This window comes from Tasmannia lanceolata, unplaced genomic scaffold (genome assembly GCF_043159265.1).
Source record: "Tasmannia lanceolata isolate RefF3 unplaced genomic scaffold, GAP_Taslan_0.1 ptg000004l, whole genome shotgun sequence".
In the NCBI taxonomy this organism is placed as follows: domain Eukaryota; kingdom Viridiplantae; phylum Streptophyta; class Magnoliopsida; order Canellales; family Winteraceae; genus Tasmannia; species Tasmannia lanceolata.
In genome coordinates, this window is record NW_027518681.1 from 11,518,750 (window position 1) to 11,653,661 (window position 134,912).

At 38.3% G+C, this 134,912-nt stretch overlaps 11 protein-coding genes and 1 pseudogene across 15 annotated transcripts in view; 9 read left to right on the top strand and 3 right to left on the bottom strand.

Annotated features, from left to right (window-relative positions):
* Positions 1 to 1,977, bottom strand: part of LOC143875853 (Prolyl oligopeptidase family protein) — a 15,421-nt gene extending 13,444 nt beyond the window's left edge. The window contains exons 1-2 of the mRNA XM_077377442.1: positions 1,525 to 1,977; positions 1,266 to 1,444 (exon numbers count right to left, since the gene is read on the bottom strand). Of these exons, the coding sequence (XP_077233557.1) occupies positions 1,266 to 1,444; positions 1,525 to 1,895 (550 nt within the window). The 5' untranslated portion in view covers positions 1,896 to 1,977. The remainder of the gene's footprint in view (positions 1 to 1,265; positions 1,445 to 1,524) is intronic.
* A 7,734-nt stretch (positions 1,978 to 9,711) lies between these two features.
* On the top strand, positions 9,712 to 18,962 carry LOC143875855 (B3 domain-containing protein Os01g0723500-like). 2 transcript variants are annotated; one of them, XM_077377443.1, is made up of 4 exons: positions 9,712 to 9,828; positions 17,689 to 18,160; positions 18,231 to 18,346; positions 18,552 to 18,962. In XM_077377443.1, exons 1-4 carry the CDS (start codon positions 9,718 to 9,720, stop codon positions 18,810 to 18,812), a joined length of 960 nt encoding a protein of 319 aa, XP_077233558.1. In that variant the 5' UTR covers positions 9,712 to 9,717; the 3' UTR covers positions 18,813 to 18,962. The 2 variants fall into 2 exon arrangements, with proteins under 2 accessions (XP_077233558.1, XP_077233559.1); XM_077377444.1 differs by having other exon boundaries at positions 18,246 to 18,346.
* A 4,218-nt stretch (positions 18,963 to 23,180) lies between these two features.
* Positions 23,181 to 37,005, top strand: LOC143875482 (B3 domain-containing protein Os01g0723500-like). 2 transcript variants are annotated; one of them, XM_077377046.1, is made up of 4 exons: positions 23,181 to 23,341; positions 27,128 to 27,599; positions 27,672 to 27,811; positions 36,603 to 37,005. In XM_077377046.1, exons 1-4 carry the CDS (start codon positions 23,267 to 23,269, stop codon positions 36,858 to 36,860), a joined length of 945 nt encoding a protein of 314 aa, XP_077233161.1. In that variant the 5' UTR covers positions 23,181 to 23,266; the 3' UTR covers positions 36,861 to 37,005. The 2 variants fall into 2 exon arrangements, with proteins under 2 accessions (XP_077233161.1, XP_077233162.1); XM_077377047.1 differs by having other exon boundaries at positions 27,687 to 27,811.
* Positions 37,006 to 38,281: 1,276 nt separating this feature from the next.
* On the top strand, positions 38,282 to 52,354 carry LOC143875484 (B3 domain-containing protein Os01g0723500-like). 2 transcript variants are annotated; one of them, XM_077377048.1, is made up of 4 exons: positions 38,282 to 38,640; positions 47,918 to 48,347; positions 48,420 to 48,553; positions 51,953 to 52,354. In XM_077377048.1, exons 1-4 carry the CDS (start codon positions 38,566 to 38,568, stop codon positions 52,211 to 52,213), a joined length of 900 nt encoding a protein of 299 aa, XP_077233163.1. In that variant the 5' UTR covers positions 38,282 to 38,565; the 3' UTR covers positions 52,214 to 52,354. The 2 variants fall into 2 exon arrangements, with proteins under 2 accessions (XP_077233163.1, XP_077233164.1); XM_077377049.1 differs by having other exon boundaries at positions 38,287 to 38,640; positions 48,435 to 48,553.
* A 1,612-nt stretch (positions 52,355 to 53,966) lies between these two features.
* LOC143875485 (cytochrome b6f complex subunit (petM)) lies at positions 53,967 to 54,810 on the top strand. The gene is made up of 2 exons (XM_077377050.1): positions 53,967 to 54,126; positions 54,261 to 54,810. Exon 2 carries the CDS (start codon positions 54,279 to 54,281, stop codon positions 54,633 to 54,635), a length of 357 nt encoding a protein of 118 aa, XP_077233165.1. The 5' UTR covers positions 53,967 to 54,126; positions 54,261 to 54,278; the 3' UTR covers positions 54,636 to 54,810.
* Positions 54,811 to 57,120: 2,310 nt separating this feature from the next.
* On the bottom strand, positions 57,121 to 68,366 carry LOC143875486 (seven transmembrane domain protein). The gene is made up of 7 exons (XM_077377051.1): positions 68,208 to 68,366; positions 66,407 to 66,476; positions 65,489 to 65,548; positions 63,590 to 63,704; positions 59,216 to 59,331; positions 58,557 to 58,681; positions 57,121 to 57,486 (listed from the first exon to the last, which is right to left on the bottom strand). Exons 1-7 carry the CDS (start codon positions 68,282 to 68,284, stop codon positions 57,354 to 57,356), a joined length of 696 nt encoding a protein of 231 aa, XP_077233166.1. The 5' UTR covers positions 68,285 to 68,366; the 3' UTR covers positions 57,121 to 57,353.
* A 1,205-nt stretch (positions 68,367 to 69,571) lies between these two features.
* Positions 69,572 to 75,387, top strand: LOC143875487 (Pentatricopeptide repeat (PPR-like) superfamily protein). Its single transcript, XM_077377052.1, has 2 exons — positions 69,572 to 72,307; positions 74,379 to 75,387. The coding sequence occupies exon 1, from the start codon at positions 69,654 to 69,656 to the stop codon at positions 71,904 to 71,906; it is 2,253 nt and encodes a 750-aa protein (XP_077233167.1). The 5' UTR covers positions 69,572 to 69,653; the 3' UTR covers positions 71,907 to 72,307; positions 74,379 to 75,387.
* An 18,042-nt stretch (positions 75,388 to 93,429) lies between these two features.
* On the top strand, positions 93,430 to 98,835 carry ATS (Homeodomain-like superfamily protein). Its single transcript, XM_077377445.1, has 6 exons — positions 93,430 to 94,266; positions 94,491 to 94,567; positions 94,760 to 94,796; positions 94,989 to 95,133; positions 97,918 to 98,017; positions 98,409 to 98,835. Exons 1-6 carry the CDS (start codon positions 93,819 to 93,821, stop codon positions 98,598 to 98,600), a joined length of 999 nt encoding a protein of 332 aa, XP_077233560.1. The 5' UTR covers positions 93,430 to 93,818; the 3' UTR covers positions 98,601 to 98,835.
* Positions 98,836 to 104,143: 5,308 nt separating this feature from the next.
* On the top strand, positions 104,144 to 112,310 carry LOC143875488 (putative membrane protein At3g27390). Of its 2 annotated transcripts, XM_077377053.1 has the most exons (10): positions 104,145 to 104,538; positions 104,620 to 104,728; positions 104,821 to 105,013; positions 105,151 to 105,281; positions 107,495 to 107,783; positions 108,375 to 108,481; positions 110,501 to 110,642; positions 110,727 to 110,919; positions 111,059 to 111,302; positions 111,784 to 112,310. In XM_077377053.1, exons 1-10 carry the CDS (start codon positions 104,445 to 104,447, stop codon positions 111,923 to 111,925), a joined length of 1,644 nt encoding a protein of 547 aa, XP_077233168.1. In that variant the 5' UTR covers positions 104,145 to 104,444; the 3' UTR covers positions 111,926 to 112,310. The 2 variants fall into 2 exon arrangements, with proteins under 2 accessions (XP_077233169.1, XP_077233168.1); XM_077377054.1 differs by lacking the exon at positions 107,495 to 107,783 and having other exon boundaries at positions 104,144 to 104,538; positions 110,497 to 110,642.
* A 1,031-nt stretch (positions 112,311 to 113,341) lies between these two features.
* On the top strand, positions 113,342 to 119,146 carry LOC143875857 (cytochrome P450 CYP82D47-like). The gene is made up of 2 exons (XM_077377446.1): positions 113,342 to 114,344; positions 118,355 to 119,146. Exons 1-2 carry the CDS (start codon positions 113,391 to 113,393, stop codon positions 118,979 to 118,981), a joined length of 1,581 nt encoding a protein of 526 aa, XP_077233561.1. The 5' UTR covers positions 113,342 to 113,390; the 3' UTR covers positions 118,982 to 119,146.
* Positions 119,147 to 123,934: 4,788 nt separating this feature from the next.
* On the bottom strand, positions 123,935 to 124,488 carry LOC143875650 (putative 12-oxophytodienoate reductase 11 pseudogene; annotated as a pseudogene).
* A 4,419-nt stretch (positions 124,489 to 128,907) lies between these two features.
* On the top strand, positions 128,908 to 131,854 carry LOC143875490 (cytochrome P450 CYP82D47-like). Its single transcript, XM_077377055.1, has 3 exons — positions 128,908 to 129,292; positions 129,568 to 130,224; positions 131,098 to 131,854. Exons 1-3 carry the CDS (start codon positions 129,029 to 129,031, stop codon positions 131,719 to 131,721), a joined length of 1,545 nt encoding a protein of 514 aa, XP_077233170.1. The 5' UTR covers positions 128,908 to 129,028; the 3' UTR covers positions 131,722 to 131,854.
* The last annotated feature ends 3,058 nt before the right edge of the window (positions 131,855 to 134,912 follow it).

Consider the following 134,912-nt stretch of genomic DNA (forward strand, 5'->3'; position numbering starts at 1 on the left):
ACTTGTGCTGTTGTGTGGAGTCGTCCCCCTGGACGACGGATTTGCTTTACATTGTTTGCTTTTCTTCTTCCTTGTTCATAAGAGTTTTCTTTTAGCATGTCCATCAGTTCGCTAACAATGATGAGTATAAGCTATCCTGTTGTGGGGTTCCTAAAGCCTCATGGAGGTAAGGAATCACAGTCCCTCCTTGAAGGACCAAGGGTTATTTTTGCTTTACCAGTTGTGTACCATCCCTTCCTGGCTTTTTTTTTAATGGTTTCATCCTGGCTTATTAATCACTGTATTTTGGTTCTCTTGATTTGCTGACCGCCTAATGTGGTTGAAGGAGATCAAAGAAGATCTAATTCTACCATGTATCTCATCAAGAAATGCAGCAAATCTCCACAGTGCCTTATGAGGGCCTGTAAGCCACCTAATGACATTTAGAGAATCTCCTTCAACGACCACCTTATTTAGATCTTCATTATGTAGCACCTTAAACCCGTGGTGAATGGCACGTACTTCCGCCTCATTAGCATCGGCCACCCCTATTGGACCACTAAATGCCCATAGTACTACCCCTTCTTTGTTTCTCAATAATCCTCCAATACGGGCCCTGGGTTCCCCATACTTGAACCATCAAAATTAAGTTTAAGAGTCCCTTGAGTAGGGGGAGACCTAGCATGAATGACTTTGGGTTCATTGTTAGACGCACAGCATATCTCTTTCCACGCATGCCACAGATCAAGGTGTATTGGATCCCTGGAAACGATGAGAAATAACCAGAGCTTTCAAGGAAGGAGACCGGATAACTTTCGTATCCGGAACGACAGGTGGGAGCTGCAGATATCAAGGAAAGAAACCACTACATGCCGTGAGGCAGCAGCTCTGATACCATGTGAAACAACCAATTACTCCAAAAGCTTAGGCCCTGTTCGTTTCAGATTGTGACAACTGATGGTGAGGGCCCCAACAGATTATTGCCCAAAAATTAAAACGAACAGGGCCTTAAACTATTAGAGTTGATGTTATTTAATCATTTATACTTCAACAGTTCAACACCATTCACAAAAAAATAAAGAGTTTTGCAAACAAGTGCCCTTAGGACAGTCATTAAGAAGGATTATCTAAATGCTCTTGGCAACATCATTTTACACATTTCTTGATAAAAACAAAAGCAGTAAAAGTCTCAATAAAAATGTGTAAAATGATGTTTCCAAGACCCAAAAATATATATATCTTCAACAACATCGAAAATGAATCAAATAAAAGATAATCAGCATTACCTCCAAATCGCTCAGCTTCTTGATTATAATCAAGAAGCTTCTGCTCAATCCGCTTCCCAGACATATAATCAAAACCCGCCGAAGGCGCACTATAAGAAATAAACTCCTGATTCAAACTCGCCGACCTCCGGCATAGCACCGGAAACTGCTTTCCTTCTTCCATCCTCCGATAATACAACCTACAACAATCAATCAATCAGGAATCAATTCATTTTCGGGTAAGGAAATGATATTAACACTCCCTATTTCAAAATCTTACCATGGGCCCCACCGGAGGGGAGGCGTAGAGAGTACAGAGGCCATTCGACCGGCCATTTCTGACTGGAGTTTTTGCCGGAGGCGGTCGGAATTTAACATTATGGCTTCTGTGTATTTTTCTTCTTGTTCCATGTAGACGTCCATGTGGCGCATGGCTACTTTGTTAGTGAGGTCGGACATCCAACTGTAGGGATCGTGCCATGAATATCCATGGAAGGTGAATGGTGTGGGTTTTAATGGGGGTTTTGGTGGGGTCGGTAGTGGTTGGGGTTTCGGAGTTTTTGAGTGGGCGAATCGGGTTAATACTGAGAATAGGGGGTTGGGATGGTGTCTGTAGCGTTTTGTAGGCGTGGTTGTAGGGAAGAAACGCATTTTTGGAGATGAAGAGAGAGATTTGTTTCTCTGTTTTTGTTCTAAAACCCTGAGAGGAGGTGTGGGTTCTGTTTTTATTTGTTCTAAAACCCTGAGAAGGTGCGCTATCTGATTCTGATTTCGATTCCGCATGAATCAGATTCTGTTTCCTACTCAAAAAATGTATTCTGATTCAGCCCCAGGCGGACTGGAATTTTTATTAGTATTTTATATAAATGAGATATGATAGAATGAAGGGCGCCCTTTGGAAAAATCAGCTTCAAGGCGTCCCTATTGGTTGATTTATTCAAAGTGTGGGGCCCAAAAAAGTGGAAGGTGCCTAAAAAGTGGAAACCATGTGGCTGAGAGCCACCGTCTACAATGAGGTGCCTTCTTTGCCTATGTGATGATGCTGTTTCTTTTAAGTGAAACCAACAAACAATGATTTTTTGGGGTACTTTGGGTGTTTTAAATTCGTTGCTAGCTTGATTAGATATTCCATGTTGAACATATGCTCACTTTTGTTCTCATGTTTATTTCATTGATAAATAGTGAGATGATCATATGGTCACTGTTAGACCGAAAATCGGTAACAGGTACGACAGTGACGTAAGAGCTGAGCTGGATGACCCGAGGAGCTGAGTCCTGAGGGACTGGAGTGAGGGAGCTGAGTTTGGCTAGAGTGAAGTGATGAAACTGTGTTCTGCACAGAAGCAAACGATTATCTCATGTTTGAACGATTATCTCATGTTTGTTTCATTGAGAAATAGTGACACGATCTTTGTTCGACCAAGCAACATGCGACATTCAATATAGGATTTGAAACGATTATCTCATCTGGACTTAATGGTGGTTTGAATGATCAAGATTAATACATAATTGTGATTTCACATTTCCTGCTAGTTTGTGTGCTCAGTCTAATAGGATTTCGGATGTGATCAGTGAGTAAAGTTGCAATTCAATTGTATTATGGGGCATTAAACTTGAAAGGTGACAAACAAATTCCACCCATAGTCCAAACTATCTTTAGAGGCTATTTGATTGCAGGATATATTGTCTTGGCTAAGAAGAACCTTCCCAAAAGAAGTGCATACACACTTGCCTTATAACAGTAACCTGCTAGTTGTAAATGTTTATAGTCAACCCAAACTGGGTGAGAAGGATTATTGGCAATCAGATACTAAGGTGAAAGCCCATTCACTTAATAATTTTAGATCATAGCTGTTGTTACTCCATCGCGTTACTAATTCTAGATTGCAGCTATTGTATATTTCTCTCATATTTATTTATTCTTACCAAGTATCCTAATCTGGTAAGGAAACTTACTCGTTTGTAATCTCTGCTTCTATTATATAAAAAAATCATCCTCTTCCCTTTATTCTTTGATTTAGAGAAAGCCCATTCAAGTTTTGCATTCAGAGCTCTGTTTCTACAGATATCAGTATCATTATCCTGAACCTACAAAGAGGGAAATGGCTTCCTTATCTTCACCCTCATCCAATATCCCGTGCCCTTTCCTAACTTTCAGATTTTGCATCAATTAATTTCTCCTTCGGTAACTATTTAGCGTGGGAAGATTAGATTCTTTCTCTCATTGAGAGTCAAGATCTGACATGGTTGATTGTTGGACAGAGCAAACCTCCAAAAGAAATTGAAGAGAAGGGTGATAATGATGTTATTGTGAAACCAGATTTTCAGATTTGGAAGAAAACTGAAACTGTTCAAGAATTGGATCGTCGGGGTAATCTTAGAAAGTTTCTATCATTGTTGTATTGAAAATTACACCAGGTGGAGTCTGGCAGTGCCTTGAAAACACATTTGCTTCAGGAACAATAGGGGCCAATAAACTGAAGGAGGACTGATGCAGTAGCGTTCTCTTGACACTTCACATCAGCCCTAGATTGCTTGTTCGTCTAGGTTTAGCTAGTTTCCTTCATTCCTAGCATGTATGTGTAGCGTGGTTATTTTGCACTTTTCTTGTCCTTTTTAGTCATTTTAGCATAAGTAGGGGTATTTTTGGTTTTTTACCTTGTATGGGCTGCTTATATAAGGCCCTTCCTTTTCATTTGTAATTAGTTTGGCTTGATTTTAGAATGTCGAAATTCTCTTTTGGAGAGATTTTGGGGAGAGGATTTTCCCTCCTCTTTTATTTCTCTTGTTCTTTCTTAGGATTTGAAATTGTAGATTAGAGTACTAATCTTTTTTCCTAAATCTTCCATTTTCTTGTTGAACGCAAGAACCCTATCCTGACTATTCCACGCTTGATTTCATCCCCTGCGTCCGTCACTTGTGGTGAACAATCAAGAATCGAATATTTCCTTCAAAGATCGATCTAATTTATGAAGAATCCGAAGGCACTTCCTCAGCCACCGTCATGAAAGTGGTATCAGAAGATTCGATTATCATATATGTGCATGCAAGTAAGGGTCTTGATTCCTAGCTGGAATTCCAAGTAGAGAACTATTTCTACTCTGAAAGTTCCAAAGCTGCAAGGAAAACACCAGTCTCCAATTCGATCTGTGATTGTATCAATTCTTTTCCTCTAAAAGTCTTCGTCAATCATCTCATATGCCTACATTCTAAGCAAATGAGCATTTCTCCCTGCTCTGATCTGTGATACAGTGAATCATAATACTTGCATGTTCCAGGTTTGACAAAATGCATGTGAAGGACATTTGTAATTTGAACTCTTGAAAATTCCTGACACTTGGGGCTTGTGGATACCCTCTGCATAGTGAGATTTAAGCTCCGAGAAACTCATTTCACTCCCTGTTCTTTTGATTTTTCATGTAATCTGACCACTCTTCTTATAGATTTGAAGGTCCTTAGTCCTCACAAAATAACCAACATCTGATTGCCAAGTCTTGGGTAAGATTGAGCTCAGAATTATTTAAAACATAGGTAATTGTTTTGAACTAACCATGATCTTCATATTTGTTGGTCCAGCTTCTGTCCAAGTCCATTTAGACCCTTAATCCACTTGGTTACGGTTCCTTCACAAGCAATTATTCCATATCTTGAAGCTAGCCTACACAAATACCTCTATTATTGGAATTCTTGTGTGAACCTTATAACTTCAAGTAAATTTAGGAATGGTGGTTGTTTCGTAAGCTGCAAAATCTGAGCCGAGTTGACAGTTTTGTGGCTGCTACTATCGTGCACGGTTTGAATTTGTGAAAATTGAAGCACAAAATAACTAGAGCTCAATTACTTGTATAAATTCATTTGTTGATTCAGAGATTTATGTCTTTTATATTTCCTGGTGGGATGGAATTGTATATCTTATGCACGTGTTACAAGTGCCATGTGTAGACCTAGCAGAAAGCCACAAGTGAAAATGGATGGTATTCAATGGCCTGTTTGGTTGAGCGCAAGCACAGTGATACTGTTGGGTATTGTTAATGCACTTTGAGTTTGAAGTCCTAGTTCCTACTTTCATGACAATAATGGCACATGGAGGTTCTGTTTGTCTTGTTTAAATAAACTTCAAGTTTGAGGGGTTGTTAACTTCGATCCTAGTGCAAGATATTAAGCAGAGAGCCTTTCACCACTGGTTCCATAAACAGTCTGGAACCAGCCACAAAGTATATTGAACTTCGAGCTTCCGCACGTACCACGTATTACTCTGCATCAAAAGCTATTGTTCTTAGCTTTTGCATCACAATTGGCAGATCAGTTTTCCCACCTCATCTAAAGGGAGGTCAGCCGACAGTTACAAGCATGAAAGTGCAACTTTCTGATCTTAGCGACAAGCAGGATACCCTTGAAGCTTGTCGGAGGATTCTATTTTGTATTGAATCTATTGTTTGTTTGAACATTTCCCTCAAAGGTCGATCTAATTTATGAAGAATTTGAAGGCACTTCCACAGCCACCGTCATCAAGGACACTCAAGCCTACCCAAAAAAAATAAAAAATGAAGGGCACTCATGCCTACCAAAAAAAAATCAAGGACCTCAAAATTTCTCATCATAGGGACGTGGATTTACACCTAGTCAAGTTCAAAATCACCATAACTCCTAACGACAGGGCTTCGGTCAGCCAAGCCCCAATCATTGACAAGGTCAAAATGCACATTAATTTCAACAACAAGAGTTTCAGCGTCAACCTCTAAGAAATTCTAGATCTAACACTCCGGAAAAAGGACAAATGTTCTATCTGTAAAAAGGCAGGACATACTGCCCTGAAATGCTAGAATCAATTGGAATATTCATAGTTTGATGAAGAGATACCACAAACTTTATTAGCCTTGTCTATAATTGATCCAAATGACAACACATGATATTGAGACGCTTGTGCAATATCTCATATGACCGATGAACCATGTAACCTCTCTAAACTTATTTCATATACTGGTCTTGACAAGGTGGTGTGTGGAGATGAGAATTCTCTGCCCATTTCACATATTGGTAAACCTTGCTTATTGGTCAGATCTGGATCTTTACCCTCGAAGAATTTTTCTTCTATTTTCTGAGATGAAGAAAAAATTTCTGTTTGTCAGTCAACTTAGAAAGGATTTGTCATGTAATTTTGAGTTCTCATCTTACTCTGTTTTCATTAAGGATTAGAAAACAGGAAGGATACTAGCAAATAGGACTAGAAGAGGATGTCTATATGCTCTTGAGTACGAAAGGAAAAGACTTTTTTTTTCCACTAAAGTCTGGAAAGGTGCCAGAGCCTAATGTTTTAGTCGGCCATTCTCATTCTAGAATAATTCAGATAGTAGTTTGATTAATGTTGGGAGTTGAAACAATAAGCCTAGTATTTGTAGTAGTTGTCAACTAGGCAAAAGTTGCAAACTTTTCTTTGCGGAAAGAAATAAAGTGGCTATTTCTCCATTAGCAAAAACTCATTCAGATTAGTTGGGGCTGACCCAATTGCTTCCAATCAACCATTTAAATACTATGAATATTATACTTGATTTACTTGGTATTCGATTTTTACAAAATATTCTTGTAATTTAAATGAATGGTAGAAAATTAATTTAAAAGGAAACTTAAAAAGGCATTCAATGTGATGGAGGCGGTGAATTTCATCTATTGAATTTGTTGAAACTCTTATGAATTTGGAGTATTTTTTAATATCTCCTGTCCCCTGACACGAGCAACATGAAGTGAACGAAAGAAAGCATCGACACATATTTGAGTTGGGGCTGACCATGCTATTCCATACTGGAACACCATCACAGCTTTGTGTAGACTTGCTCTCCAAACCATCTTCTTGATCAATCAGATTCTGTCCTTTACTCTTCAAAAATAATATCCACATTTAAAACTGTTAAGAGAGAACCTCGATTACTCAGTTAAACATTTTTGGTGTCTTTGCTTTCCGTACTTGTGAGATTATTCAGAGAATGAATTTATTCCCAAATCGTATGCATGTGTGTTCCTTGTGTACTGTCCTCATCACAAAGTTTATCGTTGTCTACCTCCAGAAATTGGTTGTATATGTCTCTTTTGGTATGTGGTCTTTGATGAGTATTATTTTCCTTGTTTTGATTAAAACCTCACCGAGACAGGTTCAGGTGGAGTTGGGTTTGTATAGGGATGCCTACAATTGAGTTCTTGTCAAACTGAGACTTTGATTATCTTTTAGAATCCGCTCACTCTTCGTGTTTTCCCATTTTTACTTTGAAGGTTCGACTATACCGAATGATGAGCTTGTTGAATTGGGTTCTTGTCAAACCGGGACTTTGATTATCTTTTAGAATCCGCTGTCACTCTTCGTGTTTTCCCATTTTAGCTTTGAAGGCTCGACTCTGCCAATTGATGAGCTTGTTGATAAGTGGATACCCTTTATTTTTCTTTTTTAAAAAATAGTATTCACTATGCTATTAAAAACTTGATATGGATTCACGTAATGCTAGAACTTTCTGCTCTTTATCTCAATAACACATGGGATTACTCAAAAAAAAAAAAAAAAAACAAACCGCATGGGATTTGAAGTCTCCTGAAATGAAGGTATTCCGTTACAAATGGGTTTTCAAGACAACAAAATGTCGATGTAAGCGTAGAAAGTTACAAAGCTTGTCTTGTTGCAAAAGGATTGACACAATTTTCAGGTCTTGATTTTCATGAACCTTCAGTTCAGTTATTAAACCTGCCACTATTTGCATTGCTCTTCCTCTTGCATTGATACATAGTTGGCCACTTCAACACCTTGATATTAAAAATGCTTTTCTACATGGTGATTTGAAGAATATTGTTTAAATGGAACAACCAGCCGTTTTTCTAACTTTTGCTTTGCATATCATGTTTGTCATCTAAAGAAAGTACTTTATGAACTTAAGCAAGCACTTCGAGTTTGATTTGACAAATTTATTCTTTCTCATCTATAGTTAGGATTTTTCTGAAACCAGGTTAGCTCCTCCTTATGTATCCTCCATCATGGTTCCGATGTGGTTCTTCGATTAGTCAATGCATATTATAGTTGTGACTGGGAGCGACTGTGATATGCTGTTCTCTCTTATCCATAGCCTTGGACAAGTTTTTTCCATGGAAGATCTTGGTCGTCTCCTACCATTCAAAAAAAATAAAGGGATCTTGTTCTCCTCGTCATTTATGTACAATAGCAACTTTTTGGCCTTTTGCATATGCAAGCTTAATATGCTTCTGATCTTCTCTTGTGGATATCTATGATTGGCTTCAATACTATCAATGCGCCTTTACCCATGAATCATGATCTTTTTCAATTGTTGATTTATCTTTTTGATCTGTTAAGAGTTTCACAATATTGTAGGAGCACTACAATATCTTTCTCTGATATGACCTGCCATTTACTTTGCCGTTGATCTTGTATGTCAGCATATGCATGCTCCTACTCTGCCTTAAGAGTTCAAGTGAATTTTATGTCATTTTCAACGAATTCAGATTCTTTTTGCTGGTACTCTGAATCTCTTTAGGTCCAGCTGCGATGCTGTCCGGGTCGACTGTTGATTTCGAGGCATTCCTCGTCTCGGTATTCTAAACTCCTTGTATCCAAACGGCCCCTAAAAGTTAGTAACAGAACAGTGTTTTTATATAATGTCAGTACATAGGTGCACGCATTTTTCTTTTTAAGAAAATAGAGTGGGGCACCATGTTCGAAGATTCAAACGATTCATTTATTTAGCGCCAGCCTCAAATATGAAATCATTCTTAACTGTTTGGATCTTCAAGGCTATGAAGCCTCCAAAGTGAAGAAGGTTAGTGTCATCCAATGGAGATGATATTTTGGTGTACGGCTATATATGCTGGTGTCCGAAGTAATCAAAAGGGGTGGATATATCACAATTTTTTTCTGTGGAAGATGTTTTTCTATCAATCCAAACATGTCCAGGAATTTTCTCGAAAATTTCATACTATTTTTACACGTGAAAGAGATAACTTCGAACCATTCCTATTCAGTTTTGACATGGAAAGACCTTCAATTTATGAGAAGGGATTTACTAGAGACCATCATAAAAGACATTTTGCGGACAGGCTGTTGCATGAGAGAGCAGCCACCTCAGAGAATAAGACAAAATCTGTTAAAATAGTGAGCCTACGTGGCTGCTCTCTCATTCAACAACCTGTCCGCAAAATGCCTTTTGCGATTGTCCTTAGCATTTCCCTTATTATAATATCCCTCCAAATTAAAAATCGTTATATAATTTCCCTCTGAATCATGGAAAGAAAAAACATTTCTCAGGAATTTCCATGCGTGCAAAGAAATCTGAGTCATCGGAAAGAATTATATTCGGTGGGGCCCACCTAAAACCTGCCCTTAAGAAACCACGTGTTTATATTTAGTAACGGTGCTGAGAAAGGGTGTCTTTATCAAAAAGAGGGTTCGTAAAACGTCAGTTTTCGTATGCTTCTTCTATATATGCTGAAAACGAATTCAGTAAGATTCTATCAAAGAATGGTTCGTAAGCCCATGCCCTTACGAAGGGCTTCCTTCTTCAAGGTTATGATTGGAGATTTTACCCAAAAATTGGTGATCTTCTCTCTCTACCTCTTCATATCTCTGTTTCTTTTCCATTTGCTTGTTATTTTCTACACTCTTCCAGTGTGTATTTTAGATTTTCTTTCTTCTGATGCTGGTAGCTTCCATTTGAGTTACCAGTTCAAATGATTGAAGTAGTTAGGCTTTTTATGGCGTACTGTTACGATTTACGAACCCAAATTGGTTCGCAACGTGATTGATCTTCTTGGAGGGAAGAAGAGCCTCTTGACCCGCTTCGAGGGAAGGGCCGGTCCTCCTTAGGGGTGAAACTCAGGTCGGGCGGGTCGGGTTTTGAAGAACCCTACCCTACTCGAGAAATATCTTGGGTCAGGTCGGGTTTTTTTTTACGGAAAACCCACGATTCCCAAACACGGCCCATGATAATTCTCGGGTCGGATTTTTGTACGTTTGATGCGTTGTAGGAAAAAAAACAAATCTTCACACCAAAAATCTCTAAATTTATGTAATCAAGTGTATGTCCACATCACAAACCTGATCACTTCAATGAAAACAATTATATCAAGATATATTGAAAAATAATTTGCTATGTTATTCAAGAGACAATTAAAAATGTCATAGTACACCTACATAAGCCGGGTCAGGTTTGGGGTTTCGGTTTTTTTTTCCTTTAAACCCGACCCTACCCAAGATTGAGCCTTAAAAACCCGATCCTACCCAGGACCCATGATTTCTAAAAGAAAGAGAAGCAAAATGAAAAAGAGACAAGACTAATCTCTTGTAAAGGGAGAGATGGAGAAGAAGACACATATGGTTGTTTTGATTTCCTTTTTGCATAGGGAATAAGAGAAGGGGGCTTCTCTTGTGTGGAGAAGATGAACAAAGTGTATTGTTCAGATTATTCCTACTTTTAGAGAAGAAGAAAAAGAGGTGAGTGAATTTCTCTCTTGAGGTTTCCTTTTGTAGAGATAAAAGGGGTTTCTTTCTTGTATAAAGAAAGGGGTTTAAGACAGAAGGATGTCCATGGAAGAGCAATGAGGGTTACAGGTTCACAGGATTGTGTTAATCCCACTTTTGTAATCTTGTTATCTTTTCTATGATAGTGGAAGAATTGGTCTCACCACTGGATGTAGGCCATTGTGCCGAACCACGTAAATTTGTGTGTTGCTCTCTTGTGATCTTTGTGCTTGTTTCCATATTTCCTTTGCTTGTGTTATTTGATCAGTTTCATTGGCCGACGGGATTTTTCCGCACACTTGCAATTGGCCAAACTCTCTTAGAGAACTGTTATCCCTTTTGGTTATTCTCTCATGATGTACCTGATGTGCACATGTTGTATTTATGTGTCATAGATTTAGATACTCATCACAAAATTGCCTTTAATTAGTTGGCAAATATGGCTCAGACACAACAACCCCCTTGAAGATACCTCTGATAGCAGACTCAGCGAAAGTTCTACCTTATCACCATGAGCATCCCACAGATTATTAATGCTAAAATGAGGTCTCTTTTACAATGATGCCAAAGTCATGCTGTGTCAACACAGATCCATGTAGATGTTGTTGAAGTTTGATCAGCCTGAAACGATAAATAGGTGTATCTTGACCATTGCCAAAGTAACATTTTTCTTTAGGAAATACTTCTTCCGTGTGTTGATTTTTTTATACTTCTAGGCAAAACTTGCTCTTGGGGTTCAAAGTTGACCCTTTGTCAAATCCTTGAGGAAATTTTATCTTCTCAAGCCAAGCCTCATGGCTCAATTAATACACCAGTTCATGGCAATCCTTTCTCGTTCTTTCTTTTTTTTTTTGCCTGATAAGCAATAAATTGCTAAAGCAAAAAAAAAAGAAGCTAAAATACATCAGGGGCTGAAGATGGAGAAGCCTAACAACAGAAATACTGAAATACAATATGATGAGAGGCAAAGAAGAAAGGGGGGAATCGCCAAAGAGGAAGATCACAAGAAGCAATATAGAGGCTTTCCGTTTATACCTTCTGCAATGAGTTGTGAGATTTCATTAGGAGTGCTGAATACTTGTTCATTGAATGTTGCACCTTTGAAGGCAAACCAGTCTGCAACCCATTTTCCTTCTCTTAATAAGTGCGAAATATACTTGCTAGATCCGGAGTTCATATGGAGGCATTGGGGCAATTTTATTTTCTTCCTCTATTATTACTCTCTTTCTTTCTTTCTTGTATAGCTTTATTGCTTTGTGCTTCTTGTTCCTTTTTCTTTGACCATCTCGGACTCTTTTAATGAAAATTTTGACCATTCAAGAAAAAAAAAACAAGTGGGAAATATGCCATTGAGATGAGCAGAGCAGAGCTTTGATTCTGTTAAGCATGAGAATGCATACCAGGGGAATTTGATTTTTTTTTATTTGCTGATGGGGTTGACAACAAAACTAGAGTTGTTCTGTCCATAGTGGATTTATAACAAAATGAGTCGTGCAGAATTGAAAACAATAGAAGAATGCCAGTAGTTCTTCTATACAGTTAGAGATCGGTCCCCAATTTTTACTAAATTCAGGTCGGAAGGTGGCCAAACTCTTTTGGATGACACTTCCACTTCCTGCTCTTAGTTCAAAGAGGACTTGAAGGCTCCATCAATGCTGGTTTTTAGCCAATTCTGAGGAGGAGGTTCCCAATTCACATGGATGATCTTTGGGGCTGGTGAGTAGATTGTGACAACGAGCATAGCTTTGGATCTTTAGGCAAACCAGCTGAAAATTGTAAACGACTTGATCCATCCAATTCTTGGTGTCCTGAAGATTCGATATCTTGAAACTTTGGATCCATTGAATTTAACTTCATTTCTAGCATTCCAAATCTGCCAAGCTGTGTAGCAACATATGCCACAAGAAAATTCTTCCCCTGAATGTTAAATTCACCGAGGCTTGTCACAAAGGAGTGAGAGATGCCAAACCATAAGTCGATGCTGGTCCAAATAGTTTCTGAAAGAGGAAGCCATTAAAAAAAAAGTTTCTGAAACAGGAAATGAAAATAAACCATGGGATTTAATCTCTTCAGTTCTATTGCAGAAAATACATCGTAGGCCAACCTGTAATTCCGAACTTTGAGAAAAAATTTCGATGGAGTTCTTTGCAAGAAAGCCCTGCAGCTAAAGAAGGCAACTTTCTAGGTAATATTGAGTTTCTAATCAAAGGGGTCCATAAAGCTTTAGCCTTTAGGATGTTTGGTTCTAAATATGTACCAGGAAAGCTTCATGGAAAGATAACCCTTAGTGAATCTGGACCACGTCAAACCATCCTTAGTTAGCTCACTTGGCAGGAGAATTTGGATCTGTAACGACCTGAATCCCGTGACCGGATCGCTACAAGCAAACACCTGCCAAGATACTCACAATAATTTATTTATTTTTAAACAAACCATCTATGAAACTTAAACAACTGCCATTCTTATTCCATACTAAAATGTTTCCTTACAATAACATCGATATTTCATTAACTTGTTCTACTAAATAAAATCAAATCTAGAAATTCTTAAATAAATCCAAGACGTCGACGAAGGTATCGTCATTTCGATTATTTCCCCCATCGCTCTACGCTCCTAAACGTCCTCGTGCGCAAACGCACCCTCATGGGCATCCTCTAATCCTGGGGAGGAAACAACGTCAGAGCAGATTGATAGTTACCTGGCAGGTATGATAGTTCAATCTAAACAGCAGATCAAGATCCATATTTATTTATCAATTCAAATAAACTGAACAAATACATTTCCAACATGATAATTTATAGAGATTTTCTAAACCAGAATAAGAGAAATCATTTTAATGAAATACAACTACTTGCAAATTTAAATGTAAGAAGATCATTTTTAAAGTGAACAATTTACTGAGAACTGAACGAGAATAATTAACTAACAACCAGAATAATTACAAATCCATTACGTTCTCATTATAACGATTTAATTTTTTTACCCAGGGCACTCCAGCTCCCACTAGCTTGTTGCCCTTGCCAACACGGTCGATTCCGCGGGGACTTATTACGATAGATCATACCGCCTAGGGACTCTTGGTCTCCGTAGGATTCCGACATCAACCTGGAGTTGCGCGGTTCTCCCAAGTTGTATACCTTTGTTTACGGGGATAGCTCAATGGCTTCCCATCACCCTTTCCCATTTCTTCTTTGGGTATTTCTTAAGTGTACATACGGCTTCCACGTTATTACATATGATTAAAAAGAAATACAATTTAAACTGACTATTTTTATCAGAATTCAGAATCCATTTCAACATATAATATAAAAGACAAAATTTCATTTATTTATAGAATAACTTAGAAACAATGTAAATCAAATACTTCACCATTCTTGTTGGATACATTGAAAGCCATACGAGCAAAGTTAGGTATCACCTGCCTTGTAAAGGCCTCGGATGTATATATTGGGACGGCCTCTAAGTGAGAGTGTGAGGGGAATCAGCCTGAAGATAAAATCATATCCACGTTCTTTTAAGTCGATGTAAAGAATTGATAAGGGGTTGAAAAGTCTCAACGCACACAAGGGTTTTGAATTGATGAAATAATTTAACTTTGTGTGAAAATTACCGCATACAAAGTTGCTGCCCTGTTTTGGCATAAAGACACTCATTTTGAGGCGCTATACTGCTGTCCCATTTTTGATATGTAAAACATATAACAAAACCTCCACCAAAGATGAGCGCGCACGAGCGAAGTTCTTTTAATGAGTTATATATATATAGTAATGTGTGTGCGTGTGCCTATATATATATATAAATCATTTTAATATCTCTATATGCTTAATGCGCATGAGATTTGGAAAAGTATATTTTAATTAATGAACAACCTTCTGCGCATAAAAATCATTCAATATCCTATATGCGCATAGCATGTTAGACAAGATAGGAAATACAAAAAAAATCATTTAATGGCTTGTTTATATATCATTGGGGATCAAAAGAGAAATCAATATACTTTCTCTTTTTGGATGTTACTGTTGAGATTTAACGAAACCCATTGAAGTTATTTGTGTATCCTTTATATGTATATTTCAGATGAGGTTGGGGAGAATACACACAAACACAAGGATTTCATATGATGGGGTACTTACTTGAATAGGTCGAAGGAGTTTAAGCCACAAGGTTGATTTACACCCTAACTTCCACTTCTCCCTTCTTCTTCTTCTTTTTTTTTTTTTTTTTTGGTTTCTTTCTACTGTTGGTTTTTGCACCAACAAAGATATAGTATATATATATACATATATATATATATATATATATATATATATATATATATATATGTATGTATAAAGGATGATAGTAAGAAAGTGGGACGTGGGTTCTTTTGGGCTTGAGAGAGAGGGCATGGGTTGGACGTCCATAACTGTTGGGATTTGATGGGTTGTCAAATCCCAAAAATCTCATCTCTTAGTTGACATTGCTACATTTTAGGAGATTTTAAATATTAAATAAATCCCCAACCCAAAAGATGCGTGCAATATCCCTTCAAAAGTGGCATTAAATTTCTAACTTCCTCATTTATCTCCTCCTCCCTTTATTTGTTGCTGATTTTATTACTTTTCTGATTTACTAGCCTTCCCTAATTACTTACATATAATTAGTAATTTCATAAAGAGGCCTCTTTTAATTTCAGTATACTATATATATATCTATATATATATATATACCCCAAATTTGAGGGTGGTCCCACCTTGCACGTTTTCCTATGGGTGGGAAAACGTGTATGCCTCCCTACCAAGTGGGCCCAAAAGTAGCAGTTGTTACAGGATCTCCTTTTGGAGCATTATTTGAATATCTGAAAACTCATGAGTAGGATTCTGCCATTGAACTGGATTTGAGTTGATGATGGGCTCAACCATGATCTCCCGGGGTTGAAGAATTCAGATGTGAGAAGAGCTGAAATGGGATAGTATTCAATCCAACTATCAAACCATATCCTGATCTTTTTCCTATTACTAATTACCCATTCTGTACCCATGAACAAATATTGAACGAGATTATAGATTGATCTCCATGTACTAGATCCCCCATAGGTGGGATTGGCTTTCCAAATGGGGAGACAATGGAGGTATCTGGCATTACTGTATCTGTTTCAAACAATTCTCACACATAGCACTCCACCTCAGCTTCTTCATATCCTTTATATTAGCGTCTTTGATTGTATAGATTTGAAGAGTCCTCTCTTTGGTCAGACGATAGACCAATTTCCAAAATATGGGATTGGAAGTGGCACCATTAGGATTGGTGAAGGACTGGATACGAGATTCAATATATTTTTTTTTCCGTTTCTGTTGGGACAAAACCAAAGATAATTTTGCTTTTTGATATGTTGATTGACTGACCTGCAAAAATCTCATAAAGATGAAGTAATTTCTTATGAAATTTAATTCTGTTTACCTTTGCTTGGAGAATCTTGATGAATCAGCGCTGGTAAAACATTTGATAGCTTATCTTTCAAAAACAAAAAAAAACATTTGATAGCTTGAACCCTTACATTGGGCCTTTCCAAATGAGTCTCACCCTTGTTTCCATCTTGACAATGTCAGATAGGGTTCTGACCGGTTGCATCATAAGCCGCTCTTAGATGGCCAAGCGTAATCCGCCCATGATCCTCGCCACCGGTTGCGAATCGATTTTTGCCAGATTGTTACGTGAGGACAATTGCTAAAATTCATCAGCGTACTGTCTCAAAGATCGACTTCCCTGTCTATGATTTTTTTATTATTATTGGAACAATACCTGATCATAATTGGGTGGTAGAGAACTCCCACGTGTGTATTTCATCCTTTGCCATGTTCAATGGGCACTTGCCTTAGTGGGTCCTAAAGATTTGTAATAGCTCCCACCAGGCAGAAGGTCGACCCTTAATCTTGTACGCTAGAACCTTGATCTGCTTCACTTATAAGAATCTCTATATAATTGAAAAATTGTTCAACCTCCAAGAACCAGTCGAGGAAATCTTATATGTATGTGGAGTTGGCCCTTAAAGCTTGAGAAATCCACTCCCATCTTGTAATTTATAGGGTTCTGATCTTGATTAAAATCATCTATCCCTCCAAGAATCTTTTTGAGATCATCGGTGGACTCCTCTGTGTAGGCTTGTAGCTTAGCTGGTTTTCTAGGTTCATTAGCATGAGCGCGAAGAGCGTGCGCCTCTTCGACAATACGAGGCCCACCATCGTCATGAACTTGGGTGTGCTCCATGAATTCCATCAATACTGTGATTGTTGCTTGTATCTCTTTTTTGGAATGCCTTGAACACTGACAATCTCATAGGTTGATCTCTAGGGTGATCTTCTTCATCGAACAAGGGAAGACCTCACCTTTTTCCCAAACAGCATTGCAGAAATTGCAAAAAGATCCAAAGAAGGAAGATAATGTCTTCTTCCCTGGAGAAAAAAAACATGAAACCACAAGGAGAATAGGGCAAACATATTATGTTAAATAGAAGTGATTTAGTTTTGGGTTAAATTGATATATAGAAATTGTTGACTCCCAAAACCCTAGACTTATCCCGTAATAGTAATGTTTCCCAAAAATAGTAAAAATTCAAAAACGATCCAAACGTGTTTGATAGTGGAGATGAAACTCACACTTGTCTGTTATACACTTTTCTCATTGGATGGTACAATTCCCTACAAGCTATCAACGACCAATCAGAAAATTTTAAAATAAAGAAATTGAATTTCAAGTACTGCAGATATTATTTCCCTGTATCTTATGGATAAGTGACTGTTTTGTTCTTTAGCATTTCCTTGAAAAGTTTCCTTATGGATTTGTTTCTGTGATACAAATGATCTTCCAAAGTTGAATCTGATCAATTTACTTGTTTGTGCCTTTTTTTTTTCTGTAATTGCTTGTATGGTGATTAAACCAAACCATATTTTGTTGTAGAGGATACCACCGGCTTTTGTCAGGCATTTCAATGGAAAGCTACTTAACAAATCCATCCTAAAAAACCCTACCGGAAAATTTTGGCATGTAAAGGTGGAAAGAATTGGCAATGATTTGTTTTTCCAAGAGGGTTGGCAGAACTTCGTAAAAGATAATTCATTACAAACTGGAGACTTTTTAGTTTTAGAGTATGATGGTAATTCAGAATTTGATGTTCTAATATTTGGTAAAAGTGGATGTGAAAAGGAGGATGCCTTAACTGATATGAATTGGGGTGGGCACTGTCCAAACAAATTAGAAGAAATTCGGGAAGAAAGAGTCATGGGCTCTCCTTTATGCAAGATAAGCCATTACAGTCCAAACAAATTTGAGGAACTGCAGAATGGAAGAAGCTTCGGCTCTCCTTTATGCAAGTGTAGCTATTACAATGGATGCTCAAAAATGAATTCAGTTTTATCTGGCAAAACAAATCGTGAGTACTGTTTATTTCTTTTAGAATCTCTAACGGATTCCCATTTTTTCTACCAACATTTTACTTGCAGTCTTCAATGGTGCAGGTAGAGGGAAACTCATGGTTCGAGTACTCACTTGTCAATTGAAACTAGAGAAGCCGCATTTTTCTATAACCTGGAGCCGAACTAGAAACAGAAGTTATGTTGTGAGTTTATGACTTCGCATATCATGCATTGCTTTCTATATGCTCAACACTTTTGCTGCGGTTCTTTTAAACTCCTGATGTTTAGCTCCCACGCGAAATGAAAAAACAAAGCCCTAAAATTACTTCAACTTTAGCCTAAATAACTTCCCCTTAGTTTTGCTAATACGTTAAGATAATTATATCATGCTGTGTTTTCGGCCTGCAGACAATTCCAAAACTTCTTGCGCGAGATATTCGCAATAGAAGCAAGCCAACTTTGACCCTTGTCGATCCTAGTGGGAGGAGATGGCAAATCACGACCAATAACAGGGGGGATGGCCGCATGGATCTGGGGGCCGGGTGGACTGCTCTTAGGAAAGGGAACAACATAAGAGAAGGAGATATATGTGCCTTTGAGTTCATCCAAGGAAGAGGTCGAGGATCACGCAGTTTCATACAGCTTCACATTGTACGGGCAGCTGAGTGATTTGCAGTCATGTCCTGATACCAGCTTTGTATTATTTGTAGGTTTGTTTTTTTTTTTTTTTTTTTGAACCCAGAATCTATCTATAGGAACTTTGGCCGGAACAATAAATTTTATTGACATTAAGCAAAAGTGGTTTTAGTTTTTCTTCTATCCGGGCCTGAGTTCATGATCTCAAGGTTGTCAGCCACTCAGCCTTGTGTTCTATCTGGTATTTTAATGGTGTAAATGTTAGTAGCTTAAGCTTCCATGATTTTCGTAAAATTGACCGGATCACTCGACAGCTTGTACTGCTATATTGGGTTCCTCTTTTCTTTTCTTTTTTGGCAAGAATTCTCATGTGCAAATGGGTTTGAGGTTAAATGTGATTATTTGCAAGTTATGATTGTATTTGTTTTAGAAATGATATAGGCTTCTAAAGAGACCTTATGTTTGGTTGCCACATGCTTGGCATCCCCATGGATAATCCAAGCAAAGAAATGCACTTTTTGGCAACTTTATGGTGTTTGTTTGCCAATTTAGCATTACAATCCCTGGAGACTACTAGACAAGAATCGTAGGTAATTATTGCTTGTCTAGTGACGTGGCACCCATGTTCTCTCCTTATACCTTCTATGTCTTATTTCTCCAAAATAGTAGAATTCTTCAAGTAGAATTTTGCTTTATCTCTTTTTCTCTCTTTCTCTCTCTTTCTCTCTCTTCACTGGCTCTCCTCTTTCTATATATTGTTAATGACACCCCATCCGTTACTCTTATAAGATAGGCAACCAAACAATACTAATCACTATTAGACCAGGTAAATTATCAAACATTACAAATGTCCGTCTCCTTGCTATTGACTACTTATACCACTAATCTACAAGGTAACTATCTAAATAGTTACCTTGTAGATTAGTGGTATAAGTAATAAATAGGGAGGAGAAACATTTGTAGTGTTTGCTCAACCTAGGATTTACCTGGTGGAATAGTGATAAGTAGTTTTTGGTTAACAACCTCCTAGAGTAATGCAAGGGGGTGTCATTACCAATATAAAAAGAGGAGAGAGAGAGAGAGAGAGAGAGAGAGAGAGAGAGAGAGAGAGAGAGAGCGCAAAATTCTAGTTGCCAAATTCCTCCTTTATGGAGAAATTTGGCATGGAAGGTGTAAGCAGCCCTTATAGTTTAAGGGTTTATACCTCCATTTTGGAGACTATTTAAGGGTTATGCGCAAAGTCCCCATTATCTATTCATTAAAGTGATAGCCCTTACCATTTTATGGGTGAAATCTCTTCCAGCTTTTGTATTTGTTTCTGCGAGACTTGGATTATCTTTTAGAATCCGCTGTCACTTTTCGTGTTTTCCCATTTTAGCTTTGAAGGCTCGACTATGCTGAATGATGAGATTGTTGATGAGTGGATATTCTCTCTTCTTCTTTTTTTTTAAATGAGTATTCACTCCGCTATTAAAAATTTGATATGGATTCATGTAATGCAAGAACTTTCTTCTCTTTATCTCGACAACACATGGGGTTTGGTTCCTCAAGTCTCCTGAGATGAAGGTAATCCATTACATATGGGTTTTCGAGACAACAAAATGTCGATGGAAGTCTAGAAATTTACAAAAAAAATTCTAGCTTTTGCTTTGCATGTCACATTTGTTATCTAAAGAAGGTACTTTATGAACCTAAGCTAGCACTTCGAGTTTGACAATTGTTGATTAATCTTTTTGATCTGATAAGAGTTTTACAATACTGTAGGAGCACTACAATATCTTACTCTGATATGACCTGCCATTTACTTTGCGATTGATCTTGTGTGTCTGCATGCTCCTACTCAGCCTTTAAGAGTTTAGGTGAATTTAATGGCATTTTCAAGGAACTTATATGGTATTCGTATTCTTTTTTATGGTACTCTGAATCTCTTTTGGTTCAGCTGTGATGCTGTCCGGGTCGGCTGTCTGATTTCTCGGCATTTTACATCTGGGTATTGTATGTTTCTTGGTTCAAATTGTATTTCTTGGAGTGCCAAGACTCGATCTACCATGGATCTTTCTAGTGCTGAGACTGAGTATCAATCCGGTTTCTACAAACAATAGAACTTAGTTATCCACATTTACCTTTTCAAACCATTGAAGCTTTTTTGTGACAATCTTAATGTCATCAACAGCTCAAGTGATCATCCATTCACTTCCTAATTATAGATCATAGCTGCTGTTACTCCATTATATTACTAATTCTTGACCGTAGCCACTGCATGTATGTTTCTATCACATTCCTAACTCTTTAGTTAGTTTCCTAATTTGATAAGGAAACTTACTCTTTTGTAATATCTACATCTATTATAAAGAAATCAGCATCTTTTCTCTTTTCTCACATTGGGAAAGAGAAAGGCTATTGATATTTGCATTACCATGTTTTGATAATGGGCTGAAGGTGGTCCACCGACATCGTAACACTGATACAAAATCTAATGAATATTTTGGATTGGTTTTCCGACAACCAGCGAGCTATCTTTCGACGGCCGAGCTTGTCTCTGATGCCGTAATGTCCGGATGAAGAGACCCCAGTCGGAGTATGTCGCATGGCCGTAGGTTACTGCCTCTGCCTTACGAGCGATGGCATTCTTTAGAAAATTTGACCCTTAAATAAGGGTAATTTGGTTATGTTGACTTAAGTTTTAAATTTTCAGACAGGTGCTCCATTTTGAAAGTGTTTTCCAATAACAAAAGACAAGGTGAGTTTGGCCCATTATCAAAACAAGGTAATGTGAATACAACTACGCTATGGGGCCGTTTGGACACGCGGATTTTAGAATCTTGGATTTCTTCAAAATTGTAGATGGGAGACAAGAAAAGAAGGAGACCAGCCGTCGTTTTCTAATTTCTGATCCTTCCATCAGCAAGAGAGTAGGAGATCATCGCATGCCGGTCTCCTTCTTCTCTTGTCTCCCATGCATTTAGTATCTAGTATAGTTAAAGAGGTCGGGTTGCTAGCAAAGTGGGAATCCTGTCTTGAGAAAAGCACGCACGATGCCCTCAATCGTGACACGTCGCAATAAAATAAAAAGAAGAGCAGGAATCCCCAAAAACAAAAACAAGAGGAAAAATAAAAGAGGCAATGATAAATTCGCACCCATGGCATAGTTTAACCCTTTTTGTTGTCCATTCACATTAAAGGGGTGTGAATCATCCTACAGGGTGCGAATTTATCATCGACCAAACAAATATGTGAAAATGACTAAGTCAGCTGGGAAATGATAATGCACCCCTTTTCATCACTTGGGACTCTCCGTTACAGTGTATCTATGACTGCAAAGGGGCTGATGTACTTCACATTTGACAGAATGAAGTTGCCACGTGCAATGCAACTTATTGCAGCTGGGTGTCCCCGAGTGCTGAAAAGCGGCGCATTTATCATTTCCCAATCGGCTGCCATTTTCATTCCCATCTTTATAAACCTTAACCATTTTTATATAATGACTGCATATAAGTGCACTCATTTCTTTTTGAGAAAATAGAGTGGGGCATCTGGTTCCAACCAAAAGCAAATAGTCCCACATCGGGTAAGTGAAATGAATGTGGTTGGGCTATAAGGGAATGGACACCCTCCTTATAATGGCTAGCTTTTAGGAGGGAGTTCTACCTGGTTAAATTCTCTACAAATGGTATCTGAGCACAGGGAGTGTTGCCGCCGCATGGAGGGACGAGATTGTCCATTTTGCTTCTGCTTCCGCTGGAGGGGGAGATTGTGTTAGGATTCCACGCAAAAGCAAATAGTTCGACATCAGATGCCGCTGTGTGGAGGGACAAGATTGTCCACGTTGCTTCCGCTTCCGCGTGGAGGGGGAGATTGTTGGGGTTCAACGCAAAAGCAAATAGTCCCACGTCGGATAAGTGAAGTGGACGTGGTTGGGTTATAAGGGAATGGGCACCCTCTGTCTAATGGCTAGCTTTTAATGGTGAGTTCTACCCATATCCAGGAATTTTCTGGAAAAGTTTGGAAAGGAAAACATTTCTAAAATTTCATACTTTTCTTTATACGTGAAAAGAGATAACTTGAACCATTCCTATTCAATTTTAACTTGAAAAGACCTTCAATTTATGATAATATCCTTCTAAATTAACAATACTCATATAATTTCCCTCTAGCTCCTGGAAAGAAAAAAAAATTCCAGCAGAAAGGATTTTCTTGCAATCATAACGGGTAGTTTTTTTGCATAGAGAACTGAGTTACTGGAAAAGAATTATATATGGTGGGGCCACCTAGAAAGCTGCTCTTAACAGAAACCACGTGCTGACATCGTTTAACCCAAGCATTTAACCCAACAACCAAAGCATTGACAATTCATCCAGTAACGGTGCTGAGAAAAGGGTGTCTTTGTAAAAACAGAGTGGTTGTAAACATCAGTTTCCGTATACTTCAATAGTCTATACCTCTAAAAACGAATTTAGTAAGATTCTTGTCTCCAAAACTATCAAAGAATGGTTCGTAAGCCCATGCCCGTACGAAGGAATTCCTTCTTCAAGGTCTTGATTGGAGATTTTACACAAAAATTGGTGATCTTCTCTCTCTACCTTCTCCTATCTCTGTTTTTTTTTTTTTTTTCTATTTGCTTGTTATTTTCTACACTCTTCCAATCTGTATTTTAGATTTGCTTTCTTCTGAGAGTTCTTCAGAACTACTTGGTAGCTTTTATGGGTAAATTTGGAGAACCAAAACCCATAATCATTTGATTTTTCTAAGGTCTTTGGATACTGTTACACTTCAGTTTAGCTGAATTTTAATATTGAGATAGGTCTTTTAATAGTTAATAAAAACTTCAGGAATCAATGGAAGTTTGCTGATGCTTAAAACCTGTTGGGTGGAATAGGCAACCCAAAGGAAAAAAATAAATAAATGAAAGAGGCCCAGATAATTTAAGCAAAAATTGACAGATGATTTTTTACTTTTTAGTCTTCTGGGAAGAAAAAATGGGAAAAAAAAAATGATGCACCTTCTATTCGCAACGTGATTGATCTTCTTGGAGGGGAGATCAGCCTCTTGACCTGCTTTGAGGGGAGGGTCTGTCCTCCTCCTTATGCAAAAACACAATTTATGGGGTAAAATTCTTCATTCAATAATCATCTTTCAATCACAATCAAGAAATATATAGAGGACTCTCTAGCTACCAATACAATAATCCTACCAAATAGGAAAGACTCTTTATCTCCTTGACCTTCTAAATATGAGCACTCCTAACTAATACCAACAATCAATCTTAATAGCAAGTTACTAACTTTATTTTCCTAATTAATAGCAGTAATGTACTAACTAATATTCTCTTAATTATATCAACCGATCGAAGCAGCAACTTTTTAAGCTTATCATGTCCAGCATGCCTTTCCCATCTTACGCCTTAAGTGGCATGTTTTCGTGCACATAACTTCCAAATGTTACGAACCCGAATCGGTTCGCAACATGATTGATCTTCTTGGAGGGAAGATTAGCCTCTTGACCTGCTTCAAGGGAAGGGGGGTCGGTCCTCCTCCTTATGCAAAAACACAATTTATGGGATAAAATTCTTCATTCAATAATCATCTTTCAATCACAATCAAGAAGTATATAGAGGACTCTCTAGCTACCAATAAAACAAGAAACGATCCTACCAAATAGGAAAGACTTTTCATGTCCTTGACCTTCTAAATATGAGCACTCCTAATTAATTCCTTAATATAGTCAAAGACTATGATCTCACTAGCTATGGTGACTAATAAAGCCATCCTTTTATCAATATGTCTTCTACTATATTTTGCTGGCCTGATTTCGTCTTCAACACAAAGGTAATTCCTGTAGAGAAGAAATCCATCTAACATGCATAAGATTCACATTATGAATTGATCATCATTATAATGAACAAATTCCCTTTGTATTGAATAATACTTCCAATGCTATAAGGCTCGATAGATTGCATAGAGTTCTAACTCATAAGTTGACCACTACTTATGACCGTCTCTAAATTTTTCACTAAAAACGGCGGCTGACCTGTTCTCCTAGGATATAAAAGCTCCTATGCCAATATACAAAGCATCACACTCTACTATGAAGAGCTTATCAAAACTCAGCAATGCCAGAAAAGGGTAGTAGCTAACTTTTCTTTGATTAATGCAATTCTCTTCTCAGCCTACTATAACAAATTAAACATTATTTTATTATATGCATCCTAATGGGTGCTACTATAGCACTAAATTTCAAACAAAGCCCTGCAAAAGGTCGCTAGCCCTTGAAAACTCCTCACCTCGCTAACTGTTTTAGGTGCTGGTCACTCCCTAATAGCCTTCATCTTCTCCTCATTCACATGCATGCCTGAGGCTCTCACAATGTAGCCTAGAAACTTGAGGTTCTTTGTCATGGAACTGTACTTCAGGTTGGTAGAAACTTTATTTTTATTTCAAGACAGTAAGCACTTCTCTCAAGCGAGGGATATGTTCTTCCTCACTGGAGCTATAAATCAGAATATTGTCAAAATATACTATGATGCACCGACCGATGATTGGTTTGAGCACTTGGCTCATCACCCGCATAAAGTACTCAAAGTTTTAGAAACCCCAAATGACATCACTAGCCACTCGTAAGTTCATCCATAACTAGAGTAAAAAGAAAAGACTCTTCATTTTCTTGTAGGCCCACAAGAAAATGATCCATGTAGGCGAACCCATCTAGTGTTAGGATTAGACTTAGTCAATTTGAACTGGGTAGATTCTTTCACCTTCTTCATGAGAATTTCCTAAAGGATTCATTAGCCGACCCCAACTAGTTTGGGACAAAGGCTTAGTTGAGTTGAGTTGAGTAAAACATTTGACAGCTTAAACCCTTACATTGGGCCTTTCCAGATGAGTCTCACCCTAGTCTCCATCTTGACAATTTCAGATAGGGTTCAGACCGGTTGCATCATAAACCACTCTTAGATGGCCAAGCGTAATCCGCTCATGAACCTCTCCCCCGGTTGCGATTCGATTTTTGCCAGATTGTTTCGTGAGGACAATTGCTAAAATTCATCGGTGTACTGTCTCAAAGATCGACTTCCTTGTCTATGATTTTTTATTGTTGGAACAATACCTGATCATAATTGGGTGGTAGAAAACTCCCACGTGTCAACTATTTCATCCTCTGCCATGTTCGAATGGGCACTTGCCTTAGCGGGTCCTAAAGATTTGTAATAGTTCCCACAAGGAAGAAAGTTGACTGTTAATCTTGTACGCTACAACCTTGACCTACTTCACTTTAGGAATCTCTATATAATTGAAAAATTGTTCAACTTCCAAGAATCAGTCGAGGAAATCCTATATGGATATGGAGTAGGCCCTTAAAGCTTGAGAGATCCACGCCCATCTTGTAATTTATAGGGTTCTGATCTTGATTAAAATCATCTATCCCTCCAAGAATCTTTTTGAGATCATCGGTGGACTCCTCTGTGTAGGCTTGTAGCTTAGCTGGTTTTCTAGGTTCATTAGCACAAGTGCGGAGTGCGCGAGCCTCTTTGACAATACAAGACCCGCCATCGTCATGAACTTGGGTCTTCTCCATGAATTCCATCAATCCCGTGATCGTTGCTTTTATCTCTTTTTGGAATGCCTTGAACACTCTTTGACAATACGAGGCCCGCCATCGTCATGAACTTGGGTCTTCTCCATGAATTCCATCAATCCCGTGATCGTTGCTTTTATCTCTTTTTGGAATGCCTTGAACACTAACACTCTCATAGGTTGATCTCTAGGGAGATCTTCTTCCTCGAACAAGGGAAGACCTCATTTTTTTACCAAACATCATTGCAGAAATCGCAAAAAGATCCAAAGAAGGAAGATAATGTTTTCTTCCTTAGATAAAAAAAAAACTTGAAAGTTGAAACCACAAGGAGAATGGGGCAAACATATAATGTTAAATAGAAGTGATTTAGTTTTCAGTTAAATTGCTATACATAAGTTGTTGACTCCCAAAACCCTAGACTTAGCCCGTAATAGTAATGTTTTCAAAAAATGGTAAAAATTCAAAAACGATCCAAACACGTTTTTATATTGGAGATGAAACTCACACTTGTCTGTTTTACACTTGTCTCATTGGATGGTACAATTCCCTACAAGCTATCAACGACCAATCAGAAAATTTTAAAATAAAGAAATTGAATTTCAAGTATGGCATATATTATTTCCCTATATCTTATGGATAAGTGATTGTTTTGTTCTTTAGCATTTCCTTGAAAAGTTTCCTTATGATCTTCTGAAGTTGAATCTGAATAATTTACTTGTTTGTGCCTTTTTTTAGTGATTGACTATACGGTGATTAAACCAAACTATATTTTGTTGTAGCGGATACCACCGGCTTTTGTCCGGCATTTCAATGGAAAGCTACTGAACAAATCCATCCTAAAAAATCCTACTGGAAAATTTTGGCATGTAAAGGTGGAAAGAATTGGCAATGATTTGTTTTTCGAAGAGGGTTGGCAGAACTTCGTGAAAGATAATTCATTACAAACTGGAGACTTTTTAGTTTTAGAATATGATGGTAATTCAGAATTTGATGTTTTAATATTTGGTAAAAGTGGATGTGAAAAGGAGGATGCCTTAGCTGATATGTATTGGGGTGGGCACTGTCCAAACAAATTAGAAGAACTGAAGAAAGAAAAAGTCATGGGCTCTCCTCCATGCAAGATTAGCAATTACAGACCAAAAAAAATTGAAGATCTGCAGAAAGAAAGAGTCTTAGGCTCTCCTTTATGCAAGTGTAGCTATTACAGTGGATGCTCAAAAATGAAACCTGTGGTATCTAGCAAAACAAATCGTGAGTACTTTTTACTTCTTTTATTGAATCTTTAATGGATTGCCATTTTTTCTATCAACATTTTACTTGTAGTCTTCAATGGTGCAGGTAGCCGAGGGAAACTTTTTGTGAAGATTGAAAGTCAAGGAGTGGCTCAAGCATTCCCTTGTCAATTGAAACTAGAGAAGCCACATTTTTCTATAACTTGGAGCCGATGTAGAACAAATTATGTTGTGAGTTTTTTGACTTGCGCATATCATGCATTGCTTTCTATATGCTCAACACTTTTACTGTGGTTCTTTTGAACTCCTGATGTTTACTCCAAGCGAAATGAAAAAAAAAAACTACATCAACTTTAGCCTTAACACCTTCCCCTTAGTTTTGCTAATACGTTTTTGTAAGATAATGGCAGTCAGAAAATTAGCACATATAAACTGTTTTTTTCTTCTTGAAAATGAGCACATATAGACTGTTGAATATCATTTTCAACTTCATTCAACCGCAGCTTATTATCATAGTTAATGCGGAGACAATTTTTATAGGGAAACCATGCTTTAATAATTGCACAAACCCAGCTGGTCTTTTCCTTTTTAAATGGTTTGTAAGAGCTTTTGGGAACTGTAATAACCCTTGATTGCTCTTTAAATATTAAAAGACAAGATGGGTTAGTGCAATTAGAAGAACATGGTTGTGCCGATATCATTTCCCTTTCTATATTGTGACATATTTATCATACTATGAAATAGTATTATAAAAAATCATACTATGAAATAGTATTATAAAAAAAAGTATAATAAATTATACTATGTAATATGAATAACTGGATATTCCTTTTTTTTAAAGTCACACAAAGTTAAACTCTCTCTTTTTTTAATGGTCATATATCGTTAACTCTTTGGCATTTAGAATTTGTATCTTGGACTTATTATATGTGTTGGAAATTTAGACTTGTAGTCTTTGAATCTCTGAGGATAGAGAACTTTGATGTATTTATGAAGTCAAGAATTTGTGGCTGAAACTTGTTTGATGAAGAGCATGTTGATATGAAAAAAGCATGAGCACATTTCACATTGATAGGTGATGTGTGACCTTTGCACTCCATCTCCTGCCAAACTTGTCTAACCATTTGTGCAAGCACATCCTAACAAATTTTGTTCAGTATCTGTCAACAAAAGGGAGACAAGGGCTTGAACTTTAGGTTATTGAAACTTTTTCGGCAGAGGGCGTAGATGACATTGAGGCAAAGCGTACCAAAGGTCTGAGTTTGATTTCTTTGAATTCTGAGCAGAAGACTTTAGATATCCTTTCATAACATAGAAAAAAGGAATCGATAATAGTTAGGGCTCTCAAGAGCACTAACTGACTCTTTCATCATCCACTGATCCCTTTACCAAGTTCGCCCTGCGCTTCAGCCTCAGGTTTCTCTTGGGTGTTCCACAAATCCATCAAGAAAACAATCTTTAATTGGTGTGGTGGCCCCTTTGGGAAGATGGGTCATGCCCTGAAATCTAGTCCCCTGTGCGATTACATGGTACATATGGCAAGAGAGGAACAGAAGAATCTTCAATTATAAAGAGTGTTGAAGTATAAATGATTAAATTACACCAACTCTAATGGCTTAAGCTTTTGGAGTAATTGGTTGTTTCACGTGGTATCAGAGTAGCCGACAGGCCCTGATTACAATTTCAGCGATTGCATTTTCTCTCAGACGGCCTCCATGTCTCACCAAACCAGTTTCTTCTTTTCCCTGTGTTCTATTCCTTTGTTTCCCTTCGTTCCAAACTTAGATGGAATGGTTCTCTCTGTTTTGAAAGAATCTCCGTATAGTTAGCACTTCGATCTGTTTGTAGCCCACCTCATCGATGCCCTCAGCCCTGCCATCGTCTATAAGTAACACGGTGACGATCATCAACAGCAACCTTTACTAAAACCCATCTTCTTCGACTAGGGTGTGCTATTCTTGAATCACTTTTGTTGGCGGATGAACACTCTAATCCTTCTCGACATGCCATTTCTATCCCGATCTTCACTTTGCCTCTTCGCTGCCTATGCAAGCTGGAGGTGAAGGAGTACTTGGGAAGATGAATATCTCCAACATCACAAGCCATTTCTTTTGACCTAGACTCTCTTTTTCATTTCCCTTTTCACAATGACAAGCCATGTGGGCATAATTTTATCATCATCAGAACCATCTGTCACACTCTTTCTTTAGTGTCAATTACCCCATCTCCCCATTTTGATATGAACACCCCACAACAAAAAAGGGATCTTGCATTCTCAAAATTTGTATTATTGTGCTTTTCGTTCGTGTTGTTTGTCTGTTGATTTTTGCCATTACAAGCTGTTAGTTGTTGCCACTGTCTTTCAATTTCTATTTCTTCTTTTTCTTATTTCAGTTGAGGTACCTCTGTTGAGGTGCGTGCCTGAAATAATGCTTTACTCAGTTGAGGTTCCTCGGTTCCTTCAGGTGCGTGCCTGAGAGAGTAGTTTTCAAATCCAGAGGATTGGTAAGGAAAGCCGACCATGATGTCATGCCCATTGAGGCCCATTCTGTCAATTGTGGCATTGGTCCATAGTGACCAATTCCTACAAGGCTTGAGTCTCATTTCTTCTCAACACATCAAAAGTGGTATTTTCTCCGACAATCAGCATCAGTCCTCATCATCGACAACAACATTGGTCACCATCACCAAAGGATCTTCATCGCAAACTTTTGACAATTTGCATCGAATTGGAAGATTTTGATTACATTTGTAATTTGGGGAATTCTCTTGTATTGGGGATATTTTACTGTAACCGAACATACGTAGCATTTCAATCCACATATGTTTGAGGGTGCATATTAGAGTGTCACCGTTGGATTTTATGTAAATCTCACCATTGGATCATCTTGGTGGTAGATTAGGAAAGTAGGTTAGATGGGGCAAGCTACATAAAGTAGGAAATTAGATTTGGGGGTAAATTAAGGTAGGTAGTCTTGATTAGGCAACTACTTAGATTGAGATTATCTCTTCCCTTTGTTATTTTGAATTCTTTCCATGTTTATCATTTGAATGTTTTATTTAAACACTCATTAGTCTCATTGTAATTCAAGCAAGATTAGTGAAAATTCCCAAACTTATCATGGTATCGGAGCTATTGCCTCACGGCAGGTCTTTGTTTCAAAAGCCAACAACTCTAATGAGGCAGAGGCCAGTGCTCTTCTGTGGGGTTTAAAGTGGTGTGTAGCACATCTTTCCCTCCCCTTGGTAGTGGAGGGAGATTTCAGTAATGTTCTAGCATGGGCTAGCAACTCAGCACTAGGTCCTTGGAAGTTGTCCAACATTATTAAGAAATTTGTGACTACTGCAGAATCATTCGTCCTCAATTCTCCCTAATGCTTCGTTCTGCTAATGAGGAAGCCGATAAACTTGCCAAGTCATGTCTGTACTAGTGGCTGCATTGTAAGGGGTTCAAAGATTATAATCGTGTCGGGCGACATCTTGTTTCCCATACCGAAATGTAATTAGCTGCAATGCGTATGGGACTTGATACAAGTTACAATTTTCAAAAGAAAAAAAAAATCATTGAGGCAAAGCCTAACAGAGGTTGGTCAAGAGTTAGAATTCTGTGTGTTCCGAGAAGATGACTAAGATATCCTCCCATAAAATGGAAAAACAGAAAGAAAAGAAATTGGTAAGTGTTACGGCTCTCGAGGAAGAGTACTAACTGATCTTATTTAGCTAACCAATTAAAACCATCTGTGGCCCAATGTGAAACGGTTATTATTTCAAACTCAAAAAGTAACCTTGCTTCCCTTACTATTAATTTTACAGTACTATTAATCTACTACTTTGCCAATGCTAGACTGCAGCTGTAATCGTGGTTGTCAATTCACATTTCTTTGTTTGACCCGTCTTTGAATTATACAAAGAGTGTTGGAAATTAATCTTGACCACTAGATCTTGATCATCTATCAACTTGACTTTCTTGGGACTTAAGTTACTTTCTTGGGACTTAAGTTACTTACTTTTCTTGGGACTTAAGTCACTTCCTTTCTTGGGACATAAGTTACTCACTTTCTTGGGACTTAAGTTACTTTCTTGGAAGCTTGGAAGACAAGGCTTGACCACTTTGGAATTATGTAATGCTTTTATTTTTCATGTGATAGTGTGTTAGTTGTGCTTAGGAAAGCTAATAATAATTAAGAAAAGTTAATCCCGGATTTGGAATGTAGGCCATATTTTAGACCATGTATCTTTTCATATGTAAGTTTTTTTAGTGAAATTTGAAGGGTTTTGAGTAGTACAACAACTTGGGTTACTTTCTTTGTGTGTTTGGCATCAAGAGAACAATCTTCTTCTCTTGAAACTCATCCCCTCCAACCTCGTTGGTTTTATTCTAACAAAGTGGTATCAAAGCATAGGTTGAAGGTTGATCATGGCTTCCAATATGTTGCAACCTCAACTTCCTCTATTCATTGGAAAGAACTATAGCCAATGGAGCATTCAAATGAAGGTTTTGTATGGATCTCAAAATCTATAGGATATTGTTGAGAATGGCGTTGAAGAACCGGAGGATCAAGCGGCTCTCACTCCACAACAACTCATTGAGTTGAAAGACAATCGAAAGTAGGACAAGAAGGCTTTGCTCTTTATCTATCAAGCGGTGGATGAAGTCATCTTTGAATGAATTTCATCGATGACTTCGGCAAAAGAAGCGTGGGATACACTCTATACATTATACAAAGAAGAAGACAAAGTAAAGTTGGTAAGATTACAAACTCTTAGATGTGAGTTTGATGCATTAAGGATGAAGGATTCAGAATCGGTTGAAGATTTTTACAATCGTGTTATTTCTCTTGTGAATCAATTGAGAGTAAATGGTAAAGATATTCAAGATCGAAGGATTGTTGAAAAAATCCTTAGAAGTTTGACTCGAAAATTTGAGTATATTGTTGTTGTGATTGAAGAATCAAACGATTTAGCTACTTTATCCTTAGAAAGTTTGTTGGGATTGCTCCAATCCCATGAACTACGAATGAAGCAATTTGATTCTTCTCCTCTGGAACAAGCTTTTCAAACTCAAGTCTCTTTTAGGGGTGACTCTAAAGGAAGATGAAGGAATTCTTTCCGTGGAAGAGGGAGAAATGGTGGAGGAAGAAATCAAGAAAATGAAAAAGATGAAAGTGGTCCTTCTACAAGAGGAAGACCTTTATCCTAAACTCAATGTTATCATTGCAAGAAATATGGTCATAACATGAAGTATTGTAAAAAGAAGTTGGCGGAAGAATCCAGTTTTATGCATGAGAAGGATGAAAGTAAAGAAGATAACACATTTTTTCTTACTTGTAATGTGTAAGAAGTGGCCTTTGATGAGACATGGTATCTTGATAGTGGTTGTAGTAACCACATGACCGGCAACAAAGGCATGTTTGTAAAGTTGGATGAATCTTTCCAAAGTGAAGTTCGAACGGGTGATGACAAGAGGCTTTCCGTAAGGTGAAGTGGTGATATTCTTGTTCAAACAAAGAAAGGCGTCAGGCGCATCTCCAATTTTTTCTATGTTCCCGGTCTAAAACACAATCTCTTGAGTGTTGGGCAACTTCTAATGAATGGGCACGATGCTCATTTCAAGGAAGATGTATGTGAAATCAAAGACAAGAATCATGTTCTCATAGCCAAGGTGAGAATGACTCAAAACAAGATGTTTCCTCTAAAGTTTCAAAGTGAAGGTCTTCCTTGTTTCAACACCCTTGTCAAAGATATGTCATGGCTATGACATCTTCGCTATGGCCACTTGAGCTTTAGCACTTTATCTCTCATGAACAAGAAGCATATGGTGAGAGGCATGCCAAACATCGACCGCCAAGATCAAGTATGTGAAGGATGTGCACTTGGAAAGCATCAAAGAGAATCTTTTCCCGTTGGAAAGGCTTGGAGGGCATCAAATCCTCTTGAGCTAGTGCATTCGAATTTATGCGGGCCTATGCAAACAACATCAATTGGAGGTAATCGATATTTTCTCACCTTCATTGATGATTATAGTAGAAAGACATGGGTTTATTTCCTTAAAGAAATATCGGAAGTTTTTGGATGCTTTAAAACTTTCAAGAGCTTGGTTGAAAAGCAAAGTGGTTTCGGGTTGAAAACTTTGCGTTCCGATAGAGGTGATAAATATGTTTCTCATGAGTTTGAGAATTTCTTGAAAGAGAATGGGATTCGACATCAACTTACCACTCGGTGCACACCTCAACAAAACGGGGTTGCCAAAAGGAAGAATCGGTCGATTATGGAATTGGCTAGAAGTATGTTGAAAGTAAAAGGGATGCCTAATATGTTTTGGGCGGAAGCCGTTGCATGTGCCATCTATCTCTTGAATCGGGCATCATAAAAAAGTGTTAGAGGTATGACTCCTCAAGAAGCTTGGAATGGTCATAAGCCTTGCGTTTCTCACTTGAGAATTTTTGGTAGTATTACTTACTCTCACTTGCCGGATGAAACACGAAAAAAGTTGGATGATAAATCTGGATAATGCATCCTTGTTGGGTATAGCAAAAGTTCAAAAGCATACAAGTTGTTCAATCCTATGACCAAGAAGATTGTCATAAGTAGGGATGTGAAGTTCAATGAAGAATAGTTTTGGAATTGGAATCAAAGTGAGAAGAAGAAAGAAGTTTTGGTAGATTTGGATGAAAGCAAAGATACTCATGATGGTGGAATTGAAGAAAATGAAGAGGATATGGCTCCTCCTATCACTCTATATTCTTCTCCATCTTCTTCATCGTCTTCAACAAGCCCCGACTCTCCTCCAAGGAAGACAAAAAGCATAAGAGAAATTTATGAAAAGTCTAGAAGAATTATCGATGAAGAGTTAGCAAATTTTGCTTTATTTGCTGATGCCGATCCGATTAGTTTTGAAGAATCTTGTGAAGAAGAAGAGTGGAAGCAAGCAATGGATGAATAAATGTGTTCAATCCAAAGGAACAATACATGGGAGCTAGCTGAGCTTCCAAATGAGCAAAAGACTATTGGTGTGAAGTGGGTATACAAGACAAAGTTGAATGCAAGTGGTGAAGTTGAAAAGTATAAAGCTTGCTTAGTAGTAAAAGGCTACAAGCAAAGGTATGGCATTGATTACAAAAAAGTGTTTGCTCACATTGCTCGTCTTGAGACAATTCGTATGGTTCTAGCTTTGGCAGCACAAAATAGTTGGAAAGTTTATCAAATGGATGTCAAATCGGCATTCTTGAATGGGTTTCTTGAAGAGGAGGTGTATGTTAATCAACCTCCCAGTTATCTGAAAAAAGGTGAAGAAAGCAAAGTGTGCCGATTTTGTATGGCTTGAAGCAAGCACCAATGGACTGGTATAGGCGCATTGATGGATATTTCATGAAGAATGGTTTCAAGAGGTTCCTTATGAACACACCCTCTACATCGAAGAGAACACCCAAGGTGAGTTTTTTGTTGTTTGCTTATATGTTGATGATTTGATTTTTATCGGTAATTGTTCAAGCATGTGTGAAGAATTCAATAGAAATATGATGCGAGAATTTGAGATGACCGATATGAGTCTTCTCCATTTCTTTCTTGGTATTGAGGTCAACCAAAGAAATGATGGAATTTTTATTTCTCAAAAGAAGTATGCAAAAGATTTGCTAAAGAGGTTTAGAATGGAAGGTGCTACGCATATTAACACACCTATGGAAGTTGGCTTGAAACTTCGCAAGAATGAGGATGAGAAAGGAATTGATGCAACTCTTTATAGAAGTCTTGTTGGTAGTCTCATGTACTTGACGGCCACAAAACCGGATCTTATGTTTGCGGTGAGTATGATTAGTAGATTTATGGAATCACGAAAAAGAAGTCATTGGGAAGCCGGTAAAAAAATTCTAAGGTATGTAAGTGGAACGGTTGATCATGGGATACGCTATGGAAGAGTTGAAGATTCAAATTTGGTTGGTTATTGTGATAGTGATTGGGGCGGAAGTCTTGATGATAGCAAGAGTACTTCTGGCTATGTTTTTAACATTGGTTCTGGTGCAATTTTCATGGGCATCAAAGAAGCAGTCGGTTGTTGCTCTTTCTACGGCGGAAGCGGAGTACATTTCATTATCTTCGGCGTGATGTCAGGCTCTTTGGCTACCATGGATATTAGAAGAACTCAAACATCCGCAAGATCGTGGTACAAGTTTATTTTGTGCTAATAGTTCGGCGATCTCACTCACAAAGAATCCAGTTTTTCATGGCAAAAGCAAGCACATAAGGATCAAGTATCATTTCATTCGAGACTTGGTAAATAATAGAGTTGTCAATGTTTGCTTCTGCAAAACTAAAGATCAATTTGCAGATATTTTTACAAAGGCTTTGAAGACCGATACATTCATCATCATGAAGACAAAACTAAGCATCGTAGTGGTCTAGCTTAAGGGGGGCTGTTGGAAATTAATCTTGACCACTAGATCTTGATCATCTATCAACTTGGCTTTTTTGGGACTTAAGTTAGTTACTTTCTTGGGACTTAAGTTAGTTTCTTGGGACATAAGTTACTCACTTTCTTGGGACTTAAGTTATTTTCTTGGAAGCTTGGAAGACAAGTCTTGACTCTTGATCACTTTAGAATTATGTAATACTTTTATTTTTCATGTGATAGTGTGTTAGTTGTGCTTAGGAAAGCTAATAGTAATTAAGAAAAGTTAATCCCGGATTTGGAATGTAGGCCATATTTTAGACCATGTGTCTTCTTTATATGTAAGTTTTTTAGTGAAATTTGAAGGGTTTTAAGTAGTACAACAACTTATGTTACTTTCTTTGTGTGTTTGGCATCAAGAGAACAATCTTCTTCTCTTGAAACTCATCTTCTCCCTCCAACCTCGTTGGTTTCATTCCAACAAAGAAAGAAAAAAATGAATGATCTCCTCATCGATGATTAACCTATCATATATATCAGAACTGACCGTATTTGATTTGTTATCTCATTTATTTAACCATTTTTCCTACAGTAGCTGTTGAGTAGAGTATATCATGCTGTGTTTTCGGCTTGCAGGTAATTCCAAAAATTCTCGTGCGAGAAATTCGCAATAGAAGGCCGATTTTGACTCTTGTCGATCCTAGTGAGAGGAGATGGCAAGTCTCAACCTGTACATGGGGGGATGGCCGCATTGTTCTTGGGGCCGGGTGGGCTGCTATCAGGAAAGAGAACAACTTAAAAGAAGGAGATATATTAGCCTTCGAGTTCATCCGAGGAATGGGTCGAGGGTCACGCAGTTACATACAGCTTCACATTGTACGAGTAGTTGAGTGATTTGCATTCATGTCATGATACCAGTGTTGTATTATTTGTAGTTTTCTTTTTCATTTTTTTTGAACCCAGAATTTATCTGCAAACCTGGTTGGCACAATAAATTTTATTGATATTGGGCAAAAGTAGTTTTATTTTTTCTTCTGGATATCTGGGTTTGAGTTAATGATCTCAAGGTTGCCACCCTTGTTTTCTATCTGGTATTTTAATGGTCCATGAATCACTCAAACCACTTCTTCTACTATATTGCCTCACTGTAGAGATTAAGGGCCTGATTTGGATACCTCTTTGACTATTATTTGTATAATTTCTCATGTGCACATGGGTCTGAAGTTAAATGTGATTATTTGCAAATAATGGTGGCAATAGCTTTAGAAATGATATAATTGATGGTTTCCAAACAGGCCTCAATGTCCCATTTGCAGATAAGACTAGCTTACAATAGTTTTATTTGCAAATGAAGGATGGTTTTGATGGCATCCAAGGAGATCTTGAAACTGTTAAAAGTGAAAGACAACGTAAAAAATCACTTTTACAATCAAGAGTAAAAGGCATTTCAGTCCAATCTGACATCCCATATGTAAGATCTTGTTGAAATCCTAAGTAAGGCCAAATGGATTAAGGGCTTAGATCATCTGATCAAAGTGTTTTCCGCAGAATTTGACCGGATTAATGGTTTCCATTCGGATCAATGGCTCTAATCACGTAAAGAAGACATAAGTGGAGCCCAGTAAGTGTCTATTAGGAAGGAGCATAAAAGTTTCTATTGAGGAAAGTGTTACCGCGCGTTATAACGCCTCCCATTCATCATTTTTTGTGGATGCGCAAAGTGGGACCCATTAACCGAACCAATGGGAGGCGTTATAAACACGCTACAACGCAGGGAAATCCCTGCGCTGCAGCACAGGAACACATCTCCCCTTTCTTTTTTAACATTTTCCAACATAATCATTCTATAACTCAAGTCATGTTTACTTTGAAGGGTATCGAATATATGAGATGCACTTATCTAAGTGCTCCTATGAGATGCAATTATTGGGTCCACTCATGTAATGGTAGCGTGATCTCTTACCGTTCATCCAATGGGTCCCACCATGGAGATGCCTTTGTGCCACGAAAGATCACTATAGCTTGACAATTCTAGCCATTCGCCCTGCTTAGATGATGTAAAGTTCCCCAACAAGGGTAGCGAGAGCGAGTATCTTTTGAACCGTTAGACTTAACGACCTTTCATGTTAAAGGGGTGAATTTATCTTATAAGGGGCGATTTTTTTTTTTTTGAAAAGGACAATAGAATATATATATAAACAGAGCCGACGTGGTCCTGAAGGAACAAAGATAATACAAAGATAGCAGTATAATAATTACAAGGGGCGAATTTATCATCGACCCAAGAGTGATCCGAGAGAAGTATATCAGGTGGGCACACACACCTACTCTTTAAAAGGAGGCAGGAGCTGAAAACCATTCAGGCTTTACTGACAAAAGCACATATATCCTTCTGTGATAAAACTGCTTTACTGACAAAAAGCATATGTAGTCGTCTGTGTAAAACAGCCACATGCTCGTATCAATTGTAAAAGACACTGAGCTAGAGTGTCCTTATAAAGAAGAGGGTTTGTAAACGTCATTGTACATTTGTACGTCTACAAAATCCAGAGATGGTGAAAACGCATCTAAGTAAGATTCCTCACCACTTCTCTCAAAAATGGGTCGTAAGCCTACCTCCCTACGAAGAGCCTCCTTCTTCAAAGTTTTGATTGGAGATTTTACAACAAAATTGGTGATCTTCTCTCTCTCTCTCTTTCTTTTCTATTTGCTTGTTATTCTCTACACTCTTCCAATGTGTATTTTAGATTTGCTTTCTTCTGAACTTATGTGTAAATTTCTACCAAATGTTTAGTAGCATTGTTCATATTTTTTGTCTGGAGATTTCGAGAACCAAAATCCATGATCATTTGATTTTCTACTTTTCATTCTTATGGGAAGAAAAAAATGAAAAAATAAAATAAAAATGATTCATCTTCTTCTGTTATTCACCGTTCTTTCATTTTCTTATCATTTTGCAGTTTATTCTTAGCGTACATTTCCATTTGGTGAGTCACATGTTGACATGATTAAAGTAGGTTTTCGATGACATATATTGATGCCCTCAGACATCATTACTGTTGGGAAAGTTGCCTTATTTCTACTTGGGTGTCAAGGCAAAAGCAAATTAGAAAGTGGGTTTTTCAGGTTTTCCAAAAACGCAAGGGATATAAAAAAACTTGTGCTCACACGATGAAGAGCGTGGGGGCAAATGCGGCTAGGGCGTGAGTTTCTCTTTGTGTGTCTGCTGCAAAGAGGAGAGAGAGAGAGAGAGAGAGGCTCTTCTTGGGGTGTTATCTTGGGGTTTTTTCACGGGATTTTTCTCTTGAATTATTCTCATGTACGGTCTTGGTTGAGAGAAGCAAGGAAAGGGTTGCGGCATTGTGGGTTTTGGTTAATCCATTGTAATTCCTACATATTGTTTTTCTCATAGTGGAAGATCGTGTTGTCGCCCGTGGATGTAGGCATTGACCTTGTAATTGCCCAAACTCTCTTAGAGAACTGGTATCCCTTTTGTTTATTTTCTCATGCTTACCTGATGTGCACGTGTTGTATTTAAGTGTCATAGCTTTGGATAATCATCACAAAATTGGCCTCAATCAGTTGGGAAATATGGCTCAGACTCAACCAATGTCCCTTGAAGACACTTCCCTTAGCAGACCCTGAGAAACTCTCTCGGGGTTCAAAGTTGACCCTTTGACAAATTCTCTACTCAACTCAACTCAACACAACAAAGCCTTTGTCCCAAACTAGTTGGGGTCGGCACCCATTGACAAATCATTGAGGAAATTTTACCTTCTCAAGCCAAGCCTCATTGCTCAATTAATACACCAGTTGAGGGCCTTCCTTTTCTTTCTTTCTTTCGTTTTTTTGCTTGATAAGCAAGTAATTGCTGTGGAGGACATTTTATCTTCTCAAGCCAAGCCTCATTACTCAATGCACACCCGTTGAGGAATTGCTGTAGGAAAAAAGCTAGAATACATCAGGAGCTGAAGGTGAGCCTAACTGCAGAAATACAATATGATGTGTGGCAAAGGAGAAAGGGGAAATGACCAAAGAGGGAGATCACACGAAGCAATATAAAGACATTCCGTTTATATCTTCTGCAATGAGTTGGGAGATTTCATTAGGAGGGCTGAAAAATACTCTTTCATTGGAGGTTGCACCTTTATAGGCAAAGCAGTCTGCAATCCATTTTCCTTATATTAACAATTAGGAAATATCAAATATGCCACCGAGATGATCTCACCACAGCTTTGATTCTGTTAAGGATGAGAAAGCATACCAGTTGAATTTGATTTTTTTTTGCTGATGTGGCTGAAAACAAAACTACAATTGTTCTTTCCAAGGTGGATTTATACCAAAATGAGTTTTGCACAATCGAATACCATAGAAGAAAGCCAGTACCTCTTCTATACAGTTGGAGATCGGTCCCAGATTTTTACTAAATTCGGGACAGAAGGTGGCCAAACTATTCTGGATGTCTGATTCAAAGAGGACTTGAAGCCCCGCCCTCCCCCCGAATGTTAAATTTAAGCTTTGAGTGCTAAATGGAACAGAGTTCACTGAGGCTTGTCACACAGGAGTGAGAGATACCAAATTGTTTTTGAAATAGGAAATGAAAAGAAAACATGGGATTTAATCTCTTCAGTTCTATTCCAAAAAATACATCATAGGGCAACCTGTGATTCCGAGCTTTGAGAAAAAATTTCGTTGGAGTTCTCTGCAAAAAATCACTTTAGCTAAAGAAGGCAACTTTCTAGGTAGTATTGGGTATCTAGTGAAATGGGTCCATAAAGCTTAGGATGTTTGGTTGTAAAGATGTTCCAGGAAAGCATCCTGGAAAGATCACCGTCAGGCGTCAACGAATCTGGACCACTTCAAATTGTCCTTGGTTATCTCACTAGGCAGAAGAATTTGGTTATCTTGTTTCAAATTCGTATTATTGATCACTATGCTTTATGCATTGAGGTGGGGGACTCAGTGAACCATTTCTTTTTCCATTTCCGCCTAGCCAGGGAGTTGTGGAGCAAAATCCTAAGTAGATTCGGGATTGCTTGGGTGATTCCTGAGAAACTTATTGATCTATTGTTGGGTTGGTCTCTTGTTCCGTTGACAAAGAAAGGGAGAATACTTTGGAATGTATCTCTTCTTGCTACCTTGTGGGGTCCTATGGAAAGAAAGAAATGCAAGTCTTCAAAAATTATGCTAAGAACTCATCCTACCTTTACATTAAAGTGGTAGCTTTGACCATTTCCTAGGTCAAGACTATACCTTGTTTCAAATTCGTAACTGCTTGTGAGCTATGGAATGGTTGGAAAGAGATACGCCTCAGTGTGGAACACAATGAAAAGACAATGCAGAAATGGGTTCCTTCCCCCATTGGCTTTCTGAAGCTTAACTTTGACGGTTCTAGTTTCGGGAATCTAGGCCTTGCAGGAATTGGCCATGTTCTTAGAATGAGTCGGGGGAGGTTATTTGGGCTTTCAAGGGCCCTATTGGCTAGGGGTGCAACTCGAGTCGGGTTGAGTTGGGTTGGGTTGGGTCGGGTTGAGGCCAACCTGACCTGACTCGAGCAACCCTTTTTATTTACCCGAACCCGACCCGACCTGAGTTCAACCCAGCCTAACCCGAGAGATTAAGCTTACAAAAAATTAAAGGGCAGTGATAAATCGACCCCCTATGTCTCTTTCTCTCTCCTTTGGTTTAGAGAGAGAAAGACACATAGGGGTCGATTTAAGATATATGGGGTCGATTTATCACTCCTCAAAATAAATTTCATAAAAAAGTGTGGTTTCACTCGGGTCGGGTTGCCCAAACCCTCAACCCGGGTTGGAAAAAGTCAACCCGAACCCAACCCAAACTCAACCCGACCCGACTTTTTTTCAGGTTGAACCCGACCCGAGTTGCACCCCTACTATTGCCATAGCCGATGCTAGTGAGGTGGAGGTGCGAGCCTTGCACCAAGGAATAAAGTTGCTAAATAAAGAGTGCATGGATAAGGTAGTGGTTGAAGGAGATGCTTTAAATGTGATTCGGTGGGCTCTTGGGTCCCATCCTCATCCATGGAGATTCGACAGTTTCTTGATGAGATCAAGGATTGGTCGGGTTCTTCATCCATTGCCTTTCATCATGTTAGAATATCGTCTAATGAAGTAGCCGATAGTCTAGCATGAGAGGGGGTGTCTAAGGAGTCATTATAACTTTTTGATTGCTTGCATCCCTGACTTTGCTTTTTATTTCTCTTTTCAGTTGTTTTTCTTTGTATCTGGCTTTTCTTTTCTTTCTTTGTATCGATCATACTGTCCTTGTTGCTTTTAATAAATTTGCCGCCATTTAAAAGAAAAGAATTTGGTTCTCTTTTTGGAGCATTATGTGAATATTGGAAAACTCTTGAGTAGGATTTTGCCATTGAACTGATGATGGGCTCAACCATGATCTCAGGGGGTTGAAGGACTCAGATGTGAGAAGAGCTGAAATGGGATGTGAAATCCCAATAGACAAACCGAGAGAGATAGAGGGGTGGGGGGAGGGGTGAATTCGGTCTAATTCAAAATTTTGAATTTGCATTGTGTTTAAACCCTAGAAATTGAAAATGCAACTAGCCCTTGCTGATTTGTAAAAGATAAGTAAAAGATATTACCAACAATATTCCACAAAGGAGAGAAGAGTGAAAGAGACAATGAACACAAGGATTTACGTGGTTCGGAGCAAGTCCTACGTCCACACTTCACGTACGCGCGCGGTTTCCACTATCTCGATCCTCCTTCAAATGGCCAGATCAATGAGTCAATTACAATAATCAAGCTTCTCCTGTCTTGGGCTGAAGCGTAAGACCCTCTTATAAGCAAGCTTCTCATTTCTCAAGGGCCGAAGCGTAAAACCCTCTTTACAATCTTGAAGAAACAAGAAGAAGAAGAAGAAGATATAGCCTCTATGTAGGCTTGATTACAAGTTGAAGCTCACACAAAAATTCTCTCAAAGAAGATTACAAGTAAAGCTTAATCCACTCTCAAAAGGGTTTAATCAAGATCAAGGCACAAATGAGGTGGAGAGAGATATTCAAGGCAAAGATGGTTTGCAAGTGTTTGTATAGGCCTTAGATGTGTTGGAAAACCTTTTGATCAAGTTAACATGCAAGTTTAAACCCATATATATAGCCAAAAATCAAAACTAGCCTTTACAGGGGTAAAATGGTAATTCTGTGCAACTTTTATAACTCCAACGGCTATATTTTTTATGGACCAACGCGCTTCACGGAACTCTGTGGGGTTTCACGGAATTCCGTGCACAGAACTCTGTGGGATCCTACGGAATTCCGTACCTGGATTTCAGATTTCAGTTGCTATCTTGTAAAATTCATATCTCCTTCGTTTCTTATCAGATTTCAAAGTTCTTGTACTTGATTTGAATGGAAACGATGAGATCGGGTTAACATCTTAACTTCCAAATGATTGGGTATTTTTACAGTTTTAAAATTCATAAATTCTATCATGTCCAAACATTATTAAATCTCAATAGTCCGGTAAAAAAATCTCATAATTTGGTTTCTAAAAATTTTTCATGTTGTCAGGCACTGGTCAACGCATTGGTCAATAGACTGGTCAACACAGGCATTTCAAGTGATAGTGATTTTCCCTTAAGTAAATGTTGGATCTTTTAATAAAAAGTGTTTTTAATATTTGGTTCATCTAATTATTTCTTATATTTTTTAGTAATTTTTATTTTTTTAAAATATTTAACTATTAAAAAAATTCTCCGACCCTTCATGCTAGCCTTCACTTCTCGCTCTGGCAACCTTGTTATAGATTGATCTCCATGTACTAGATCCCTCACAGGTGGGCTTGGCTTTTTGAATGGGGAGACAATGGAGGTATCTGGCATTACGGTATTTGTTTCAAACAATTCTGACTCAATAGCACGCCCTGACTCAATAACACGCCACCCTAGCTTCATCATATCCTTTATATTAGCATCTTTGATGCTATAGATTCCAAGAGTCCTCTCCTTGGTCGGACGATAGACCAATTTCCCAAATATGGGATTGGACATGGCACCATTAAGATTGGTGAAGGACTGGATACAAGATTCAATATCCTTTCTTATAGCCATAGAAATCTTGATTTGATGCTGCCCAGAAACTGGGAGAATGAATTCTGTTATGCTTCACGAACGCAAAGATCTCTTTTATTCTTCTTTTCCTTTCTTTCCGGACCAAGCCAAAGATAATTTTGCCTTTTGATTTGTTGATTCACTGACTTATAAAAATTTCATAAAGGTGAAGTAATTTCTTGATAAATTTCATTATGTTTACCTTTGGGTGAAGAAAGAATATGATACCAGCTGCGAAGAGGAGATGGCAGATTGGCAGCGAAGTGATTCAATAGAAGTGAGCTGATTCAATACACAAGTATAATACAGAAAACATATGGTATTCAATAGAAAAGAAGTGATTCATTTCGGGTTAAGATGACTTCCTTAAAAAGAACGGACTCAAAATCCTCCAAATCAGCTATGAATAAAATTTATCAAATTAGTAAAGTAAACTCAAAATCATTAGTTTGATCTTGCACATTTAGAACTCTTCGGTGCATTGTTCTACGTTAGACTTTCCCACTTGAAAAAAAATCGAACTAAAGTTAATCTTTAAATAAGCTAGTATTTATGGCAGATGTACTCAAACAAGTCAAAAATATTCAACATCAAAGAACTGGACATGTCTTTGGGAAGCTCTACGACATAAGTATTGTCGTTGATTTTCTTGATTATCTGATAAGGTTCATACTTCTGAATCTTCAGTTTATAACACGTACCAACAGGGAATCGTTCTTTCCGTAAATGGACCATCACCAACTAATCTTCCAAGAATACTTTGAGTCTCTTATTCTAGGATTCTTCTACTTCGTACTTTTCTAACTCTAAGACTGATTTTGTTCATGGCAGTGGACTATCTCTTCCCATTCCTTCTTCCTCCTTGGATGTCACACCTTCTTAGCTGCAAGTTTATACTCATGACCCTTACAGGATTGTACAACCACATCACGATGTGTCTGCCTTAGATCCACCTCCACCCGACCAACTACCTTCTCAGTCTGATAGGTCTCCCTCAAGTATCCAGCTGTCTACAGTTCCCTTTAATTCCCCAGTTGCTTCTCGAACTCGTTCACGTATTTCTGCACATCTTATCTCTCATTTTGTCTCTTATAATTACATTTCCCCTTCCTATATGAGCTTTCTTTCTTCTTTGCCTTATGTTGTTGATGCAAAATCTATTGCAGAAGCATTAGCTCATCCAGTTTGGCATGCCACTATGTATGTTGAGATGGATGCTCTTCATTCCAATAGCACTTGGCAGTTGGTTCTGCTAAGTTCCGTTTCTCAGACCGTTGGTTGTCATGGGTTTTCTCCATTAAGTATTTGCTAGATGGTACTTAGACGCTTGGGGTGGATTATACTAAGACGTTCTCTCTAGTTGTGAAGATTTCCTCTGTCCGGGTTCTTATATATTTGGTGGTAAATTGGGATTGCCCGCTATATCAGTTGGACGTGCAGAATGCCTTTTTACATGGTGACCTCACCGAGGAGGTTTATATGAAGCAACCTCTTGGCATGGTTTTAAATTTCGTCCAAAACGAAACGAAACGGCTGAAATATTTTGCTTTCAGCCAAGGCCGAAACGAAATTCACATGAAGTCATTTCATTACAAGATTTTGAAGACCCAGTCTTGTATCACAGACTGGTTGGCAACCTGATTTACTTACTGCGACTCATTTTGATATTTCCTATGAGCAGGGGCGGAGCCAGAAATTTACACTTGGAGGGGGGGACTAATTTACAGTTGCCTGCATTGGTCATTGTGGGGAAACTACTTAAGCATGCATGTACATCCATGCACCTTTAAAGGGATTTTGCAAGCCAGGGGGCGTGGCCCCACTCATGCTATACGTGCCTCCACCTCTGCTATGCAGTGGGAGTGATTAGTCAATTCATGAGTTCTCCAATTACCTTCCATCGGGGAACAATTCTTCAAATAGTTAAGTACTTCAAGAGCGCTCCTAGGAAAGACTTATTCTTCAGAAAACATAATCATGTGAAGTAGGAAGGATTCACTAATGAGATTGGGCAGGATCTCCAGCAGATAAGAGGTCGACCACATGGTACTGTACTTTTCTTAGAGGAAATTTGGTATCATAGCTGAGTAAGAAAAGATGTGGTGGCTAGATCTAGTTCAGAGGTAGCATATTGAGCTATGGCTCACACGTGTGGAGAGTTTACCTGTTGAGGTAACTGTTGTCTGAGATTGGTGTTCGTTCCTCATCTCCAGCATCCTTGTATTGTGACAATAGAGCTGCTATTCATATCGCCTAGAATCTAGTCTTTCATGAGAGAAGGAAGCATCTTGAAGTGGATTTTCATTTCATTTCTGGCCGATGTGTTCACTAAACCATTGGGAAAATTAAGTTGAGTGACATTTGTAACAAGCTGGGGTTGTATGACATATACACTCTAGCTTGAGAGAGTGTTCGAAGGGTATTTTAGTCTTTGTTATCTTATGTAACCCTAAATATATATATAATATTATGTGAGAGGTCACATCATTGACTCTCACTTTTATCTATCTCTCTTTCTCTCAACTTATCTCCTCCATCACTTGAACACTTCTAATCTCATAGGTTGATCTCTAGGGACATCTTCCTCGGAGTTGTAGCATCCCAATCCATTATTCTTCATCGAACAAGGGAAGACCTCACTCTTTTACCAAACAACGTTGCAAAAATCACAAAAGGATCCAAAGAAGGAAGCTAATGACTTCTTCCTTAGATAAACAACGTGAAACCACAAGGAGAATAGGGCAAACATATTGTTTTTTTTAAATGCCAGCAAACTTACTGTGTTAAATAGAAGTGATTTAGTTTTGGGTTAAATTATATATATATATATATATATATATATATATATATATATATAGAGAGAGAGAGAGAGAGAGAGAGAGAGAGAAGGGTTGCTGCGCTCGAGCACAGAAATAGGGGGGATCAGAGAGAGAGAAGGGTTGCTGCGCTCGAGCATAGAAATAGGGGGGGTGATCCTAACCATTCATTTGGAAGGCCCCATTATGGATGGGGGGCCTACCAAAAATCAGCTCCATTGGATCACCAATGGGTGTCCATTTGTGGGGCCAAAAATGGACAGATACTGTTTGTCCACAAATCTGTCCATTTTTTGCCCCACAAATGGACACCCTAAGGTGATCCAATGGAGCTGATTTTCGGTGGACACCCTACACATGAAAGGGCCCATCAAATGAATGCTTTGGATCCCACCAAAAATGTAGCCCCACCCTGTTTCTGTGCTCGAGCGCAGCTAACCTTAGCTGCGGGCCCACATTGTTTGGATGATCCAAAGCATTCGTTTGATAGGCCCTTACATAGATAGGGTGTGCCCAGAAAATCAGCTCCATAGGATCATCCTAACACTTCGATTTTTGGAAGTTAAAAATGGACAGATTTGTGGAGGTTTATACCCATCCACTTTAACCTCCACAAATCGAGGGGTATATATATAAAGTTGTTGACTCCCAAAACCCTAGACTTAGTATGTAATAGTAATGTTTCTAAAATTGTAAAAATTCAAAAAACTATCCAAACACGGATATTGGAGATGAAACTCACACTTGTGTGTTTACACTTTTCTCATTGGATGGTACAATTCCCTACAAGTTATCAACAACCAATCAGAAAAGTTTAAAATAAAGAAACTGAATTTCAAGTATTCCAGCCATTATTTCCCTATATCTTATGGATAAGTGACTGTTTTGTTCTTTAGCATTTCCTTGAAAAGTTTCCTTATGGATGTATTTTTGTGATTCAAATGTTCTTCCGAAGTTGAATCTGATCAATTTACTTGGTTGTGCCTTTTTTTTGTATGTGTGATTGACTATACAGTGATTAAACCAAACTATATTTTGTTGTAGCGGATACCACCAGCTTTTGTCAGGCGTTTCAATGGAAAGCTACTTAACAAATCCATCCTAAAAAATCCTACTGGAAAATTTTGGCATGTAAAGGTGGAAAGAATTGGCAATGATTTGTTTTTCCAAGAGGGTTGGCAGAACTTCGTGAAAGATAATTCATTACAAACTGGAGATTTTTTAGTTTTAGAGTATGATGGAAATTCAGAATTTGATGTTTTAATATTTGGTAAAAGTGGATGTGAAAAGGAGGATGCCTTAGCTGATATGAATTGGGGTGGGCACTGTCCAAACAAATTAGAAGAACTGCAGAAAGAAAGAGTCACGGGCTCTCCTTCATGCAAGATTAGATATTACAGTCCAAACAAATTTGAAGAAAGAGTCACGGGCTCTCATTTATGCAAATGTAGCCATTACAGTAGAGGCTCAAATCGTGAGTACTGTTTATTTCTTTTATTGAATCTCTAAGGGATTCCCATTTTTTCTATCAACATTTTAGTTGCAGTCTTCAATGGTGCAGGTACACGAGGCAAAATTGGAAGTAAAGGAGTGGTTCAAGCATTCCCTTGTCAACTGAAACTAGAGAAGCCACATTTTTCTATAACTTGGAAGTGGAGCCGAACTAAAAATAATCATGTTGTGAGTTTCATGCCTTGCACATATCATGCCTTGCTTTCTACATGCTCAGCACTTATACTGTGGTTCTTTTGAAGTCCTGATGTTTAGCTCCCATCCGAAATGGGAAAAAACCCTAAAGTTAATCAACTTTAGCCTAAACACCTTCCCCTTAGTTTTGCTAATACGTTATTGTAAGATAATGGCAATAAAAAAATTAGCACATATACACTATTGAATATCATTTCCAACCTCATTCATCTGCACCTTATTATAATAATTACTATGGAGACACTTTTTATAGGGAAATAGTATCAGCACAACCATGCTTTAATAATTGCACAAACCCAGCTGGTCTTTTCCTTTTTAAATGGTTTGTAAGATCTTTTTGGGAACTGTAATAAGCCTTTATAGCTCTTTAAATAATAAAGGACAAGATGGGCTAGTGCAACTATAAGAACATGATTGTGCTGAATGCTGATATCACTTCCCTTTTTATATTGTTTGTAAAAAGGTTGTGCTGGTCTTTTCCTTTTTAAATGGTTTGTAAGATCTTTTTGGGAACTGTAATAAGCCTTGATAGCTCTTTAAATAATAAAGGACAAGATGGGCTAGTGCAATTATAAAACATGTTTGTGCTGAATGCTGATATGACTTCCCTTTTTATATTGTGACATATTTATTATACTATGAAATAGTATAATTTATTAGTTCATAGTATAATTTATTATACTATGAATTAGTATAATATTTTATACTATGTAATATGAATAACTCCCTTTATATTATACTATGTAATATGAAACAGTATAATTTATTGTTTTTGAAAGAGGAAAAAAATCCTTTTACTGACAAAGGCTTATAGTCTTCTCTCTAAAACAGCCAGATGTTCGAATCAATGGTAAAAGACACTGAGCTAGGGTGTCCTTGTAAAGAAGAGGGGTTTGTAAACGTCATTTGAAACAGTATAATTTATTATACTATGAAATAGTATAAATTTCCAACACTTCCCTTTGTGTCTTTTTGTATACCTTTTTTCTTCTATTCTGTTTGTACTTCCTGGGGGATCATCTTGGTCTCCCTTTTTCTCTTTTTGGTACACACCCTATCCATGGAAGGGCCTTCCAAATGAATGCTTTGGATCACCCCAAAAATGTGGGGCCACATGAGTTTTTGAAGCAGCTGCTCAGATAAGCTATCTGAGCAGCTGCGCAGGAACACTTTTCTCTCTATATATATATGGTTTGTGAATAACTGGATATTTCTTTTTTCCAAGTAACACATCATTCAACTCTCTTTCTTAATGGTCACTTATTGTTAAACTCTTTGACATTTAGAGTTTGTATGTTGGACTTAATATGTGTTAGAAATTTAGACTTGTAGTCTTTGCATCTCAGAGAATAGAGAACTTTGATGTAGTTAGGAAGTCAAGAATTTGTGACTGTGAACCTTGCTTGAAGAGCATGTTGATATGAAAGCAGTGTGAGCACATTTCACATTGATAGATGAAGTGTGACCTTTGCACTCCATCTACTTCCAAACTTGTCTAACCATTTGTGGAACCACATCCTAACTAATTTTGGTCAGTATCTGTCAACAAAAAGGAGACAATTGCATGAACCTTAAGATTATTGAAACTTTTTGGGTAGGGGGCGTAGATGACATTGAGGCAAAGCCTACCAAAGGTCAGTCAAGAGTTTGAATTCTTTGAATTCTGAGAAGAAGACATACGATATCTTCCCATAACATAGAAAAAAGAAATTGATAAGACTTAGGGCTCTCGAGGATGAGTACTAACTGACTCTTTCTCCATCCACTGATCCCTTTACCAATTCTCTTGTGTTGTTGTTCTCCCTCTTCTTCAACACCAGGAGTTTTGGTTTCTCTTGGGTGTTCCACAGATCCATCAAGAAAACAATCCTTAATTGGTGTAGTGGCCCCCTTTGGGAAGATGGGCCGTGCCCTTTGGAATCTTGTCCCCTATGCGATTACATTGTACATATGGCAAAAGAGGAACAAAGTAATCTTCAATGATAAAGAGAGATGCTTTGGCAAGTTATTGTCGGATATTAAGGTGGATTTGGTTGCTTTGGCCAAATCAGGGGATGATTCGTCCCCATAGTCTACGCTGGATATAATAGATCATTTGGGAAAGGGGCATAAAAAAATTGCCCATCCTGAATCCTCCCTACTACCCCTTCTCCCCCTAATAGATGGGTAAAACTTAACTTTGACGGCAGTGCCAAAGGAAAACTAGGACTTGCAGGGATTGAAGGGCTGAACCGTGACTCAAACGATCGTTCATTGATGTCTTTTTCCGATCCAATTGGGATTTGCGGCTAATGAGGCAGAGTCCAGAGCTCTTCTATAGGTAGTGGAGGGAGATTCCAGTAATGTTCTAGTGCGGGCCAACAACTCAGCACAGGTTCCTTGGAAGTTGTCCAACATTATTGAAAAATTCGTGACTACTGAAGAGTCATTCATCATCAATTCTCTCTCATGCTTCGTTCTGCTAATGAGGAAGCTGATAAACTTGCCAAGTCGGGTTTGTACTTTTTTTTTGAAAGATAACAAATTTCATTATGAAAATCTCAAGGAGTACAGTGGGGGGACAAGCTGTCCCAAGTCAGGTTTGTACTATTGACTGCATTGTAAGGGGTTGAAAGATTGTAATTGTGAAGATTGTAATGTGTCAGGCGACATCTTGTTTCCCACATAAAAATGAAAAATTGAGGCAAAGCCTAACAGAGGTTAGTCAAGAGTTGGAATTCTTTGTGTTCTGAGAAGAAGACTAAGATATCCTCCTATAAAATGGAAAAAAAAAAAGAATCTGACAAGAGTCACCGCTCTCGAGGAAGAGCACTAACTGATCTTAGTTAGCTAACCAATCAAAACCATCTATCTAGGCTACGATTCTAGTTAGTAGGGAGGTAAAATAGGTATTCGGCAGGATTGCAGTGTCTGGATGGGTGGTCCTCACTGTAGTGGATGAATTAGTAGATTTTCTTCGTTGGTATTATTTGGTCTAGGAGTATGCTCCAGGCCACCCTTAATTGATTCTATGTATTGCAAGATGGGACCTCTGGTCCCCAATGTAACTTCCATAGTATCAATAAAATTGTCATCTTTCAAAAAAAAAATTAACCTTGGTGCCCTTACTATTTTATAGTACTATTAGTCTACTACTTTGCCAATGCTGGACTTCTGTTGTAATCGTTGTTGCCAATTGGCATTTCTTTGTTTGAACCGTCTTTGAATTGTGCAAAGAGAAAAACAAAATGAATTGTCTCCTCGTTGATGATTAAGTGACTATCAGATTTATCAGAACCGACCGCGTTTGATTTGTCACCTCATTTATTTAACAATTTCTCCTACAGTAGCTGTTGAGTATAGTATTTGATGCTGTGCTCTTTTGGCCTGCAGAGAATTCCAACAATTCTCGCGCGAGAAATTCTTAATAGAAGCAATCCGCGTTTGACCATTGTTGATCCTAGTGGGAAGAGATGGCAAGTCAGAACCTGTACATGGGGGAAAGACCGCTTGGAGCTGGGGGGCGGTTGGACTCCTCTCAGGAAAGAGAACAACATAAGAGAAGGAGATATATGTGCCTTTGAGTTCATCCGAGGAATAGGTCAAGGATCATGCAGTTTCATACAGCTTCACATTGTACGGGCAGCTGAATGATTTGCAGTCATGTCCTGATACGAGCTTTGTATTATTTGCAGTTTTTTTTTCTTTGAACCCAGCATCTATCTGTAGGAACTGGTCCCGGAACCTTAAATCTTATTGATATTAAGCAAAAGTAGTTTTAGTTTTTCTTCTTTATATCCGGGTTTGAATTCATGATCTCTAGGTTGTCAGCCTTGTGTTCTATCTGGTATTTTAATGGTGTAAATGTTTGTAGCTTAAGCTTCCATGATTTTCACAAAATTGACCTGAATCACTCAACAGCGTCTACTGTTATATTGGGTTCCTCTTAAATATTTTTTTCTGCATAAATTCTCATGTACAAATGGGTTTGAAGTCAAATGTGATTATTTGCAAGTTATGATTGTATTTGTTTTAGAAATGATATAGCTAAAGGCTTTCAAAGAGGCCTTAACGTCTCATTTGCAGAGATAAGACTAGCTTAAAATATATAGCCCGGGAGAATAGGGAGCATGTATGTGAAATCATGATCATTGATCTAGATCAAGGTTTAAAATTTCAGTTTCGGTACCGCTTTCGGGCCTTGAAATTTTGATACAAAAGCCGAAAACAATTTTTTATTCATTATTAAATTTCGGCCGAAATTTCGGTGAAATATTAAATTAATATTAAAAAAAACAGATTTTCTGTGTCAAATTTCGGAAAAACCCGAAATTCCAAAATTTCGGCCGAAATAAATGACCATTTCAGTTTTGGGTGGTTTCTGTGTCGGTCTCCACCGAAATCCGAAATTCGGTCAAAATTTAAAACCATGATCTAGATTTCAGTAGCCTATATAGATTATGGGATTTACTAGGAAATTATGTGGAAAGCCATTTAACGGCTCACTTTTGCAGTAGACTCAAATGATACCTCAGATGGATTAAATGAATAAGACAAAATCTCTTAAAAAGCGAGCCTGTGTGGCTGTTATCTCCTGCAAAAGTGAGAGACAAAATGGTTTTGCAAGTATTTTACACATGACGACAAAATCTCCTTAAAAGAAGAACATTTAACTATATAAAAAGAAAAATAAAAAACCAAAGGGCCATATCTTCAAAATGATCGTTTTCTCGTTTTGAACATGTACACGTGATATCTTTAAGATCACACGTGTTCTTTTCCGGTTAATTGTTACTCCTTTCAAGGTAAGTTGGGTTCAAACACGAGCCCAAGCTTGAAACATAGGGGTGCAACTTGGCCGGGCTCAACTCGAATCGGACGCCTTCAACCCGATTTCAGCTCAGGTTGGGCTGGCATTTCCTTGGGTTGGTTTAGGGTTAGGAAAAACTAACCCGTCACGGCCCGAACCCAGCACCATCCTACAGCTATTTTATCAAGTTTTCAAAATCTTAGGATTATGACATCTTTTATTTTATTTTTTTGTATTTTTTTGTTTTTGCCTCGACCAACCCGGTCCAATTTGGAAAATGGGGCTGGGTTAGGATTGAGAGATTTAAATGCGGGTTCAGTTAGGGTCGCCCTCCTTGAGAGGCTCGGGTCGGATTGAGCTAGGGTTGAAGTTTTGGGTCTTCCTGTTGGGCTAGGTTTGGCCTCAACCCCACCCAACCCGGCCCGAGTTTCACCCCCTATGAAAAAGTATAGTACCATCAACATGCCCTTTCAATTGAGGGAAAATATGTATATTAGCAACTCGGGCCGGGTTGGAACTAAAGAGATGAGAGTAATTTTTAGCCATTTGAGGATCATTTTTCTTGGCCAAGCATTTAAAGTTAATATATATTTTCTCAAGGCAAAGGATCAAATCTGCTTTACAACCAACCATCTCTCTTCTCACCTTATCCAAACTCCCTCCTCTCCCCTCATACAAAGTCTCCTTCACTCCACTCTCATCTAAACTGCAAAATCATCCATCACCCATCTCGAAAATCCTCAGTACCACCACGAAGGTAATCCACCTTACTCTAGTTGAGAATATAATCTTCTTGTTGATTCTCTGTATCTTTCACTACTACCACTACTTTCTTTTCACTATATCTTCTATAATTCTCTTTGATTTTTCATCAAATTGTTCTTGTTCTAGATTGTGGGTCTCGCACAAATGGCGACGGCATCAGCTGTGATTTCTCCGGCGACCTTCATGGCGAGTCGCAATTCGTCGCAGAGGAGAAAGAGCAATGTAGTCTATGGATTGAATTCATTTGGGGGCCTGAAAGCCAACAACAGTATAGTATCTTTAGGCCTTCCTATGTGTACCAACCAGTCATTTGCTATGGTTATGAACTCTTTGAAGGCACCATCTCAAGGCAAATGCAAAGGAGGAGCTCTATCTTCTACTTGTAATGCCGCGGATGAGATATTCAAGATTGCAGCAATCATGAATGGTCTTACTCTTATTGGGGTTGCTGTTGGATTCGTTCTTATTCGTATAGAAGCGACGTTGGAAGAATCTGAGTGAGAATTGAGTGAATAGCATGTCTGTTCTTTTATCTTTTCTTTTTCTAATGTACAACTCAGTTGTTTTGGCAGTATAAAATCGAAAAGTCATCGTGATTTAGCAAACTGGGTGTTGGCTGAAATTGCATTGTAGTCATATATTTTAATAATTCATAATGAATGTGTTTGTCTTAAGATTTTCTAGGCTTTCTACTGAAAATTGTATGCAATTTGCTTTCTGAACTTACAGGATCTTCAGGCAATAACAAAAGCTATCTTTCAACTTAGATATAAGAGATTAGTTCAACTATTGTTGGGATGAATACTTTACCACCCTCTATTCAACCAAAAATGTTACTTTTATATAAAACAACCAGATCTGTGTTCAAGCAAAAATTCATTTACATGAAATTCCCATGACAGAAATCCCTTTAATTTATGGTCTGTGTATCAGTGATGCCTACTGGTTTAGGACTGATGACAGTAGATATGAAATGAACAGTTACTTTTGGCTGAGGAAAGGTTTTGAATCAAAGGGGTTATCTTGTAACATGATTTCTTTCCTTCTGTTGTTTTTCAATTTCTTGTAGTCTGTGAACTTTTTTTTAGGTTTTTCATGGTCTGATTTTATTTTTTCCATTTTAACTCTATACGAGTGTATATTTTTGTGAATGATTGATTTGGGGCCAACCTGAAAGATCAGGTTTGTGATGCAAAGCACTATTTAATAAGATAAGGTTTGTGATGCAGAGCACTATTTAAGTGAGCTTTGGGCTTGACCCAGAACTGAAAGGGCTCTACATAACTCTGCTTGGCTTTCGAATCCCGTTTCAAGTACAGCTCCTAAGACTCAACAAAGTTCTGATCTATTCAGTTCTGATATAAAAGTTTTTAAGTAATAAATCGCTCACTCCTCAAACAGAGATTCTAAGGATTAAAATTGAACAGACTCTAATGCAGCTCACACACGTAAAATATTTTTCTCAGTGTAAGAGAAAGCATGGGATTTCCTCTTGGGGATTGGGAGGTTCTCATAAGCAAGGAAGGGAGACAATTTGTGTCTTCTCTTGGGGCGTGTGTGAGAGGATCTTAGTGTGGAGATGGAGACGGAGTAAGGTTGCAAGTGGTGAAATTGGGTGATCATGATCTCGCCCGTGGATGTAAGCTTTTATGTCAAACCATGTATTTCTTGTGTTGTCCTTCGACATGTCTTGTCGTCGATATTTGGCATGTGGTCGAATTGTTCACCGCCTCATAGATTTAAATTTCGGCCGAAATACTGAAATTTCGTATCTCGGCCAGAACCGAAATTTCCAAAACCAAAATTTAAACATTTCAGCCGAAATTATAATTTACTGAAATTTAAACCGAATCTGAAATTGCCACAGAAATTTCGTCTTCTGCTGAGGCCAAACTAAAACCGAAACTGAAATTTCAATCCTTGGCCCAACAATTTTTCACAAAGTGATGTGAAAGTTGTTGGATCCATCTAATCTGAGAAGAACAGAGTTAGAAAGCTTGCCTAGGAAATTCTTGCTAGAAGTGAAGATTTGCAACAGGGTACTTATTTACTAGAATTTTCTGTGGTTTTAAAAGGTTATTTTTATTTGATCTAGGTTAGATTGATCGGTGTGTAGAAAGAGAGTTTTCATCTCGTCCTCCTTTCTTTCATGCTTTTTTATTGAGTGACTGACTTTAAAGAGTTGTTCAGAGGTACAGGGTGATCCGAAAATTTTGATGAAGAAGTAGCTTCAACATGGCCTAGCTAAGGCATTAAAGAAATAGTGTAGCAACCTAAAGAAAATAATAGATGACGAGTGGGAGGACATCGAGTCGAGGGCTATTAGCACAATCTGACTCTGGGCTGGAAGATAACAGTCATTCAGGTTGGGAAGAATTTTACATTAATTTGGGGTTACTCAAGGCGAGACATCCATCTACGAGAAACATATAGTTATGTGACATTGTTTGATAAATTTCTTTGGTACTTCTATGTTTTCAAACAACATCAAATCAACAATATGAGCATGTAATAATGTTGGATGCCTTAAAACAAACACATACACTACTCTCTAGAAAAGTGAGTTGGACTATTCATCGTCTGGGCTGCTTTTAGTTGTTGTCCAGTCTACTTCTTCTCGATTTTTAAGAGTTAAACCCTAAAAATTAAGAATAAAGAGAAGAAATGAAGAATAAGAATAAGAAGGGTAGTTCACCCAAGAAATAAGCAGTAATAAATAATCAGTAATGCAGATGAAGGGAAGAAAATCAGTGTAAGTAATTCACAATGGAGGCAGGCACTGTGGGAGAAAAAATAACTTTGTTGAAGAACCTGCAATTTGAATCTTAAAATTTGGAAAGGCTCCAAATTTATGGAAAAATCATTTCAGATTCATCAATAATCTCAACTGATTCCCTAAATAACTAAAACAAGCATAAATCCTTCAGAAGGGTGGTCAAATTTTCCTGCCAAAGAAGAGCCAAAAAAGAAAAAAAGGATAGAGATAAGAGGGAAGGAAAATTTCAGAATATCAGCAATAATAAAATATGCTCTGTTTTTGTCATAGCCTAATGCAGCTGTGCATACATTCTGGGTTCTATGGCTCCTACAAACCATCATAACAGAAAGCTATAAAAAAAATTAGTGGGCTATCTCAGGAAGGAAATAAAACTGGAAGGGTGTTTCATCCGGGAAAAAATGCGACATGCCGGAAACCTGATTTGCCATGATCTCTGTTTCTCAAACAGACGGCCTTGTTAGCCTCTGACAAGCGAAGAATAACTGCCAACTTATAAAGGCCATAACCAGCGACGAAAACAGTTCAAAACCCACCACCTTGTGAAGGTGCCACCCCAAACCTCGTCTCAGATAGCTGCAAAACACATACATTTTGTTTAGCATGCCAAGGATAGAGAAGAGCTTAAAAAGTTCTGGAAAAATTAGTCAATGATACAAACTGTATATGTATTGCCAATTTGCCATATATGCAACATACAACATTATGAATAATTACTTGCAAAATGAGAAACATAAAGCAGAGAATCTAACTGCCCAGATGAATCAACTGCTCAAAATAAGCAGCTATCAGAATGGTAAGCCGAATATGAAATTACAATGAAAATAACCTAGCCCACCAACCATTCAGAAAGAAAAAGAAGAAAGAAAAACTAGCCCACCCATCATAAACAACCACCTCAAGCCCTTACACTTACATGTCATCGTTTGAAATAATCTTCATGTATTAGCTGCCTCTTGGATAGGCATTGCGGTGAATATCTAACAATTTCGAAACAAGGCATGAGTGATTCAAAAAAATGTGGGATCAATAATGCAACCATCTCCAGTGATTGTTAATCCATGATCCCTTTTCTTTCCTAAAATCAAGAATCAGGGTAGTTTTGTCTTCTCAAACACCAAGTGTTTCCAACCATTGTAACTCACCTCCTGCTAAGGTTATAACTTGTTCCCTTTCTTTTTGATAGAGTGGACCTTACAAGCAAGAATCGGGGTAGTTTTGTCTTCACCAATACCGAAATGTTCTCACCCACTTCATATTTGAACCATATTTATGCCATTTCATCCTGAAATGGACCCACCCACTAAATTTCATATCTCCAACCCCATACCACTTTTATCACTTCAAACATCCCATTTACTAGTATAGTTTATATGAATTTATACCTGAGGTATATAGTTTGGAGGGCTCAATAAATAAAGGAAAAGTACAATAGACTTCTCATTCTAGTGTCAATAGAGATGTAGTCTCGAATTTTCATTTTCTTTCTCCTTGAGGATATTTGTTTTTTTTAGCCACATGAAGATTTTTGCTTGGCTATTGTTTTGCCTTCTTTTGTTCTAAGACCCCCTCGGTCTCCTTGAATTTCCTGCTTTTTCTTTTTGTTTAATTCAATTACCATTAAAAAAGCCATGTTAGAAGCAGACCTTGTGATAGAGGGCATGGTCGCAAGTATCCCAGCACAAGCATAAATTATAGGAATTAGAGTCCTGGGCTTATTCTTTCGTAGCCACATCAACGATACCAATGCAGTAAGTGATACATTTAATACCTACACCCAAAATAAAAAAGAAAAATTAGGAACAATTAAGAACATCACAAATTTAACATGTTCAACTAGTCAGGTTGATAGCTGAGTCAATTGCTCGGGAATATTCGAAGACAACACACACACACACACACACACACACACACACACACACACACACACAATCACACACACACACATATAGGCCACTGATATTGGTACTACTGTGTTTTGATAATGGGACAAACTCACCTTGTATTTTCTTTTTTAATTGGCTGCTGAGGGTTTTACAGGAATTGTAATAGCCTTTGACAGCTGGTTAAATAATAAGACAGAGTCTTGTTATCAAAACATGGTAGTGGGAATATCAGTAGCTAGGGATTTTAACTACTACCACCGTTCAACATTTAATGCATTTTTCATATTTCTCGTTGCTTGACCACAACTTCATGGATCAATTAGTCAAATTCCTGACAACTGGATTCAGATTGCAACCAAAATGAATTGACTCCAACCAAGTTGGAAAAAGAGGAAAAAAGAGCGTTAAGGGGAACAAACCAGATTTGCATTTGCTTCAAGGCCTTGCAGAATGTATTCCCATGTAAACTCTAATCCTCTCGCACCTACCCAAAGGGGTGCTAATCTGTGTAGAACAGAATCTGCAAAAGCCCAACCTGAAAACAGCAAAAAATGGCATCATTAGCAATAAAGGTGACGAAACTTCTTCAACGTGCTACATTCCACAAGAGCTTACCATTTATCAATACAGAGACATAATTAAAATGTGCACGCTAGTTAGAGCACATGCATAATTTGTGCACATAGAGTCCTTATATATAAATCACGATGACATATATACTTTCATGTATCCATATACCAATGTATGCCAGAAAATAGTTGATCATAGTGGTTTCAAGGAAGTTAAGTTACATGCCTTCAATACAGAGATAACCAATGTAGATACAAGGCCCATAGAAAAGAGGAAACTAAATTACTAATTTATGCATTAATACACACCTGAAGGAAACCACAACCACAAGAAACTTTCGCATAGGTGGACTAATGCACCATACCTACTACAATCCTCTTACATAAACAAAAACATCCTGAAGAAAGCCATGGCCTTCGAAATTTATAAACCAAGGTGAGTTAAAGCCACCCAGTCTACCCTTTAGCCTTTAAGCTTGGCCTTCCCCCTACTTGTATTGTGCATAGCATTCTAATTGCTTGTCGCTGGTAAAGCTTTCGTGGTGCAGGGCGGTTAAGAGAAGACCATTATATAAGTAGCTTTGATCCAGCTCATGGGAAAATGAAATTCAAAGGCTGGACAATTCACACAGGTAAACTGTTCATGCACAGGTTTTATAGGTTGTTGAAAGGTTAAGGAAATAGAAATGCTGCGAGAGGGGGGGGGAACTGTTCACAGATTAGGGTGGGTAGGATTAGAGGGACTGGTGTAAGTAATTGATGGGGAGGGGTTGGCAATATGGACTGTTTAGGATGGTTACAGGCCGATCAGTCCAAGAAAGTGGATCGTAAGTGCACGGTTTGGTTACGAGTTTTCTGCAGGGTGAGATTTAGAGGTAAGGATTTACTAGGTTTAGGAAAAAAATTGTATTTTGGGTAGGGGCCTATGACAGGTTTGGGTAAATGTTCTTGAAGGATCTGGGACTTTAATGGCTCAAGGTTGTAGGAAAAAGAGGTTCAGTGGTCCGATCTGAGAACTAGATTGATCGCAGGTCGTATCTAAGGTCAGGATATTTTTTTTGTTGGGGGGGGCTATTCACAGATTAGAGTGGGTAGGATTAAAGGGACTGGTGTAAGTAATTGATGGGGAGGGGTTGGCAATATGGACTGTTTAGGATGGTTACAGGCCGATCAGTCCAAGAAAGTGGATCTTAAGTGCACGGTTTGGTTACGAGTTTTCTGCAGGGTGAGATTTAGAGGTAAGGATTAACTAGGTTTAGAAAAAAAAATTGGATTTTGGGTAGGGTTTTAGGCCTATGACAGGTTTGGGTAAATGTTCTTGAAGGATCTGGGACTTTAATGGCTCCAGGTTGTAGGAAAAAGAGGTTCAGTGGTCCGATCTGAGAACTAGATTGATCGCAGGTCATATCTAAGGTCAGGATATTTTTGGGGGGCTGTGGAGATCTAGATTGATTGCAGGTCAGACCTATGGTTTGGATATGTTCGGTGGGCTGAGGGCCAGATTCTTGAGGGTCACAGGATTGGGAAATCTAAGGCTCTGTTTTGGATACAGGTAGAGTTACCTTGTAGATTAGTGGTATAAGTAGTCATAGGGAGGAGACAAACACTTGATTTATCTAGAATTTACCTTGTAGAATAGTGATAAGTAGTGTTTGTTGCCAACCTCGTAGAGCAGTGGGAGGGGGTGTCATTACCAATATAGAAAGAGATGAGAGAGATGGAAGAGAGAGAGAGAGAGAGAGAGAGAGAGAGAGAGAGAGAATGTATAATATTCCAAGTCATATTCCTCCCCTTTTTTAGAAATATGGCTTGGGAAGTACAAGGAGGAGACATTGATGCCCTGTCACCAGATATGCAATTATTACCTCTGAAACTTGTCTGGTAGTCTCTAGGGATTTCGATGCTGAATTGGCAACCAAGCACCATAAAGTTGAAGAAAAGTGCATTTTTTTGCTTGGGAAATCTTTGAGGATGCCAGCATGAGCTTGTTTGGTTGCCCAAAATGTGGAAGAAGGATGAGGGATATGTGGAATTTGAAATGCCAGACCAAGTTTGGTTGCCAAATTTGCATTGAAACTCCATTTGATGTCTGCCTTTTTTCCTACGTGGTGCCCATGTGGTGCTAATGTTCCCTCCCCTCATCTTCCAACCAAATTTCACCAAAATGGAGAAATTTGGGAGGAAGAAGAGTAGAAAAGGTCTTGTCTTATTCTCTCTCTCTCTCTCTCTCTCTCTCTCTCTCTCTCTCTCTCTCTCTCTCTCTCTCTCCGACACTCTATATCGGTAATGACACCCCTACATTTTCCACTACTCTTCTAGAGGATTGCCGTGCAACCAAACACCACTTGCCACTCTTCCACTACTCTTCTAGACATCTTCCATGCTTGTCTAATCCCTTTTGACTTCTTATTCCTCTACTTTCCCAGCCACCATTGAGCAACCAAAAAGAACATAGGGAAAGGAGATGTTGATATGATCATGTAGCGGAATGGTTTACGGTGAGGTTTGGGTTGAATTAAGGCAAGGAAAATGGAATCTGTGGGGGCGATGAGTGTAGCAGCAAGGGATGAAGGTTCTTGAACAGTCGTAGGTGGAGGTATAAGGGCAAGAGGAAACAGGTAAGGGAAGGTGGCTGATGGCTATGAGTAGAAGGAAATAAAGAAAATAAAAGAGAAGGGGAAAAGAAGAAAAGACCAAGAAAGCAAATAACAAATCAATAACCTGGATCCCCTTTGCAAGAGGTATCACACTATTGCTTGGGAGTTAAACTCAAATCTTTTTTTCAATCAATCAACATAGTAGCTAGGGCCATTGACCATTACATTTATAGAGAATTCCAACCCCACAAAAATTCAAGGGGAGGAAGATTAGGACTCCCAACATCTATCAAACTCTAGTTGCGAAAGAATAAAATCCTATTCTGACTAGAACTCCTATTACATGGACACATTCCTACGACAAATAAACTACTCAACCTTCTTAAAATAAAACTGCTAACTCAACCAGGACTCTTAACAGTAGACTCCTACCAACACTAGGGCTTAACAGATCTAGTAGTAATAGGATTCCTTTTGGAGCAAGGAAACCCTCAAATCAACCCCCATGAAAATTTGAATGGGCTCTCTTCGTGCCTCAAGTGACTTGATGTCATCCCATGTCATAAGCATGGTTTAAAATTTCGGTTTCATTACCGGTTTCGGACCCTGAAATTTCGAAATTTTGGTCGTCGAAATCCGGTACCACAAACAAAATGGTATTTTATTCAATATTAAATTTCGGGCAAAATCGAAATTTCGACCGAAATTCCAAAATTTCGGCCAAATAAATGACCATTTCGGTTTTTGTTGATTTCGGTGTCGGTCTCCACCAAAATCCGAAATTTAAAAACATGGTCATAAGTACCTATTGGTCCTCAGTTAATATTGATATTGGTACAATTTCTAATAATATGAATTTTAGGGAGCTAGGGATGGTCCCCCATCATTTCTCAGGCATATTCAAGTGTTCCTCCTATTGACTTTATATTCGCAATATTGCCTAAATGTAATTTCTTTTTATTGTTGGTATGTGATATTCTTAGTGTTGGCATGTGTTGGTCATGTTGTAATTGAAAATTTCCTGCATCAGTGTAAGGCTGACTTTGGACACTGGGTTGAAAGTCGAGTACTGAAAGGATGCGCCAATGTCCCGTACTGAAAGGATGTGCCAAAGTTCCACCTGTGTTGGTGACTACAATCTAAATGACTATCATGGACACCAGTTCATGTTTAGAATGTTTGATATACCAAATAGCAAAAGCTACCTACTAAAATGCACATATTAAGATATCACTAAGGATCTTATTCATATAATTTTCATATTCTACTCCTTTATAAAGTGGCTAGTAAAGATATAATTGCAGCTTAAGATATCAGCAAACACAAACCCAGAGCACACAAAGATGACAAAGAAATATCCAACTCCTTCAAGTCCAAATCTCATCAAGGAAAAAATAAAGTCTACATGGGAATTCCCCCTTATGTGAAAAGGCATTACTTGAATACTAGGAGAATGCCATCTCAGCATTCTTAAAAGCTCCATATCTTTAGAACCCAAATGAACATAGAAACAAAGAAAATGAAATGTGGCAATCAAAGTTGAAAATTTGGCATTAATGATTTTGAGATGGAAGAAAGAAAGAAATTACATTTTTTAAGCCCAAAGAATAGAACAAGGTTTGCTCACCAAGTCCAACAGCTTGGAATTTATGATTCTGAGAAATGTTTCGGTGGGTCAACTGTGTCAATGCAAAATAAAGCCCAGCAACATCTATAAACCCAATTAATGCTTTCAACAATTCCTGAAAAATAAGAGCAACAAAAAATTAATGTTTATAGTTCTATACTCCACATTCATGTGAGAAACAAGGCATTATACATGAAAGGGAATTATGGCAGCCATGAGTCAGAAATAGAAAAAGAAACGACGACAGAAGCCTCTATACTTGGGTTTTATTTCTTTAGTTTCAGATGTTGCAACCCCCTTCCCTGTCCAGCTCCAGCCAGCGGGAAAATGTTTTAACAATGCCTTGCTGCTAGATGTTTTTCTAGATAAATGAAAAATTTATGAGAAGAATTATGGAAATAAAATCTTCAAGATTCTTTCTTGTGACACAAATTCTTGAAATTTAAAAGCGTACTTTGTCGATCATGCACCTTAACTTGTAGTTCAACTTTCCAACTTTGCCCACTCCTTTTTTTTTTGAATGATAATTTTTCCTGCTCCTTTAGTTTCCTTTAAAATTTAATATATATTTTCAACTTTTCAATTTGGCTAGTTATTGGATTTTAAATTGTTTAATGGGGCAGTTCCATGAAAATATGGAACCACCCAAAATCCTGAGTAAAAATCAGCCAATTCACCTTATTGGGAGCAAGTAAGCTGAATCGGTTTCTACTCCTTGTGAAACCACACACACACGCACATGCACATGACACATGCACACACATGTTTATAGATGCGTATATAACTACATGGTTTCACACTAGTATTTGGAAGAATTGTATCCATTAAGTTTGACGGTGACAATTTAAGGCACCCATCAATCGGTTCAAAAGAATTGATATTCCTTTTTACCGGGGGCATACAAAATCAAGAGGCTATCCTCTTATTGAGTAGATATGAAAAAGATCTCCTTTAATCTGCAGGTCTCTCTGATGCAAAAGAGCTGGACACCTCTTAACATTTAATAAAATGGCTTGCTGAATCAAGATCTTTCCCCCCTTAAGACAGAATCAGATCTTCGACAGATACCACTACACACACAAATAATGGAAAAAATGATGGCCAGCGACAATAAAACTTCATTCATGGTTTGACATTTACGAACGTCTGGTCAAAGATCGGATACTAAATGGAAGCTGACTCCGCTTCGTTTTACTATTTAGGAAGTGGTGGCATCAAGTTGACCCCACATGACAAGCACAGATGATTTTCCATACACATACCTTTCATCTAAAGAAATATGAGAAAATGAATAAAATGAAAATTAGGAGATGATAAATGGGTCCACTTTGTGTACCTGGGGGCTCCCCTGTTTAGTTGTTTCACTAAACACAAAAGGTTCAATTGTCATAAAACAATTATAAGGGGTATTAATGGTTAAAGAGAAGGCATATTTATCAATACCCAATAAACAATCGTGCATTGCCAAATATTTATTGGTTAGTAAGTTTTCATCAAGGTTTTAAATTTCGGATTTCGGTGAGGACCGAAATCAAATCAAAACGTTCTGAAACCGAAATTGCCGAAATTTACCAAATTTTGGTAAATTTAGGCGAAATATTGGATAAAATATTTATTTTTTATTCCTTTACAGAATTTCAGCTGAAATTTTGGGAGAAACATATGGGATTTCGATATGTTCTACCGAATTTCGACCGAAATTTCGGTTTCGGTGAGGATCGAAATTATAGCCAAAACTGAAATTTAAAACCTTGGTTTTCATACCCAAGAGGTTTATTTAGTAGAAATGCTCTCGGAAGTAACCTTAAACATAACAATGAAGCATCCAAGAATAAATGTAGATTTCATCAGGAAAAACCTAAATGCTTTGTTCTTGGATAAAAAATTAAGAAGAAATACCTGATATGGGTCAAAACTGTCATTCTCAGATACTTTGAGGAAGGTTGCAAGGCAAACAAGCTGCCCACATAAACAAATAAAGTCAAACTTAACATGGGAACTATTAACTACAGACTACAAGGAAAAGAAAAGAAAATTTGGGAAGTTCAAGATAATGTGATGACACTAGTAGAATACAAAATAAATAATGTATGAAAAAAAAATTATTTGAACTTACATTGTTTCATGTGTGAAAAAAGTCAGGATTAAAAGAGTAGATGGATTTAAAAACTCGATTGAGCTGACTCGACTTACCAACTTGAATTATTTTCTAGTTTACGAAGTCGAGAAACTCATTAGTTATGAATTTTCAGACAATTCACAAGTCCTAAGCCAAATCTCATCATGTCTGGTTTGTATTGGTTGAGACACATGACACAGCTGAGATGCACAAGGGGTAAGATGAGACGAGAGAAAAAAAAAATGTTTTCTAACGTTTGCACTAAGTGAAACTATAATAACCCCAATCAACACAAGCTGACAAAGCCATACATGCTAATGAACCCACTACAGTTCCATAAATTATAAATTAAACTGTACAGCGAGAACAGTAATAGATAAACATGGAATTTACATACAACATAACAATTTCTCAACTATCCATGAGCGTGCCGACATGTTTTCGGTCACACTCATGAGAACATAGGTCTTGTATAGCAATTCGTGGGGCATGCTTGCGCCTTAGATGATCCAACCAAAGGGTTGGGCAGATTGGGATGTGTCCTACAAATTCTGCTTTGTGTTTCTCTAGCAGATAAGAACAGGGTAGCGGAAGGTAAATTAAAGCAAAATGTTTCCCCATTAATGGAACTAAACCAATCAACACTGAAATTGTTGTGACAAATCTATGAAACTAATGAAAGCAATTAGTTTACCAACCTTTACTAAAGCTGTCCCAAGATAAACAAGAGCAGCTTTAACAGAAGTTCCAATAGTATCATACTCTGATCTGCAAGCAAACATTTATTGAAAGTTGATAAAATTTGACAAAATAGAACATAAAACAAATAGGTTGCACAAACTTCTGAGATAACATATTAAGTACTCTGGAATCTGGATTGTTTGATATAAACATAAATTTAAAAAAAAATACAAGAAGAAGGTAACCGAGCAAGGAAATCTAAACTCATTGACCAAATTAAAGGCAGCAGTTGGGGTGGTGATACCAAAATCACTGTCCCCATGTCTTTTGGTTGTTCATATAATATGCTACTTCTTGAAAGGGCATTTTCGGTTTTGTCCGTCAAGTGGAGAAAAGAGCATTTTAGGTGGGTCTTGGGTTGCAGCGATCGTGAAATAGCATTTTCTTTTTCAAAAGTGTGATGGTTTGTGGTTCCCTTGTTGGTGGAATTACAAAGGGAAGGGGCTTGTCTAATTCCATTTTTGGTGGTGGAAAAATGAGTATATCTCAGTGGGCCTGCCAGTGTCTTTTGAGAGGTATGCTAGTATTTGGTCCACTTGTATTTTCATCATGGTGATAATGGATTTTTAGTTTTTTTACTAGCTGTCTTGCTTGTGGATGTAGTCCTAGTAATGATCTATGCAATATCATTTGTGCTCCTTGCGGATTTGTGATGGTTTCTATATTTTATTAATTTTATCGTACAAAAGATTAAGGTGTTATATCATTCCAAAAAGACAAAAAAATTAAGGCGTTATGCGTGTTGTTGAAATCAAACAATTTGGTGTCTGGGTGTTTGGTTATCGACAACCAGATTGTGTTGCACCGGTGTTTGGCCACAGCAACAATAACTAGCAAAGAAGTAAATCAAAATTAAAATAAGGAAAATGCAGAAAATAAAATGAAGAACAACCAATTTTACAGAAACTAAAAATAAGAATGGGATCAAGCATATCAGAAAAATCCATCTCAGGTTGAGTTGAAAAGAAGTTTATGCAGCAAAGTCTTATGCAGCAACATAAAGAGGATTGCCGATCAGCATCGGATATAAACTATGCTAATCTATATGCTCTAAAAAGATTTTTCAGAAGCGTTATCCCTTGCAAGCACATTTAGTTTAGATCTCAAGTTTTCATACACCTGATCAATGGAAGACCTATTGCGAACTTTGAGGGTAGATCCCGTGGAGGATGACCTCCTTATATTGATGAGGTGACAGATCTATGTAGGGTTATGGAATATTTGCTCTCTCACATTCCAAGAAATGCAAATGATTTAGCGTATAGGCTCACTAAACCTAAGGAAAAATGATTAAAAAAAAATTAAGTAAACAAGCATCCATCACATTGAAACATATCACAGAATACACAATCGACACCTATGCCGTATACACATCATGCTAATTTGAACCATACTATATTGAAAAATAGGTGATAGAAAGTGTATAAACATTTCAGAATCAGATATTCAAGAAAGAGAGCTGATAAATAAGATACCTTTAAAACAAATTCCTTATACTTTTTAAATTTTCAAAGAGAGCAGAATTTCAATGGTTCGATGAGACCTATAATTAGATACCGTCAAAATCGAGTTCAGATCGGACTGAAGAAACAGTGTTAATCAGGAGATGAGACTCGATTAGGGTTTTATTTTCAGATTTGATTAGAAAGAGAGAGGAAATTGAAACTGAGGAATTTTGTTTGAAGTAGGTGAAGAGTGATGGATTATGGCAGATGTGTAAATAGAATAAAAATGAAGGGGAGATTGGGGAAGACTTACAGAGGGGTTGCAGAGTAGTAGACGGCGTGAGGGCCGAACGTTAGGATGGCGCAGTTGAAGAAGTGAAACACCGTCATTCTCTCAGAGACCTCCTGGCGTATTTTAGCGAGTTCCAGTCGAAGACCAGGAGAGAGCCTTGGAGGACAGAAAAAGGAAAGGAGAGGTTGAGTATTAAGAGCAAGACCCCAACTATTTGTTAAATTACTGATGGAGCCATCTGGGCCGTTTGCGGGCTTTACACTGTGGGCTTCAGATAATCGGCTAACTGGGCCCCCAAAGGCATTATAACGGACCTACACCTACAAATGATACATATCGGTAATCCCTTGTTTTAATAACGGCATTCCTTATAATAAAAATTTGGGTATTGCTAGGGTCCAGTACAAAAGGCATTTCGCGGCTTGTCTGTTGCATGTCAGACCAGCCACCTTGTGAATGGATACAAAAGCTGTTGTCTTTATTCATGGGGTGGCTAGTTTGACATGCGACATACCATCTTCGAAATGCCTTTTGTGATGGACCTAGCAAATCCCTAAGAAATTTTCTATATATCTCTAACTAATTTTGTTGGTCTCAGATGAGGGATCTAGTTTATCTTGTAATCAAGACCTAGATTTGGGCTTTTTGTTTTTTTTTGGCCACACCCATTATTGGCATTTTGGAGTGCAACTTGAGCTAGGTTCGGCTGAGGGCAACCCTAACCCCAACCTGTGGTAGCATTCTCTCAACCCTAGCCTGACTCAATCCAAGCCTCTGGTTGAGTAAGGCCAACCCTAACCATGCCTGCCTCTCAACCTCTCAACCTCTCAACCCAAACTCAACCCCTCTGGGTCGTGCTGGATTTGGGTAGGCCCAGAACAAACACAATGGGCCCATTTGGATGCCGAAAAGATTTTGATTTGCACATTTGCAGCCCTTTTCGTGTCGTGATTTGGATCTAGATCAAATCCTTTGATTTCTAAATCAGCGACTGACAGTGAAAAAAAATAAGATTTCCAAATATGCTGTGAAAATAAGTAATCGGAAATTCACAGATGTGGCAGTTGCCTTCACCCTCTTTGCTCCTCAACCCCTCCCCTCCTAGGAAGTACCCCCTCCCCTCTCTATCTCCCTCAACATGAGCCATCGGATCTATTCAATTTGCATTCAAAACTCCAAATCCAAATACAAAATATGAGGTATCCAAACGGGCCCTGAGATATGCTACCGGGCTCCGGATCAAGTTGGGTCAGGTTCCGCTCACAATAAAATAACTATAAAAGTAGCGAGACAGGTCGGGCTTGCCCAAAATCCCCAATCCCAACTTAATCGGGTTGGCTTTTTTCCAACCAAACCGCATGAAGCCCAACCCAACTGGAGCCAAAATCGGGTAGAGCCCGACCCAAGTTGTACCACTAAATACTAACAAATGCCTTGGGTTCATTTTCTCCTTGCTTCAGACATGACATGAAGATGTTCTCTCCTTCCTTCTCAAAACATCTCCACAAAATTCTCCCTCCCCAACCAAAACCCTCCCTTTTTCTCTCCTCCATTAGACTCATAACCCAAAACCCACACCCCTCAAATTCCACCAACGCCAGGCCTTTTCCAGACTACTCCCCAAAGAAACCCACAATCAAAGACTCCGAATTCGTCCACCAAATCTCCACTGCCATCAAACAACGCCGATCTGAACCTCTCCCTCGTGTCTTAAAACCCTTCGAATCTCGCTTCAAACCCGATCATCTCATCTGGGTTCTCATCAAAATCAAAACCGATTACAAACTAGTCCTCGATTTCTTCGACTGGGCCCGCTTGCGCCGGACCCCGTCCACCGAGGCCCGCTGCATAGTCATCCAAATCTCAGTCTCTTCCGAACATCCCAAAACTGCTCGTGCCCTAATTCTAGACTTTTGGGCTAATGTTAAGCCCAATTCGGATTTGGTTTATTCGTTCAGGCATTTCGTCGAACAGTTGATATACACTTATAAAGACTGGGGTTCTGTTCCCCTTGTCTTTGACATTTTGTTCCAGGTCCTTGTAGAGGTTGGAATGATCGATGAATCGAGAAATCTATTCGATCGGATGTTGAATTATGGTCTCATTATATCCGTCGATTCGTGTAATGTTCTCCTTTCACGTTTGGGGGATTCTGCTGATCAGATTGATGTGGCATTGAAGGTATATGGTGAATTTCCAGAATTTGGTATTTGTTGGAACACCACATCATGTAACATTGTAATTCATGCTCTATGTAGAGTAGAGAGAGTGAAAGAAGCCCACACCCTTCTCCTTGAAATGGAGTCTAAGGGATGCAAACCTGATGTTATAAGTTACAGTTCTGTTGTCGATGGATACTGTTGGGTTGGGGAGCTTGAGACAGCATTACACATTGTAGGAGAAATGGGTTTAAAGGGTTTGAATCCAAACTCGTTTACGTATAATAGCATTATTGTTCTTCTGTGTAAGAGTGGTAAGGTAGCGGACGCAGAGAAGGTACTTAGGAAGATGATTAGTTATGGAATTGGACCGGATAATGTAGTCTATACAGCTCTCATTGATGGGTTTTGCAAGATGAGCAATTTAGTAGCCGCATACAGGCTGGCTCATGAAATGAACAACAGAGGACTCTGTCCCGATGCGATAACTTATACTGCGCTAATTGGTGGGCTTTGTCGGAGTGGAAAGATGGTAGAAGCAGATAAGCTCTTTAGAGAGATGGTTAGTAAGGGACTCACCCCAGATGAAGTTACGTATACTTCACTTATCGATGGTTATTGTAAGAATGATCGGATTAGTGAGGCATTTGCTCTTCACAACCAGATGGAGAGGATGGGCTTGACCCCTAATATTTTTACATACACTGCACTGGTTGATGGACTTTGTAAACGTGGGGAGGTGGAAACGGCTAACGAGCTTCTGCACGAGATGTGTGGAAAGGGTCTTGAGCTTAATATTTGTACGTACAATTCGTTGATAAATGGTCTTTGTAAATCGGGAAATATAGAGCAAGCAATTAAGATCATGAAAGATATGGAAGTGGCAGGACTCCATCCTGATGTAATTACTTATACTACTCTTATGGATGCTTATTGTAAATCGAGACAGATGGATCTAGCACATGGGCTCCTTCGTGAGATGCTGGATAAAGGAGTTAAGCCGACTGTTGTGACCTTTAATGTATTGATGAATGGGTTTTGTACATTGGGGATGTTAGAAGATGGTAAGAGGCTGTTGAGTTGGATGGTGGAGAATGGTATAATGCCGAATGCTACTACGTATAATTCTCTTATGAAGCAACATTGTATTGGGAATAATATGCGGATGACGACTGAGATATATAGAGGGATGTGTGCTCAAGGGGTGATGCCTGACAGCAACACATATAACATATTAATAAAGGGGCATTGTAAAGCAAGGAATATGAAGGAGGCATGCTACTTCCATGGTGAAATGATAAGCAAAGGTTTTAAACTCAGAGATAGTTCGTATAATGCTCTCATCAAGGGGCTTTCGAGGAAGAAGAGATTGGCGGAGGCGAGGAAGCTGTTTGACGAGATGAGAGCAGAAGGTTTGATCGCAGATAAGGAGATATACAACATTTTTATTGATGCAAATTTTAATGAGGGAAACATGGAAATGACCCTTGAGCTTTGTGATGAAGCAATAGAGAAATGTCTTGTGGGTCAGATCCATAATAAACACTTGCATGAAAAATAAAGATGCAACCTTGTGTTGAGAAATGATACAGAGAAAGGGCAATGCTGAATACTGAGATGCACTGCAAGTTTTTGTGAACCCACTCAGCTTTTTCTTCCAGGAGGACTTGGAGGTTATAGTTGGAAGGTTCTCTTCACTCAGTGATGGGGAAGGTGGAGAAAGCCGACAAATCAATGCTTTCAAGTTGGCAGGATTTTTAAGATGTTCATGACATGATCAGTTAAAATCATTTGACTTTTGGACACAGTAGTGGAAAGAAATTATCTTTCCTACTGTCATTGCTTTCAAGTATTTGTGCTGCCGTGGTGGAAATTGTCCATTATCGATCCACCTATTCTTCCCCACCAAGTTCACTCAAATTAGTTCTTGCGACATGTTGGCCATCTTGATTCTAAGCTATGGTAACTTCTACTTCATTTTTGCTTCTATCATCCATAAACTTACATATTCCGTCGACACAGTTTTGATATCTTCCCGTCTTATTTATTGTTTATGAGTGATAAGTGGAAACTTTATTAAAAAGGCAGCATAAATGACACAACAGGGAACGAGGAGGATCCGGCAACAATAAAAAAGCTCAGGGAGAGAGCTAAGAAAACACAGAAAAACCAAAAAAGAAAAAAAATGCAGTCTATCCCCAATTACAAGCTACTCTCTCAACTACTCTCTCAATTCCTTCTCAGGTTAGCGAGTCTTCTATGTCGTCAGTACTACATGGTATATGCTTAGGAAGATGCAAAAGGTCTCTAAACGGTCCACAATCTCTAAAATATGCTCCCTGAGGCTCCATGGACCATTCTTGCTTGAGATGTTCAGGACATAACGCTCAATGAGTCTTCCACAACCCAAATGCCTTTTGAACATGATTGGTTAAAAGATCCAAAAAAACCTTCTTCAGAGGAATCTTTTCTGGAGGCAGAGGAATCTGTCTAGGCTCAATTTTATGTCCTACAGTGACAAAAAGAATTGGCTTTCCAGTTCCTGATGATAACTTGCACCTGAAAACCCGAAATGTTTTTCCATCAGGCTTATTAAGTTATAGACCATGTTACACGGATTCTTCTGAATGGACGAAGTACCTCTGTCAGACATGTGTCGGATTCCAATACTTACAGATTCTCTCTGACACTTCTAAATCTCTTTGATATGCTTTCTATACTGAATATTGCTGCCACAACTCTACAATTATCGCATGTTTTCAGTTTTATCCATACTAATAGCAAGTTTTTTTTATATAGAGATAAAATATTAAATTTACTTGGCCTATTAAAATTTTCAATGTATTACTTTTAATCGCCAGATTATTATGTAAAAGATTTAAATTTAAATATTGATTAAATTAATTTGGTGAATCTACGAATCCTTTTTTCAGATTTGCAGAATCCGACACTCAACATATAGAGAATATAGAGACCTTCCTGGCAAGAGAAACACAATCTTTGAAACTCCTCTTATTTCGTCAACGATTACGCGAGTTGCTCAAACAAATCAATCAGCCCCTCTCACAGTAGAAGAACAGATACTTACTATTTATACTGGGGCGAATGGGTATCTTGATCCGTTAGATATCGTTTGGTTCAAATACCTTTGAGATGAGTCTACGAATCCTTTTTTTCAGATTTGCCGAATCCGACACTCAACACCTTTGTCGGATTCCAACACTCATACCTATACTGATGCAACATAGGTTATAGAGACTTCCCTGGCATGAGAAACACAATCTTTGAAACTCCTCTTATTTCGTTTGGTTCAAATACCTTTGATTAAATTATTTTGGTGAATCTACAAATCCTTTTTTTTTCCAGATTTGCCAAATCCGACACTCGACACCTATGTCTGATTCCATCACTCGTATCTGTACTGATGCAACATAGGACCTCAATGTGTTGATCGTGGTTTTAAACTCCTTGAATCATCGACTCGCCCGAGTCAATTTGGTTCTACCTTGATATCTAAGTCCAAGTTTTGACCTAAGCCAATAAAAAACCCCTTTGATTTGCCTAAGTTAATGAAAAATTGACTGCGTCAAAAATTTACTTGCCCTTTTTACCCTCCTTTTTACCTTGACCAAGTTCTTGTCCGAGTCTCTAAACACCAGTTGATTTGCTCAGCTTGTACCATAACTGATAGGGCAGGCACATATTTTTTTTAATTATTTAAAGGAAAATCACAGAGCCTGTTTTTATTAGTTAATTTGGATCACAAGAACTAAGGCATGATTAAAAGTGAAAACTTTTAATGTCATTCTTTCAGCAACCTTATTGGTTGCGTTTACATTTATCGACGAGTGGTGCATATTTCTACATTTTATAATTGAAAGTTTGGCCCTACAAGTCTATCCTTGTGTTTCTCATGAGCAAATTTTATAATTTTAAATAAATTTAAGGAATTGTATTGATGTGTAGGCTGAAACATATTTTACCGTCAATATGGCATCACAATTTGCTAATCCATATTTGAGTGACTTTTCAGGCGGTCCGTCAAACTTCACATGCACAGGGGAGGGACATTGGACATACTCAGAGATGGTTTAGATTATTTATTGTATTCAGATATGTAGGAAGGAATCATGCAAGTGTTTCCATGATTCTTATTTCAGTATGCTGGAGAATCTTATTCCCTTGCAAAGTCAGGAGATGAGCTTGGTCATACTCAGAGATGGTTTAGATTATTTATTGTATTCAGATATGTAGGAAGGAATCATGCAAGTGTTTCCATGATTCTTATTTCAGTATGCTGGTGAACTTATTCCCTTGCAAAGTCAGGAGATGAGCTTGGACATACTCAGAGATGGTTTAGATTATTTATTGTATTCAGATATGTAGGAAGGAATCATGCAAGTGTTTCCATGATTCTTATTTCAGTATGGGGAATCTTATTCCCTTGCAAAGTCCAGGGACAACGTCATCTCACTGCAAGTTTACTGTCGTCACCAAAAGTCAGGAGATGAGCTTGGAATACTTGAGGGATGGTTGTGTACTATCCTTAGAAAATGTGTTATGATGGTCACTCAATGGCATCCAAGAAGACCCTCCTTAGTAGTTTATTGTGGTCTGTCATGGCCAAGAATTGAACAATTAAATGTCATATGTGAAGGCAAAGGAACCTTGTGAGATGTGGATTGTCCTGGCCATTGTCGGGAAGAAGAATTTTCAAATAACATCCATGAAGGAAAAGCTTGCTTGCAGACAATGGATTGTCCCAAGTAGCAGGGATGGTATCTACACTCGTACATGCGAGGAAGAAGGCATTCCTGGACATAGAGGCAATAAACAAAGAGGAAGGTGACAAATTCAGAAGCACAAAATTGCTTGCATGTTGAAATTCCTATTCTGGTTTGTTTCGTTTGAAGGATACTTTATTAAGCTTGTGTATATTCAGTTTCTGGTCTCTACTGACTTGATGGTTAGCAATTGCTCAATATATTTAAGTCTATCCTTTTTTCTCTATATTGCTAAGTAAATACTTCTAGTTTACATAATTGATGACTTTCTTATGAATCACCACTAACTTTGTTGTCTACTATGAAAGAGTAGTATTACTTCCTCGTCGCTGGTAAATAGTGTTGGAAATTATGACTGGATGTAGTGTAAAGATGAACGAAGTTACTTCAAGGCGCGTAAACACTTTCCAAAAGACAATACTCGCCCCCACCAGTAGTGTGCAAAGGGGACCATGAACTCGTCTCCAAGATACAATGAAGCCTGGTGCTAAACCAATTGCTTGATAACGTTCAGTACTAAACGGCACCAAACCTGAATCACCCTTAGATTTTTCAAGTATGTGAGACCCAGGTGTCTGTTTCTGCATAATAACAATACACTTGAAGAGAACTTCAAAAAATAGAAAACAGAAAGCTTTGTAAGGGCCATTTCAAAAAAAAAAAAAAAAAAAAAAAAAAAAAAAAAAGAAAAAAAAGAAAGAAAGCTTTGTAGGGGATTAAAGAGAGTGTAAGAGAGTGAGAATATGCTTTGGAATTAAAAAGTTTGGGCCTGCCAAAGTGAAATTTGAATTCTTCTGGAATGGGCATTTTCTACTGTTTTTATAATCTTTGGTGACTCTTCTATTTGAATTACACCTCTACAACGTATCTATTCAGAGCGGGTTTGATTCTGGCCGTTAGATCGCGCCCATCCGCAATTCTACGGTCCAGACCAATCCTGGAATGATTGTTGACTTGAGTAAAAACCCCTTCCAATCCCGTAACCGCTAGATCAACCATCCACGGTGCGGATCGGACCCTTTGGGCTCTTGACCGTTGGGACACAACCCAACGGTCCTCATTCACTAGCCATTATCCCGCGATCCGATGGTTCGGATCGCACCCGCTCGAGCACTAGCCGTTGGAGCACACTGGACCGAACCCACGGCCCAACCCGACCGAACTATTTGGTCACTCGGCCGTACCGATCACATCAACTCTGATCGGATAGTTCAGATCGAATCTGGAAAAAATTTAGTGCTCCAATTGCTCCTTGCGACACTAGAACCAGCCGCATTGGGCCTTCTTCAAGGGCAGCTAGCCTGTGATACAGGCTCATGTTGGGTTCAATCATAAATCAAGCCAAACCCATTATCTAGTGTGCTGATTTTCTGTTTGCTAGAGTTTCAACGGTTAGAGGTGCCATTTCAAAATTAATCCCCCTTAATTGGTTTCAGAACTCCTCCATTCTGCTGTCATCCCTCCATCAGGACTTTGTAGGCCTTCCACTGTTTTGTGTAGACATAGGCATATGTTCCTGCTAATTAAATTATTGCCTTTATCATAGTAATTTTGGTTGTTGAATATTACATTGCTGAAAAAATGAGTTATTTACATGGGATAGCTGATTCTCATGCATGGGCAGGGTCTCCCCTTCAGTGTAACATGTCAGTGATAAGATCTTCATGGTCATATGTTGGGTTGCTTTAATCATGGCTATGGATGGAATTAGATTCATGTAGATCATTTTATGCTTGTGTGTGTGCAACAAAGAATATCTAGAATGACCTATTCAATTGTCTTGGATTATTGAGCAACCAGTTATTTGATAGATTTGACAGAATTCTTATTTCAGTACATCCATTCTCACATCATGGCATTTGATTCTTCATAGATGCTTAAGACTTTATTCATATCATGTTTGAAACTTTATGTACTTACTGTGGAAGTCTTTAAGATAGACTTTAGCTCCACTTTGCCTTATTATGAGCGTAAGACCTACATGTTGCTACTATAATGTGTAATGCCAATTTGTGTAAGATGTGGTAGAGTTGCTGCATTGTAGGCAAAGCAGCTTAGGGTGAAAAAACCAAATGATATATAATTAATTCCCCTTAATTAAAACCAAATGAAAAAAACTAAATGATATTTCAAAATTAATTCCCCTTAATTGGTTTCAGACCTCTCTCGCGACCCTGAACTTGTGTACTGTTTGAACCACTTAATGAAAAGTTGGTGTTGTTCTATGTAGAAATTTGATTAAGAGCCCGATTATCATAATATGTACTTTGTGTTACTTACTTATGCATGCAATGTTGTGAAATTTTCCTCTAAATATAAACTTATGGCGTACCTGATTTCTGAATTTTCTGAAAAATAGAAAATAAATGATTAGATGAAACCTTTTCGATGCGGCGAGATGAGGCACAAACTAAGTCACTCTCTTTAAGGTGATTTTACGCATCTGCGGAAAAGCCTCCGGTGCAACAAATTCAAACGCACTCACCCTTAGGATACAACAGCCCGACACACCGTTGATATTTATCTGAACTGCACGATCAGATAAATCTGAACCAAACAGCGAACACTCCGTATGCCTAACAAATAAAACAGAACAGAGAAGGAAGAAAGTGACAGAAATATTGTTCTGTTAAAAGACAGAAGTATCAAAAAGCAAAAACGTCTTTCTGTTTAAGACCAGAGAGAATTTCTGAAACAGATGTTAAAGCAGTGTATTTAAAACATTGGTAATGATCTATTTTTATAGACTAAACATGTCTGTTGAAGACACCCTTTAAAAATAGTAAAAACGCTCCTTTTAGAAACGTAGAGACACCTTTTAAAACGTTATTTTAAAATAGTCGTTTTTTAAACGTTACTTAAGAGGGTTGTAACGGTTGGATTAAGTTAAAACAAAGAGACATGACAGTTGGGTTTAAAAAAGAAAAGACACGATTGTGTTTAAAATAAACACAACTTTTGTTGATTAAAAGGATAATCTCGTTTAGGGAAAACCCAAACCAACCCCAACCCAACGCACACGCACGCGCACTGACACGGCACGGCTCAGCTTGGCGCGTGCGTGTGTGTTTAATTGTTCTTGTTTATCTTTTTTTTTTAAATCCCCAAGGCAAGCAAATTGAATGCCCTTGAAAGGCCCAAGCCTTTGTCTCAACACTCCCTCTTATATGGATGTGAGAATTTTTCTCACTTTCCCATCTTGGACTAAACTTCTCAAGTGAAAAGAGGGCATACTTTAAAGATTTCAAATTTCTAGTGGGAAAAGTACAAAAGAAAGAATTAATTTGAAAACTTCAAATTTTGGGTGGGAAGTTAAAAAATAAAAGGAATCTTTTCAAAAAAGCAAAAGACTCTTTTTAAATTTTAGTATTAAAATACTTATAATCCCCCACTTATTTTATTAGAAAAATTACGAGTAAAACTTAACATTGAGCAATCAGCAAAGTATCACTTATAATAAAGGTGACTATGTCTTGAACCTTTACTTAGTGTTAGTGCATTCTAACTGTAAGGAATTGATAGTGACTATGTCTTGAACTACAATCCTTGGGTACATAGAGACGTGCACCACACACATGATACTAAAGTATTCAATTGGATCCAAAAAGCTCGCACATTACAGCCATGTGCTACATCCTAGTTTTCATGTAAGCATAAGAGAACAAGCTCTCATTCTCTTTGAAAGCGGCCCACTTCCGCGCTAACATATAGGTGAGTCTATCAAGGATGCTCCTGTAGCCTAGACATCCCACTCATAAGAGCTATAGATCTCATTAAGAGTAATAACTCAACCTTACAAATGCTTCATAATATCATGCTTGGGTTACCCTATAGGGATGGACATTGAGATAAACTCGAAATCAGAATGATCGTCCACAAATTACACTATGACTTGTTTTTCCCATTGAAAACCTAGTTCTTGGGATCTCTAGTCCTTAGGTTGGGTATCCATCATAGGTAACTATTTAGAAATGGGCCTTAGTCCCATCCCCCTCGATGTATTGTAGATTTTCTCCCTTGACAAGGCTTTAGTTAAGGGATCTGCCAAATTATCACCAGATCTCACAAAGTCAATGGTGACCGATCCATTAGAGATCAAATTATCACCAGATCTCACAAAGTCAATGGTGACCGATCCATTAGATATCAACTCTCTCATAGTACTGTGCTTCCGGCGTATCTGTCGCGACTTTCCATTATAGTACTTATTATGTACTCTTCCAATAGCAGTTGTGCTGTCACAGTGAATCAAAGCAGCGGAAACAAGTCTTTCCCAAATAGGTATATCAGATAAAAAGTTTCTCAACCAACTAGCCTCTTCCCACGCAGAGGTTAGTGCTATCAACTCAGATTCCATAGTGGACTGAGCAATAATAGTCTGTTTCTTGGATTTTCAAGAAACTGCACCACTACCAATAGTGAAAACATAACCAGTTGTAGCCTTGGAATCATCTGACAAAGTATTCCAATCGGCATCACTGAAACCCTCTAAAACAGCACGAAATCTCTGGTAGTGTATTTCATTATTAATGGTTCGTTTAAGGTATCTTATGACTCGTGATATAGCATTCCAATGTTCTATACTTGGATTACTAGTATATCTACATAATATGCTTATCGGATATGCTATATCATGTCTGGTACAATCTGTAGCATACCTTAAACTCCCAATAATACTAGCATACTCTTTTTTATTAACATTATCACCTTCATTAGAATACAATCTAATACTAGGATCAAAAGAAGTATATACTGGATTACAATCAAAGTACTTATACTTTTTAAGTATCTTTTCTATATAATGGGACTGGTTTAAAGATATACCACTTTTTTTCTTGTAATTTAATTTCTAAAATTACATTTGCTTCTCCTAGATCTTTCATATCAAAGTTTTCCTTTAATAGATTTTTGGTTTGTTTAACTACTTCTAAGTTAGAACCAAAAATTAAAAGATCATCCACATATAAACAAATAATAATATAATAAGTATCAATATACTTATAATATATACATTTATCACTTTCATTAGTTTTAAAACCATTTGATATAATGACATTATCAAATTTCTCATGCCACTGTTTTGGTGCTTGTTTAAGACCATACAGTGACTTCATCAACTTACATATTTTTTTCTTGACCTAGAGATATGAAACTACTAGGTTGGTCCATATATATCTCCTCTTCTAGACTACCATTTAAAAAGACAGTCTTTACATCCATTTGATGAATTACCAGATTATTGATTGCAGCCACTGCAATCAAAACTCTAATGGATATAATCCTAGTAACTTGAGAGTATGTATCAAAGAAATCTATATTTTCTTTTTGCCTAAAGCCTTTAGCAACAAAGCTTTATATTTGTCTATGGTTCCATCTGGTTTTAATTTTCTTCTAATAACCCATTTACATCCTATGGTCTTCAATCTTAGTGGTAAATCTACTAGTTTCCAAGTCTGGTTTGACATCAATGACTCTATCTCGTCATTGATGGCTTCTCTCCAAAAGTCGGCATCTGAAGAGGATAAGGCTTTCTCTAAAGAAGAAGGGTCTCCCTCCAAACTAAAGACATAGAAATCAGAGCCAAAATCCTTGGCTATTTTAGGTCTTTTACTTCGCCTAGGTTCAATCTCAACTTCAGAGTTTGCCTCTAACCTAAGCTTGGTACCCCCACTATCTCCAATAGTCACAGTACCCCCACTATGTATATATTTAAAATGAAACTTATCTTCAAAGAATTCAGCATCCACCGACTCTATTATTACACTATTATTAAGGTCTAAAAACCTATATGTTTTGCTTGTAAGTGAGTAACCCATAAAGGCACACTCTATGGCTCTACTTTCTATTTTGGGTCTCTTAATATCAGGAAGTCTTACATAAGCTAAACATCCCCAAACTCTAAAGTAACTCACATTGGGTTTCCTATTCTTCCATAATTCAAAAGGTGAGACTTTAGTTTTATAATTCGGAATTCTATTAAGAACATAGCAGGAAGTTAGAATTGCTTCTCCTCCTAAGTTAGAGGGGGCTCATGAACTTAGGAGTAAAGCATTTGTAAGTTTCACTAGTGTTCTATTTTTCCTTTCTGCAACCCCATTTGAGGGGGGGAGTAAGGAGCGGTTATTTCATGTATAATTCCTAATGACTTAACAAAGTCAGTGAATTCTAATGATTCAAATTCACCTCCTCTATCACTTCTTAGTCTCTTAATCTTCCTATTGAATTTGTTCTCTACTTCTAATAGGTATTCCTTAAACATTTTTAAGGCTTCACTTTTATGTTTAATTAAATAGATAATTGTATACTTAGAAAAAATCATCTATAAAGGTTATAAAGTATCTTTTACCACTACGGGTTAAGATACCATCTAGTTCACATATGTCACTATGAACTAATTCTAAAAGTTCTGAATTCCTTTCAGCACTTTTAAAAGGTTTTCTAGATATTTTAGCTCCACTACACGTTTCACATTTTTGAAAGTCTTCTAAGGCTACTTTAGGAATCATACCTAGTACACTCATGTTATGTACATATTTTCTATTTATATGACACAACCTAGCATGCCATGAATTAACACAAGAAAGCATGTAAACAGAAGAATCACTTTCATTCATTATTTCAACATTCAGTTTGAACATTCCATCACATGCATATCTTTTACCAAGAAAGGATCCAAACTTGGTTATAACATAGTGGTCAGACTCTATGGTTTGTTTAAAACCAGCCTTATTAAGAAGAAAACTAGAAACTAAGTTCTTCCTCATGTCTGGTGTATGAAGAACTTCCTTCAGCATCACTTTCCGCCCTGAAGTGAAGCAAAGCTTAACGTCCCCAACACCGAGTACCTTTGTAGTATGCGAGTCCCCTAGAAGCACCTTCTTCTCATTATCTGCAGGAGCATATGTCTTGAACCACTTCCTGTCAAAACACACATGACGGGACGCACCAGTGTCGACCCACCACCCTTCAGATCCTCCAACAATATTAACTTCAGTGATCATAACCACAAGTGGCTCTTCTGTCACATTAGCTTGAGGGATATGTGCATTCTTCTTACGTCGACACATCCGTGCAATATGACTTTTGAGACCACAAATATAACACACAACTTTGGAATAGTCATTCTTTCCAGAAGTTGGATTTTGGTTTTGACGCTTGAAGGTACCTCGGTTTTGGTTCTGTTGCTTTTTCTTCAACTTCTTTTTGGGCTTCAGATTCACTTGCAGTTTCTGATTTTGGTTATTAACTACAGAAATGGCATTCACATTAGTTACATTTTTCATATTCCCTTCTTTCTGATTTTGGTTACAGTTTTCTTCTTCGATCCGAAGACGAACAAGAAGACCCTCTATAGATAATTCTTTAGTTTTATGAAAAAGGGAATTTCTAAATTCTTTCCAAGAAGAGGGTAATTTGTCAATCACGGCTGCAACTTGAAATTGTTCACTTATAGTCATTCATTCTGCAAGGATGTCGTGAACAAGTTTTTGCAACTCGTGGATTTGAGAAATCACATTCTTCTCATCCACCATATAATATCTAAAATACTTGCTAACCACATATTTTTTAGACCCGGCCTCTTCCGTATCATATTTCTTTTGTAAGGCTTCCCAAAGGGTAATGGAATCCTTACAATTACTATAAAAAATCGTACAATTCGTCGGAGAGGCAATTGAGAATAAAGTTTTGGCATAGGAAATCAAAATATTTCCAGTTCTTTTTCAAAGTAGATCTAACCGGTTCAAGTTAATAATCACCCAGGCCTTGGGTCTTCCAAAACATGGGCTACTTTCTTGGCGGTTAAAAAGAAAAATATTTTCTTCTTCCATCTCGTAAAATTAGCACCACTGAATAGAAAAGGTTTATTCGGATTTGAGGAATCCGACATAATCTCATCATGGGATGCCATATTTTAGAAAGAGGAAAACAGAAACGAAAAATCGCCGTAAAATTGTTGTAAAATTTTCCTCTAAATATAAACTTATGGTGTACTTGATTTCTGAATTTTCTGGAAAACAGAAAATAAATGATTAGATGAAACCTTTTCGATGCGGCGAGATGAGGTACGGACTATGTCACTCTCTTTAAGGTGATTTTACGCCTCTGCGGAAAAGCCTCTGGTGCAACAAATTCAAAGGCGATTACCCTCATGATACAACAGCCCGACACACCGTCGATATTTATCTGAACTGCACGATTAGATAAATCTGAACCAAACAGTGAACATGACGTATGCCCAACAAATAAAACAGAATAGAGAAGGAAGAAAGTGACAGAAATATTGTTCTGTTAAAAGACAGAAGTATCAAAAAGCAAAAACGTCTTTCTGTTTAAGACCAGAGAGAATTTCTGAAACAGATGTTAAAGCAGTGTATTTAAAACATTGGTAATGATCTGTTTTTATAGACTAAACATGTCTGTTGAAGACACCCTTTAAAAACAGTAACGACTCTCCTTTTAGAAACATAGAGACACATTTTAAAACGTTATTTAAAAAATAGTCGGTTTTTCGTTTAGGGAAAACCCAAACCAACCCCAACCTGACACGGCTCGGCTCGGCGCGCGCGTGTGTTTAATTGTTCTTGTTGATCTTTTTTTAAAAAAAAATCCCCAAGGCAAACAAATTGAATGCCCTTGAAAGGCCCAAGCCTTTGTCTCAACACTCAACCTGACACGGCTCGGCTCGGCGCGCGCGTGTGTGTTTAATTGTTCTTGTTGATCTTTTTTTTTTAAATCCTCGAGGCAAACAAATTGAATGCCCTTGAAGTCTCAACACTCCCTCTTATATGGATGTGAGAACTTTTCTCACTTTCTCATCTTGGACTAAACTTCTCAAGTGAAAAGAGGGCACACTTCAAAGATTTCAAAATTTTAGTGGGAATAGCCCAAAAGAAAGAATAATTTGAAAACTTCAAATTTTGGATGAGAAGTTCAAAAATAAAAGGAATCTTTCAAAAAGCAAAAGACTCTTTTTGAATTTTAGTATTAAAATACTAACATGCAACACAGGCTGATTTGATTGACAGTGCAATCTTATGTTGCGCTATTCCGTAGTGCTATGAGTAGGGGCGCAACTCAGGTCGATTTTTGAGAAACTTGGTTGAGCTTTTACCAAAAAATTGCGCCAGTTTTATGTTTATTTCAAGAGGAATGCTAGACTCAAGGGCGCAGTTGTAAAAAATGAGGTGAAAGGGTGCCCCATTTGCTGCATGTTACCATCCTATTTGACTTTTCAGCCATTATTAATGCAGGATGCTGACGTGCAACCAATGGGAGTGCCCTTTTCACCTCATTTTTGCAAGGGCCCCCTGAGTTTAAAATTCCTCTTATTTCAACTCATTTTTTTAGCAAAAGCTCAACCAAGATCATGCATTGTATGGTGGATGGCCGTCCATGCAAGTGTAGCAAAAAATAAAATAAAATGATGCCTACATACTTAGATCATTCATTTATTGGGGCCCAACATAGATAAGCCGTGCCCACAAAGCTCTACTCCGCAGGATGATCCTACCCCTCCGATCCGTTGAGGTTTGAAATGAACAAGACATTATAGAAACCTCCAAACATTATAGGTATGGGTACCCTATGGAAAAGATTTATTGTGGCAATGGCCCAACAAATAAATGGTTTAGATCACCCAATAATGGTCGTGCTTTTTCTGAGTGTTTAAAATTTTGGAGTTGGCAAGAACTCATCCACAGTAAAACCAAGTAAACTGGGTCAATGATTAATAAGATTAATTTTTCATTGATGCAGGTATAGGCCCGATCAAATTTTCATTCATGGGTGAGTCAAAGGAGTTTATATTTCACTTAGGCAGCTCAATGATTTCATAAAGTTTTATAATGTAAGTCGCTTCACTAGTAACAGTCGTATAATTTTTAAAGGGCGGTAATAAATCGACCCCCATATATCTTAGGGCAGTGCTGAGAGAGAGATGGGGATCGATATAAGATATTACTTATTAGGGGTGGATTTATCACTGCCCTTTTTAAATTTTCCTATCAAATTTCTATTTCTCATATTTAGAATTCAAGTAGGTTGTTTCACACAAGAGAATCAGCTTTTCATCTTTTTGTGAAGGGCTAAGATAAATCTCTAAAAAGCATGTTTTTTTTTAATCTCAGACCTTCACAGAAAAGTGAAAGGCTCATTCTAATGTGACACTTTGTCGCGATGGAGGTAAAACAAGTCCTTCGACTATACCATTTTTCAAACTGATTGTGTTTTTGGAATAGCTACCTAAAATAATAGCAGTACTGCGTGTATGCATTTAGGTATTTGGATCCATCAGGTCAAGCTTTTGCACTGTAATCAGATCAAGTTGGGGCCGAATCACCAAACAGCTCAACTTGACCTGACCCAAGTTGAGCTCTCATGGGCCCAAAATAACCCCTAAATAATGACTAAACAAATTCCTATACTCCAAAAATACAACCCAAGAGAAGTTTAATTCTGCATCTCTTTTGTCAAGTATCCCACCTTATGATAATGAAATTCCTATTTCTTTTAGTATGATCAAACGGTGCGTTGCCGCGTGTCAGCCGTCGACCGTAACTGGCCAAATTCCATACATATGGGATGTGCCAAATCCTAAAATCCTAATTGTCTCAAACTGCTTATTGAATTGGATCATTTGCAATTGTTTCATAAGTTTTAAGGTGAATAGATTCCATGACTGTCTCTTCTTCTTAACCCCCTATCCCTTGTTTCTATTCAAATTATCCTACCCATTTAACTTTTCTCCATGACTTTATATGGTTTCTATTTCTTTTACTCCCTATTCCCTCTCATGCCGTCTCACAGAATCCTAAAAACTTCATAACCCTTCAATCAAATTATCTATGGGATTTTGGTCACTGTCCTACAATCTCTCCACACCACACACATAAGATGATTGAGACTGTCAAAAAAAGAGAAAAAAAGAAGAAGAAAAGGGAGAATGATAATTTCCACTAACAAGAAAATGTTTGCTCTGTCGGATCAACGGTTCTGATCACACTACATACATATATGCCAGCATTTCCCTTGGGTGCGTTTGGATTGCTAGAATAAAGTACTGGAATCGGCATCTTATTCCATTTCTTCCTGATTCTGGCGTTTGGTTAAAAAAATGAACAGAGTTAGGTGGTGGAATTGACGTCGGGTTGAAATTAAAGAGGAAAATATCGGAATCCGTTTCCCACCGAAGGACGTGGTATTTTGATTCCGCCTTAGTCAGAATGAATTTTTTTTGTTCGAATTTTTTATTTCAATTTTTTTTTCATTCCATTTAGAGTGAGTTGGAATAGGATGCTGATTCCGATTTCTGATTTCGGCAATCTAAGCGCAAATGTTTTGCAGTAAATAGACCTACTAATCACTAGTTCAACATGTTTTTAGTATTATATTACACGCTTCCATGTAAATTACCTTAACATTCTAGTTGGTAACATATTCCAACCACCCTCTTGTATAAATTAAACTAGTCCATTCATGTATTTATGATATGATAGGACCCAACTTCTATTGACCAGATTTTCAAACAAGGTCACTTGCTTCTTCTAGTAATATTCCCCACCTTATTCCCTTCCAACATCACAATACAGATTCATAAAATATACCCATAAGAGTGCCATTATCATAAGAGATATAAATATTACAATAACTTAGTACAAACTTCCATACATAAATCATGAGAAAAATCCAAGCTCTTCCCTTTGATAGGGAAGTAGGGTAAGTGGGGTTTCTTTGTAGATGTGGACATTTTAAGGTTTGATTTTTCTATTAGGGTGTGGATGACAGCCCAAGCGGGCTTCTTTCCTAGAAAGAGTCAAATAAGGGAAATGAAAAGAATACTAATTTATTATGCAAAAACCTAAGTTTAGGACCCAATATATTCGTGGTCCATGTGACAGCTTGGGAAATGGGAATGCAACAGTGTCAGGGGAGTATTCAAGGGGTTCTCCGGAGAGAAAGAAAAGTGCAAAGAATAGAAAAATTAAAATTAAAATGCATACGTCCTTTGGGGATTGATTTGGGTTCATGGCAGGGATAGATTTAAATTGGAGGATTTGTAGTTTATAGAAGCATATACACCATTCATTGAAATGGTGTGTACAGAAATCATGACTAGTGCTCCCTATTCACCCTATTAAGTACTGCTAAGTACTGGGTCTCTTTGACTAAACACAATCACATACACCGTTGAAATGGTGCACACAGGAATCATGACTAGGGTTCCCTAATCATGCGTTAATAAGTACTAATAAGCATTGGGTCTCTTTGACTAAGCACTATCACAGTACAATCTATTGATTATGTATTGTGTATACACGATGTAATTGGTGTAGTTGCTATAAAGTCTAAAATCTACTCGAGTGTGTGGCCCGCCACTTTCAAAGGCGGTGGGCATATGTACACATGTTACCACGATAGGATCTGATAGTTTAGATCACGATCATGGGTCAATTTCTACTTGAGAGGTGTGGGCCCCTGTTAGATTGTGACCTAGAAATGTCAGTGAGTCCCATCACTTGCTCATGTGTTGGGTTGGTATGTGGGTTCATGTCCTTGGCAGTAGGTAATAGGTCTTGGTCTCTCTTCTCCACTGTTTCAAAATGCGGATTCATGTTTTACACGACCGAAGCAAATCCTAGTTGACTCACACGATCTAGTTGAGTACTTGATTAATGCGGTTGAGTGCTCGGTTGACACGGTCATAACTTGAGAGTGGTAAAGGAGTTTCGATTGGTTTTATAGGAAAAAGCGTGGACTCGGATGGAAACGCAGGGCAAGAAAAAAATGGGGAGTCCATGATAACGTCGAGAAGTTTTGAAACTATGCTCTCCTCATCACTGACCTTGTAGATCCTCAAATATGTTTCATATGCAACATTCGAACATTACAGGAGCTATACACTGGAGGATTATATATACACTGCACAACTTACTTTGAAGATGGGTCTCACTGTTAGGGAGGTGTGGCACTAATGTATAAGCACAAAATCTGATTAGATGTAGCATTATGCAATACGTGGTTTATTATTCATTTCTCTTCAGAACCCATCTCTGACATTCTAAGAAATAGTCAAATCATGTCTAGTCTCCCAAACATCTCTTCAAAATCAAAGGAGAAATCATCCCATGTCATCATTCTCAAGTCATCTCGTGATATCTGTCCCACATAAGTTTTTTTTTTTTTTTAATTTGGGATGAAAAAATGCCTTCCGAGATGGACGCTAGCAAATCCCTTTTTAATGTGGGTCAGGGGTGTGAGGTCCAAAAGAGAGGGGTAGGGTTGTATTGGAAATCGAAGTATACGGCCAAAGGTAAATGCTGTTGATTTGAGTTATAGTCTTTTAGAAGGAGTCACTTGTTGTTCGCCCATCTTAAGCTGTATGATGTGACTCCTTAATTGAACTCATTTTCTACACACACAAACGAGGAAAGGTATATGAATGAGTTCTTAATTAGGTACTCTACATTTCTACTTCTCTGTTGAATTGAATAGACATAACATGTAAGAAAAAAGGGTTTTTTGGGATGAGGGTTTGGGAGACTGGGTAGTGTAGCATAGCGTGACTTCATCTTTTGCCGTTTTAAGATAGTTCTTGCCTTCTTGGGGCAGACTAGCAGAATAAGGACGGTGTATGGGGTATGAAAATTCTCCTTCAGAGAAAAAAGGGTACTAGCTTTTCAAGTTTAATTATTGAATGCTGACGTGGGCTTTGACTAGGGTTAGTGGATCAAGGGTTAGCCTCATGGCTCGATTTCCTGTGGTTCGTGGAATAAATATGAGAGAGAGAGAGAGAGAGAGAGAGAGAGAGAGACTGACTGTAGGGGGTGGGCGGTTTCTTCGAAGAGGTGACGATTATTCTTTTACCAGCATGTTCCTGAAAAAGATGGGTAGATCAAGAATGAGATTAGAAAGTTGTTAAAGTTTTAAATTAAATGGAAATGGAAAGTTGCTATTAGATTTCTTAAATTCTTTTCCATATAGTAGATGGTGGATCCTGCCACTGGATCCAATATCTCATCAATCAAGGGGCAAATCTCCAAGGATGGGAGAGACTCCCCCTCAACCATTTTAAAATGAGTATTGTGGCTGTTATCAATGAGATAGGGGTATTTCAGTATATGTTCCCAAGATATTAGTACTTTGTCATTTTAGCAATATTTGAGTGTCTATTTTATGAGAAATTATATGGTGCCCCAACATCAAGTCCCTTGTGGGTTGTACGATAAAAATATCTCCCTTGATGTTTGATATAATAGCAACATCTTAAAAAGTGAGCAGTTGTTGGATCAAACATCAAGGGTGGTACCGCCCACAAGGGACTTCACGGTCGGGCACCATATAAAAACTCCTATTTTGTATGAGGTAAAGATTACTTAGGCTCTGTTCATTTGTTTTCCCGCTGCAGCAAAGGAAAAGAAAGAAAAGGAATCTGACGTTGCAAAATGAAAAGGAAATGAAAAGAAACTGTGATTTTCCCGCGCTTTCTCGTTGTTCACTTGCCCATAAAGCGGGAGAAAATATGCGGGATACTTTGTACTGGTAAGGTTTAAACGACTATGGTTTAAACCAGCATCAATGTAAAAGAGGAGCTGGAACATACAGATCCAAGCCCTATTTCCCCCTAAAAAAACAAGTATGGTTTAAACCACCATCGATTTAAAGCAGCATCAATGTAAAAACCAGCATCAATGTAAAAATGAGTATGGTTGAAACCAGCCACAATGTAAAAACGAGTATGGATTAAACCAGCATCAATGTAAAAACAAGTCCGGTTTAAACCAGAATCAATGTAAAAATGAGTATTGGTTAAACCACCATCGATTTAAACCCGTTAAAACCAAAATCCTAATGAAAAAAAAAAACCCAAAACCGAACCCTCAAAGCGGAATAAACCCTAAAAGCTTACAGATCGGAGCCCTAACAACCCTAAAAGCTTATAAAACCTAAAACAAATTCTGCACAAACCCCACAGAAATGAAAAAAACAAGAAGGCATTCCACATTTGAAGAAGAAAGAGGAAAAAAGGAGTAAATGAGACAGAGGGAGAGGAGATCTAACCTTTTTTTGCCTCGTCGGAGGAGAGAGCTCGCCGGAGATGGTGACTGAGCCGGTGGGTTTCGTCGGAGGGTTTGTATCGAGAACGAATGTTTCGAGGAGGAGAGCCCGACGGATTTTCCCGAGAGTTTATCCATCCCTTTTTCTCATCTATTTCGTGGGAAAATTGCAAAGGAGTTGGCGAAAAAATTTGACTTTCCACATCATTTTTTGACGTTAATTACATTTTCGACGTCCTCCTACCAACTTTCTCGAGAAAGCAGGCGAACGTATGAAAAAGTGGTTTCCCAAGAAAATTTGGGTTATTTTCCCATCCCTTCTTTTCTTGAGACGACAAGTGAACAGAGCCTTAGAGAATTTTCTATGTGAGGAAGTTTCAGTAATTTACTTGATGGATTAAAAACTCAGATTTGTATGCCAATAATAAATTAAAAACCCATTTTTGGATCGATTTCTTTCCAATAGAAGGGTTAATATTCTAAAATTTACTTCTTTTTCATATCAGTGAGAGCATTTATGTCATATTACCAATAAAGATCCTGTGGGCGACTTAATTGATGAACTTTTCACATCAAACTCAATACACAATGTGGTCTATGTTATATCCTCAAAGGAGCTTGATTATATTTAAGAGGTGTTGCTGCTCAAATCTCGCCAAGTGTATGAATGGCTCGATCATGAGGTTCCACCTGTTTGGTTTGGATGGCAGAGGATTGCCTTAACCTGTAGCCTGTTGTGGACCTCGATCTGAGGAGGCAGCGAGGAACGAGTCACCGTCGGTCTTTTGGATCTCCACATGAAAGAGAACTCTACCAAAGAACTCTCGAAATAAAACGTCCTATAGCGATATATGAGATACCTCTTGATCCGGAGACAAAAGCCTTGAAACTAAGACGTACCTAAAACTATGAAAGAATCGACATCCATAGATAGGCCATGGAACCAAAACAAATGCTTTGTTTGCAATGGATAACCAGAGAAGAGAGGGTCCGTGCCTGATTACTAGTGGGGGAAGGTGTTAGGCATCCAACTCGCCCGAGCGCACTTGGTCTCTTATGCCATTTTTAATTAACTTTGAAGAGTTTTGGTCGAAAACACTTAGTGTTTTAAGGTTTGTTATTAACATTTTGTGATTTGAGTCTGTTATTTGTCATTGTTCATTACATAGGTACATGCTAGTGTGTTTTCTTACTTTGCTTATTAGTATTTACTCTTTCTTGATATATTTTTTGTGCAGTTTTGCTTACTTCTTCACATGCTTAGCTATAGTATTTACTTGTTTATCATATACTTGTTTAGTTGTAGCTTCACATGTTTAGTTGTAGCATTTATTTACCGCTTATCTTATTTATCTGCTTACCTGTAGCTATTTGCTGTTTTTCCTGATTATATCATCATATCTGCTCATTATTCTGCTTAGCTGTAGCTGTGCATGCGTATGTTTACTGCTTTCTAGATGTGTTGAGTTAGGATCAGCTTGTGGACCTCCATTTGAGGAGGCGGCGAGGAATGAGCCCTCGATGGTCCTTTGGATCTCCACACTTGTGCCTAAAAACAAACAGTTAAGGATACTCGAATTTTGGAACTCCGGGAGAACCATTCGACACTTAAGTCAGAATGAGGCAAACAAAATGAGAATGCAGCCCTTGAGGTTTTGGCGTTACCTTTGTTTGGATTGGAGAGCTTCCTTTTATAGGTGTAGTTTTCGTATTTCGGAGTGTAATGTGACGGCGAGGTGGCGCCGTGGCAATCGTTGGTGTGGCTACGAGGAGTGGAAGGTATAAGGAATGAAGGTGATTAGAAGGTTTGGGCGGTGTCCTTAGTTGATGTGACATGTTCATTTGGAAGCGGTGTTCCTTAGTAACAACGAGCAATGGGGGGTCATATATGGCTCTAGGAGGCACCGTATGTTAGTGGTCTGGCAGGTGATGGGGGCCTGGTGTGCACTTGGGCTTCGATATAACAGTGGTTCAGCAGGCGATGGTGATGGGTCGGCCCACTGGTACTCAGCACTCGGCTAAGGCACTTAGCACTCGGACTCGCCAACTGGCACTTGGGCACTTGGCCCACTGGTTTCGGACTCACCAAATGGTGCTCAGCACTCGGCACTCGGACTTGGCCAACTCGGGTCGGGCAACTAGTCCTCGGCTCTCTTCAATTGCATAAGGCACTCGACAAAGAGTAGAGGTTGGTCCAATTTTACCCCCAAGAAGAGGGATTTACTAAGGACCATCAACACATTTGGTGGACCGGCGTGAGAGAATAACCCCACAGGCTTACTTTTCAATATATTTTGTCTTCTTCATTTAATTCATCTGAGGTTGCTGCTATATCATGTCTGGCGAAATGCCTTGTTCGATGTTTGAGGCTCAAAATCTATTCTCAAAATTCAAATAGGGAAGATGTTAGAATAATGAAGATGTTATTATCATTCAATGAAAAAGTTTCAATAAAGCAAGAAAACGAAGCATATGTCTCGTTTTCCGATGAGTGTGACCGCATCACCCGCTGACCACCACCTTCCCAAACGATTAACAAATGATTACATATCTTAATCCCCTACAATTATAATTAATTAAAATAAATTCTCAACACCGCCCACATGGCAGTAGTTAGATCTCCTTCATCCGATCACCGCCACGTGTCCTCTACAGGGAATAATCTGCACGCACCGGGAGTAGGGAAACCGATAGCCCGCACGGGACAAATACTAGCCGTTGAAATGGGATTTGTGTGGGCCCATCTGAAACAAAGAACGGAAAATGCGCGGTAGGATCACGTGACTTTGTTGCATCTCGTTTCGCGCTACAAATTAAAACGTATAGTTAATCTCGCGAGATGGGTTTCGTGTAAAGCGAGAAATTGAGTACATGTAGACGTGGCCTAATCTCTGTTTCATATTCTCAAAAAATTGAAGACCCACTATTTTGTTACCCGACACCCATCTCTTTTAGAAAAAAAAAAGGGTGGAATTACCAAAATAAGTGGTTGGTATAAAAAAAGAAGCTTCAAAAACTAAGATAAGGGAAAAGGGATGTAGAATTTTTTGGGTCCCCTTCAATTGACGTCAAATAGATGCCTTAGAAACAAAAACCTTTACTTGTTTTCTCGATTTCCAAAGCTTCCTATGTTTCTCATTCCATCCCTATCGCAATATAGAAAGAAAATAAACCCCTCTCTCTGAATTTCTGACTTAGCTTTTCCTTCATAATAAATGTTCTTCAAGGTTGTTTTTAGTTTTACAGTCCTATTAAAAGCTATTTATCTCTGTCTAGGCTCTTATACTCTAAACACACATGCAAATCATCAGTCACTCATTATATAATCACTACCTCCACACTTCATCTCCCATCACCTTCTTTATCATTTCTCCCATTTTTTTTTATTTTTTTTTAACTCTCATTCTACTCTTTCTTTCATTCATTCTCTCTTTCTGTAATCCTTTTCATGATTGATCTTTCATTCATTCTTTCTGTAACCCTTTTCAAGATCTGATCTTCTCTCCCTACACCATTCATCTTTCCATCATCTTCATTCCACTTTAACTCTCTCTCTACTTACCTTTTTGTCTATCAATAAATCACTGCATATGCTTGATCTGGGTCTCTTCTATTCATCTTCTTGGGCTCAACCAGATGAGAACCTTGCCAACTTTTCCTGTTCTCTCACTACAGATCAGCCCTCCATCAATCTCCGATGGCGAACATAGAGACGTTGGCTTTGACAGATCTATGAGAAGGGCATTATTTGGAGATAGGAATTCAGCCACTGATTCTGGTAGTAGTGAGAGTGAGATAAGCCATGATCAAGGGTTCTTGCACCAAGAAAGGGGTTACAATCTCCATGGGGGTGAGCCAACATTGAGTCTAGGGTTTAAGATGGCGGCTTTCGATCTGCCTACACCGCCACTCCATGGCCATCATCACCACCTCCACCACCCACAGACGAACGGTCGCGAATTTAAGAGGAGTTCGAGACTTGTTAATGGAGGGACTAGAAGCATTAGAGCTCCTAGAATGAGATGGACCACCACACTTCATGCCCATTTTGTCCATGCAGTGGAGCTCCTTGGAGGCCATGAAAGTAATTAAGCACAATAAAAATGATTAAACGGAAAAAGAGAGAGGAGAAAGATAGGGAAAATCCACTATAACACCATCTGCATTTCTTGTAGATTTCTCTTTCTTTATTTATCAGTTATTTTGTTTACCCCACAATTATTAACAAAGATAGATTTTCATTGTTTGTTTTAACTTACCCATGTTATAACCTTTTTTTTGGTTATTTTTCATAATTTATTTTGATAGGAGCAACACCCAAATCAGTTTTGGAGTTGATGAATGTGAAGGATCTAACTCTAGCTCATGTGAAGAGTCACTTACAGGTAGGAAATGAAAGAAACTATATCTTCTTGGGTTTGAATTCAGAAGGGGAATTTTTTTTATTATTGGCTTTTGTTATTGTTAGGGTTTTCTAGTGGGGGTTGGGAAACAAGGAGTAAGGACAAAAGGGCATCTAGAGACTAATCTTAGCAATTTGGACTTTTGATTTTTTTTGTGTATGGGTGTTGTTGCAGATGTATAGAACAGTGAAGAGCACTGACAAAGGGACAGGTATATTTGGATTTTCTATCTCATAGCATCTGGTTTTTGTTATCTGAGAGTGGGATATCTTCTTCTTCGCCATTGATCTACTGTTACCAGCTACTAAATGGCCAGGATTATACTGACCTTTTCCGCATGAATTATTTGTTGGGTGTCTGATAAAGCACAACCAAATGGCTCTATGCATAATGAATGTTGCAGGTCAAGGTCAATCAGACATGGGTTTGAACCAGAGCACAGAGATAGCTGAAGAGGAGGGCATATTATCTTGTGAGAAAGCTGAAATTAACCCTAGTCATTCTCTCAATCCACCCCAACCTCTACCTCCACCACCCAGATCTCCTAGGTGTGTGCAACTTCATCTCTTTTCTATCATCCCAACATGCATATGACATGGGGTCTGTTGATACGTGTGAGTGTGCACGTGGGTGCATGGATTTAACAGGTTTTTTTTTAATAATTTAATAATGTGCCTTCGTGCTAGATATAGATGGGGTTTTTTTAATATGCATGGATGTTGATGAATATAAGCAAGGTATGAGGTTTCCATAATTATATTGTTCATGGTTGGATTTGGTTGTTTTTATTTACTGAGGGTCAGATACCATTTTTGAAGGACAAGTTGGATTTAATTACCAAAGTTTATTGCTATGTTCATTGACTAGAGACCAGGCTAGCCCATACTTAACATGGGAGATGATATTTCCACCCCCTTCCACATTTTCAGCCCCTTTTGTGTTCCTATTCCTGAAAATAAATGCAGCTTCTCTTGGTTGTCAAAATATATGATACATGATTATTATATTATCTATGTCTTCTTCTATGGTTAAGTGGGTTGTAGTCTGCATTGCTCATAGTTCACTTGAAACATGCTCTGTGTTGTTAATTCATCCTCTCTCTGCAAGAGTGCAAGGTTGATTTAACCCCTTGTACCTTGAAGTATGCCTGTGGGGACTGCAAAACTTCTTTTGTCACACCTCGTGAATCTATCATTTCACTCATCCAAGTATGCCTATTTTAGTATATTTGTACCTTCTCTTGTTAAGTGGGTAAAATCCCATACTTGTTAGCGCTTACTTAATCAATAAAAGTAGGTAAAATCCTACATTAGTTAGAACTGATATAATTTAATCACCTTCATCCTCAGTTCCTGTCACATTTCATCAGGAGTGTATTTATTTCTGTCTTATAGTTTAATTATCATTTTTATCATTAACGTTAATTCAATCTTCATTGTAGTTCGTACTTGTTAAACATTTTTATTGAGTATGTTTGCTTACACTCACTTATGTTAGTAAATGAACTCCCTTGGCTAGAGGATTCGAGTTGTTAGTGCACCTATTATATAAAGTGATTAAAGTATTTTACTTATCTAACCTATGCTTATAATATTATGATCTTTCTTCATAACTTATTGGCGTACACACACCGTTGCTGGCATGCATTAGATTTTTAATAATTAGTATAGTATCGTGACTAAAGTACTAAGGGACCCTCTGATATATCATTACAAAATTATTTACACATAATCTTATGTCCAAATGGTTTGGAAGATAAAAATGATTATTTGCAAATGATCGTAAAATAATTTTACAAATTATACAGTTAATGCCTCCCAAAGAGGCCTTAATGTCCCATTTGCAAATAGCCCTTTCTTATTCCCATAGCCTAGTTCATCTAAATTTGAACCTGGTGTCTAAAGAGACGATTTCTCTTGACTGTTCTAATATCGGAGCTATATGAGAAGTGATTCCTTAGCATCTGTCCTACATCGATTGGTATCAGAATTTCAGAGAAATAATTCCTTAGCATCTGTCCTATAACAATTTGGTATCAAAGCCTAGGTTATTTACCAGTTTTAGTGCCATCCAAAGAGACCCTAAGACTTGTGCAAAAGTCAGTTTAGTCGAAGTATAGGCCCTTTGGAAGTAACACATTTCTCATAGGTGTGGAAAGTAACAAACTTCAGTTCAAACAATCTTCCTAGGGAATTATTGTAATTGTCATATCTTTTGTTGAATAACATGGCTTATAAAAGGTTATCTGAGCTATATCATATGGTAAGGGTGCATGTGTACGTATTTCCTTAGAAAATGCATCAGGGGCAAATGTACAAGCGGCATGGAGCCGTTTATTCCATGATCCAAACCACTTACCTGTTGGGGCCCACTATGGATGGCCCATAACCCAAAAGTCCTTCCCAACAAATTACTTAACCCTCTCATTTGTACCCATTTACATGCATTAAAAAGGCTGAGTTCCACATTAAAGTCTCGACAAGTCTAACAAAGCGGCAATAGCAAAAAGAAAAGGAAAAAAGAAAGATCAATACCTTGAAGGAGAAGACCACCAACTTCTACCTTGGATATACCCATGAATCCACGAGGAACAGAATGTGAAACAAATCAATTTCTATTAACTAAAAAAGTGATGGAGCCGGAGACACTCCCCCCAACCCAAATCCTTAAAAAAAAAAAAAAAGAAGTGTCCAACACAGGCCTCCATGTATGGAGTTTGCATCACCCTTTTCTGTTATTTTTTAACCAACTCAAGCTCCACTCCCCACTCCTACTTTAACTCTTAATAATTAACACTGAATTGTGAATCCTGCTTGGACTCTTAACTCATTTTTTAACCAGGAATTTATCTAGGGACCTAGCCGTTACCTTAAATTTTATTGATAAGGTAATAAAATACAAGAAGGGGGCTTCCCGCCTTACCTCAAAACCCATAGCTATACTGGAATTACTTACATCGATTACTTGGAAGACCCAAGGCATGCATCATGGAAAAGGTCCATCTTTATTGCCAATATCATGATGCTTTCTATAAGTAAAACCAATACCAAGTGCTATAGTTATAATTAAAGTCCTCAAAACACTTATATCTATGTATTATATCTAGCTCCATAAAAATTTTTTGAATTTGGGAATTTGGATGTTCATGAAATTGTTCTTGATTTTAGTTATATTGGCTCCAATGCAATTACTTTGATCAAAGTTTTTCCGAGTGCAATGAAAGAAATATTGCTCCAATGAATGTGTTGTCTCAATAGACCTTGTCATTATTTTACATCTCCTTCGACATGCTTATTTCTTTTAACCTGAATCTCTTTGGAACTTGTCTGCAGGGAATCATGGTCATCAATGGAGGGGGATGCTTGGAGTCCATCGATCCCACAAAATGCATCAAATCTCTCACATTTCAAATGCAATGATGAAGGAGCTAAGGTATTAAATTCATTCATATCTCTTTAATTTCAATATAATACAGTGAGTAATTTTCTCTTAGGCCATATGTATCCAGTTAAATTCAGGTTAGTTTTGTCTAAATCATTTTCTACAAAATGAGCTTCAAAACTTCAAAAACTTCAAAAACAAGAAAAAAGAAAGTTCTGTAGTAATGGGCATGTCGACACTATAATTTTCTTTACAGCTGGTACTCTCACGCCCTTATTTTGACACTCACTCCATCTTTAATTTCTCATGTTAGGTGATAACACTTATGCTTTTGTAGAGATAATATTCTCATGCCCTTATTTTGATATTCACCCTCCGATGATCATGTTCTATGAACATTAGGATTGCATTCTACAATCTTAATTTTTCTTTCTATATGCAGGTGGACGAATATTGCAGCACCCTCCACGTGTCTCACCATGAGAACGAGTTGTATATGAGCTCTTTATCATCCTCACATATTGGTTCTAAACTACTTCCCAAGATGCCTAATCTAGAGTTCACATTGGGAAGACAAAGTTGGCAAATGGACCACACTGAATCTTCAAAAGAACTAACCCTTCTCAAGTGTTAAAAATATTTATAAATTTTTCCTTTTGCTTGTTCAAGAAAATCTCATATGCTGCATGACAATTGATGTTTGCTTTAGATTTCATCTAAGGAAAAAGATTTGTCTTAGGGGAGAATCAGTTCTTTGGTTGGAAGAATATTTGAAACCAAATCAAGTGTTGCAACTCTAAAGTAATTTTTGAACTTTAATTGAGAAATAAATTTAGTACTAGGTAAAATGAACAAGAAAAGGAAAAAAGAAGAAGTCTTATGACCCAAAAGGTTAGAGATGTGGGGTGCATTAAGTTTGGAAAGTTTCTCGTAAGTTTTATTTGAAATGATTTGATAAATCATTAAGCAAAATATCTATGCCTATTATCAAGTTTTTGGGTAGATTTTGGTGCAAGGTGATTGTAGTTGATGTTTATATGGATATGGTCGCGACCTTCAGAAAATAACTTCTGAGGAGCAAGAGCCTACAGGGACGATTCTACGATTTTGTGCCTACACATACAAGAACACTATTTTTGCCATAACCTTTTATTCAATCTTCGAATTATGGTAAATTTTATATCAATTTGGAGCCAAGGGAGACGAGAATCTCAATCATGACTATTTTTTGACATACAATGTCTCGAAGCTTTAGAATTGCTGATCTAATATCAATTGATAGGAGTTTTTTGTACTTTTAGTTTAATGAATATATTTAGTTATATATATATATTAGGAAAAAGTTTCTGAACTCGAGCTCAGCCTGTGAGAGAGAGAGAGAGAGAGAGAGAGAGAGAGAGAGAGAGTAGTGTTTCTGAGCTCGAGCTCAGAGAGCTTATCCAAGCATTAAAAACTCATGTGGGCGCATATATATCTCCGAATTCAACAAAATGCTAACCAAAGCTAGATTACTAGATATAGGTTCATTTAATTGGTTGGGATAACCATCGTCTAAGTGTTAGGTACCTAATACACCAAAAGCGGGTCCCGCCTTGTCCCATACTTAGACAAACTCCTGTTTATGATTATAACATACCAAATGTTAGGCACCTAACAAATACACCAAATGTCTGAGGATTGATGGATCATCTTAGGTTAGGCCCTTTAAAGATGTCTCATACGAGACTGGGTCACATACAGTGCCATGCCTAGTTAAACTCCCACTTAGGATCGTAACATTCTACCAGGCTTCCCCCCTTGCGCACGTAATTCCAAATCAAAATCTTTAACCGTCTGATTAGAATTCCTAGTAAAACTTGGAACCACTCAATTTCATTCAAATTTATCAAATGACTGAGAGAACCATCCAGAGTTCTATGGATGTTGGAGGTTACTTAGAAAGATCCTACTCCAGCCCAATGCATCCCTTAATTTCAATTCAAGCAGAAATTATCTAAAGTTCAAGAATTCTTGATTTTTTTGGGAACTTGACAGCAAAAGTTAAACAACCTGAAAACATCTCCAATTATCTAAATATGCCTTTTGGGCAATGATATTTTCACTCCCCCTAGAGTAGGCATTCGCCTTTTCCCTAGTCGAGAATGTCTTTCAGAACGAATAATGAAGTTTTGTTCCTTAGTGGGCCAACGAACCACAAATAGATCCAACAGTTACATCAGATCTAGAGTACAACTGCATGAGCTCCCACCTTTGCTTGTGCTGAGGCTGAAAGAAATTAATATAGTTGTTGCTTTTACGCTACCTTCACCATACAAACATCATCTATTTAAGGGGACCCACTTCTGTAAGGCTTAATCAATGCCCATGCAGAAAGTCTCTTTTATGATCAATGTGTATGTGTGTGAGATGGAAACCATTGATCTTCTAGAACGACAGATATTTTATACTTAACATAGAGGAGTACAAAATCAACGGTCTAAATTTTTCTTGGAAGAAATTTAAATCCAAATCATCTGATCAAGGTGATCTCACGCCATTGGCTGGCCTTATGGTTGCCATTAGAATCAAGGGATCCGATCATGAAACCCACCTTTCTTAATTGCACCACTTGCTTGTAGTGTGAAGGGGTAGTCATAAATATACTACAGGGTGCTGCCCAGGGAAGAAAAGGGAGGCGAATATATCACTCCCTCTTAAAAAGTAGGGTTATTTACTGTTACGTGTTAGAGAGTTGCATTATTGACATAAAAATGTCACTTGTTGAGAAAAAACGAATAAATGCTGATTTATAAAAAATTAAAAATTTAGGACCAAAATGCCCCCCCCCCCCAGTACATTTATTCTGCTTCCCTTCTTTTTTTTACAGTTTTACTTTTACCCTGTTTTTAACCTAGTTGAAGTGCTTCTTCTCCGGCGAAACTTACTCTTTTCTCCGGCAATACGTAAGAAGGTAAGCCTGAAATCTCATTCTCCCTCTCTCTCTCTCTATATTTCTATTTTTTTTTCAAAACTCCATCTAACATCATCTCATTCTCTCTCTCTCTCTCTCTCTCTCTCATTTTTTAAGGTATTCAAAGGTTTTTTTTGCTTGAAATGCACAAAATTGGACCCATCAGCCTTCTGCCTCGTCAAATCTTTCTCAAAAAGGGTTTCGAGATCTCCCCCTCTTCTTCTCAACGTAAAAACAGGTACTCGAAGCCAAAAATTACTTGGTCGAAGCCAAAAATTACTTGGTCGAAGTGAAAAATGTGTTTCCTGTAACATTTGCCGTTGTGTTTTTCGCTTCGACTAAATTTTTTTTAGGCTTCAAATAACTGGTTTTTTTGCTTCGACTAACATGTTTTTGGCTGCGACTAAAACTTTTGAATTCCAGTAACATTTGGAACTTTTTTCGTCTTTAACTAATATATTTTAGCTTCGAAAAATATTTGTTGGCTTCGACTATCGCGTTTTCGGCTTCGAAAAACTTCTTTTTTCGCTTTAACTAACACGTTTTGGCTCCGACTAAATTTTTTTTATCTTCGACTTCTTTTTTTTTGGCTTCAACTAACTTTTCTTTTGCTTCAAGTAACTTTTTCTGGCTTTGAGTAATTTGTTTTTTGGCTTAAGTAAATTTTTTTTTGGCTTCGACTATCATTATTGGCTTCGAGTAACTTTTTTTTGGCTTCAACTAGCATTTTTTGGGCTTCGATTATCATTTTTGCCTTCAAATAACTTACATTTTGCTTCGAGTGCCTTGCTTCTTATTTTGGCTTCGACTATCACTTTGTGGGTTTGAACTATCGATTTTGGATTCGAGTTACATTTTTTTTAGCTTCAAGTAACCTATTTTTTGGCTATGAATAACCCGTACGAGTACCATTTTGGCTTCCACTACCCTTTTGCCTAATGAAAGCTCTTTGGGCAACTGATTTTGGCTACAACCACCTATTTTGGCTACAGCCACTAGAAAATGGGAAATAGTTACAAAGATAATGAGATTTTGGATATTTTGAGGAGGAAAAAGAAAATGAGAAAGGGGCGTCTCTAGAGAACTCCTTCTAACCTCTCAAGACATATGAGCATACCAGAGAAATGAAGATGTTTCGCCGGAGAAGAAGACTTCTATCGCCGGAAAATGGGCCGTTTCACATAAAAAGGGTCGGAGTAAAACCTAGAAATAAAACTGTAAAACTTGAAAGTAAAAGTAAAAATATGTAAAAACAAAGAAGAGAAAGATAAAGTAAGGTTAAGGGTATTTTCATCCTAAAAAGTCATTTTTTTAATAAAATAGCATTTCCTAGAGTTTTTTCAAAAATCAATATTTTCTCATCATTTTTTCAAATGTCCAGCATGTAACAGTAAGTAACCTTTTTTTAATAAAACAACATTTCTTAGAATTTTTTCAAAAGTCAACATTTTATCTGTCATTTTTTCAAATGTACAGCATGTAACAGTAAATAGTAGTCATCCATCTCATGACCTCTTGTAATCTTGTCATTCTTATTCTTTCTTGGCATCATGTCATAAACGACCTTGATGGTCACTTTGAACGAGGAAAGGACACTGATATTTGCTCTCAGATGTAAAAACATAAAATAGAGGGGTGAAAATATCAAAACTATGGATACAGATCAGTTATTCATCTCGGAGTACTAATAAAATGAGCATTCATGACAAAACTTCAACTGTGAAGGAGTACTCTTATCGTAAGCTTTTGTTTGGACACTACTCAAAGATTCTCTCTATCTCTCTCTCTCTCTCTCAATGAATTTATATTTGCTAGGTTTTGTCATTGTCACCCAAGTTTCTTCGTTATATATTATAGTTTTGTTAGGAAAATATAACAAAAGGGTGTGGAAATACAGGGTTTGTTCGAAGAAGATAACCAAAGGGATTAAAATGCTAGAAATTGGGGTGGAAAAAACATTTCTCATATATAATATACAGATATATTATTAAATAAGCTACTGATTTTGGCACTGCCATGTTTGAATTATGGGACCAACTCACTTTGTCTTTTATTATTTAATCAGTTGTCAAAAGCATGGTTTTAAATCTCTACCGAAATCCGAAATTTTGGATTTCGGTGGAGACCGACACCGAAACCACTAAAAACTGAAACGGTCATTTATTTCGGCCGAAATTTCGGTTTTTCCAAAATTTGACCCAAAAAATCTGTTTTTTTCTTAAATTAATTTAATATTTCACAGAAATTTCAACCGAAATTTAATATTGAATAAAATATTGATTTTGACTTTTGTACGACCGAAATTTCAGGGTCCGTAACCAGCACCGAAACCGAAATTTTAAACCTCGGTCAAAAGCAATTACAATTCCTAGAAAAGCTCTTTCTTAGGGGTTAGATAAGCTGAGATTGAATCTAAGACTTCAAGGTTGAGATACAAGCGTCAACCATTGAGCTACTGCCCAACCCTTCGGTTTCATTTTCCCCCAAAAGCTATCAACAGCCAATCAAATAAAAGACAAGGTTAGTTATTCCCATTATCAAAAGCTTGGTAGTGCCAATATCAATTGCAATAACTATACTATAACAGATGTAATAGAACGAGTATGCAGAAATCACTTTTATGATCGATGGTAAAAGGCATTTTTTTTGTCATACGCAAGGAGACATAGGGGGCATGTATGTGAGATCAAGACCGTTGATCTTTAAGAGAGTCGATCTGCATGGTCTTGGTCTCATCATGAACGAACATTCCATACATAAAAAAAAAGAACTATAAAATCAACAGTTTACATTTTCTCAAAAAGACCATGAGGCTTTACTTTAAAATGGGCGGTTCAGATCAATCAAACGTGGGCCCCTCTTTATACCGCAGCGGGAAGCGTCATCATTATATTACAATGAGGTCGCGCCAGACAAAATCATTCCCTCCTGTTATGATATTCATTTCATATACACTGAATTTCAGTGTATACGATATGCACCCGTCTTCATCCCTGCACTCGGTCCCACTCCCATGACAGACAAAGAACAATACGTTATAATAAAGGCAATGATAAATTCGCACCCCTTGTAGGATAATTCACACCCAATGAAACGTTAGAAAGCGTTTAAGTCTCCCACACATGACACACCCTCCTTTACAGTGGGGCGAATTATCCTATAAGTAGTGCGAATTTATCATCACCCTATAATAAGCAAAGGCTTAGGATTTCTCTGTTATAAGGAATATCTTATTCTCGAATCCTACAAAGCAACAAAACTTTGACAGCGAAAATGGTGTTATCATTACAGAAAAGCCATGATCGATCCAGATTTTGTAGTATCCCCATTTGCGTACAAAACAAGAGCAGGAACCGTATGCGATTCCTCAGCTTCTTGAATTCTCTACGCTCGTATAAAAATCGGAATACCTCTCTTTTTCTCTGTTTACAAAACTCTGTATTTTTCCACATTTTTAGGTTCTAGGGTTTGTTCATTCCTTCGTAGAAATTTATTGTTGAGACTGAATTTTGATTCTAAAATCTGAGAATGAAAGCGTTTGGAGGGTTTCTCTCTCTTCTATGGAATTTCCTGGCTTTTTTACCTGTTTTCGTGCTCTTATTAATTTTCGGAATCGTTAAAGGTAAATTCTAACCTAGTTTTAATTTCTCTTACTTTCTCTCTATTCTTTCTTTTTCTCAACATTCGAACTATTAATTTTCAGCCCTTATAATCGCCCCCATAGTTTTTGTCGTCATCGCATTTGGGAATTCAGCTGTAATCATTGGGTTATGGCCGTATCATGTTGTCTGGACCTATTACTGTGTAGCAATGTAAGAACTCTGTTAAAAATTTGATTTTTTTTTATGGGTTTTCCATTTTGGTTTGAGAAAATGCTCAATTGAGATGTTTCGATTTCAAACAGGACAAAGAAGTTTGGAGCATTATTGAAGGGTGTTTTGTTTCTAAGCTTACCTGTTCCATTGCTGTTATGGCTGATTATGGGGATTATTGGTAGCTTTTTTATGGGTTTAGGGTATGGATTGTTTTCGCCTTTGATGGCGACATTTGAGGCCATTGCTGAAGGAATTCAGAATAAGATTGTCAGATGCTTCATGGTATAGATTTTATGGTGGTAGTTATTTTGAAGATTTGAGTTTTTTCAGTTAGTTTTAATATTTCATTTACATTGTGGTTTGATTCTGTGGTTTTAATTAAGTATGGATATGATATGGTTTTTCCATTCTCTGTATAGGATGGTACTTGGAGCTCTGTTTTGGGAGGGTGCACGATTGTTCGTGACTTTACAGATGTTTGCTTACATTCCTACTTGTCTGTGATGGATGGATTACTAGAGTCGAAACCCGAGACTCCCATAGAGATCAAGTAACATTTATCATATCGAACTTCAGTCGTTTTATTTGATTTTTATCGTGGAATCGTACATGAAAATCGTATAATTTATTATGATTAATGGATCTTAGTTTACCTATTTTCTTTTCCATTTCTCTATTTTATTGAATGGTGAACCAGATATACTTACAGACTAAGATAACATGGATCGTCAGACAATCTTGTTAATATCAAAGTTCTATGCTAGAATATTGTGTAGCAGCCGAGAGTTGAGTCCATAGATAGATAGATTTATGGTAAAAAGTTAAAACATTACAAGGCGTAAGACTAGCGTGCTCTTAGGCTATGTTTGGTTGCTTTGGGGTGGGGGCGTGGGGTGGGTTGGCTCGGAGAGTAGTGCAATAAGCAGTCAAAAGGGAGGAGACAAGCATAGAAGATCTCTAGAATTACCACTCTGAGAATAGTGGTAAGTAGTGTTTGGTTGCACGCCAGTCCTCTCGGAGAGTAGTGGAAAAAGTACGGGTGTCATTACCAATATAGAGAGTGAAGAGAGATAGAGTAGGACAAGACCTGTCCACTATTCTTCTACGTTTCTCCCAAAATTTTACCGTTTTGGTAGAATTTGGTTGGAAGATGAGAAGGGGGAACATTAGTGACGCATGGGCGCCACATGGGAAAAAGGCAATGATCATGTCCCAAGCATGTTAGGGAGTCAAGTGGATTTCAACGCAATAATGGCAACCAAACAAGGAATCAACATTCATTGGCATTTGAAATTCCAATGAATGCCGAGTGTTTGTGCAGGCAAACAGTAGGGAGAGGAGCTTCAGGAGTGGGCAGTTTGTACATGGTAACTGTCTAATATTCTTTCTTTCTTTTTTGTCACTGGGGATGAGGCAAGCAATCTTCTGTCACAAAGGTTGCTGGATGGTGCAGGCCTATATCAATATAAAAACACAACAGTACATGTCAAATATTTATTCATTTTGCTTAGACAACATGCTTGTGTGAAGGGAAACTCTTTGCAAAGTGTAGTTGGCAATGAATCTGATTGTAAAAGAAGCTTGCAAACATGTGTTTTCTTTGTAGGGCAGTAGAGGAGTTAGCAACCCACCTTTTTTTATTTATTTAAGGTGGTGAGCAAAGTGTGTTTACATCTTCCCAAATGCTATTGGATCTCGTAGATATTCCTTGCATCGTTCTAAGAGCTTTCTACTGAATTGCCTAATGAGACATTTGGCAACAGAAGATTTTATGGAAGAGCAATATTTTGCTGTGGTGTGAAGCTTATGGAACAACAGAAATGGAAGTATATTTGAGGAAGATATCATGCCTCTTTGGTGTTTGGCTAAGAACATCAAAATTTCCATTATCATATGGGCTCTTGCAAGAAAGACTTTTTGGGAGTGTGTGTAGGTGATTTTTTCGAACATGAAAGGAAATTGCGTGGATTTTTCCTTGTGAGTGGCAACATGGCCTACTCCTCTGATTGTCTTTAAGTTAAATTTCAACGAAAGTTTTGGAGGCAGTCCGGGTATCGGGAAAAGTGTAGGAATGAGATGGGTGAGCTTGTAAAAGCTCTAAGGACCATTGGTGACATGGACTGCCATAAGCAGAAACTGATGTGCTCCTTGTGGGCCTTTGTATCATTTAGGCAGAGCTTGTCATACTTCATTGGGTTGAAGGTAATTCGTCAAATGTTACAATTTGGGGCATTAAATCCTAAAGAGAGCAGGGGATTGGCGAATACCACATCAGAGATCCACACTTTGAGTAGTGAATGTACTCCCAACTCCCAAGTCTGTTCACATACCCTGAACCTGAAGTGCTAATGGGATGGCAGACTCTTTAGTGGAAAAAGGGTTTGACAAAGCTGTCTTTTGTATTCGGGATGCACTCCATCTCGGGTAGTTGGGTGTCTTTTTGGTTCATTTCAGCGGTGGATTGTGTTTTATTTCCTTCTTCTTTTGTTGTTGTCCTCTGGCTACCTCAGCCCTTGTTTCTTGCTTTTTTCCTTTTTTTTCCAATAAATTTGTCTCCAAAAAAGGGAAAAAAGAAAAAGAAAACTGAATGAGTATGAAGTGTAGGATTTACAGTCTAGCTGCATTTCTTTCTCCAATAGTGTGTTTCTGTTTTCTTTTACATTTTCTTCTGAGTTTATAAGAATCCTTGTATTCGAGTATAGCCTAATAATTTGAGAACTGGATTTCTAATCAGTCACAGATGATCTTAATTTCCTTTTGTAGGCTTTCTCAGATACCAGGATGTGCATTGGCAGGGATTTTAGGTCCTCTGATTGACGTGCCTGTTATGACCATCTTAGTCATTTACAAAGCTCCTGTCATGTTATTCAAAGGATGGAAGCGATTAGCACGAGATCTTATCGGAAGGGAAGGGCCCTTCTTAGAAACTGTTTGTGTTCCCTTTGCCGGGCTTTCAATTTTGTTATGGCCGACAGTGGTCGCATTATCTGCTTCCGCTGGAATTATTTCAAGCTTCTTCCTCGGATGTTATGCTGCCATTGTTGCATATCAGGTATAATTTCAAGTAGGTTTGGGCTCAACCTGAACCCGATGGGTTCAAACCGATTTTGGCTTGGGTTGGGTTGTTGGGAAAAGCCAACCCAATTTAATTTCGGGTTGGGTCAGGGTTGAGGACTTAGCAACCCGACCCGACCTGGATCCGACCTCCGTCCTCTAATTTTATTTTGATTTTCTTTGGGTTATTGTATTTTTCAGTCTGGTCCAAGGTGAACCCAAACCAACCCGACCTGATTTCGGGTTAGATGGGTTGGGTCAGGGTTGAGAGATTTAGAGGCGGGTTGGGTTAGGGTTGAACATCCTCAACCCGAGGCTTGGGTTCGGTTAGGGTTGAGGGAATGCTATCTCGAGGTTGGCCTCAACCCGATCCAACCCAGCCCGAGTTGCACCCCTACCATAAATATTCGTTCATGTTTCTTCAGATGGTATAGTTCCAATCTCCAGCTCACTGCTTGTTATTTCATTTTTTCAACATGCAATTTATCTGTTAGGTTGAAATTGTGTAATTCCAAAACCTCTCTCTCTCTCTCTCTCTCTCTCTCTTTATTTGGACATGTTTAAGCTTATTCTTTGTCTTTCCTGTTAGGAAAATTCGACAAAGAGCGGACTACTCTATATTGTTTCTGTCATATCCCTGTTTGATGAGTACACCAATGATTACCTCTCCTTGCGAGAAGGATCCTGCTTTCCAAGGTACATGGGATGTTGTTCGTGTAGAATTTGCTCATTGATAATAAAGGCATAAAGCCATATTAGGTTTTTCCAGTTGGTAGTCTTGCATCAACTTATTGTGATTCTCTCCATAGTTTTAAAACTCCGTCACATCATTGTGGATTCCCCCGAGTCGACTCCCTTATCCCTCGGCCGCGTTCCGTGTTTTGCCCTACAAACTCAATAAAAACTCATTTGACTCCCCCAAGTTATGACTATGCCAACCTAGTACTAAGCCGTGCCAACCGAGTACTCGACCGCATTGTGCCGAGTCGACTATGATTTTCTTTGACTGCGTTTGACCTACTTCAGCATTTTGAAATACTGAATTTCTTTCTTGTAAATGTGTATTTTTCTTCCGAATCATTTGATGCGCAGTTTTAATGCACTTTGTGTGTGTTTGTATGTATATATTTTCTTTGTGTGTGTGTGTGTGTCTATATATATATATATATATATATATATATATATATAGAGAGAGAGAGAGAGAGAGAGAGAGAGAGAGAGAGAAGAGAAGGTACTCCCTGGAGTAGATAACTTATCTACTCCCTACCTTAAAATAACAGTTGGGGCCACATTGTTTGGGTGATCCAAAGCATTCATTTGATGGGCCCTCACATAGATAGGGTGTGCCCAAAAAATCAGCTCGATAGGATAATCCCAACCCTATGAACTGTGGAGGCAAAAATGGACGGATTTGTGCAGGTTTATACACGTCCATTTTTGCCTCCACAGTTCATAAGGTTGGGATTATCCTATCGAGCTGATTTTTTGGGCACACCCTATCTATGTGAGGGCCCATCAAATGAATACTTTGGATCACCCAAACAATGTGGCTCCAACTGTTATTTTAAGGTAGGGAGTAGATAAGCTATCTACTCCAGGGAGTACCTTCTCTTTTCTCATATATATATATATATGAGAAAACATTTCCTACACACTTGTGTAGGTAAGTTACCTACACACTAGCTTAAAATACAGTGGGGGCCCACATTGTTTGGGTGATCCAAACCATTCATTTGAATGGTCCTCACATAGATAAGGTGTCCACTAAAAATCAGATCCATAGGATCATCCCAACCATTCAAAATATGGAGGCAAAAAATGGACTAATTTGTGAAGGTTTATACACGTCCATTTTACCTCCACAAATCGTAGGGTTGGGATGATCCTATGGATCTGATTTTTTGTGGACACCCTATCTCTGTGAGGACCATTCAAATGAATGGTTTGGATCACCCAAACAATGTGGGCATCCACTGTATTTTAAGCTAGTGTGTAGGTAACTTACATACACAAGTGTGTAGGAAATGTTTTCTCTCTCTCTATATATATATATATATATATATATATATATATATATATATATAGAGGAAAGTGTTTCTAGTCCGGCCGACTAGACTAGAGATCATTCTCTAGTCCACCACCCAAAAACACATGGGTCCCACATATTTTGTGGTGATCTAAAGCATTCATTTGATAGGCCTCATCATAGATAGGATGTCCACAAAAATTCAGCTTCATAGGATCTTCTTAACCCTTCGATTTGTGGAGTTAAAAAATGGACAGATTTGTGGCGGTTTATAGCCGTCCATTTTAAGCTCCACAAATCATAGGGTTGGGATGATCCTATGAAGCTAATTTCTTGTGGACACCGTCTCTATGTCAGGCCCCATCAAATGAATGCTTTGCATCACCCAAATATGTGGGACCCATGTGTTTTTGGTCGGCGGACTAGAGAATGATCTATAGTCGGCCGGACTAGAAACACTTTCCTCATATATATATATATATATATGATCCTACCTAGCTGATTTTTTGGGCACACCCTATCAATGTAAGGGCCTATCAAATGAATGGTTTGGATCACCAAAACAATGTGGGCCCATTGTATTTTAAGCCGGCGGTGTAGCTTCACTTTCCTCATATATATATATATATATATATACCATAGCAGATTTAATGCGCAGTTTAATATCATGTGTTCCTTTGGGCAGCCAGACCTAAATACCGCAAGGCAGCTGTGCCCATTTCACCACGGCTTCCTCTAAAGCATTTACCAGAACAGCCTGAAAGTGTTCGTTCCAAGAAACCTCCAATTAGGACTCCTTCCATGAAATTGATGGAGCTGAAAGCAATGGTGGTAAGAACACTATAAAGAATACCTTTGGAGTTCCCAATTTCTCATTCATCTGTATATTGCTAATCAGTGGTGGACACATATCAGATATGGGAGAACTTTTTTGAAGCGTGTGAGCATACTGGAAAACGGCTGATTGGTGTTGGTGCCATTGGGATGGCCGATTTGGAGTCATGGCAACGTTCAAAGCATAAGATAATCAACATCGGAATTCCTGCATATGTGTTTCTGAATTGTTTTCTCCGCTCCATCAAGAGTGGTTCCATTGGGTTTCTCATGCGTATGAACCAATTGATGATTGTTTCAATTTTCTCATACAGAATTTTGCTAGTTAAAATAATCAAACCTAGAAGTTTATATTAATTTGTTCTTGATGTGAATGTCTGGCATGATCTAATATCTACGTGGAATGCGTTCAGGTGATGATGTTGAACTGACAAATGTTAATAGGCCAGAGGGAAGAGTTTTTGACTGGTTCTTTGAGCCCATGTCTATCATGAAAGAGCAGCTTAAAGCTGTAAATTTGCAAGAGACAGAAGAGGCATATTTGTACAAATTGACTCTTTATTGTGGTGAGGCAGAGAGAATCGACACTTGGAAAAATGGTGGGGTTCGACCAGATGATGAGATCAGAAGAGCCCAGTTGGAGGGTTTAAGTAGAAGGTACTGTAAATTGTTTGCCTTTTATCAACCTGAAATATGCATTCTCAAATACATGTTTTGATTCTCAATTTACCATATTTTCAGTTACCTTTTGTGATCAGAGAGAACTTTTGAATTATAGAACATCCATTCAAACTGCAGCCTAAAAAATGACAACTCACTTGCTGTATCTGTTAAATGGGACGATAAGATTCTCGATGGGCCATTTAGGATGTTATTAAAAAGCTCTAGAAAGCTTGAAGAACTTTTAACTGTTTCGCTCTTCTGACTTTCTTTAATCCCTTCATTTGAGAATTTCCAAATAATATACTCAATTTGAAATGCATTGTCCTGCCTTAGTTTTACAATTATATCTTGCACATGCACTTGTTTTAGTTTCTATCATGCCCTGAACCTTGAATTGCATTTCTGCTGCTTATATATCCTTCCGTCTGCACAAAAATACACCCGTTTTAGACTCATCCTTAGATGCTTAAAGCAGGTTACAAGGTTTCGGTCTAACACTTTCGAGGCTGCCAACTTTCCATCGGCGGTTCCATGAAGTGGTGAAAGCATTGTTACAAGAAGCCCAACAAGGGTCGAAGGGGAACCGAAATATTGATGGGATCGTAGAAGCTGTTTAGTCATTATTCATTGACAGGGTGTTTGGTGGCATCTGCAGTAAGTTCAATGTTGATCAGTTACTCCGATTCGAGCTCAATTCGTACTGATCCTGATTCTTCCGCATATTTGGTTTTTGTTGTAACCATGCTGTAACCAAACTCAAATGTATTTTCCTCTTACTGTAAGTTCAATGTCAATCTGATTGTTTTGTGTTCAATCATTACCGATTCCCAATAGTTCCTCATTTTGGTTTCTGTTGTAACCATGCTGTAACCAAACTCAAAATGTATTTTCCTCTGTAAAGAGAAACATAGGGTACTTGGGAAAGCCCTCATTTGGGTGTGGCAAGAAAACTCCTGTTGAAATGTTGAAGTTAGCCAGTTCATGGCAAGACTTTGGTGATTATTTGCAGTTGTCTCTTATACCAATCAACTTTATGCCTATGTTACATGGATTCTTCTGAATGGGCTAGGATTTCAATAATTTCTGATTGACCGCGAGACTGATAGATCTCATTTATCTATTTCTATTAAATTCTAATACATCAAATATACAATTAGCACATGTTTTGAGTTTTATTTTATCTTAAAACTTATTTTTTAAATAAAATATTATATTTACTTACCCTACTGACTTTCCTAATATATTGCCAATCATAACCGGATCAATATCATCATGTAAAAGAAATACAATTAGTATTGATTAAAATATATTAGGGCCCGTTTGGATACCTCATGCATTTGTATTTTGATTTGGAATTGAGTTCTGGATACAAAACACATCAATCATCTTCATGATCATGTTTTAAGAGAGAGGGAGGTCTCGCTCTGCTGGAGCAATATCGAGGAGCAGCAATGGTGATGGAAGTTGCCGCAAATATTGATTTCCAAATAATGTCTCCCAGAAAAGATTTGAAAATCAAAATTTTTTGCACTGTTATAGCTGATTTGGAAATCTAAGGATCTGATACAGTTCAAAATATCAACTAAATTCAAATCTAAATCTTGCTGGGATCCAAACTTGCTGGTATCCAAACGTGGCCAAAGTGAATTCACAAATCCTTCTTTTTATGATTTTAGTCAAATCAGGCATTCAATACTCTTGTCAGATTCTGACACTTGTTCCTTTACTTTTTAAGTCCCAAAAGTGAATTTTGTTGAAACATGAAACACTCTTTGGTTTAATCGTTATTTGCATTATTCCATTGGGTTGTTTTTGTAAAAGCACTCTGTAAACGTTTCAAATAGATTCTTCGTAATCTAATGAAATCTTATTACAATCTCTCTATATATGACCAAGTACATAGACCCACACATTTGGCCAAGAGGCATGCAGATTTCAGACATTTTAGGTAAGAGAGGCACTGCTTTTCTATTTTACAGGAGAACAATTCACGAACCTTAGACACCCATCTGTTATTTAACACCCGATTTCTTGTCAAAACACAGACCTCCACAGGTCCATCCCATTTGCAGGCAATATCTCATGGATTTCGACCTTTTTCTTCTCAAAGCAGTAGCAGGGGCCATAGCCACCTTATTCCTCTCCTTTCTATGGATCAAGGAGAAGAACAAGAAGATCAAGAGAGCGCCAGAGCTACCGGGTTGGTTGCCGATAATCGGCCACCTCCGCCTTCTCACCGGATATTCACGTGCCCACAGAGCCTTCACAGACCTCGCCATACGTTATGGACCCATCTTCACTCTACGTCCGGGCCCCCAACAGACCCTTGTGGTCAGCCATAGTGTGATTGCAAGGGAGTGCTTCACTAGTGAAAATGACCGTGCTTTCGCTGGTAGGGCAGTTGGCATCGCTAACGGACTCATGAGCTACGAGTACTCAATGTTTGCCTTCGCGCCCTACGGGTCTTATTGGCGTGAGATGCGAAAAATTGCCACCACCAAAATTCTCACAGCTAGTAGGCTTGAGCTTCTCAAACTTGTTGGGGGTTCAGAGTTGTGTATTTCTATGAAGAGTTTGTATTCTCTCTGGCTTAAGAATGGGAAACAACTGGTGAAAGTCGGAATGAATCAACGGTTGGAGGATCTCGTCTTTAATATTGTCATGCTAATGGTTGCCGGAAAACGATATCTCGGGGATGGTACATCGGAAGCCGACAAGCAAATTGCTCGACGGTTAAGGACGGCAGCGAAGGAATTCAATAAGTTCCTTGGAGTTGCAGCAATTTACAACGCGATACCTTTGCTTGCGTGGTTGGATTTAAAGGGTGAATACAAAACTATGAAGAGGACCCATATGGAAATGGACACCATCGTGCAGGATTTGGTAGACGATCATCGTCGGAGGAGGAGGATCCAATCTGACGGCTCCAATGATCGGAGCCCTGATTTCATTGATATGATGTTAACGATGGAAGAAGATGGCAGCCTAACCGAGCTTAACCGCGATACCAACATTGTTATCAAAGCCACAACACTGGTAAGCAAAATTTGAACCCTTCATTCAAATTTCCATTGATTTGATCATTAGGATCATCACTAGTGGTCCTTCCAAGAGATTTGATGGGAGAAGATGTGAACCAAATCCGTGGTGGGTGTGGGTCATAATTTCAAAACTCCCATCATTGTCATCATTGACTCATTTGAGTCTACATCTAGGATGAATTCAACCCATATTTTTCAAAATAGACTATACAGCCCATATCATAGGATGATCCCAATCGCCCAATTGATGGGCTACAGCGTAAATAGGTTTTGCCCCAAAAATCATTTCCTTAGGATGATTATAACCATCAGATCTAAAGCGGGATTTAGATTATGGAAACTTCTATAGATTGGACGGTTGGCATCATCTATGGAAATAATTTTTAGGGTAGAACCTATTTATGTTGTGGCCCATCAATTGGGCGGTTTGGATCATCCTATGGTGTGGGCTGTATAGTCCATTTTGAAAAATACGAGGTGAATTTTTCCCTGCCCTTCTACAAATTGTGTTCAATTACATAAATACTTTTGGCTTTTGACTTAGTGGTAGGGAAGACCTATATTGTTTCTTCACGAGAAAGAGTTTTTATATGGTGTAAACCCATATACTCCAGCAATTTTCAAAAAAGTATTATACGGGTCACACCATAGGATGATCCAAACCGTCCATTAGATGAGCCACAATGCAAATAGGTTGTGCCTAAAAAATCATTTCCACAGGGTGATCTAATGAAATACAATGCAAATAGTATTGTACGGGTCACACCTGAAGGTTGACCTTTTTGCATTCTTCGCAAACATGTGCGAATTTGCCATAATAGGTCGACCTGCAAGTCGACCTTTATAGCATATGTACAAACATGTGGGAATTGCCTTGATAGGTCGACCTTTTGACCAAACAGGTAGGAAGACCAATTCTGTCAGACAATTGTAAAACATGTGAAAAGATCGACCTTTCCACCATTCCGTCATACAGGTGTTCATAAATTCATTGCAACATTGACACCCAATGAAGTACTATTAGATTGTGTGAAGCAATATTTCTAATCTGGAACCACTATTTATAACTTGGAACCACTATTTATAGCTTGGAACCACTACATAATGGTAAATAGTGGTTCCTAAGTATAATTAGTGGTTCATAAGTATAATTAGTGGTTCATCGGTATAATGATTGCTTCTGAGTGTTTAAAACCCTATAAATATAGTCATTCTCACAACTATTAAGCAATCTAAACTATGAACCACCATAACATCCCAGTGTATAGAAAACTATTTAACCCATTGTTCATAAATTCATTGCAACATTGACACTCAATGAAGTACTATTAGATTGTGTGAAGCAATATTTCTACTTAGGAACCACTATTTATACCTTGGAACCACTACATAATGATAAATAGTGGTTCCTAGGTATAATTAGTGGTTCATAAGTATAATTAGTGGTTCCTAGGTATAATGAGTACTTCTGAGTGTTTAAAACCCTATAAATACAGTCATTCTCACAAGTATTAGGCCATCTAAACTATGAACCACAACAACATCCGAGTGTTTAGAAAACTATTTAACCCATTGTTCATAAATTCATTGCAACATTGATACCCAATGAAGCACTATTAGATTGTGTGAAGCAATATTTCTACTCTGGAACCACTATTTATAACTTGGACCCACTATTTATACCTTGGAACCACTACATAATGGTAAATAGTGGTTCTTAGGTATAATTAGTGGTTCATAAGTATAATTAGTGGTTCCTAAGTATAATGAGTGATTTTGAGTGTTTAAAACCTTATAAATACAGTCATTCTCACAATTAGGCCCTCTAAACTATGAACCACCATAACATCCGAGTGTTTAGAAAACTATTTGACCAATTGGTCATAAATTCATTGTAACATTGACACCCAATGAAGTACTATTAGATTGTGTGAAACAATATTTCTACTCTGGAACCACTATGTATACCTTGGAACCACTATTTATAGCTTGAACCACTACATAAGGTTCCTAGGTGTAATTAGTGGTTCCTAAGTATAATTAGTGATTTTGAGTGTTTAAAACCTTATAAATACAGTCGTTCTCACAAATATTAGGCCCTCTAAACTATGAACCACCATAACATCCGAGTGTTTCGAAAACTATTTGACCAATTGTTCATAAATTCATTGCAACATTGACACCCAATGAAGTACTATTAGATTGTGTGAAGCAATATTCTACTCTGGAACCACTATGTATACCTTGGAACCACTATGTATACCTTGAATCACTATATAATGGTAAATAGTGGTTCCTAGGTATAATGAGTGCTTTTGAGTGTTTAAAAGACTATAAATACAGTCATTCTCATAAGTATTAGGCCATCTAAACTATGAACCACCATAACATCCGAGTGACAATACACCATACATCCAAGTATTAGGTCATCTAAACAATACACCATAGCATTGTAAAGAGGATGATGACAATAACAAATGCCTAACAAAACTATAAAAAATTCCTAATAAATAAACAAGATGATGACAATACACCATATCATTGTAAGGACCATGTTAAACCTATGCAAATGTATCACCATGGACCTACTTGAGAAGCTTAGGTTTGATAGCCAAAGAAAAATAAAAGATCCAATAAAATCTACATTTTAGGAGAGGGGAGTTTCACCCCTCTGCAATGGAATTTCGTTTGGGTTTTTTACAAAGACAATGAAGTTTGATTTTGGCATGGGGAAGAAGAAGGTAAAACGATCAAAATGTTAGGTGAAATACATTGGGATTTGTTGCTTACTTTCTTAGAGGGAAAACTAACACAAGGGCATTTTTGTCCAAAAACACTTATTGTGATGCGTTTCACCCCTTTTTGAGAAATTAGCGAACTTAACCCTTTTTTGAGAATTTCAGATAGAAATCATATTTTTTTGAGAATTTTCCCTTATTAGTAATATACTATATTTTATAATATAAACTATATTTTATTTGAGGAAAGTGTTGGTGAGCTTAAGCTCACCAAACTTATGGTGAGCTTAAGCGCCCAATCACATGGGGGCCTACTTTGTTAGGATGATCCAAAGCATTCATTTGAAAGGCCCTTGCATAGATGGGGTGTGTACCAAAAATCAGCTCCATAGGATCATGCTAAACCATCCATTTGTTGAGGTCAAAATGGATAGATATTGTTTGTCCACAAATCTGCCCATTTTTGTCCTCCACAAATGGAGGGGTTAGGATGATCCTATGGAGCTGATTTTTGGTACACACCCTATCTATGATAAGGCCTTGCAAATGAATGGTTTGGATCACCACAAAAAATGTGGGACCCATATGATTGGGGAGCTTAAGCGCACCATAAGTTTGGTGAGCTTAAGCTCACCAACACTTTCCTCATTTTATAATATATGACTCATTTGATAATATATGACATAACCTTTTATAAAAGTAGTGTGTGTTTCAAATATAAAATTAATGGAAATAGATATTGCCTGGATACGAATTATAACGAGGCGCTATTCATAGAATGCTATAATGTCAAAAATCTTATGAGATATTATATGTAAGAAAGTTGCTATGTCCACCTCTTTTTTCCTCATATTCTTTCATTAGGAACCGATGAAAGAGCTTGAAATAGTTAAAGGTGGAAGTGACCAAAACAAGATGCTGCAAACTTTATATACCTCTAGTTTGGATCACTGGAATCAGGTGCTGGAATTGGCATCCTATTCTGATCCCGCTCAACTCCAGCGTTTGGTACAAAACATGAATGGAATCTGGGACCGGAATTGACACCGGAGCGGAATTAAAGGGGGAAATGGCGGAATCTGTTACCTGCCTTGGGAGTTGGTATCTGATTCCGCCTCGATCCGAATGACAATTCTGATACCAAATAATGACTGATATTAAAGGCTACAGTAGATCATATTTGTTCTTATTCTCCTTAATTGCTCCTTCCTATTTCTTAGTATAACACTGAATTCTCTAAGCCTTTGGTACTTAAATCCTCCTACAGAACTTAATAATAGCAGGGGTGGAGAACACAGTAAACACCATGGTATGGATGCTCTCACTACTACTGAACCATCCCGACGTGTTAGAGAAGGTGCAAGCTGAGCTAGACGCCCAGGTGGGCCGGGATCGGGTCATCAACGGATCAGATCTCACAAAGCTGATCTATCTTCAAGCGATCGTAAAAGAGACTTTGCGCCTATACCCCGCCGCTCCACTCTTAGTGCCCCACGAGGCAATGGAAGATTGTGATGTAACTGGATATCGGATCACTCGTGGGACCCGTCTACTAGTGAATGCTTGGATGATACACCGAGATCCGAATGTATGGCTGGATCCTGAAGAATTCCGTCCAGAGAGGTTCTTGACGACCAACGCTGATGTGGATCTTAAGGGACAAAATAACACCGAGTATATGCCGTTTGGGACTGGTCGTAGGGCATGTCCCGGAATGGGATTTGCCCTTAATGTGATGCAGCTCACGCTCGCACGTGCCTTGCAAGCATTTGATTGGAAGAGCCCTTCTGATGTGGGCATTGACATGGAGGAGAAAAATGGTGTCTCTCTTTGCAAGGAAAGGCCTCTTGAAGTCCTGATTAGCCCAAGGCTCCCTAAGGAACTCTACATCTAGGGAGATTAGTGTGTGGAAATGGAATAAGTAGCTCAAAATTCATGTCAACATTCTTAAGTTTGCTACACCTTTGAGTTTGTTTCTCTAGGATCTTATCATATGAGATTTTACTGGAGATAAGTTGTTGTCTTCCCTTGTGTTTGCTATGGATTTATATTTAGTTAAGAGTGTTTCTTGTGATTTTATGGGATGTGCTTTTTTAATTTTCATTTTTTTTAAAAATTGATTTGGTGGGCCACCACAAGTCCAGTACATTTTTGCTGATCCGATGGTGGTGATTGAATGATCTCAAACCCTTGAGCAAAGGTGATAAAAAGGGTAACTGTTATTGTTTTTTCCTTGTGGAATGTGTTCGGGTCCATTGTGTTACTGATGGAGGCCCCATGGATCAATCACCACTTTTCATTGCATGTGATGGAAATAACAGCCACTACACATCTGGTGGTGAGTCTGGTGACAATCCGAGAAGTAGAAATTATAAAATTTACCCAAACTATTAGGGTTGAAACTTGCCGAAAAAATCATGGGTCGTGTTTAGGAATTTTTTTTTCTTTTTATATAAAAACCCAACCTGACCCAATCCGAGATAGCATGTAGGGTAGCGTAGGTAGGGTAGGGTTCCGCAAAACCTGACACACCCGACCTGACTTGCGACTGCCATATTTTGTTTTTTCTCCCAAACTAAAACCATAGTTACAATTTACAAGTGAGCGGAAGTACAGGAAGAATAAAAAAGAGATTGAAGAGAATTATTACTTAAATTATGATTTGTAAGGGTAGGCACTTGGCATGCCAATATAACACAAAAAAAAATTAAAAAGTGTTAGTCAAGCAATTCATGCTTATTGTGCATGCATCGAGAATGTTGAAAAACCCGACCTGACCCCGGGAAACTATCTCTGGTAGGGTCGGGTTTAGGAATCTTGGGTAATTTTAAAAAATAACCCCGACCCGACCAGACCCGAGATAGCTTCTCGGGTAGGGTAAGTTTCTAGAAAACCCAACCCGTTCGAGCTGCACTTTCCCACATATCCAAACACACCAATGTACAATGTTTTAAGCGGAAAAAAAACGTCACTTCTACTTTTCTAATGTTTTGTGGCATCCAAACGGTCCCTTCTCTTCTTCTTCAATTTTCCTTATTATTCTTCTTTTCTTTCTTCTCTTCTTTCTCCTCCCTGACCTCACATAATTTTTGAAAATATTGATCGAATTGTTAGACCGTGAGATACATCAAAATGAAAAAGACATTCTAAAGACATCTTTAAGCTGTTGTGTTTTGCACACGTCTCAATCTTCCTAATCTCAGTTCAGCTTCATACCAAAATTCACCAAGCTCGTATGCCATCAGAGCAAAATTTCACATTACCAAGCTCACATGCCACATGCTCATTGGATCTTTATCATTTGCCTTCATCGAAAAGAGATACTAGTCAATCTCGAGTTCACACGGGAGTTCAAAAGATCCTTCCCCATTGAAAATTTTTGCCAATTTAAGACAAAACTAGGGAAAAATAAAGTGAAGAGTCCATTAATTGTTTTTTTAATTCATTAGTAAACACCCAATAGTTTAAAATTTCTTTGGCCCATACTAAAATACAAACCTTCCCAAAATCTTACCCAAATGCCCAAAACACTATGCTCCAAGGATTTTATTTTTAATTCGGGGTTGGAGGTCCAAATTCAGGCCTACAAATCCAAATGACAGCACATAATTATATTGACTAATGATGAGTGTGAAAGAAATAGTAATCTATCTCTATATTATACATAAGGTGGGGTTGCAAGGCACGCATCTTTGGTGGAATATCTCTTTTATAATATCAACATCAGAGTTCAATTTGTACTACAATATCGCTTATAATATTTTAAAATTTCTAATTAGAATTGTAAATAACATAAGAGCCCGTTTGGATACCTCACATTTTGAATTTGGATTTGGATTTGGAATTGAGTTTTGAATACAAAATGAATAGATCCGGCAGCTCATGTTGAGGGAGATAGAGAGGGAAAGGAGTACTTCCTACTGCAGGGGAGAGCTTGAGGAGCCAAGAGGGTGAAGGAAACTGCCAGATTTGTAGATTTCCAATTACTTATTTCCACCCTTATCGTGAGCAGTTGGGAGGTATTGTTGGAATTTTTAGTTAATTGATAGCAATTGTCATATATAGAGATTGGGTAGATTAGAGTATTTTCAATTTCTCCGTAGATGACGCATGATGTTCTCCGATCTAATTACAAGTTATGTTAATTACATATGTTAATAGCTTTAGTATTCCTCTTATAACATTCTAAAGCTATTTAACACATTATTTCAAAGGCTACTGAAATTGGCTCTACAAAGTTTTAATAATTGCATAAACTCAGCTTGTGTTTTCAATTTTAGTTGGCTTGTAAGAGCTTTTTGGTAACTTTCATAACCTTTTGACATCTCTTTAAACACTAAAAGACAAGATGCATGCATTAATGAAAATATTAGAACATGGTAGTGCTGATATCATTTCCCTATTTCAAATAATCATATTTAAGGTTAAAACCATTTACATAGGTATCCGGAGAAGCCCTTAATACCTCCAACTTTATTCTATCTATAGCTATTACCATTCTTAATCACATGTGTGCAATCCATTAATCAGATGATTGGCTTTGTCATATGTATAACCGTAATTACTATATTGTAGTCAATTCACGAAACGGGCTACTATTATAATATAGAGCGTCTAGGTAATTTCACAAATTTCATTTTGATGTCTCCCTTTTCTCAGGATAAAAGAGGTGACATCATAGTGGGGTTTAAGTTATTAATTTAATTCATTCCACGGGTGCCTTTTCTCCGAGGGGCCTTAAAATAAGATTTGTGAACTTGCCTTGGACACTCTTATATTATAATAATTGCCGCTTAAGGAATAATTTCAAGTAAACTCTAGGGGTGTAAACGGATCGAATTCAGAGCGGATATGGCTATATCCGAATTTGATTACAGTATACACTATCCGAATTCGGATTCGGATTCGGATTCGACGGATATTTAATATCTATTACCGAATTTGTATCCGTCGGATATTGTTCGAATTCGGATATTATCCGTATCCGTTTATCCTGTAAATTCGAACATTTTATCTTTTTTCTCCTACTTACTCGAATGAATTTTCCAAACCCTAAAACTAGACCTCTACATTCTCTTCACAAAATTAACTCTCAAACCCTAAAATATATGAGATCCTCTTCTTCTTTTTAAAACTAGCCTGTGGACCCCGATCCCGAGGACGGCGGGCGAGGGTCACGAGATCCCGCGCCAGTCCTCCAAGATCTCCACAACGTGAAGGAGAGCTCTACCAAGGAACTCTCGAAATGGTGCCACTCACAGCATGGGTGGTGATATAAATGAGATACCTCTCGATTCAAGGACTAGCCCGGAACCAAGATGTACCTATAACAAAGAAGAGTCGCCATCCAGGGAAGTAGGCCCTGGATCCCATGAAATACTCTGTTTGCAACGGATAACCAGAGATACAAAAGTCCGTACCTGATGACGAATGGGGAAGGTGTTAAGCGCCCCCAATTCGCCCAAGTGCAAGCACATGGTCTCTTATGCCATTTTAATTAATTTTGAAGAGTTTTGGGCTAAAATCATGTGAAATGGGAACGAGCATCACCGAGAAAACGTCTATCTAAGCATGCATGACCCGGGGATGGACAAAAGAAAATAAACATCCAAATCTTAACTCACCGCATCTAATCCTAACTCATCACATCTAGAAAAGCAGTAACATCCACACGCACAGCTACAGCTAAGCAGATAATCAAGATAAGATGAATAAATGCTACAACTAAGCAGGTGAGAGGACAGATAAGCATAGCTGTAAACTACCGAAGCGATAGAATAAACACACTAGCATGCGAGCCTATGTAAGAGATAATGCTAAGGAAATAATAATCAATCTCATGCTAGGAAAGTAAACAAGCTAACAGTAGCACATAAGAAGTCAAAGATAAACACACAATGAGCTAAAAGATACAGGGAAAGAAATGAATCGGAAAATCAACGGTACATGAAGACCGAGAATGGCAGGGAGAAGAAAAGGGAGCGTACGATAGGCTCAGGGAGCGATTCTAATGAATCAAGCTCAGCGATCCTGATCCGCTAAAGATCGGATAAGTCTCACGATCGTCATAGCCTATCGTTGGGCTCAGCGAGAACAATCCCTGTGAAGGGGCCACGCTACGTCGTCGCCCATCCCAAAACCCGATAAAACGTCGGAAAACCGATAAAACCGGAAAACCACGATCAAAATCGGAAATGAAATGAAAGGAAGGCTCCGAGTGACCTGGCAATCACCATCCTTGCCCATTTTGGTTTTTGTGTTTTTGGAAAAAGCTTGAAAGATATTTTTTGATGCTGAAATGATTTTTGTTTTTTTGAAGGGTTTGAATGATTTTATTGAAAAGTTTGACTGAACTTGGGATGACGATCCCAAGCTGCCTACGTACCCTGTAGAAAGGGATCAAGCCAACGTAGTTCGAATTGCTTTTCGAAATACGCCTTTGAGTGTTTTTTATGTTTTTTTGGATTTTTGTTATTTGATTTTTATGTATTTTTATCCCTTTTGATCGAAAGGGGGTTTTGGCTCAAGAGGTTGCCGTCCGTCATCGCCTAAACCGGACGAAGTGTTCCCAAAATCGATGGGGATCTCGAAACACAAAGAGTATCCTAGGGAAACAAAGAGGTTGCAGATTTGCAAGCCCAAAACATGCAACTAAATATTGAAGACCAGCTGAGATGATACACTAACCCAACATAGTTATACTGATAATATTCTCAAGAGAATGATGGAAAATAATAAGGGGTATCCCTAACCATGAAATCCCTTAACACATAGCAATTCCACATACCTGTGCTGAACGAAATCGCAGTCACCAAACGCCCATTGGAGTATCGGTGTCACCAAACGCTCATTGGAGTATCGGTGACAGTACCGGAAATGCCGGAAGAGAAGCAGCTTCTATCGCATTTCTTGCAGCGAGTCTAAAATCATCAATGATTTGAGGGATTTCATCCGTCCTTAACCGTCTTGGGGGCGAGAACGTTGCTTCCTCTCCACTGGTTTGAGGTTGGGGTGTCAACGATGTGCCAGTCGAGGAGACTGGAGCTTGCCCATTAGGCTGATAGCTAGAATTAGAGACTCTCCCAACATGCCAAATCTGGCAAAAGAAGATGCCTCCCTTCCATGAAGGGCATTAACAATAGGTTTCCAAGCTTCAACCCGCTCTTTCGTCCAAATACCAGGCGTCTCTGGGTACCCTTGGGCAGTATCAGAAACTCCTGTGGCTTCTGCAATTAAAAGACCCCCTTCGGTGGTGCGCTGAGAATAATACAAGGTGGCATGTGGTTGAGGCACATTCCCGTATGATCTCTGCCTTGTCAACGGTGCCAACACTACTCTCTGAGAAAGTTCGAATTTTCCCATCTTGTATGGAGTAAGAAGAGGAATTTTCTCCATTTTCTCTCTCTCTCTCCCTGTTTTCCCTTTTTTTTTTCGAAAATGGGGATAGTGGTGGTGGAGGGAGGAGGAGGGATGGTAGAGGTGCGGTGGCCGGCCGGAGTTGTGGCCGTAGCTGGTGGTGGCGGTTTGGGAGATAGTGGCTCGGGTGGAGGCCGATGGTGGAGGTTGATGAAGGGTAAAGGAAGCAGAAGATGGTGGTGATGAGGGTTGGGTCGATGGCTGGCCGGCGGCGAGGGGGAGTGCCCGGAGAAGACGAGGATGGTTGGACTTCCGATGGAGCCTCCGGAGAAGACGACCGGAGTCCTCTCTCTCTCTCTACTGCTTTTTTTTTCTTTTTTAGAAGGGTTTAGAGGGGAGGCTGAGGGTGGCTGATGGTGGAGATGTGGGTTTTGGTGGAAAGGGGTTTGGGTTTTGGGGAGAATGAAGAAGAAGGGTTGAGAGATTGGAGGTGGTGGCCGGATTGGAGGTCGGCCGGAGGTTGGAGGGTGGTGGAGCTCCGGCCGAAGTGGGTTTGTATATGGGTTTGGGCTTGGATTTGCAGAGGTGAGGGAAGTGCGGTGGTTGGAGAGGTGAGGGAGGTGGGAGTTGGCTGTGAAGTGGAGGTGGGTAGTGGGTTTGGTGGTGATGGCCGCCGGGGAGTCGCCTTGCCGGAGGTGGTGGCCGAAATCCGGTTGGGTTGCCGGAGGAGAAAACTCTATTTCTCTCTAAGCTCACCAAAAGATGGTTCTTGATGGTGATGACGACGGTCTTGAGCTTGCCGGATTTGATGGCGAACGGAAAAAATAAAAATAAAAATGGTGGGATCTGGAAATGAAGGTGGGATGGTGGCTGAAAATGGAGGAGAATGATGGGTGCGATGGCTTGGGGGTGGAGATGGAAGACGATCGGCCTCGCTCTCTTTCTCACCTCTCTCTCCCTGCTGCTGCTGCTGCCCTCCTCCCCCTAAAAATCAAGAAGAATCCCCCTTTTTGAAAGCCCTAACTCGATCCCTTTTGTGGAGAGGTGGCCCATTTTGCCACCCCCCCATTCTTTCTAGGACAGCCCCTTCTAGTACATTCACGACTACTTTTTTATGCCTAGGAAGGTGGTCCAGTTAAGAAAAGGGATCCCTATGAAAGACAAGAAATATGATATAACCACCTCCTTCATTTTCTTCCTAGACAGACTCCTTTAGCGTATTTAACACACCATAAGGGTGGTCCCGGTAAAAGAAGGGGTGAGAATACATTCTCTCTTTTCCTCTTAGAATGCTATCAGCACAACCATTTTTGACAAGCGCACCAACTCATTTGTCTTTTCTTCTTTGATTAGCTTGTGAGAGCTACCTTGGGAAATGTAACAATCCTTTAATAGCTCTTTAAACACTAATACCAGGTGAGTTAGTGTAAATATCAAAATACGACTGTGCCGATATACATTGGGCAATTCTTTGTAAATTCCGGAAAAATGGAAAGGGAAGGTGGGGGCGATTGAACGGAGTATATCAATGGGGCTTTGGGATCGCTCAGGCTTTCAAAATATTTCCAGAAATGATTTTCAAGCGGGCATTTTCGGATTTTTCAGGCTCTTCTGCAATTGGACCTCAAGTTCTAGAAATTTCGGAAATCGATTTCCAAGGCGCTTGTAAATTGAGTTTGGGGAATTTCGAATTCGATTTCGGGATCGATTTAGGGATTTATTTTATTATTTTATTTTTTTGGGAATATTGGGGTCAGGTCAAAATGGGGTGTCTACAATGCATTAATGAAAATATTAGAACATGGTAGTGCTGATATCATTTCCCTATTTCAAATAATCATATTTAAGGTTAAAACCATTTACATAGGTATCCGGAGAAGCCCTTAATACCTCCAACTTTATTCTATCTATAGCTATTACCATTCTTAATCACATGTGTGCAATCCATTAATCGGATGATTGGCTTTGTCATATGTATAACCGTAATTACTATATTGTAGTCAATTCACGAAACGGGCTACTATTATAATATAGAGCGTCTAGGTAATTTCACAAATTTCATTTTGATGTCTCCCTTTTCTCAGGATAAAAGAGGTGACATCATAGTGGGGTTTAAGTTATTAATTTAATTCATTCCACGGGTGCCTTTTCTCCGAGGGGCCTTAAAATAAGATTTGTGAACTTGCCTTGGACACTCTTATATTATAATAATTACCGCTTAAGGAATAATTTCAAGTAAACTCTAGGGGTGTAAACGGATCGAATTCGGAGCGGATATGGCTATATCCGAATTCGATTACAGTATACACTATCCGAATTCGGATTCGGATTCGGATTCGACGGATATTTAATATCTATTACCGAATTTGTATCCGTCGGATATTGTTCGAATTCGGATATTATCCGTATCCGTTTATCCTGTAAATTCGAACATTTTATTGCAGCACTTTATCTTTTTTCTCCTACTTACTCGAATGAATTTTCCAAACCCTAAAACTAGACCTCTACATTCTCTTCACAAAATTAACTCTCAAACCCTAAAATATATGAGATCCTCTTCTTCTTTTTAAAACAAAGGTAGGGAGAGAGAGAGGGAGGCGATGGGGATGGATGAGAGTGTTGGTAGTGGTCTTTGGGTTTTTCCTTCTTTTTTTGTATATGATGGAATGGGTCTGGGTTATTTTGATGGAATGGGTCTGGGTTATTTTGATGGAATGGGTTTGGGCTATTTTTGTTTTTATTTTATTTTTTCAAAAAAGAATATTCACTTTTCTTATAGAAACAAAAGATAGTGTGTCATTACTAAAAATAAATATTAATGATATTATTAATAATAAATAAAAAGGATTTACTTCTCGGATTGGGATGGTAAACGGATCAGATATACCGTTTACCAGATTCACATCCGCTAAGAGCCGGATATCTCATAAACGGATTCGGATAATATCCGCTTGAAACGGATTCGGATAGTATTCGCTTTAAACGGATTCGGATGCGGACGGTAATCGAATTTCCGAATATCCATTTACACCCCTAGTAAACTCCAATGGGCTTAATGACAATTTGCTTCATAGATCCACCAATATTTTCTTTCCTTTTTTTCCTTTTTTCGGGTTATTTTTCAAATGACTTTCGATCATTGATAGAAAATAGGATCTGTGTGGTTCCGATTGGTTTGTATGTCCACATATTAGAACCTTATGTGGACGTACTAGCATTTTGTAGAAAAAGGTTCAATTAATAAATTTGTTGGGGTTCCACCCAAAAGCAAATCATCCCACATCAGAAAAAATGAGTGGATGTGGATGGGTTATAAGGGAATGGGCACCCTCCCTCTAAAAGCTAGCTTTTAGAGGCGAGTTCTATCCAATTAAATTCCCTAACAAATGGTATCATAGCTCAGGACGAGGTAACCCCAGTTTGACTATGAGGGCAGAAATATCCCTCGGGAAAGATCTCGGAAGCCCCGATGTAGAATCTCGTGGTTCCCACGTTGCCATCGTGCACCCCTGTTAACGTGATTTGGAATCAAAAGCCGTTAAAGTCTGCCACAATTCACCTTATAAGGGGTGTGAATAATCCTACAATGGGTGCGAATTTATCATCTCCCATTCGATTAATAAGATGTCCTCTTCATCCATTATCACATTCTTTGTAGATTCTAAGAGACTCCATTCATATTCATAGATTGGAATGACTACCTTATCTGAGCTCCATAATTATCAACATATGCCATAGGCATGCCATATTCTCCATAGGATGATTAGAAAGTTTTAATTTTTAGTGGTTTCCATACCATCGTTGTTGATGAACTTTCTGATCTGTCCATTTTACACCAAATATATCAGAGGATTTAGTAGCATCTTGGGAAGAACAATTTTTAACGACGCTATATAGGACGGGTCTAACAAAGGAATGGTTTAGATAATCTAAATAAGTGTGCCACACTGTACATTTTTCCAACCTGTATTTCAGTAGAAATACACTCCCACAACATAAAATACCTCTGGGCCCGTTTGGATGCCATGAAGATTTTGATTTGGATTTCTCACATTTGCAGCCCTTTTTGCGTTTTAATTTGGATCGGATGAAATTCTTGGATTTCTAATTCAGCACCTGACAGTGAAAAAAAAAAATCAGATTTCTAAATTTGCTGTGGAAATTAGAATTTAGAAATCGATAGATCTGGCAGTTTCCTTCACCCTCTTTGCTCCTCAACCTCTCCCCTCTACTACAAAGTACCCCCTTCCCTCTCAGTCTCCCTCTACATGAGCTGCTGGATCTATTCAATTTGTATTGAAAACTCAATTCCAAAACCTTATCTTCTATTCAGCCAATTTTAACCACATGTTTTTTCAAGCCATCGATAGAATTCGTAGTCTCAGCCTCACACTCAAATCTATTAAAAAAGCGGTTTGTTGGTCAAAATATATAAAAACAACTAAATAAAACTTTAATCTCACGTTATTGTCCATACTACATATGAGTCCAACTGGAACTTTAAAAGGAATTAAATAATAAAATAGTCATCCAATGGACTTAAATACAGAGGCCATGCTCCTAGTTCACCATTCACAACCCAGCAATGGATTTTCTTCTCCATTTGCAATCACTTGCTGGGCTTATTGCCGTGGTTCTTCTCTACAAACTGTGGAGAGCCAGGACTAAGAAGAGTAAGACCAAGGAGGCACCCGAACCAGCGGGTGCCTGGCCTGTAATCGGCCACCTCCACTTGTTCGGCGGCGGTGCACCTCTCTTTCGAACCCTAGCCGCCATGGCAGATAAGTACGGACCCACCTTAACCATCTGGATGGGTATGCGCCGCATCCTTATCGTGAGCAGTTGGGAGGTATATATTGTTGGAATTTTTAGTTGATAGCAATTTTCATACTGATATTGTGTAGATTAGAGTGACTTTCAATTTCTTCCTAGATGATGCATGAGGTTCTCTTATCTAATTACATGTTATGTTAATTACATATTGCAATTTTATACATGGTAAGATTATCTAGGTTTCGGGTTTGAAAATTTTTAATTAACACAACTTTTTTAACAATTCTCTCATAGAGCATATGGGAGCTTGTTTGACCAATCTTTGCATGTTTTACTTTCTACGTACAACAGGTATCTAAGGAGTGCTTTACTACCAAAGACAGGGTTCTTGCAGATCGTCCTACCTTTGCCGCCGGTGAGCTCTTGGGCTACAACTACGCCATGGTGGGCCTCGCCCGTTATGGGCCCTACTGGCGAGAGATACGCAAGATAGCCACGCTCGAGTTGTTGTCCCACCGCCGGCTTGAATTACTCAAGCCCATCCGAGCCATGGAGATTGATACATGCATAAAGGACTTGTATGGACTGTGGGTTAAGAACAATAGAGAACCAGTTATGGTAGAGATGAAGGAATGGTTTGGGGAATTGACTATGAATGTCGTCGTGAAGATAGTCGCCGGAAAAAGATACTCCGGTGAGAAGGGTGAGGGGAGCGGATTTAGACATGAGTTGAGTCAATTGCTTTACCTCCTCGGAGTTTTTGTAGTGTCCGATCTGCTGCCTTTTTTGAAGTGGTTTGATCTTCAAGGTCATGAAGCTACCATGAAGAAGACAGCTAAAGAACTAGATTATGTTCTTTCCAATTGGCTGGAGGAGCATCGCCGGAAAAGAATCTCCGACGAGGGTGGTCATGTTGATCAGGATTTCATGGATGTGATGTTGTCGATCGTTGATGAAGCCAAGATTAACGATTACGATTCAGGTACCATCATCAAGGCAACTTGTCTGGTACGTTGCTATTCCAAAGACTTTTTGAGAATGAAGTGCAGACTATATCATGGTTTTAAATTTCGACCGAAATCCGAAATTCCGGATTTCGGTCGAAATCAGAATGAAGTGCAGACTATATCATGGTTTTAAATTTCGGATTTACCGACACCGAAATTGACCAAAACCGAAACGGTCATTTATTTCGGCCTAAATTTCGGAATTTCGGTAGAAATTTCGGTTTTTCCGAAATTTGACAAAATTTTTTTTTTTTTAATATTAATTTAATATTTTACCAATTCATCATATTTCAGAAGCAATGAGAACACTAATAATAATTCATTGACCTTATATAGGTTAAAAGTTGCAAATGACATTAAATTCCTTCGCTAAATGTAACTGGTAAATTTTTTATTAAGTTCTAAACTTTAAAAAATTAAAAAAAAAACCCCAAAATTTAGGAATCAGTTTCCTCAATTCAAGAAACGGGTTTCAAAATCTGGTTTATTATATAATGTGGGGCCCACCATTTTACACATATTTTGATGGGGCGTGGCCCACCATATTTTGATGGGGGCGTGGCCCACCTGTTTGACCAATGGATAGCATGGGCATGGAATACTAGTAAGGCTATACTTACTTAGTTCTAAAGTCTGAGGCGACCTTTTGGATTGGTTTCTTGACTGCAGAATTTTCAAAAAAAAAATAAAAATCTGAGACGCCCTTGCAAAAATGGGATGAAAGAGCACCCCAATGGATCCACTTCACCATAGTGCATTTGTTGGATCCATTGGGGGCGCCCTTTCATCCCATTTTTGCAAGGGCACCTCTGAGTTTTGCATTCCTACAGTCCTTCTATTATAGTTTCTAACAACTTTGCATTCAATTTTGTAGTCTCTTATCTTAGGTGGCACTGACACTACAGCCTTAACCCTAACATGGGTCCTCTCTTTACTACTTAACCATCCCCTCGTGTTAAAGAAAGCCCAAGATGAGTTGGACATCCACGTAGGCAAAGATAGACAGGTGGACGAATCCGACATCAATAATCTAGTGTACCTCCAAGCGATCATCAAGGAAACAATGCGCCTCTACCCTGCCTTACCCCTCAATGTGCCACACTCAGCAATCGAAGATTGCCAAGTGGACGGGTATCATGTCCCGGCTGGGACCCGCATAATGGTGAACCTTTGGAAGTTGCAAAGGGACCCACGCGTGTGGTCGGACCCACTTGAGTTCCGGCCTGAGAGATTTCTCACTACTCATGTGGATGTGGATATAAGGGGCCAGCATTTCGAGTGCATTCCGTTTGGGTCCGGTAGAAGGTCCTGCCCGGGGATCTCGTTCGCACTGCAGGTCATGCACTTGGCGCTTGCTCGTCTTCTTCATGGGTTCGATATGTCTACCCCGTCGGGTGCACCTGTTGACATGTCGGAGGGCTTAGGGCTGAACATTACCAAAGCTACGCCACTGGAAGTCCTCTTCATGGGACGACTTCCTTCCAAGCTCAATGAATAGTAGCGGGTAGTAAAAATTGAAGTATTGTAAGAAGATTGCTGTTGGTTGCCTGATGATAGTTCAAGCTTCGTGTATTTTTCTTCTATCTATGTGAAATAGTATGGGAAATGATATCTGCGCTCTTGTTAATTTAGTCCTCCCTAATTATTTAATTGTTGAAGTTGTAACAGATCCCCAAAAAGATCAATTGCCTATAAAAATTGTATTTGATAAAGGAGTGCATTGTGAAAACAAGGGAGTTGTTGGGACCCAGGTACAACTCACTCTTAAAATCTAGATGTTAAGAGGAGGGTGCCCAGGTCCTTATAAGCCCATCCACACCCATTCATTCACTTCACTTTGATGTGGGATCTTCGCTTTTGTGTAGAACCCTCAACAGGAGTGTGGATATTATTTCTCAACAAAGTATAGTATTGGGGTTGAAATCTAACCACGCCATGTGGCACAAGATCCGTCCAGCAACACACACAATGCGACCCCAGATCACGACATGTGGCACCACAACCCCTGCTGAACTTCTCAGCCATCTCAGAAGCCAAGACCGACTCCAACTGACCCTCACTTAACTCCTCCGAGCCGTAAAACGTCTTCTACAAGGAAGCTCCTTGACAGCTCATCGCCATCATGAACTGACCTCTCTAGGATCTGACACATATCTATGTTTCGCCTTATTAAAGTCAGGATTCAGCCATCCGCCAATCTATCACCACCAGTTTTCCTATCCTGTCGAATCATCTTCAAGTATCGTACAGGCATGCATCTCCAGCAATATACAAGGTCCTTGTCACCATAACATCGCACCCAAGATACTGGAATTCCTGCCTATACAAAGGGGGACCCTCTCCAGTCAACTGACCTCTCATGGATTGCTCCTAACCTCTCTTCCCCACCTCGGACGCCGGAGACGGCATTATTCAATCATCACCTCAACTACGATGTTCCATTCACTTTGAAGATCACCGGTGTGCTCATGACGGCTCCAAATACCATTGTTCGCCCATTACGACGGCTCCAAGGACCCTATGGAGTATATGGATACATTTGGTGCCATCCTATTCCTCAACGGAGCCCCAGTTGCCGTTAGAGGTGCCACCGCTGATAATTTATCCAACAACAGCCTCTGAAAAGGTTTGTTGTCACTAGATCAAATATATATCAAGGTTGGTGCCCCATTATATATATATAGGAAAGCGTTTCTAGTTGGCCGACTAGAGATCATTCTCTAGTCCGCCGACCAAAAACACATGGGTCCCACATATTTTGTGGTGATCTAAAGCATTCATTTGATAGGCCTCATCATAGATAGGATGTCTACAAAAATTCAGCTTCATAGGATCTTCTTAATCCTTCGATTTGTGGAGTTAAAAAATGGACAGATTTGTGGCGGTTTATAGCCGTCCATTTTAAGCTCCACAAATCATAGGGTTGGGATGATCCTATAGAGCTAATTTCTTGTGGACACCGTCTCTATGTCAGGGCCCATCAAATGAATGCTTTGCATCACCCAAATAAGGTGGGACCCATGTGTTTTTGGTCGGCGGACTAGAGAATGATCTCTAGTCGGCTGACTAGACTAGAAACACTATCCTCTCTCTCTCTCTCTCTCTCTCTATATATATATATATATATATATATATATATATAGAGAGAGAGAGAGAGAGAGAGAGAGAGAGAGAGAGAGAGAGAGTTCATGCGCTCGAGCGTAGATAGGCTTATATGTGCTCGCTTACGGAAACAGGGGGTGGACCCATTGGGGGGGTGATCCTAACCATTCATTTGGAAGGCCCCATCATGGATGGGGACCCTACGAAAAATCAGCTCCATTGGATCACCAATGGGAGTCCATTTGTGGAACCAAAAATGGACAGATACTGTTTGTCCACAAATCTGTCCATTTTTGGCCCCACAAATGGACACCTTAAGGTGATCCAATGGAGCTGATTTTCGGTGGACACCCTACTCATGAAATGGCTCATCAAATGAATGCTTTGGATCCCACCCAAAATGTGGCCTCGCCCTGTTTTTGTGCTCGAGCGCAGATAAGCCTATATGCGCTCGAGCGCAGGAACTCTATTCTCCTATATGATATTGTATTTTCTATTTTTTATTTTCTCGGGATAAGGATATTTTTGTCATTTTTAATGCTATGAAGATTTTCTGATTTTTCCTTTTTAGGATACTAGTAAAAATGCACGTGCGTTGCACGTGCAAGCCATTTAGATTGTCCTTTAGTATTTAAAGGGCTTGTTAGAGCTTTTTGGGAACGGTAATAACCTTTTGACAGCCATTTAAATAGTAAATACTAAAAGACAAGAAGCTTTCGCGGAATATCAAAAGATTGCAGTGGTGATTTAATTTCCGTATAAATATATCAAGTTTGAGGAATGGTACGTCAATTGGTTGTGAGCCGCTTCAAAACAGTCAGAATTTTATTGGACAATGTGTTTTTTAAAAACAATATATTCACTGCTTCAGGTGTTCAGCGAAAAAAGAGTTGATTAAGGCAACCCACTGAATTTTATTGGACAATGTATTTTTTTTAAAATAATATGTTTCCAATTTCTTATTTCCACAGCAAAGACATCTGATTTTTTTCACTATTAGATGCTGAATTAGAAATGTGAGAAATCCAAATTACAATGCAAAAAGGGCTGCAAATGTGAGAAATCCAAATCAAAATCTTCTCGGCATCCAAACGAGTCCTAATAGGATTTCATTTTTTCAAGGAGAACTGGAGATTTATTACAGAATCTTTATATTGGTTTGAAATTGGTCTGAGAATCACCCATTTCCATTATTACGAGTTTTTCCTACTCATGAAGCAACCTTGTCTGTCGTCTAAGCTTCTGATTTCTGCAATGTCAATGATGAAATAAACCCATCTAGAAAACTGCACTTAAAATGCCTTTGGGAGAAGCTTCCGCATGACGCTAGCATTCCTCTTTGATCTTTTCTGGATAAGTGAAATAAAGCTTACTGTGAGAACAAACAAAACAAACATAAGGCTGTAACGACCCAATTTCCAGAACCAGGCCGCTACACCTATTTTGACAAATCACCTGAATTATATATATATATATATATATATATATATATATATATATATTAAAAGGAACAACTTAATTGAACGGAAGCATTCACAATAATAAAATCCATCCATAATTTTAAAACTCACTATGTTCCAAATTAAA

Bases quoted from the DNA above. Each gene is read 5' to 3' on its own strand.
- LOC143875855 (XM_077377443.1), top strand. From the start codon at position 9,718: ATGCTGAAAACGAATTCAGTAAGATTCTATCAAAGAATGGTTCGTAAG. The intron at 9,829-17,688 runs GTGATCTTCTCT...ATTTTGTTGTAG, and splicing joins GAGATTTTACCCAAAAATTG to AGGATACCACCGGCTTTTGT. The intron at 18,347-18,551 runs GTGAGTTTATGA...TTCGGCCTGCAG, and splicing joins CTAGAAACAGAAGTTATGTT to ACAATTCCAAAACTTCTTGC.
- LOC143875482 (XM_077377046.1), top strand. From the start codon at position 23,267: ATGGTTCGTAAGCCCATGCCCGTACGAAGGAATTCCTTCTTCAAGGTC. The intron at 23,342-27,127 runs GTGATCTTCTCT...ATTTTGTTGTAG, and splicing joins GAGATTTTACACAAAAATTG to CGGATACCACCGGCTTTTGT. The intron at 27,812-36,602 runs GTGAGTTTTTTG...TTCGGCTTGCAG, and splicing joins GATGTAGAACAAATTATGTT to GTAATTCCAAAAATTCTCGT.
- LOC143875484 (XM_077377048.1), top strand. From the start codon at position 38,566: ATGGGTCGTAAGCCTACCTCCCTACGAAGAGCCTCCTTCTTCAAAGTT. The intron at 48,348-48,419 runs GTGAGTACTGTT...TTTTAGTTGCAG, and splicing joins TTACAGTAGAGGCTCAAATC to TCTTCAATGGTGCAGGTACA. The intron at 48,554-51,952 runs GTGAGTTTCATG...TTTGGCCTGCAG, and splicing joins GAACTAAAAATAATCATGTT to AGAATTCCAACAATTCTCGC.
- LOC143875485 (XM_077377050.1), top strand. From the start codon at position 54,279: ATGGCGACGGCATCAGCTGTGATTTCTCCGGCGACCTTCATGGCGAGT.
- LOC143875486 (XM_077377051.1), bottom strand. From the start codon at position 68,284: ATGACGGTGTTTCACTTCTTCAACTGCGCCATCCTAACGTTCGGCCCT. The intron at 63,705-65,488 runs GTATTTCTTCTT...CTTATTTTTCAG, and splicing joins ACAGTTTTGACCCATATCAG to GAATTGTTGAAAGCATTAAT. The intron at 57,487-58,556 runs GTCTGCTTCTAA...TGTGTTTTGCAG, and splicing joins ACCATGCCCTCTATCACAAG to CTATCTGAGACGAGGTTTGG.
- LOC143875487 (XM_077377052.1), top strand. From the start codon at position 69,654: ATGAAGATGTTCTCTCCTTCCTTCTCAAAACATCTCCACAAAATTCTC.
- ATS (XM_077377445.1), top strand. From the start codon at position 93,819: ATGAGAACCTTGCCAACTTTTCCTGTTCTCTCACTACAGATCAGCCCT. The intron at 94,797-94,988 runs GTATATTTGGAT...TGAATGTTGCAG, and splicing joins GAGCACTGACAAAGGGACAG to GTCAAGGTCAATCAGACATG. The intron at 98,018-98,408 runs GTATTAAATTCA...TTCTATATGCAG, and splicing joins GCAATGATGAAGGAGCTAAG to GTGGACGAATATTGCAGCAC.
- LOC143875488 (XM_077377053.1), top strand. From the start codon at position 104,445: ATGAAAGCGTTTGGAGGGTTTCTCTCTCTTCTATGGAATTTCCTGGCT. The intron at 104,729-104,820 runs GTAAGAACTCTG...GATTTCAAACAG, and splicing joins ACCTATTACTGTGTAGCAAT to GACAAAGAAGTTTGGAGCAT. The intron at 111,303-111,783 runs GTACTGTAAATT...TGCTTAAAGCAG, and splicing joins TTGGAGGGTTTAAGTAGAAG to GTTACAAGGTTTCGGTCTAA.
- LOC143875857 (XM_077377446.1), top strand. From the start codon at position 113,391: ATGGATTTCGACCTTTTTCTTCTCAAAGCAGTAGCAGGGGCCATAGCC. The intron at 114,345-118,354 runs GTAAGCAAAATT...ATCCTCCTACAG, and splicing joins TTATCAAAGCCACAACACTG to AACTTAATAATAGCAGGGGT.
- LOC143875490 (XM_077377055.1), top strand. From the start codon at position 129,029: ATGGATTTTCTTCTCCATTTGCAATCACTTGCTGGGCTTATTGCCGTG. The intron at 129,293-129,567 runs GTATATATTGTT...TACGTACAACAG, and splicing joins TTATCGTGAGCAGTTGGGAG to GTATCTAAGGAGTGCTTTAC. The intron at 130,225-131,097 runs GTACGTTGCTAT...TCAATTTTGTAG, and splicing joins TCATCAAGGCAACTTGTCTG to TCTCTTATCTTAGGTGGCAC.